The sequence below is a fragment of the Coccinella septempunctata genome, chromosome 7 (assembly GCF_907165205.1).
Source record: "Coccinella septempunctata chromosome 7, icCocSept1.1, whole genome shotgun sequence".
NCBI classification, from domain to species: Eukaryota; Metazoa; Arthropoda; class Insecta; order Coleoptera; family Coccinellidae; genus Coccinella; species Coccinella septempunctata.
In genome coordinates this window covers 16,832,952-16,936,096 of record NC_058195.1, presented here as the reverse complement: position 1 = coordinate 16,936,096, position 103,145 = coordinate 16,832,952, and the positions used below count along the sequence as shown (strand labels likewise).

Sequence of the window (103,145 nt, the reverse complement as noted above, 5' to 3'; positions counted from 1 at the left end):
GATCTGAAATAATGAAAAACAGATACACTTCTCTCAAAAACTCATTAATTTCAGTTTTACTGGATATCTTTGACATCATCGAAAACGAGATCCATAGCTAACTGACATATCACCATTTTCCGTTTCGCAATAAAATTCCATAAAAAATCTTTCAATAGAAGCTTTATTCCAAAAATACCTACAATAATTAAGTAATATATAAATAAATTATCCAAATGGCAGAACTGAACAGAACAACAGCAAACGTTGCTGAAACGGCATGAATGATTACATGAAATATAAATTGTTTCTAAAATTTACTCATTTCCACATCGCGTTTCTTTGTTAATCTTGAGGAGAGAATATTTTCAGAATAGAAGAAAATAGTAAGAAAAGAAAAATAAATATTAGAGAACAAGACTATAAAAATATATTCAACATTTTAAGGTCTTGTGAAAGGGCAGTTGTATCTTTATTGTAGTTTTTGTCTGTTTGTAGTGAGTGGAGATGAAAAAAAGAAAAAACTTTGTCATATCGTAATGAAGATTCGTAAGTAAGTTGCTTGAAGAGATTCTTGTATCTGAAGTTAGTATAGGTACTATAAACGTGAAAGGAAGGATATCTGTTTGTTTTTAAAGTAATATATAAATAAGTCGTGTTATAACCGGTAGGTATAGTAGGTCTTGTAAGTCAAAATGAAGTCTTCTCAGTGAGTGTTTATTCCAAAAAATGGTCCAGCAGATCAACATTTGTGAATTATTATAACATTGCTCCAATGGTTGTCTTTATTTTGATTTGTAGTTTTCACTTCGTAGTATTATTTGTCATAGGCAAGAAGTTCTCGCCAAAATCGATTAAATGATTATTGGGTCCCTGACCTGATTTATTATGGAAAAAAAAAGTTTTTTACTCGTTTTATTATATCCAAATGGGGAAGGCCCATGGAAGTCTTGTCAAAATTTATGTTGTCAGTATGTAAATCATAATGTAGGTATGTACTCTTGTGTAACTTGATTTTATTGTAGTCTTCCCAAAGATAATGCTCAATTTGTTACGATGATCATTTCCAAATGTAAAGTTCATTTTACGAATATTTTACTGAAGAATAGTGAACTGCGAATGTTGATGTGTAACGAATAGAAATGTCTACTTTGTTTTAAAAACAGTCATTCAAATAATAGTTCTTTCCGAAAAATATATTTTATATAATTGAATGAAATTTTGTCATTCAATCGTTTATCGTCAATTATTTATTGTCTATCGTCCATCGTCTACCGTCAATAGTCTACAGTCAATCGTCGAACAAGTATTATCTATCATCCAATGAATATAATCGTCTATCGTAAGTCGTTGAACGTCTATCGTCAATCGTAGAGCGTCTATCGTCTATCATCTATCATTAATGGTCCGTTTTTTCAAACATTGTCAAAATGTCAAGTAGGTATTTTGTCAATCTTTATCATTCTTGAAAGAATATTGTCACCAGGATTCCGTATGCTTATTATATGATTTATTCTGTTTTATTAGTACGCATGTCATGATGGACAATTGTCTACCGTGTATCGTGCGTAGTCAGTTTCGCCATCGGAAAATCGTCTGCTGGCTAGCGTCTTTTATCTTCTGTCTGCAGTCAATCATCTATAGTCAATAGTCAACCACATATGAATCACTCTGAAACTGTAAGTATATTTTACGATCAATTAGTTGGTCAGTTTTGTCAAGTCGATTAGTGCTGCGATAATTTATCTATTATAATAGTGTGCAATTATGTTATTAACCTGACATATTTTGTAGTGCATTCGGAATGTCAATCTCTGTACGTCTACCTTTCTTTCATTTGATGTCATGTTAGTAACATGATTTCGTTTCCTTATAGTAAATTCAGTGTTTTTGTCCTTTACATTGGTATCGTTGGTAGTTTTTAGAAGTAGTTAAAATGTAAAAAGAAGCCCTGATATATTATTTCGAATTAGAAGAATAGTTTCAAGGAAAAATTAAAGTGTCAAGTGGAAAAACTAATAGCGAAAAGAGAAGAAACAAAAATATTGCACGTTGAATTTTCATGTAACTATTCATTCCGAAAAACAATATTCAAGAGTTCCCATGATTTCTCTCCACCAGAAATCTTTTAGGTGTTTCATCAGATATGTGCATATTCTGATTCAAATCAGGCATAACGAGGTCGTACTCTTCGTGGGATGCACTCTTGTTGTAAGGTTTCCATCTCGTCAAACTGAAAGAAAGTTCGAAATGTTGAATGGTTTTCTGAGGATATTTAGAGCGATTTGGAGTGTTCATTATAAGTATGTATTGCTAAATGGGATTACTTACCCCTCTTGCTTCAATGACCTCGTTTTGAATGAGTTCTTTTCCTTTACCAAATCGATATTGACTAATCTTATCTTTTCATATTCTAAGCCATCCACTTTTGTCCTACTCGTGTAAGCACCAGCTTCATCCAGAGTTTTTTCTTCACGACCTTCCACTTCAATGTCTTCATCCTGATCTTTCGAGGATTGGGAATTTTCCCCTTCAGAATCACTATCACTCTCCCTGGTAGGTTTTCGAAAACGTTTCTTGTATACAAGTCTTGATCTGAAGTCCAGTCTGTCATCGTGATCATTCGTGTTTAGTCTTTCAATGTAAGCAATTGAATAAGGACCATTTCCTTCTTGGTCAGGGTGTTTGTCAGTTTGTTTAGTTTTGTAATGTCTATCGATATCGTCCTTGTACCTGTCATCGACGTCTGTCTGTTCATTGTCAGTCGCCACTGAGCTATCGTAATAATTATTGTCATCTTCATCGTATTTTACTTCGTCATCTGTTTCGTAAGAGTCATTCTCGTCGAAGCTGTAAAAGTCAACGTCAATTGAAGGTCTGCGGGAGGTGGCCTCAACCTGTTCGATTGAAGGTTTTTTGTAATAATATCCCACTAAAGTCTCAGTTTGCCCGTCAGTTAGGTAGTCGTTTTCTTCAGCGGAGTTATGAGGTCTGCTTTGCAATTTAATAGGTTGTAGTACGTAGGTTTGTCCGTTTAAACTGTATCCTATACTTTGACTTGGTTTTCTGTTCGGTCTGTTAATAGGAAAATCGTCATCGTCAGGAAGATTCAGAGAGTATGGTCTTTGTTGAGCTTGAGAAGGTCTTTTAGTAGAGTGTCTTTGTATGTTACCGTTGCTGTAACCATTACCATACCCATTACTATTTTGCGGCCTAGCGTATACGGTTTGCTGTTTTCGTTTTGGTGGTTTAGTTGGGTTAGGCGGGTAATACTGTATTTTTATGTTGACTTCAAGAGGAGTTTGACTTTTTCTAGGAGGGGGTGTTCTAGGAATAGGCGTGGTTGAGGATACCCTCCCAAAGAGGTACGTATAGTCATTTTTGTCACGTATCGGGTAATATTTCTTTGTGGTGTAACGTTGAGCTTGGTATTGAGAGAATTCCGGACTTGGCATTTCATCAAAATTCTCGTAATAACCGTTATATTTCTGAACAGGCATAGAATGGACTGTCACGTTCGATATTGGTATCTTCAAGTCTGGTCTGACAGTCGGTTTGGTCGCAGTTCGTCTTTTCGTAGTTGGTCTCTTGGTTGTGGTAACCCTCTTCCGTTTCCTTGCCTCCCAAACCTCCCGTTGTTTCCTGAACTCTTCCCCGAAATCGAACAAATCTTTTATGTCCCTGTTGCGTTGAAGTTCATTGTCGTCTAATCGGTCCGTATTGTCGTTGTCATTCGAGTCGTGTATCGGTTCAAGGTCTTCTGTCCACGGTTCAAGGTCGAACTTGTTCATGAGTGGACTACCACAGGACGTCCTCACGTTTCTGAAGCTATCCGATGATAGGAAAACGAAGGGTTGGACTGTTTCAAATTCTCCCATTGTTTGACATAAGATTTCTGAAAGTGTTATCCTGCGAATCTGGTGGAGTTGGTCGACGGTGAAGGAAGAGTGAAAACCGGGATTCTCGTACCAGAATTTGTCCCCTTTTCGCAGATTGGAGAACTGTTGAGCTATGATGCATGCGAAGGTAGGTCCGACGATACCTCCGCGTACAGGTTTCTCAGCAAGGCCAGCAGTAAACAAATCTACGTCGTCTACGTGGTCGTATAGAGACCTAAGCCTAAGCGCTGTGTCAATACTGAGGACATTCTGCAAATCGGTCCAGTCTTTTATTTCGGAAAGTCCACAAGGTTTACGCCATGACGTGTAGGGCGGTATACCGTGGTCCCTTCCTCTTTGGATGTTGATGGCAGCTAGATCCACACCAAACGGTGAATTTGGTGAGCGAAATAGGTTTGTTGTCAGTTCTTCACATATGAATTCATCCCTTCTTTGAGATGGCTGATTTACAAATCCAAGAAGTAGCCGATCGATCGAACCTAGACTCCATATATTCTCTGGATTTTCCTGCTCCTGGTGTAAACTTACATCTGCAACAAAGGAGAATATGTGTGAGGGACGGATACTGGCATGATACTGATTGGTTTGTTGTTATGACGTGTTGTTTTGACTTTTGAAATGAGGCTTTTGTGGCCCATTGTTCAGGAATTGACAGAGAGTAGTCTATTTCCCTAGGAATAGTGATCATTTTGCGTTTTCTACGAGCGTCGTCCTAAACTCAGTAATGTTACTAGAGGTGAACAGATTATGTTCAACAATTTCATAAGTGCCCATGCACCAGTAGTACTAGATACAACCATACTCAGTCAGTTGTTTGATGTCAAGACCAAGAGTTTTCTGACCTCAGCCTCAGTGGAAGGTCTCTCAATGAAAAGCCACTTTCCGTGTTCCATTCTGAAAATTGCTCCTCTTAGCCAATGCCTTCTAGGAACCTCTGCAGTCTGCCTGTACCGGACACCAAATAACTTTCGATACGTTACTTACTCAAGCAAACCATTCCTGCATTCTCCTATTGAATTAGGTTCGATTTTTTCCCCAGAAAAGGATTTCTGTGCTCTATCACAATATACCTAGATGTGTTTTCCGGATTATCCTCTGCGAATATCTTCTAGCGTGTAGAGAGGAAACAGCATGCATACTGTTCAGTCTGTACTATTAAATAGTGCTTTCCCAGCGATATGGAATGGTTGGAATGAGGTCTCTCAATCCCCCAACAGTGACATCATGGAGCCAAAGTGGGACCTTCAGGCCCAAGAAGCGTGTTTGGTGTGAACCATATATTTCTTTCTGGAACAATAACTCCCTAGGGTTCATCAAAGCAAAAGTTGGCGCACTCTCTGACCCTTCTATGGAAAAAGAATGCATTACCATCCTCCACCATGCTGAAGAGCCACTGCGTGCCCTCCTAACAGTCCACTATCAAATGAGTTTCCCTGATCGCACACAATACCAAGTAAAGAATAAAACGACTTTTGGCATGTATGGTCTATTGAAAGGAGCATGTGGACAATAAGGCGAATATTCGCAGAGTAAAAGTTTTTACTCTACAAGGCTCAGATCAGACTTGAAAACTGCTCTCATATATTAGCTCTGTCGTTTCAAAAAGTGGTTTTGAGTGCTATTAATGTCTCATAGTATCATCAGATTTTGGTGATTTAAGAGAGATAACATATCATTAGTCCTTAAAGTTCAGTTCATAAAGCTTGGAAATTAATTCAAACACCTTATTTTTTACTCTGTTGGATATGTTAGATCGATTGCTTGTGGAAATCTATGGTGACAATGATCTATCTGATAAATCATGTAGGGAAAGCATTTGAGGTTTCAAGAATGGTGTCTTCAACGTTGAAGACAAACCTTTCTATGTACATTCAAAAAATTCGAAGACAAAAAATTGGCATTACTCCACGACCACGTCCAAAGCAAAGGCCCCTTGCAGCATCATCTGAGCGGACTCAACAAGCAGTTGAAAAAAGTAGTAGACATAGACGGAGAATATTTTGAGTGATCTGATCATTCTTTTTGCTCTGAAATAGCATAAAAATGGTCCAAACTGATTTGTATTACCAATATTATCATGGGATAGGAAATATGTAATACCAGCTGCTGCCTGATTTTCAGGTGCACATCCCCAAGCTGTTCAATTGACAACTTCATGAATATGAGTGTCAAAACTCATAGGATTGATCACTGAGGTATATTGAGCCAATCATAATAAAAAAAACTCATTACTCACTGTTGAATAGTGGTCGGTGCTGTCCATCGAATCTTACATAAGAGTTCTGCACTAAGCTATGGCCGAAACGAAAAGCTGCAGTTCCAAAAGAATTGGCTATTGAGGGATTCACCCTTTCATCGTATCCGTTGTAAAATCCTTTACGATTCAAATTGAGCTCGAAGGAATCCATTACTTCTGGACCTAGAATTGGAATGGTAACCTTTATACATTTGCCTTCAATAACTAGTTTCATTTAGGAATAATAATTAGCAGTACTATATCATGATTGATGGATTTTCAAAGGATCGATGAATTATAGTTTTGTGAAACAAAAAAGTCCCTCTCTCACTTAAACTTTTTGGGAACTGTGATGTGTGATGTTTTTTCTTCTTGGTGGATAGTACTGTGAGTGATATCTGCTGAAAATATCATCTTAATATATCCAATTGCTGCAGATCTGCTCATACCATAAAAAAGGAATATAAAAGTTTTCTACGATATCAGATTCTGTTGAGCGAAACAGTTGTTCGTAGTGAAGTTTTCTTGTGGAATGAATACTTTGTTCCAGAAATGTGAAAGCTGGTGGTGTTTAAAGTACTTCGTTGTGTCAAAAACGTGTTTACAAGGCGCTAAAAATGAACGTTTTTTTGATTTTCGTATTATTGTTCAAAGAATTACTCTCGCTGGGCAAACTCTAACAAAAAATGTTAGGCAGGTTTCGTTTGTGTGGAGCTGCGTGGAGCCCATAGACTTAAAATAACATGGACTCCGCCTGTGAGAGAGAAGTCGGTAGTTTGAATAAGATGGAGAGTTTGTGGGCAAGCTGTCAAAAGGTTAGAGAACACAAGTTTATGCGAAAATTTTCTTCAATAAATTTTAAACAAGCTTCCGAGAAGACACACAGGATTTCCATAGCATTCCTTCGAAATCAATTATGTCAAAAAATATGTGAGTTTTAGTCAAAAATAGATGTAATGAGAATAATAATCAACGTATCAACACCTTGTGGGAAAATCTGCGAAAATTGTAAAAATTTTCCATAATGAATGTTCAACAAGCTTCCAAGAAGGCAAACAGGAATTCCTTAACATTCCTTCGAAATGGAAAATATAGTTTCATTCAAGAATAAATATAATGTGAATAATACTCAACGTATGAACACCTTGTGGGCAACGTCTGCGTTTATATCCATCATATGATTTTGACATTGCCCACACGGAATCAGTTCATCTCTTTCTTATTCGATTAGAACGCATAAGCTCTTCTCTCTTTAATGCAGCCAACCTCTCGATCTACTGAAAAGTCACGTGATAGTGAGTCCATGTATTATAAGTCTATGGTGGAGCCTGAAGTGTTTGGTTTGTATGTCATCCCACACTTCATCTCATAGATTTTTTCTCCATATTCAAATTATTCAAACTACTTTATTCTGTTTGTTTAACAACAAAAGAGGTAGCTCAAATGCCATCCTTCTGAATTGATATAGAATTCTTGGATAAACAAATTTTTGGCGTATTTGGACTTATCTTGGATTTATCAGATCAGGCAAATTAATTATTTATTAGATAACTGTCAGAAATGCAGAGTTCTGAATCAGAAATAGATTAAACAAAAAACATTCACTGAATGAAATTAACCATCAGCTATTGTGACTGAGTACCACTGAAAAAATCAAATCGGTACCTATATTCTAGGGATAAGAATGAATGAAAAATAATAATAAAGTGCATTCCCCCATAGATAAAATTTTAGGTCAACTAATGTTGAAATGAACTTTTCTTACTCTACATAAAAATGATCATATCTCACCCACGACAATCGGAAGAAATTCCCTGAAAGTTATATGTTGTATCAGTGCTCCAACTATTTTTCTAGTCTCTTGAAATATCCTTTCATCATTCCAATGTTTGTTCATTTTTCCCAATGTAGTTGCCAATTTGTTGTGATACCTAACCCAAACCGTATGTAAAGCCACGAGGCCTGATTGTTCGCCAAATCTGCCATCACCGCCTTCCAAACACTCTGTAGAGAGAGCTCCCGATCTGCAGAGCTCACCTCCTGGGGGATCGGGAGGGTTTAGAGGACCGTTTCCAAGGGGACGTCCATATTGTAGCTTTCCTACAAAAAGCAACGTTTTGGAGTTCAGCTTGTCGTCTATATTTACATATAAGAAAGAATTCAAGAAGGAGAAACTGAAGGAAACTTACACTGATGAGGTCAATAAGATCCATATGGAGTGTACATAATGTGGTGGAATAATTTAGAAAGAAAGTGACAAAAACAACAAAGGCTACAGATCTACAGATGTACCTACAATATGTGGTGAAATTTTTTTGATGGAAAGAAACAAAAAAAAGAACAGACTACAGATCTGCAGATGTATTCACAAAGTGAATTTCTTTCAATACTCCACTACAGCCTACACACAGTGAATTATTATTATTATTTTTATTATTAACATTTTACAATTTCATTCAACAAACCTGCTGAGAATCATGGTATTCAAATCAACACCAATTCTGACCAAGTTTCATTTCATGGACCTTTGGTCTCATCATATCAACCAGTGAAAAATGTGTATTATAAAGCGAAAACTCACCATTTCTGAATGTTCTAATGGCATCTGTAGTTTCCAAATCTGATCCGTAAATAGTAGACGCGTCGAGATAAGAAGTAACTTGGTTCATTTGTTCCCTCCATCCTAAATCGCAGTCAATTCTTGTAGCTGGTGCACTCCTCGTAAACTCTAGGCATCCCACACCAAATCTGCCTAAGAGCCAATCATCTCTTGACACCTCAATAGGTAAACATGAAGGATGCTGAAAAATGAAGTCAATCCAATGATTTTCATCAATATAATATAATTCATAAGGAGTATAAATACGAGGATGTATTGATATCTAGTCAGCCTAGACCAGTTCCATGCATAAAAAAATATTGCGTTACAATAGCAACGAACAATAACTCATTAGAAGTGTCAGTGTGGAGTTTGAGGTCAAAAAAGTAAACCAGAGTTACGCAATAATTTAAAAGAAAGAAGATGTCCACCGAAATTGTGGAAATCGAAAAATTGGAGTCACCTGTATTTACAGGTACTTGATGATGACCTTTTGAATAAAACGGTTAAGAGGTAAGCAGATTTACGAAGATATGCTTGATACCCTTGGTTTTCCATTGAAGATGATGATCAATCGGGAAGGCAGTTCATGACATGCTTTTATCAGACCGTCGAATTGGGTTGAAACGGATATCTGAAGCACTGAATATTTCATACGAACACGTTCATCATATAGTTCACGTCAATTTGTTTTTGCAGGACAACGCCCCTGCATACAAATCTCATGTTGCCATCCCAAAAATTCGTGATTTAGGGTTTGAATTACTAGAACACTCCCCTTATTCACCAGATTTGACTTCATCTGACTATCATCTCTTCCTTCAACTGAAAAAAAATTTAAATAAGGTCTTAAATTTTCTTCCAACGAGGAGGTAATAAAAGCTGTGGAGGTCTGGTTTGCAGAGCAAGAAGAAATATTTTTTTTGAAAGGTCTAGAGACGTTGCAGGTTCGCTGTAATCAATGTATCCAATTAAGAGGAGAATATGTTGAGTAATAAAATATTTTGACATTGAAATTTTGTTTGGTTTTATAGTAGGCTAAGAATTTTTCAGTATATCCTCGTATCTACATCGGACTGATTTTTCGAATCAACGTATGGAAAACGTGAGATTATACAGGGTAAGTCTTTGACTCGTACAAATATTGTCTATAGTAGAGCTAAGAATTTTTTTAATGTATCCTCGTAGGTGTAAGGAGATTGACTATTTAGTTGGATTTAATTTTCATCCAAAATGCATCCTTGGTTCTTTCATTAAACATTAAACATTAAATATGTTCCAGTGTTTCTACTGAGATTCTACTAGTTGTCTAGTCACTTATGACTACTTATTATATCTCTGTTTCTGCAATTTTTTCTCAGCAAACACAAAAACAAAGAGAAACACCAAGTGAATGAATAAGCATCAGCGCCAAGTTAACAGTCAAGAATATTTGGATCAAAATATTCAACAAAAAAGAAAAAAATTCCTTCTTCTTTTTTGAGAGAGAGATGAAATTCATCGATATAGGTTTACTCACCAGAATTTCTGATGGCAACGGACTCTGGCCTGATCTGTCACAGCACCTTGGAATGGACCCATTGAAGCTTCTAGTTTTCACAGTCGACACTACATCGTGGTCAATAAATTGTCCCCATTGCATGAACATAAGTGTCACTGTCGGAAGCTCCACATTCTTATCCCTATGAATATTTACACTGATGTCTCTTGCTGATGGCAGTTTGTTTCCAGACTTTGATCTTCGTACTTCTTGGATTCCTAAAAAAAAAATTACTGAACTCAATGATCATCAGCTGTTTGGATGAATAAAAGTTATCAGTTCCATGATATTTCTGAAATATCAATAGCCATTATTAGAAATAGAGTGGGAGATTCATTCTCTTCTCTAAGGAAGCTGACCCTTCTGCTGAAGTGCAACTTCTTACTTCTCTTCATTGTCAGAAACTTTGTGAAATTAGATGCACAGATGGGCCACTTACCATCGTCATATCTAGGGAGAAGAAATCTCTCCATTGGTAGTAAGGAAGCTCCCCACCATGGGTGAGCTGCATTGTTGCAGGTACCATCAGGGGTGCGGAAGAATTTGGTGGACGGGGGACATCTTGGTCTTCCTCTGAGGGGACAGTCTTCTTGGAGGAGTCTAGACTGGAGCGCTTGTCTGAATACAGCATTTTTTACATTTTCTGGAAAACTAAGAAAGCGACCAATCAAAAATCGAAGATCTCTTTCCCGAAGTTGAAATTATCATTATCAGAGCCAGGAATGAAAGATCTTCGGCTGCTCCTATCGCCATTCGAACTAATAAATTCAAATGAATGTCATATTCAGTTCTTAAGTGAGTCTGAAAGTCGATAAATTCAAAAAATTTTCAGAGTGGAACTGATTACTAATGAAAATATGTAGGGTATTAATTTGAATTAAAAACCATTAATTCTCCTATCGAATAATAATTGTTTCATCTAGTGCGCTGTAGAACTATACTCCATTCATATTTATTTTAGCAGTCGGTGGGCCATGAAATAATTTTGTCAAGTTTTTGTAACTAGAACGGAGTAAGGTTGGTACTCATGAAATATCGTTAATGTTATAACGCCGTTGCCACAACTAATATCAATTAATATTACAAAAATGCCGTAAGTGATTGAAAAAAGAGACAAGGTTTCAGGAAGTGCTATTTGGAATTCAGGTCCGCTCATATAAATATATAACCTGATATTTTAAAATCCACAATACGTCAGACGGTATTCAATGTAACAGAATTTATATTATGTTTCATCTGAATCTAAACGACTTATTCGGCTGAATATTTCCATAATCAGAAAGATTGTGAATGAAGGGGTTGACGAAGAATTTCCTTCTATTGGGAGACCCAAAAAAGTGGTGGTATTTGAGAATTTTATGTTTGAGAAAATTAATGCGAAAAGTTTACTACAGGATTTTCGATGAATGTCATCGTAGAATAAGTTCCCAAAAATTGATATTTCTATTTTTCATCTGACTTGTCCTATACATTGTAAATGTCTTAAGGTACCAATAAATATCTAATTATTATAATTGTATCAATGTATTGAGATGAGCCACAAATACGCGCCAGTTGTCCTGTTAATTGTTTCTTCATGTGAAGTTCATCTTGACTTGAAACTTCGTATAATTCCTTTTACTTATATTGATGCAAGATGATTTTTTCTGAAGAATTCAATATTCTTGTAATTATCTGTTAATTCCTTCGCATTTCATCTTCGGGTTATTATTTCTGAAATCTACAACTGTTGTAACGTATTCAAACTTTAGCCTACGAAGATAATGAACATTATCTCTCCTCAAGCTAGTGCATATTATGATATTATACTGATCTCTTGTATTTTCCATACAGATAATTGGATTTGGTATGCCTTCAATCAGTTTGTATAAACTTCAATTATGTTCGTCACATATTTTTCGAAGAGATTCGACATTGTGATAAAATACGTAATAACAGAAACTTTTATGTAGAACGGGCAGCATAGCGTTAATTTAATACCCAAAAATGTTTTGACAAGCGCCATAACCCCACATTTTCGTACTATACAGAGTAAAATGTGTCAAATTTCCATGGCCAACCGAGTGCTAAAATAAAAGTGAATGGAGTATATGTGGATTTCACATAGACCATAACGTCATGTCGCTTTTTTTGTGCTGGAATATTCATTTCTATATTTCCTTGAAATCACACATTGAATTAGTATCAATGGAGCTTTCTCCTTTAGGATTCCATTTGAAGATATTTCAGTGAAGCGAAAAATAGGAAGTAGTTTGTAATTAAGTAATGCGAACAATATTCATTACATCCTTCATTAATCTAGACTTGATGAACATTAGGTTTTCATCACAGTAAGGAATATAACTAATGATAAAACTAAGAGTATCGCAAATTAAAATTGGTGTATCGGAGATAATTGACGGAAGAATTAGTCGACTTCCAGATACTTAAGTGAATTAATTGAATCTCTTACATATTTTCATATATGAGAACATTAGAAATACAAACACTTTCTCCGAAAACTTGAGGTAAATCATCAATTAATGAGGAGGAACGAAAGCGAGAGTTATTAAACTGGTATTGACCCCAATTGGAACCTTTAGGTTTACTTTTTAAAGCATTAGGTACATTGTACTGCTGAAGAATGCATATAGAAGTGAGAGTATAGGGATGGTCAACAAAATTGTTATCATACTGGAAGACGCGAGAAGCTGTATCTTGCTCTCCGGCAATTATTCGAAGAGAGAGTGGTCGGTTGAGTTATATTCTGAAGTTGATAGTTTATTCGGCTTTTTTTAGAAAGTTTATTAAAAATACTGATCGAGTTCTGTCTATTGAATAGGCCTGCCAAAATTCATCTCATCTGTGGACAAGAAGAGTTAAACCTTAGGTATCGATTGAAATTTGATCTGGGGGGACCCTGCATATTCAAGAACACTTCAAGGAATGACGTTCAATAAATTTGGAACGTCATTTCTTATGTTGAGATGAATCTGTTCCAAATTGAACATAAGAACTGTTTTCAAAAACAAAACTAAACCATTGAATGAAAAACAAATATCAAAAAATTGTGTTCACAACATTCCCTATATTTGCGGTAAAATTTATACTGTTGAAACACGTCTAAGCCCCTAGAAATAAGAAAGCGCGATCATAAAAATTACATTAAAAATAGAGAAATTGAAAGATCACATAGATTGCAGATCATGTCTGTTCTAATTAATACAGGAAACCACATAATGGATTTTGAAATAACACTAAAATTTTAGTGACAGAACCGTATCATTATAAACAAAAATTAAAGAGTCCACGTGTGTTTTGTTGGATCAAAATAATAATTTGGCCAATTGTTCAATAGGAATAAATCATATTTGGATTAATCTACTGAAGGAAGAATTGTCATCTAATAATTTCATAATTAAATGAATCAACGTCTCTGTGTGTTGACAAATGTCAATTAACAAACTACAATTCTGAAGATTTTTGGGAATTCGTCTGATGAAGGAGTCTGATTGATTTTGTCTGATCACTGGGGATGAAAACCCAAAAGAATTTCAGAAGAAGTTAAACCTTGCTCGGAAAATCTAGTTACCCGCAAAAACCACTCGAGATTTTTTGTTTCCTAAAGTAAGGGAACTGAAATATGAAACAATTTCTCCTATTGCTTGGTAGAGAACTTTCAATTTTATGATATTATTTTCTATATTCTTGATATAGGTAGCTATTCTGGGCAGTAAATTGCGTATAAGTGTTAGGTATAGTTTTCACTATCTATATGATAATAGCAAAAAGCATTTTGATAATGAACCCACGTTATAGTTGTACTATTTTATTGCTTTTAAAATTATATACATTGTATTTTCGCCAATTTTCTCTGAAGATTTCTATATGACAAAATGAGAAATTTGACAGGAGAATATAAATAATATAAAGATATACTTATATGGGAACTACCATTTCTTATTGCTATTTTTCACCAGTACCATATTGCTTGACATACGAAAATGTTTATGAGAGAAAGAAGCACCAATTATAAATATCTAATATATAAGGGTGCTCGAATGGGCAGAGTCGCTTTTCCGCGATCAAGGATTCTCTAGTTCATCATTTTTTTCCAGACTGATTTCACCCTATTAGCTCAATTCAAAACCTCGGGTATACCTCATGAAAGCGAAAAATTTCATTCAAATATTTTCATATAATAATATCCTGAGATGAAAGATATATTATAATTTTCGAAATTCACTAATGTATTTAGCTGTTATTACGATTTTGATAATCCACCTGGAATACTCAGATCTTAATCAGAACTTAATCAGAAGTTATTTCTTCTTAAGTTTAGAAATACCTAGCAACGGCTCACTCTTCTCTTCAGGGATGAATAAGACAGTTAATCGATAATGATGGAGATCCATTGGAATTATCCAAAATAATATCAAAGAGAATACTCTCATTTTGATTTAATTCTATTTATTGTACCTGGCAGATTAAATTCGATCCACCTTGTACTCTATTATGAACACCTCTACTTTTGTTGTATTTACTTTTCTTCAGATTCTTCACCTTCCCAAAAGAATCTTCAGAAAAAAGGATGAGGTCTCGTAATATTTCAGTGAATTTTTATGGAAAATAGTTTCTAGCAGAAGATATATTTATAACATTGATCATATTTATTCATTAGGTATCATATGATTTAATTTTTATTATTTATTATTATTATATCAAGCTGTATTCCGATTTTGATGATCTTCTTTGAATTATTTTTTTTGAGACGCTTCTGTATACTATTTTATTCGAGTTTAATATAACTGAAGTGTAGCAAATATTTTTCAAGGAATACTCCCCCAAAACATCTATTACTCTCATGGCAATTTAGAGAAGAACTTTCAAATTTTTTTTTCTGGGTGCGTTTCAATCACATCTACTGCAATGTCCCCATAAAGAGCACTGAGGGTGAATTTTGGATTTCAAAGATATTCAGCTTAGCACGCCTAAGTAAGTAATTGGGGAGCAGCATAAACAAAGAAGAACTTTCCTCTTTGGCACAAAGGACTTCCAAGACAACTGCGATGTTATAAACATTGATAAAGTCCATGTATTATGATCCTGATAATCTTCTTCTTTTATTCATATAATTTGGAATGCTTTGCTCGAGTAAGTGTTTGATAGATTTCATAATTCACCAAAAAAATTTTGTATGAATTCACACTAGTAAATTCGGTTTTCTGTCGGTATTTTATGCGCTTACGAATGAAAGTGAATCTAATCGGGATTTCCTACTAACCTCGTTCGTTTCCACAACAGATCCGCTTCACTATATACTACTCAAGTCACTGCTCTAGGTAGCGCGTATTGATTATACTGACTTTGCACTCCTGCTCGACCATTCATTTAAGATACCACTTTCCTTCCCCACCTGAAGAAACCGGCAGAAGCTGGTGCCAATTTTAAAAATCCGAGGAAGAGTTTCGAATGAGAGAAGTATGGAGTTGTTCACACCAAGTGTCAATGTCACTTTCTATTTTCTTGTGGTGTGGGTGAAAAGACAGCTTAAACGCGACCACTTTCACGGTCAAACTGCTAAATATATGAGGAATTTCATGTGTGATTAGATCTCTTAAAGATGCTCCATCAAAGACAGGAACTCTGTGAAATTTTAAGGATTTTTTTTGAGGTTTCTCAGCGAGGAGGAAATACTTGATGGGAAGATTTCTCTCTGTGAAGTTTCTATTTTATTCTCGTGGAACTTGTTTCGTTTGCAGCATGAAATTAGTTCCTTATCGAGCTCTCGGATACCAATAAGTGCCAAAATCCAAAATATGCATGCTTCGTGTTATTTAAGCCATTGTACTCAGTAAACTGTCAACGAAATTATACTTATTCATTTCACAGAATCATTTTATGTGAATGGAAATGAAAATAACATCTTCGTTTACGGTTGTGCTGGCCTTAAGAACTCGAGCGTTATAAATATACAGGGTGCCTATAAACAACTGCGAAGGACTTAGGGAAATGATTCCTCGATGAAAATGAGGAGGGGTAGATCCTATAAATTTTTTTCGAAATCGACCTCCCTTCCAAGATACAGCCTTTGGAAGGCGATGACGAATTGTCAGTTTTTAATTTTTTTTACGGGTTCTCAAAAATACTGAGTCATAAAACCATACATAATATAAAGCACTAAGTAGATGTTACACACACAATTTTTTTTAGATCTCATAACATTATTATTAGGGGTCAAAAATAACAACATGTATTTTAGCGGGATGTAGTCATTCTGTGGAACACTTATACGATGAAATGAAATGAACAGTGATCCGAACTGATTGTAAGTTTTTATTTATTCCGAGAAAAGTATCGAATGTATGGAAATTTTGTTAGAGCCTTTTTTTTCTCCAGAATTGAATGGGAAACCAGAGGAGAATTTTATTTTTCGAAAATTTATCCCACGAAAACAATTTTCGAAGGAAAATCATAAGGGGTTGTTATTTTCAACCCCTTTCAATAAAGTTAAGAGATCTTAAAAATTGTGTGAGTAACATCTACTTAGTGCATCATATTATGTATAGTTCTATGACTCAGTGTTTTTTAGAACCCGTAAAAAAATTAAAAACTGTAAATTCGTCATCGCCTTCCAAAGGCTGTATCTTGGAAGGGAGGTCGATCTCGAAAAACATTTATAGGAACTATCCCTGCTTTTTTTCATCGAGGAATCATCTCCCTAAGTCCTTTGCATTTGTTTACAGACCCTGTATAAACGTTAATGCTCTTGATACATTTTTTTTGTACAGGGTGAATCTTCCACTCGTACAAATATTTTAACAGTTGAAGTCAAATGAAACACTTTTTTTCTTTACCATTTTTTCGGAATCGCCTCGGTTTAGAAGATAAACCATGGTTTATCTTGGTTTGATAAACCATAAAAGACCATGAAAAATTATTATCTCACAAACGGTTTTATCGAATGAATTGAATATCGGAATATAGTTTTTCATTTATTCGACGAATCTTTTTCAAATACAAGATATCACCCACGTCTTCCATTTCTCTCATTATGACCATTACCATAAAAATATCAAAAATTCAAAGAATTCAAGTCTTGACCCTATGTTGAATGCTATTTAATGAATATCTGAACGTTTTGTGAAATGAAAGTATTCTTCATAGTTTCTCGTATAATGCGCCGTTTTCGAGTAATTTGATGTTCACAAATTAAAAAGTATATGTGAAATTTCAAAAATTTGAGCTGCATACAACTTCATTTGGAAGATGTACAGATATGTAGTGTCACAGATTCAGCTGGTTATTCTGGAAGAGAAATTTTGTTTTTCTAGGGCCGACACAGCTCATTATTAAAATTAAAATGGTTATATATTTTTATCAGGGCCACATCGAAGAAGATGGTATAAGAAAAAATGGTTTCTTTTGACCTCAAGAATCTACTGATAGAATATTTGTATCAAAGACTAACCCTGTATAATCCATAGTTGCTCGAACGTTTTCCATACGTTGATTCGAAAAATCAGCCCGTTGTAGATATATACAGGCTGGGCCATCCATAACTTTCCAACCCGAATTTTGAGCTTTGGGATGGAATAACGAAAAAACGCTCAGACAAGTCAAATTTTGTTGATAGGGGGACAAATAAGAGTGTTCAAATGAGTTTGATATCACTACCCCTCTAGCCGCAACCCCTAACAGCTCTCAATTTTGAATAGGGAAAAGGGGTCGAGCAGCACCTTGTTGGAAAGGCAATTAAATTTCCTACATGAGTGTCTTTTATTTTCATCGCTTTATTATTATACAGAGTGATTCAGTATTTCATCAATAACTTTCACACGCCGAATTTGGATCTTTGAGATGGAAAAAATGCTCGGACGGGTCAAAAAATCAATTAATCCTGTTTAATAGTTAAGCGATAGAAGAAAAAAAAAATACGCTGATTCAGATAATTGAATCGGCCTTTTCAACAAAGCTACTCGACCTATCATCACTATTCAAAAATATTTGCTCTAAGTGGTAGCGGCTAGAGGGGTAGTGATAAGGGAATTCATTTTTTGACCCGTCCGAGCGTTTTTTCCATCTCAAAGATCCAAATTCGGCGTGTGAAAGTTATTGATGGAATACTGAGTCACTCTGTATAATTATAAAGCGATGAAAATAAAATAATGCGCTGCGGAATAACAAGTCAGCAACATAATTTTTTTCAGCCCAAATAAGAAATATTATGATTGTAAATAGATAGAAACTTATAAGACTTTTATTAACTCTACATTGTGATAACTATCAATATCACTGTACACACAGTACTCCTTCTTTTTGTTTTGTATAACATATTATCTCTTGAAGGAATATATAGTTAGGAGATATTTCCAACATGGATTCAGACTCAACAAAATGTCCTAAATCTGCACTGAAATCCTGTAAAATCATTCGTGAGACAACCTGTTTACCCTTTTCGGGTTCAGTTATAAAAATTCTTCCTTCTTATGAAGGAAACGAATTGATTTGGCGTGAATCTACGTTTCCATCCATCAATAGTATTTTATCGACTGCATAAAAGGATTACTAGATTCGTAATCTCCAAATGGAAAACATTTCTCCGCAAACAGAAGTTTTCTCTCTTGACGGTTTGAAAGGACAAAAAACGTCGCACTGACCTCCAAACGCAGCTTGCTCTTTTACCATAAAACCAGAGAGAAATTCGAAATAAACGATCGGACTTTCTAACCGGCCACTACGCGGCTCGTTATTGCTAGAGAGTCAATTAATTTTCATTCGGAAACTACGAATGGAAATATGGAAAATGGTAATGCAGCACTGAGAGGAGGAAAAAATGGATGTAGGATTTCTCGAGAGGATATTCAGCATCCGACTATAAAAAAAAAAAATATATAGATTCATTCCGATTGGTGAATTTACTTGCCTATACCAAGTTATTTTCATACAGAGTGGGCCATTGAAAGCGAAAGAGCAGTTCTGTAGGTCGGCAGAACCGAATTATACAGGGTGTCCCACTAGTGCCGCAGCGGACGATATAAGCGTAACGGTCGAGCGAAATTTTTTGATGCAACCTTGAATCACTCCAAGAATAGCACAACCTAAAAATATTTTCGAATATATCGGGTGTCTCACAAAAGAGGAATGGAGGTTGACTTTAATTTTTCAAATGGGACACAGTATATTCAGTAGTGTTTTCAATTCTCCAGTATACTTCCTACAGTTCCTACATGCTCTCGTATACTTTTCACATATTTTACTTCAATAGTTTTCGAAATATTTGTCATATCGACAAAAAATGATACCTGTAGAGACTATGTTATTTATATATAATTAAAAAACCTTTGCACATACCAATAACAGCTTTACATGGATTGAAAGACAAGATTTCAAAGAATCATAGCCAGCTATAATGAAGCATCTCCAGCATATGAAGTCAACTCTTCTGCAATCAATCAAAACTCATCGAGCGCTACTAAGAACTCTTATCAGAAGTCTTCTGAGATCAAGTTTTGCCAACATAGGAAATATTTATTTTCAAATTTCTGACTTTTATAATGCTGATAAGTTTTGTTTCTGCGATAAAAATTATTTGACACATTTTGTAGAACTCATCGGGAGCTACTCAGAACTCTCATCAGAACAGATCAAGTTTTGATATCGATTGAAATATATTCTGGGAGGATTCTGCATCTCTTCATAAACTTTTTAGGGTTTTCACTCCCAATCTCTGAAACAAAATCAATTAAAAATGAAATCAACGATTTGCTCCTGCGTAAATTCTTGCACTAATTTGTCAGGAGCAAATTAACTAGAAAATATTGTTGCCTGACAATGAACTCAAAATAAATAACGTTGAAATTATAATTCTGTAACGTTTCGGAGTCTATATCAGACTCCTTCATCAGACGAAAAAACAAAAACCACAACTCAGAAGATTTTCTAAAAAATGGATTTTTCGTCTGATGAAGGAGTCTGATATAGACTCCGAAACGTTACAGAATTATAATTTCAACGTTATTTATTTTGAGTTCATTGTCAGGCAACAATTTTTTCTAGTTAATTTGCTCTTGACAAATTAGTGCAAGAATTTACGCAGGAGCAAATCGTTGATTTCATTTTTAATTGATTTTGTTTCAGAGATTGGGAGTGAAAACCCTAAAAATTTTATGAAGAGATCAAGTTTTGCCAACATAGGAAATATTGTTATAGTTTTGTTTTTTTTTTTTTGTGAAACTCATTTGATATATTTTGTGGAACTCGGAGTACTATTCAGAACTCTCATCAGGACTGAAATATCTCCTATTTTCTTCTGTCAAACTAATTTTTTTCAAGAATGGATAACCTTTGTTCTGAATTTTTTTCTTATTTCGCAGAAATTTTTGTAAAAACGATCACGTAGATATTCTTCAACGAAAAATACCGTCGCCTGATGTTAGCGCCACTTATTTGTTTTTTTTTTCATCAGAATCCATGATTTACTGGAACTATTCAAAATTTGTATCAGGAAACTCCAGAATATCAGTAGGAAGGCCTCACCATTGCATGCCGATGCGAAAAATCTCAGGGAACGAAAAACTTGTTCAATACACAAAAGTTTTTTCAACGAAAATATTATTATTGGGGAAAATTTATAAGTTTTAAAGTTTATCTTTCTGAGCAATGTTATCTGGGATATACAATTGGATCCTAGTAAATAGATTTGTCCTAGTTAGACAGGTTAAAAATATAGGTAATTTAGTTTTACTCTATTCACATTTATTTCAGCAGTCGGTTGGCCATGAAATAATTTTCTCAAGTTTTTGTAACAAGAACGGAGTAAGGTTGGCACTCATAAAATGTCGTTAATGTCATAGCGCCGTTGCCACAACTTATATCAACTAATATTACGAAAATGCCGAAAGTGATTGAAAAAAGAAACAGGGTTTCAGAAAGTGCTATTTAGAGTTCAGGTCCGCTCATTCGAATAGTTATACCCTGATATTCTGAAATCCACAATACGTCAGACGGTAGCGAACATATTCAATGTAGGAGAATTTATGTAATGCTTCATCTGAATCTAAACGACTTATATTTCAGCTGAATAATTCCAAAATCGGGAAGATTGTGAATGAAGAGGATGACAAAGAATTTCCTTCTGTTGGGGGGACCCAAAAAAGAGAATGAGAATTTTATGTTTGAGTGAATTAATACGAAAAGTATAGGTACTACAGGATTTTCGATGAATGTCATAGTAAAATAAGTTCCCGAAAATTGATTTTTCTATTTTTCATTTGACTTGTCCTGTACATTGTAAATGTCTTTAGGTACTAATAAATACCAAATTATTATTATTATATCAATGCATTAAGATGAACAACCACAAATATACGCGCCAGTTGTCCTGCTAATCGTTTATTCATGTGAAATTTTTGTTCGAAGGTTTGATTGAAATTTCCTTCAATTCCTTTTACTTATATTGATGCAAGATGATTTTTGTTGAAGAATTTAACATTCTTGTAATTATCTGTTGATTCCTTTGGGAGATACTCATTCCCAACCACTGCAACATATGCATTTCATCTTCGGGTTAATATTTCTGAAATCTACAACTGATGTAACGTATTCAAACTTTAGCCAAAGAAGATAACGAACATTAATTCTCCTCAAGCTAGTGCATATTATGATACTATACTGATCACTTGTATTTTCCATGCAAATAACTAACTTTGGTATGCCTTCAATCAGTTTGTATAAACTTCAATTATGTTCGTCACATATTTTCCGAAGAGATTCGGCATGATAAAATACGTAATAACAGAAACTTTTACGTAGAACTAGCAACATAGCGTTGATTTAAAACCCAAAAATGTTTTGACAAGCGTCATAACCATAACCCCACATATTCGTACTATACAGAGTGGGATGTGTCAAATTTCCATGGCCAACCGACTGCTAAAATAAAAGTGAATGAAGTATAGGTAGGAATATTTATTAAAATTGAAAAAAACTTATGAAACATTGAAGGTTGTGGGCCAGTTGTCCAAGCCATTAATTAGCAAAGGACCAAGTAATTTCGAATATATTTAACATTTCTGGAATTGAAGGATTATGAAAATTCGTGAATATTCAATGGATACCGAGATGGATACTCATCTTATCATAATTTTTTCTCTGTATTATTAAATAGACTTCTTAATGAGCGTACAGAGTTAATCGAAGTAATCTTAATTATTGTATGGGAATCCTGGGTATTGAAATGAATGGAATTTCTAGATAGGTGTTACCATATGCATGTATCCAGGTTGTACTTATGCAATACCTATACTGTGATGATACCTACTTATTCTTTACTTTCCATCGACAAATGCACCAATCTACTGCATTTCCTCTTAGATCATGGCTTTTTATCCTCAATTATGTAAGAAGAATTAAAATAGTTACGCGTTTTATTCTTATGCACCTACCTACAGTGATTGACTTACGCTTATGTCCGAAGATAAAAATGTTAAATGTTTACCAACACTTATTGAATAATTATCCATTTTCAAACATTCACAGATTTTGATTAAACACTGAATGTTTTAAATTGCCCTCTAATTAAAACGTTGAATATTCCTTGCAATGGAAATATGTATTGCTCAACATGATATGTTTCGTTCGGATCCCGTAGAATAAAATGGGTCTATTTATTTGGACTTGGGCATGAAAGTTTTCGACCTTGAATTGCGTATTTTTGAAAACCATCATATGTTAGTGCCTATAACGTTTTTATAGTTACAGTTCATGACGTTCATGTAAATTTTATGGGAAAACAAAAAATTCTAAGATAGGAAAAATGAAAAATGCATTTATCATTTTTTGTATTTGGTAATCAACTAGTAAAAGGATTATTGAAGGAATGAGTAACCATTTGGAAGATGTTTTTTTTTGAAGGTTAAGAAAAACTCACGTTGAAGAAATCCTCCTAGTGGCTTCTTGCGCTGCAAAACCGAAACGGGATAATCCCAAGGCCTTTCGATTGGGTTTTCCAAAGTTTGCAACATGAGTCGACGGATCATTCCTATCCAGGGTGAGCCCTGAAATTTTATATCTTTAATGACGAAAGCTTCGCTATAGAAATCAGTGACTATTCTAGGAATGATTTTATATTTGTTCTGTAAGCTGATTGTTGACATAAAATACACTGCGCAAAAGAATTAGTGCACATTATGGAAATCTCAAATTTATTCTACAACTGAAGGTGTTCTCAATGATAATTATTTTTGTCAGCAGAATTATGCATGCATATGTTATCCACTTCCAACGGTTTTCTTCAATACAGATGTTTTTTCCCAGCAGGAATAGAAAAAGATGATATTATCAGATTTTGAATGTATTGGCTCCATTCTAAAATCAGTTGTTCTCGATCAATTCTAGTGATCAATAAGGTATGAAAGGTATGAATGTCCGAAGACCAGGACAGGGTAGACCACGTGTGACAACTGCCATTCAAGAACGTTACTTGAGAGTTTCTTCGTTGAGACAACGGTTTGCAACCGCTCGCCTCCTTCAAATTCAGCTTGAGCAAACTCATGAGGTGCAAATTAGCACTCAGGCAATAAGAAATCGCCTCAGAGAATATGATTTAAGGCCTCGTGTCGCGGCAAGAGGCCCAGCTCTTACCCAGCCCATCGAAGGACGCGTTTGGATTTTGCGAGAGAGCATATCCATTGGGAAGAGGCCGATTGGGAAAGAGTTCTCTTCACAGATGAGTCTAGATTCTGCCTTTACCATTGTGATCGACGTTCCCTTGTATACAGACGTCCACATGAAAGATATGCTCAGTGCAATTTCCTGAATACTACTGGTTTCGTGGGAGGATCGATTATGGTATGGGGTGGAATATCTTTGACTGCTCGCACATACCTAGTGGTCATTGATAATGGAGCTATGAATGCTGATAAGTATATAAGGAACATTCTTGAAGAGCATGTAGTGCCATTTGCCCCATATATTGGTGAAAATTTCATTTTTATGGACGATAATGCCAGACCCCATCGTGCGCGCATCGTTCAGGAGTACCTCGAAGAGGTTGAAGTCTCTCGAATAGAATGGCCAGCAAGAAGTCCAGATCTTAATCCGATTGAGCAGATTTGGGGCAACCTCAATAGAAGGCTGAGAAGTTCAGAAAATCATCCAGCTACTCTTAATGACTTAGGAATCCAACTCGGCGAAATCTGAGAAGGATTAGATCAGAACATTTTAAGATCACTCATTTTGAGTATGAACCGTCGTTGCCGCCGAGTTGTAATTAACGCAAGGGGTGGAAATACCAGGTATTAAATCACTTATCAGCTTTTCAGTATTTTGAAAATTGTTCATTTCTCTTTTTTCACATAAGATTCGGTGAAATCCTGAATTTTTCTTCTATTTAATGTGTCTTGTTTCGTTCAAAACCTTCCCGAGAGAACATAAAAAAAAAGTTATAAAGTCAATGTAGAGTTAACTTTCATTAAAATTGAGATTTTCAGAATGAGCGTTAATTTTTTTGCGCAGTGTATGTATATCTTCATTGTTGTAATACAAGTAAGTAATAAAATCGAGTTCTCGAAGGGCAACACTTCTGATAATATATCTAGAAATTTCATCGATCTCCGTTTGGGTTGGACGAAATTTATATTTCGTAAAGAAAGCTGTTAAATATGCAATCCTTTTGAAATATGAAGCTTTTTGTTGCATGAAAACAAAAAACATTTTCGAAATCATACAAAGTAATTTTACCGAATTTGTCGCTCTGAGGGACTTCAATCTCGAATAAAATAAATGGTAAAAGAACGAGTAGATGCAATCGTTTCTGCAATGATTTCAGCGCATTTCGCTGAAATCATTAGATCGTTTAATCAATTCACCTCACCTAGTCTATACCACAATGGTTCTTTGACCTCTAGCAATTCTTTCATGCTATTCAAGCCCATATCCGCAGCATCATCGATTTCTCTTTGCCTTGGACCATCCAGCGAATGATCTTCTTCCTTCCAACGCCCGTTTTGTGAAAGTTTCTCCGGAAAATTCTGCTCTCGGATGTTTCCGATGAAAAATTGTTTACCATTCCTGATTTTTTGAGCATGGTCTTTCGAAATGCTTTCGTTATGATTTGTGACGGTGTTGTTGATTTCTAACGAGGTATGTATTTGGTTCACGAAGGTTGATTCCTTATCAGTCGGTAAGGTTTCGTTTGAGAAATTGTTGGTACTTGTGGCGAAGGCATTTATGGTATTGCTAGTTATTGCTGAAGGAAATGATGATGCAATTGCCAGTGTTGATATCCAGTAGTTCGTGAAGTAGTTGAGAAAAAGCTTTCTGGAAAAAAATTAATGAAAAAGAAACCGTTAAAGACGAAATAGATCTTTGACCGAAAACTATACAGGGTGAGTCTTTGACTCGTACAAATATTTTAACAGACATCAAAGAAACAATTTTTTTTCCATTTTGTCCGAATCGGCCCGGTTTAAAAGATACAGGTTGATGAAAAACCATGAAAAATAATATTTTTAGTTTTATCCCACAAACGGTTTTATCGAATGAATTGATTTTCGGAATGTAGTTTTTCATTTGTGAAAAATGACCATTACGTAGCATAAAATTAGCAAAAATTCAAAGAACCCAATTCTTGAAACCAAGTTGGACGATATCTAATGAATATTTTTTGTAATATAAAAGTAGTCCTTATATTTTTTCGTATAATGCACCGTTTTCGAGTAATTCGATGTTCAAAAATTCAAAAGTCTTTGTTTAAATTGAGAAATTGTGTAGTTTGGATTAATACAACTCTGCTTAAAAGATCCACAGATGTGTAATGTCTGATTTCAGTTCAGATTTAGCTAGTTATTCTGAAGGTCATTTTGTTTTTCCAGGGGTGGCAAACCTCTGTGTTTCTTTTTACCTGAAATATATACTCTTAAAATATTTTTACGACTCTAATACTCACCCAGTATATTATGTAATTCATTATATTATTCATCTATAATAAATAAATGAATAGAAACCTAATAAATATTTGGACATTTGTATCCGAATTTTTTTATTGTTGTGATATGTTCTAATACTTTTAGGCCACATTTCCAATTTCCAATTATTGGAATGAAAATGTCTTAACACCAAAAATGTCAAAATTTGTTAGGTGAAATTCTCTTCAAAAAGACGTTTCACTTCAATTCAGAATTAAACTAGATAACAAGAGGTTATTATGTAAAAACCAATTTTTTGACTAATTACATTTACAGAAAAAGTGATGGCTTCACAGCTGATTAATATTCGAAAATGTGCCTTAACACTTTCGAGTTTGGGGGGTTCGGTAAGTATATTTCAGATATCGATGGAAATTCAATTTGGGAGGACTCTGTATCTTCTGAAACTCTTTAGGGTTTTCACTTCCAGTTTCTGGAACAAAATCAATTAAAGAATTGAAGTAATTGATTTGCTCCTGCGTAAATTCTTGCATTAGTTCATCAGGAGCAAATCCGATAAAAAAAATTGTTGGCTGACAATGAACGAACAATAGAACTTTGAAATGATAAATTCGTAACGTCTCGGAACCTATATAAGACTCCTTCATCAGACGAATTCTCAAAAAATCTTCAGAATTGTAGTTTCTCAATTGACATTATTCAATACACAGAGACGTTGATTCATTTAATTTAGAAATTACCTAATGTCAGTTCTTTCCTCAGTAAGTAAATCCAAATGCGATCTATTCTATTGAATATTTGGTCAAATTATCATTTTGATCCAATAAAATACACATATGGAATCTTTAATTTTTCGCTTATAATGATTCGTCATTAAAATTTCAGTGTTTTTCCAATTATCCATTATGTGGTCTCCTGTACATCTGCAATCTGCATGTGATCTATTAGTTTCTCTAATTTTAATGTTTCACCTATGTAAGTTTGACCACAAATGCAGGAAATGTTGTATATACAATTTTTTGATTTTTGTTTCTCATTCAATGGTTTAGTTTTTGTTAGTATGGATCTTAAATCATTTAGTGTTTTAAAAATAGTTCTTATGTTGAATTTAAAACTGATTTTTCTCATTTTCAAATTTGGATTTACTTGACGGTTTCCTGACAAATTAGTGCAAGAATTTACGCAGGAGCAAATCAATTATTTCAATTAATTTTGTTTTAGATACTGGAAGTGAAAACACTGAAGAGTTTCACAAGAAGTAGGTATACTTCATCTGACGTTTCGCCAACAACTGCAGCCATCATCTACACAGGAATCTTTTGGTTTAAGAAGGTATACAATAATTTCTTCCAAAGAAATACAATTCGTATACCAAGAATATAAATTTATATAGCGAAGAAGGGGAACCCCACCGAAATGTTGGAAAAAATGCTGAACATGCTGGATTGGAAAAAAATATTAAAAATTTAAATTATGCTGAACAATTTTTTCGATTTCTTTACAATTTCAAATTATTAGTTGAGTATTTTTGATAACTCCAATCATCAATCTCTTTAACTTTAAAGCTGATGGGGGTTTAATTCAATTTGTATTCCATTGACAATCAAACAAAATGCATAGCAAAACAAAAACCCCCTAAATCAAGTTCTCTGTGATTACCACCACTGTTTTTCCACTATTCTATACAAGATTTACCTAGATTTCTTTCAAGTGCATCAGTAATTTCGTATAGAATCAGAATAAATGAATACAGTAACCGAAAATTGTGATTATATCAACCGTACCATAACCCATAAATCACATTTAAAATCAACAACAATAATTATTTCTCGAATAATATTTAAACGCTCTCTAGTTAATTGAATGAATATTACTGTTCCTGAAAGAATTCTTTCAACGTCGGAAGCTGTTTTCAATAAAACACATAGAATTGTTGCAATGTATGATCGAGCGTAGATTTATGTATAAAATTCAATAATGATACTCATTCTACATGAAAATGTCCAGTAATGGCTCATAATGGTATTAATAGATGATATTATGCTTTCGAATTGGATGCTTTTAATGACAGAAACTGTATTTAGCAATTACATATTTCAAGCATCAATCACGATAAGAGAAAGGGCAAAATGCAACTGAAAATAAGTGACCGTTGACGGAATATAAATTATCTCTCAAATAATAGTGCATTACTTGATGGTATATTTCCTCACATTTCACTCTGTGAGTTAGATATAAGTTTATATGGGTTGTGTTAAATTTGATGGGGAAGATTTCAGGAGATGACGCTTGAAATCGAGTGTACCTTTCAAAGGAAATTGTTCTGAAGCCTTGTCCCTCCAAACGTCACTTCAAAATACTTCAAATGTTGCAACGAAACACAATGCTTCAAAACATATTAGGAAACTTATATGAAAAACACAAAAGAACAATTTCCCAAGGTGTTCATTTCACTCTTTTATTTTTCAAAAGAACAACTCTGCCGTACAAGACATTCGAGACCTTGTACTTAATTTTTGAAGTATAGTTCCTGAGCTCAAATAAAAACATACTTCTAAATTGATATAACTCACCTGGCCATCAGAAATATGAAATAAATAACTAGGGTTCACTTTAAAGTACTCTTATTTAAATGTACCAACTCAACACACTGCTACAAAACACATTCGGAATGAGAGAATTCCCATGGCAAGTTCAAACTGTTGGTACAGTTAGGTTTGTGACCCAAGGCGATATTTTTTCTGCAAAGGGACCAGTTTTTGAGTGTGAATCTCATAATCCCAATCATCGGCTTGATTAGCCGTCCAGAAGATTAACGATAGGAGTCACGAACATCTATTTGAAGCCTTCCGAGGTAATCAGTGGGATGTGATTACTTGAATATGAAATTTTCATATGAAACTAGATGAGATGAAAAGATAGATGGAATGATACAACAGGGTTTTTAGTGCCTTTTTCGGAAGAGTCTTGAAAAATTCGTAGCCTATTTAGTAGAATTCATTGTGCATATCTATTACAACGACTACTGCAACTCTTGTAAACTCCAAAAAATAAATTCTGGTTTTGTTTTGTTCACAGATTTTATCATCTCTTTGTTGGGATAACAGTTACTATATTTTTAACCTGTTTTGCGTTCAAGGGAAGAAATTATAGTCTGACGGTGATAGGTCATGTGAATAATAGAGTTGGCAATATCCCGAAAAAACAGAATACTCCTGGTGTATAGGGTGTCCCAAATTCGCTGCCAAAGAGTGGGGATCTCGGAAGCTATATAATATCTAGGGAAAAACCGATGACACATTTCCTAGCTCTTTTTCAGAGAAACAAAGAATGGTGAAAACCATAGCTTCCTACGATCTTTCCTCATTGAGTTATTAGTGAAAAATGAGATTTTGCCGAGTTCGAAAAGTTCTCATAATTTTTTTGTTTTTGAAGTTACAGATCTGGAAATTGAACCAGTTTTTCACGCAGAATTCATGACGTGCTCAAAAATTGGTTTCTCATTCTAAATTTCGAATTATTAGGCAAATTTCTGTTATTTTAAATACAAACTATTATCGAATTTGTTATTTTTGAATTGGAAAAACACCACTTGGCAGTAGATTATACTTAAAAAAGTGCCTATACAGAATTCAAGTTTCACATTTGCAACTTCCAAGTCTAAAAAATATGGGAACTTTTTGAAATCGTGGAAATCTCATTTTTTGCTGAAAACTCAAAAACAAAGAATCGTAGATGGCTACGATTTTCACCATTCTTTGTTTCTCTGAGGAAGAGCTCGGAAAGTTTTATCAATTTGGCTCTAGCTCTTCGAGTTTCCGAGATTCCTTCACTAGACTAGACATCGAATTTGGAACACCCTTTAGAGAGTATAGAGGTGAGATTTGTCGAATAAATAATTTTGGGTTGTTGTTTCAACCCTTATCCAGAAAATGAATCATGATCACTCCATGGTAATAAACCCAAAAACTGTCGCAAAAAAATGTGCATCATATGCCTGAACACAGAATATTTTAGGCCTAAAAGAACCAGAATTTCTACACTCTAAAGATATATATGTCTTTCGATTGTGGATCGTATAAATACCTACGAGTTTCATCTTTTGAAAAAACACAAATCGAAAATGATGCTCTGCTTCATTGCATGCTTCAAATGCTTCATTTGGTTTTGGTATCCAATGCAAAACAAGTTTTTAACCCCACACAGTTTGGACAATTGAACAATCTTAACTATGGTAAGAAAAACTTCTAGACTCTAGACAATATATTTTTTTCATTCGAAATTTCTGAATGCGTTGAAGGGAATTTCACAACTTGTTCTATACTTCCCATACAACTGCCTACAATGAACAATTGAGGCATAAGAAACTTTGTAAACTGACTTAATTTCCTGATAATTCATATCCCAGCATCTCCATTACCATTTTTTTCAACTTGTCGAGTACTAATTTTAATGAATACTTTCAAATTTGTTCATTGAATGAGATGAATATGTGAATTTTTAAGTATGGCTGAACTTTCTCTGTATTCATTGAATTTCAGTGTTCAGCGTAAGGCTTTTCAAGAATTGTTTGCAAAATTCAATGATGGAGGAAGTATTCCGTATGGTTCAACATCTTTGCTTCTACAGAATTATTTTCAATTTTGTAATACCTGCCTATAGTAAGTATTTTTTTAATAATTCAGACACAATCTTTAGATTTCTAAATCGCTATTGTAGCTCTTCTTTATGAGCTTCTCCATTATGATCCTTAGATGAATACGAGAATATATTGAAAAATTCTTAGCCTAGCCTATTATAGAACCAAACAAAATTTCAATGTCAAAATAATTCATTACTCAACATATTCTCCTCTTAATTGTATACATTTATTATAGCGAACCTGCAACGTCTCTAGACGTTTAAAAAAAAAGTTTCTTCTATTACCTCCTCGTTGGAAGAAAATTTACGACCTTTTAAACTATTTTTCAGTTGAGTACAGAGATGATAGTCGGATGGAGCCAAATCTGGTGAATAAGGGGGGTGTTCTAGTAATTCAAACCCTAAATCACGAATTTTTTGCATGGCAACATGAGATTTGTGTGCTTTTCTCTTTAATTCTTTCCCGTAGAGTGGTCAGCAATGTCGAATAGTAATCTCCGGTTATTGTTCTACCCTTACACAAAAAATCAATCATAATTACTCCATGGCAATCCCAAAAAACTGAAGCAAGAACATTTCCAGCAGATTTTGGGACATGAAACTTCTTAGGTTGGAGAACCAGAGTGTCGCCATTCCATCGATTGTTGCTTTGTTTCTGGATCGTATAAATGTACCCAAGTCTCAACCATAGTAACAATTCGGTTTAAGAAGTCCACATCGATTTTCAACTGCATCGATATTTTCGGGGACTAATACAGAAACCGGCCTTCCGATCGGTCATCATCTTCAATGAAAAATTCACCTTTTTTCAAGCTTGCAGTCCAATTTTTCAGGGTAGCATACGGAGGACCACCAAGGGTATTAAGTATATCTTCGTAAATCTGCTTACCTCTTAACCCTTTTAAATACAGGTACGGTACTTGATGATGGCTCGATACTCCAATTTTTTGATTTTCACAATGCCGGTGGACATCTTAATCTATTAAATTATTGCCTGGTTTACTTTTTTGACCTCAGACTTCATGATGACACTTCTAATGAGTTATTCTTAGTTACTATGGTAACGCAATATTTTTTTATGCATGGAACTGGTCTAGGCTAACTAGATATCAATACATCCTCGTATGCTACCGGCAATCTGAATAATTCTGGCATTCTATACAATGCCTAGGCATTGGTATATTGGAACATAAATGAAATTCTGAAATTGTTGTGCTACCTAGCAACATTTGAGAAATAAGATGTTATGATCTTGAGGTTTCGCGAACTTCAGTTTAAGAAAAAGCTTTAAGATGTAGTTATGAGACAAAAATTACAAGCACTCAATACAATCTCTCTTCGGTGACAACTGGTTAGATACTTCCCAGTTTTATAAAAACAGAAAAAATTTCCTCGCTGAATCAATAGGCTAGTTTCATGCTTTCTCTCCAGTATAAGTAGAAATAATATCATTTACTACCTATCAGGTCAACTGACTTTCATCGCGGTTCTTTTCTCGCTCAATTTGTCCTTGATTTCGTGAAATTGACCTTAAATATCTCCTCAATGAAAGCATAGCAAACAATAATGAAGAATACTACAACTGCATCGATTTGAATAATGGGCGTAGGTCGAAACGAATGAAAAATATAAGTGCATCCTGTTTTGATTGTTATTTACTTCTTTTCTTTACTCCCATTCTCTTTGGAAACGAAAGGTTTCTGATGTTCAATTATTTGTGAGTAATGGTCGTATGCACCGTTTGATTAGACGAAGTTTAAGCTCTAAACGACGTTCAAGCTCTCTCTGAAAAAAAAAGATCTTTAAGGAATTAATTTCGTTCAATGAAACGGTGCATATGGCCATAAATTTCGCTCCTCGTATTTTCTTAATGGTTTTGAACCATTTGTTTCTTCAAAAACTACCATTAATCACATGTAATGGGTGGGATAGATAATACATAATGTCAATCATTGATTATTTTATTTCCTTTTGTTGAATAAACCTTGGGAAAATGCAACTGCAAAAATGATGAAATAGTCCTCGGTGGATGATTCATATGAATCATCAAAAGAATAGTTGACAATACTGCTCAAATGAATTTTCAACCCATTCGCCAAATTTTTACATTCCTCTTTCATCAGAGCATCAGAGTACAATATTCGCCAATATTTTTATACCTACATTTTCAAGATTTCTCATCGTTTCCGCTAGTTTATAAATTGATTCGATTTGAGTTGAAATTCAAACATTTTTGCTTTCTCTAAATGTCCTTCGAGTACAGTTAATTTTAAGAATATTATTTTATCTGTTCACACATGCTGATAAACTAACCATCTAGCCTTAATTGTTTCAATTTTTGTTACATTTTATACAGCTGAATTTCCAGTTCGAAGGTTATTTTTGCTGTATTTATCCTGGCTGCTTCTTTTCTATACTTTTTCATTAGTATATACAGGGTGTTACTAAATTTGAGAAGGGAGTACCCTTTGGTAGTTTCATTAAAAAAAAGTATCATAAATATTGGATCTCAAAAGTTTCGTTTTCGAGATACAGGATGTTAAAGTTTGAATAGCTCAGCAAAAACAGTTCTAGAGGAAAACAAGGGACAGTGTTTCAGAAAAAATATCACCCTGTAGATTTGCTGTAGAAATTGGCATGTCACATGGTGTGAACAATCAATGTTAATATTTATGCCAAAATTCACTTGAATATCTCGTGAAGTGTAGATACTATAAGAGAAAAATTTGAAAAAAATTCAACTTCAACAACCTTTCTATCTCGAAAACGAATCGATTGCAGTCACATGTTTATGAGACTTTTTTCTTGAAATTACTCAAGGAATTTCCTCTTTTGTTTGTACCTCCTATTTATGAACAACCTGTATATATATATCTCATTTTCCTCACATCTTGTGCCAAAATACACCGTTAAGGAAAAAATTTCTCATTTTCATAGTCATATTTATATTGTCGAGTATCTGACTGAGAATAGGAAGGAATTGAATGTAAAATGTAAATGCGGTACAGGCATTGAGTATTTAAACATTGGATTTAATACTCAATGGTACAAGTCAGGAAGAATGTTCAGAATATACGAGGTCTACCACGGTGGCTGTCCTATCTGAGGTTCATACAGAACTGATCACAATTTTGAAAATTTGATTACCCATTTTCAATTCAGCCATTATGCAGTATTATTGCTGTTTGAACAGAAAATTAAAATTGACAGTGTGTTTATGTGAGGATTATCAATTTGGACAAATCGAATTTATCAAAACTACAAACCTACATTTTTTATTATTTGAGTATATTCCAGGTGAAAAAGGAAATGGTTACCTGACTGAAACCTATATCTTAGTTTGAAACCTCCAAAGTCATCAAACTTGAAAGAAGGGCAAACTACAATTTCGATTAGTTGACTAGTCTGTGATGTTTCGATTAATAATTATGAGATTACATGAATTGTACCTTACAAATTGTTTATTGGGATTATGTAAAATTCATGATATTTGTAATTATTGATCGGAACATCTGTAGATTCCCCCTTCTCCACGTTGAATCGACTCTGAAATGATTTCAAAATTTGGGTTGGATCTTCTCATAAACACCTTGTACACTTTCGGTCAAAACACCACATATATAATGTTGTAATACTACATAATGGCAGAACTTGATATAGTCGAGATTATTCTGAAAAAACTTTTCCAGCAAAAATATTCGGAAGAGTGTACTGAGTGTAGCCTTTCCTTTCGTTTCCACCATTTTTGTCATAAGAATCCTAATATCTTCTAAACCGTTAACATTGCAATCAAGGTACGTGTACACGTTGAATTTGCCATTAAATATACTGTGTGTCAACTTTGTCAGTCCAAATTCTTTCTTGTTCAAGTAAAAGAATAAATAAAAAACAATATCAATGATAATTTTATTTCATACAATGATTCTCCTATCAAATACAATAAATTATTATATAAATGAATAATGAGAACATAACAATTTCAAACAAAAACATTTGTTGTATCACTAAAATTTCCAATGTATATCTGTGATTTAGGAAAGTATATGCACTCAAATTTTCTATCCACGATTTTGTTCGATTTGTCATAAAGGTATTTTAGTTCATTATTTATTTTTAAGGTTATAATCATCATTATGTAGCACATACTTTCTGTAATACCCAAAGCACAACTAACCACTACTCAAAAAAATATTTCGAGAGCTTTTCAAGTCAAAATGTTTCGTTTGAAAGATATCAGTGCATAATTAATTCAAAGGAATTATACTGACTAGAAAAAATCAATAAGAAATTTCTCGAAGCAGACAAAATTTTTCTGGCAGCATTTTCTTATTGAAACTGTAATTCTCATTTCTCATCACAAATTGGTGGATGCGATTAAAATTGTCAATGTTAATTTTTTTCAGAACGTATTCTATTACATAACCTCAAAGCATGTTATAAATCAGAAGGATCAATGAAATTTTGACTAATAATGCCTCAAATAAAAGACAACAGTTTCATAATAAAACTTCTGCCAGGTTTCGAGGATCATTTTAAGGCCCCTTAAACCTTTACAACCCTGAACCCTCTAGAGATCCCTAACTTCCAAAACATCATTTGCCTTTGTTTTCACTATATCTACGGAAATACATAGGATATTTGAAAAACGCAAAACTTACACAATGCAGGAAATATATGAATAAAATTGCTATTACATGAGCCTCCCACTACATCAATATGCATGGATGCCTCAACTTGGACTTGCATTTCAAAAATAATCGATTATTAATCGAGGCATCAATTTTTTTATTATAATATGTGTGTACTTCAAACTTTCTAGACAAATATTAGGTGTTTTTGAAATCTTTATCATCTGGCATTTTTCTTCATGTTAATGTATAGCAGTAGTTCCTTTGTTTTTGTACCATTAATTTAAATTTTTCATTTTCTTTCAACAAAGTTTTGCATAACGAAAATAGAGATAGAAGATAAGAAAAATAATTTAATTACGTCAATAATTATATAAAAATTATTATTATGGAAGACTATAGGTCAATCCGACAAATAGACATACTATTATAATACATAAAAATAAATTAAATAAACGATAGATGGAAATAATGAACATTTTTTTAATATCGAATGGTGAAATTATCGCACAATTTGTTTTAAAAATATTCTTTCTTCAAATTCTATCAACAAGCTGCCATCCAAGTGGGGGAAATCAAATTTGGGAATTCTAGGGAGGCGATTAGCTACCTGGAATTTTTTATTGAATGGGCCTAGAAATATTTGGTCTTTTCAAGTCTATACTCCATCTAACCACCAGTTGTTTCATTAACTCCGAAGTGTATTCTGGAAAATTGAAGATATTATAAAATCAAATCGAAGACAAGGAGAAAAAAATAGAATAAAAAAACATTTAGAAATACATACTTTGAATCGAAGCTAATTTATTAACACATCATTTATTTGGAGATTTATTCCCAAATTTCTTAAATATCGGGTTCTGCATCTATTGTAAAAGAGTTTCTCAAATATATAAGGTGAATACTAGCAAAGGGTTCAAATGCATCGCAATAATTTTTTTCATCTAATTCAACTCATATAAGCATTTCAGTATAAAATAATTGAACTGCAGTCATTTTCATAAAAGCAGTCGTTTGGCCATGGAATAATTTTCTCAAGTGACTATACAATGTGGAATGTGTCAAAATACCATGGTTAGCGGACTGCTTTTAGGTATAAAAGTGAATGGAGTTTATGTTATAAATTATCGGAAATCTTAGAGCAGTGATAAATTGTCTATTTTCCGCCAAATTCACATACCTAGACCCGCTTATTCTCTCTGGATGATTTTTCGTCATTTCTCAACTTGTTGATGGCTTGCACCGTTCCAAAAAGAATTTTTGCGCTAACCTGGATATTCCTCTGACGATTTCCTGGGGAACTTCTGTGGTCGTTCAAACTGCTTTTATAAGAAGAAGAATATATGTTGTTATTGTTGGCATCTCGTAAGGTGCAGGATCTACAATTTTCAGGCATTTCTGGAGATCTGCAAGAAAATGACTTATTTATTACCAATGGAGTATATTTTTTCTCAAAACTATATTTATCCGTTATCCCCTCAGTCCTACGGACATGAATACCTTGGTAATTTTTTGTTTTTGAGCATGGCTCCAGGAGGAAGTGAACAAATGAATGAAATTAAAAAAAGAGGCACTGGTGAACTATTTTTTCTTCAGAAGTATGAAATCAATGCCAGTGCATTTTCGGACAGAGGCCTGAAAACCCGACACTAGCCCGCGGTTTCACATAGCTTGATCGGGGAATCAACGCTTGATTGACGAATAAACGTCAATTTGTTTTTAATCAATTTTTTAGTCATGACCATTCAGAATATCATTATTGCATCGAGTTATGATCTAAATACGTCCATTCAATGATTCTCAATTGATTCTCCTTCAAAATATTCAGAAATGCAAAGGTCTCAGTGATTTTGTTTTGGAAATCGAGTGACTGTCATGTCGTTGATCGGGCAATGAAAGTTTTATGATACCCACGGCTAGTAATTCGAAGAACAGTATCCTAAATTTGTCCGCAATACTTAAGAAACACCCTGAATATTCGAAAATTTAATTAACATGTTGCAGAATCCTTGAAGTACCTAGCCATTTGAGTGGTGGAATTGCTTTGTGTTGATTTATATCAGTAAAATATAATTATAATTTTCTTCAACGACCACATGGAATTATTCCATCACTGGAATCTTCATATTCTGAGATACCCTTCTATTGAAATCGTCGCTTTTGCATAGAAAAATTACAGTTGGAAACGAAGAACGTGTCTGTGAATATTTCATGTTTCAAATTGGATGGTTGAACCGGATCATATTAAATATTTAACCATAATGAAGTAGACACTGAAGACTCATTATATGCAAGAGTAACGCTTCTCCTTCAGATATTATAATTCAGTGAAAGGAATATTGTTAAGATGAATGTGCTCTAGTTTTTCAGTTGAAATTAGAAATCAGTCAAGTACTAGTTAGTCTTGGTCTCAATTATAATATATGTATGTAATATCTCCCCATTCAAGAGTTAGTAAAAAAATTCAAAGAGATAATTGCTATTATTTTATTATAAATATTCCTAAAACTCTTGAGGTGCATTTGTAATTAATGGTTATTTCCAAAATTAGTTAAGTGAACCTTCATACTTGATTTACCAATGATTAATTTTACAATGTATGAGCCAGAATTTTTTTGTACACAAAAAGTGAGAAAAAAGACAAATTTATTATTATCAAGCATTTTTTTTTATTAATCTCAATAATTATTAACAATCAGAATAATATTCTATAAGTTAATGTGTTAACAAGTAGTCAAGTGACTTGAATAGAGCGGGGAGATTATCTCCAGTGAGAGAATCTCAGTATTCCATTAAATCAGCTGGCCAATGTCTCTTCAATCTTCTTGATAAGGTGTTTGCCAGTAAGGGTTGGAGTAAAATATTTGAGTGGTTTTCCATTCTTGCGTGGTGATGTTTGCTTCTATGCTTGATGACTTCTTCAACGTATGGTATATTTAGGTCTTCATGTAAAGTCTGGTTGGACACATACCATGGGGCGTTGGCCATCATGCGAAGTATTTTCGATTGCGTTCTTTGGATCAGAGCTATGCTGGATTTGCTTGCGCATCCCCAGATTTCTATCCCGTATGTCCATATTGGGGTGATGATAGTTTTATATAACAATATTTTGTTTGTAAGTGGTAACTTGGATTTTCTTCCGATGAGCCAATTAATTTCCCTGACTTTCAGGTCAATTTGTTTTCTTTTTTTGATAATATGTTCCCTCCAGGTTAGTCTAGTGTCTAGATGAAAGCCTAGGTATTTTGCTGATGTAGCTTGTGGAATTATTATGTTGTTCAATTTGATTGGAGGACAATGTTGCTTTCTCAGTGTAAAGTCTACTTGTTGTGATTTGGTTTCATTTATTTTTATTTTCCACTTTTTCATCCAGATTTGTAATTTGTCTAGGTGTTCTTGTACTAGTTTAGTCGCTGTTGCTGGGTCTTCATGTGCTTCCATTATTGTTGTGTCATCAGCAAATGTTCCTGTTGTAGTGTGAGCTGTTATTGGTAGATCCGAGGTATAAAGTAGGTAAAGGAACGGGCCCAGCACGCTTCCTTGTGGGACTCCAGCTTGAATGGGACAATAATCTGATACTTCATGCCCTACTCTAGTTCTAAACTGTCTGTTTGTAAGGTATGAATTCAGTATATTGAAGAATTTTAGAGGAAGAATATTTCTTATTTTGAATAGGAGTCCTGAATGCCATACTTTATCGAACGCTTGACTCACATCCAGAAAGACTGAAGTACAGTATAGCTTCTTTTCAAACGCTTGGTTTATGGTTTGCGTTATTCGATGCGTTTGTTGGACAGTTGAGTGACCTTGTCTGAATCCGAATTGATGTGAAGGAATCCAATGATCTATGGGAATTTCGGCGTTTATTCTCTGAAGTAATAATCTTTCCAATATTTTCGAGATTATTGGCAGAACGCTTATGGGTCGATATGATGTCACTTCGTGTGGATTCTTGCCCGGTTTCAGTATCATGAGTACTTCTGCTGTTTTCAGTGATCTGGGCCAGTGCCCGAGTCTCAATATAGCATTAAAGATGTAGGTTACCATGACGATCCCTTTTCTAGGCAGTTCTTTGATCATCTTTGCAGTTATTCCATCAATACCTGGTGCCTTTTTAAGGTTCAGATGAGTGATTTCTTTGTATACTTCTTTAGGTGTTAAGAACTTCATATTTTGAGTTTCTGTAGGGATGTTAGAAATATTTTCCTCAACAATTTCAGCAATGACCTGGTCATTTGGTTTGAATACCTCTGTCAGGTAATGTGCAAACAATTTCGCCTTTTCTTTTTCGCTTATAGCCCATCTAGCATTGGTTTCAGTTGAGTTTTTCACTGGGACATTTTGTTCTGTTGGCTTTACCTTGGATTTTATAGGTCTCCATATTGAGTTGTCGTATCGGTTCAATCCGGTGATATATATATTGAATGATTCTTCCTTCAATTCTCTTAGCCTATTTTTAAGTTTATTGCTTATATTATTGAATGCTGTTTTGTCTGCAGGAGCATGTGTGTTTTGCCATCTAGATCTTATTTTGCGTTTTTCAGCAATGAGCTTTTGAATTTCTAATGGTATTGGTTCTGGTTTGTTGTCATTGCAACTTCTTGGAGTACTTTGGATGGCTGCATCCTTAAGAATAGTTGTAAATGAATCAAGTGCTTCTTCGATTTCTTTTTTTTTCCTTCAGTCTCAAGGAAAGAGAGACCCGCTCATGAATTAATTTGCGGTATTCAACCTAGTTGGTTTTTCGATTATGTAGTTTTGGTGGAGACTTTTTATTGATTATCAAAGTGCTCAGTGACGCTATTACTGGAGTATGATCTGATGATAGGTCATAGCTTGAACATACATCCATATATGATGAAGCTATTCCATTTGTTATAAAAAAATCTAGTAGATCAGGGGTTTTATTCGGATCACTGGGCCAGTATGTAGGACTTCCAGTAGACAAGAAGGATTAGTTTTTTTCATGCAACAATTTGGCCAGCTCTCGTCCCTTGGTGGTGGTTAATCGTGAGCCCCGCAGAGAGTATTCTTACTGTTAAAATCAAGCATTTCAAGTTTCATTATTTCCAATATTGAAGTGTCTCTCTATGGTGGCGGATGTTGATGTCTTGACTCTTATAATTAGGTCCAATATGAGGGCATCATAAAGGATATTCGAATTCCGAATGATAATTAACAGATATATTATTTTATTGAAAAAATAAATTCAGAAACGGAAATTTTCGGTTTCACTCTTTTATACACCTTGAATGATGCTTAATGTTTATGAGATATTGATAACATGATTTTGGAATGTGACTTCCACCAAAGACCATTGGTTCTTTTCTCCTGCATGCATGTAATAAGGAATGCCTTGATTGGCCAGGAAGTTGACATGGAGCTGGGATATGGTTCATGGGATAATCTCAGGAATGAGAAAAAAAAAAAAAAAGACATATTACTCTGTGAATAGATATGTATTGATTCTAACAATTATACAGAGTGTCCCACCGGGAGTGCCCATTAGAAGTTTATAGAGAAATTATAATACCATCTCTTCCAAATTTTTTATGAAGATATAAGTCAGTTAGAACTTAATTTCTGGAATTTTTTCAAATATCAATGACTTCCCGTTGCACCGGAAATGGTACCAAATTTGTTCCATTTCAAATTGAACGCTTTATATATTATGACATTTTCGGATGTATCTTTAAATTCCACATTCATTTTATGTACATTTCCCTATAGCCATCTTGAGCAGTTTTCGAGTTATTCACACTTTTTTTAAAAAAGAATCACAAATGGAGGCTTTTAGAAGACTGAGGATTTCATCCTTAATTATGGAAAAGATATTCTACATGTTATATAGAGAGCATTGCTTTTTGATATACAGGAAGATCAAATGAAAGTCTCAAAGTTGGAATACAAAAAAAAAAGAAATCGATTTTTTCAAATGGGAACACTTTTTTTTTTTCACTTACATATCAATCTGTAGGAAAAAATAAGTGGAGTCTTTTAAGAGTTCTCTATATCCTGATATTCCATAGATGGTGGGGATTTAAGCGTCGATTTGAAATGAACAGCCTTCATTTTATTTAAGGTTATGCGTCATCGCAGTTTTTCTGATGATTTTTCAAATACGTTTCTTCAAATCTATATTGAACGCGTTGATCACAGATCAGAGAGATTCTTTGTCATGTGACTACAGATTTATCTGACAAATCTGAAATAATCCAACGATCTAGATTAAAAATTGACAACTGATAAATTGGCCGTTTTTTTGGTATTGTTTACAACTGCAAACCACATTTTGAACGATTTTCCCAGGATAGTTTGGAATAAAGATAAATCATTTTGAAGATTAATATCGGTAACTTATGTTGCTGTTATTCATTTTAAACTATTAGTCCATGATTGTTTCATTAAATTTCAATTCGAAATAAAAAAGAAAATTTAATTTTTTCGAAAGATAGGTATGTGAAAAATCATATTTCAACCAAAATGGAAAATTACAACATTTCTTCAAAATCATCTATTATCATAGTTACTTCCTTTTCCGATTATCTCATTATATTCCTCATCATTTACTCAGATTCTGTATGTTTTCTGCTGCTTTTTATCCCGCAGTTCAATTTGAAGCGACATTCCAGACACAAATACAAAATACATAACAGCAAACTTGCTTATATCTTTGAGTATTAACCCCCAGTAATACCTAACCTAATAATAATCGATTCATATTTTTCCTCCGTCTCTCGGGGCCGAGCAAAAAGATTTCATCCGGATACTTTCAGACGTCAAATGTCGAACGCAACAGATTTACCTCCCCTACATCCAGATGTAATTATCGAACGTGCGTCAGATGGATCCGATCGCAATTCCGAACGCGGTTAATTAATATGAGTTCTCTGCATGCAATAAAATACAAGTCATACTATAAAGGGGACTATGTTATCTACTTTATTCATTCATAATAAATGACGAAATCAATGAAATTCAAAAGAAATCACTGATCAAAAAAAATTGTACCTAAGTTTATTTATCATTGTTTATTGAAAACAGGTATGTTAGTTGGTTTACTGTAATCTTCAAAATTATATACATTCGCAGTGAAGATAAGTAGAACAGTTCCCTTTCTATCGATGCATAAAATACGATAAAAAAAATGACAGATAGAAACTGAACATCCGGCCTGCTAGTTATCTTTTTCTAGAATTTTGATTGGTCCGCACCCCCTCTATGTCAACAGAAAAGAGACAGGTATTGGCCCGACGATCATTTCTCTCTTTCTATAAAATAGCAAATTTCATGCTGGTATTCCTCAGTCCATGTCTCTATGTCTATGGCCAGGATAAATATTTTGAACTATGGTCACAGAGATTCTTATGAATGGGCGAACATAGATCATATCATTGAGTATTAAACTATTTAATTTAATACTGAATGATCACATTCAATACCTTATATGCTTCTAGCTTCCCAGCTAACAGTTATTCCCGAATATCACGAAAATGGAAGAGTCCACTTATTTTTCCTTACAAATTGATATGTAGGTAAGTGAAAAAATTAGCTTTTTGGCCAGCTTTGAGAATCTCATCTTCCTGTATATAAAAAAGTAATGTTCTCTACATAACGATATTGAATATCTTTTCAAAGTTCAACAAACAGATCTGAGATTTTGAGTTGCGATTTTATGCAGAAGTCCTAAGTCTTCTGCAAGCCTCCATTCATGTTTTTTTTTCAAAAAACAGTGAATACCTCAAAAACGGCACCAGTTGGCTGTAGGAAAATTATTTAAGATGCATATAATAGAATGAATGGGGATTTTGAAGATCCATCCGAAAATGTCATTATACAGGGTGTTTCATTTGAAATAAAAAATTTGGTGCTATTTCCGGTACAACGGGAAGTCATTGGAATTCCAAATTATTTAAGAAATGAAGTTCTAACTGACGGATTTCTTCATACAAAATTTGGAAGAGATCGCATAATCATTTCTCCATAAACTTCTAATGGTCACTCCCGGTGGGATACCCTGTATAAATAAAATTATTTCAGAGGACTGCTGACTAATTCTGCATAAGACTCGGTATGAGACTATTATTTAATTCAGCGAGGGAATATCTACCTTTCTTTAGGAGTTCTCCTTACAATCACTCTCAGGTTTTGCTGAAACTAAAGGTAACGAAGGGCAAATTTCCACCTTGATCAGAATCAGAATTCAAAGGCTAAGATTTTAGGATTATTTTCCCAAATACATCCTATTACCTATACTAACTTCTTCTCATCTATAAAATGAAAAGTCTGAACATTTTCTCTTGAATATGTTCAGAAGAATCAAGTTAATATTTAATATCCGAGATGTAGGTGTTCCAGAAAAAAAACTTGACTATTTTTCGCCCATGAAATTTCTACAGGGCAATCAAGTTTTTCATCAGAGCCAAATTAATTTAAAGTTCAAAATCCAACCGAGGGGTACTTAAATCCAATATTTTCTTCATTTTTTGAACTTGAATGAAGAAATAGCCGCTAGCTATTTATCATCAAATGACCGAACAGATTCAATTCGAAAATTTGCATCGGAAAAGTAAGTGATGCAATATTAATACATAATATCAAGTAGAAAATATCCACTCTACCCTGCTTTGATTATAAGGTTGAAAAAATGTACAAAAACTTATTAGAGTGACTTACATTGATCGGATCCTATTCCTCCTCAAACGAAACTTAACAACATAGCACTCTGAAGAAGCATATGGAATCTCTATTCTGGCATTCACAGCTGATCGTACCCACTACACTTCTTCGCGCCTTGTCAGTACTGTCAGCTGCGAATGGCAAGGGATAGAAGAAATGATCATCATCCAGTGGAACGAACGACACACTGACTGAGTGAACTGGTGCCCCCTTTAAGTGTTAAGCTGGGCATACACAGAAAGATTCGTCATTTGTCATATCCTTCACAGAGTTAAATGCACTGTAGGTACTCTTTTCGTACAACTTTCGGCTGTGGAGTACCCCATGGCCCAATCCTTGGCCCGTTATAGTTTCAAATTGGTTCAATTGCTTTCGTTTAGAATTAGAGGAAATTTAATTCAGATGGACCAAATTGTATATAAAAAGCCCTATCAGGAGAGCTGAAATGGAGCCATCCTTGCTGTCGCACTGTATATCTTCATGAATGGTCCAAACAATCCATGAGTTCGTATTCTCGCCAATACATCAAGCAGAGTCAAAGAAGAAGAATATGTCTGGGAATATGTTTAATTATCTTCTACATTTTAACATATAGATACCTATTGTATTTCTTTTTATCGAATGAAATGAATTTCGGAATATAGTTTTTCCTCTATTTGATTGTTTTCGAACACAAGATATTAACTCTCTCATCTACCATTTTCTAATTATTACCATTATGTGGGTACCATTAAAATACCAAAAATTTAAAGAACCCGAGAAAGAACCCAACTCTTGAAATTGCAACTCTTTGTTTATATAATACCTTAGAAATCTCTGTCATTCGAAAAACTGTTTTGGTTTAGGTTGAGGTAGTTAAGTTTAAGCTGGGTAAGGTAAGTTCAAGTTGTGCTAGCTCTGGTTCAGTTTGGTTGTGTTTCTTATCCTAAAAAAAATAATTCCCAATCACAAAATTTTTCCTCAAACTCTGAAAAAAAGTAATTCTTGTAAAACAAGATAATTTCAAACGGAAATCTATCAGATTGAACATATAATTTTCATTGCACAGGTCAATTTTGACGAACAGACATTGGATAGTGCTCTTTTGTCAATTGAAAGAACAACCATGATGATTTTTGAACAGGATAATTTCAAAAGGAATAGATTGCTCTATTGAAAACTTTTCGAAAAAATAACTTGCAATCACCGATTGTATTGTAAAACTTCTATTCAATATGCAAAATGAAAACTTAACAAAACCTTCTTTATTACATTCATATTTTAAGATGATGAGAATAAAATCAATCTATCAACCATATGATCCTTCATGTTTCAAAAAATATAGGCAGAGATAATAGTTCCAAAAAGGACTAGATAAGATATCAGTAATATCTTATAATAATTTTTTTCATCGAACTGTCTAGGCCCTCAACCATATTCCTCATAAGTCTATAATAGTAATTTATGTACCAAGGATTATAGTCGAGCCTGCCTCTGAAAATAGCCGAGTTTGCGCTCAAAAAGGACGAAAACTTGTCTATTTCAGTCGAGCCTGAAAACTGACAGCCGAGGCTAGCAAGCAGGCGAGACAATATAGACAGTTTTTTTCACTAGGCGCATATTTCATTTTTTGTCGCTAAATTTTTTATGAAAGTAAGTATTTACCCGTTTGATTGCCCCATCTAGGTCTCCATAATTGCCAATTCAATTACTGATATTCAATCGCTATCACCATCCATCCCTGATTTCATTGCATACCACCATTCAAACCATTTACCTATTTCACTGGTAAAATTCAGCCGATTTCGTGAAGAATTTATTCGATAACTGCAAATGACAGTTATTATCACAAGCCCTTTTTTTTTATCAAATCCTGTATTAACAAAATTGATTCAGTCGCCCCTCGATCTAGTATTTGTAAGTATCTTAATGACGAACAGTCGGACGAAAAGAGTTTGCGGACGAGAAGTATATGCGGACGAAAAGTGCTTGCTTTCAAAAATAGTCGACTTTTCGTTCGGAGATTAATACATAGATGTAATTTTTTTGTTTAGATCGACTGTAACCTGTTGAGGTCGACTTTGTTTAGTGTGATTAAAGCCATGAGAAGTCACTTCTCCCTCGAATGAAATATTATATTTATTTCTTCCAACGTTTCAAAATTCATAAATTCAATTCAATTCAATAATCTCTAATTCTGTACAGGATGACCAAAATTCGTTGTCTACTGGGGGGATCTCGCGAACTAGAGCTAGAAGAAAACGGATGACACATTTTCCAGGAACTTTTAAGAGAAACAAAAAATCGTAAAACCGTAGTCTACTACGATTGTTCGTTTTTGAATATTCAGATTTCGTAAAGTTTCCTCAACTTTTTTGTTGCAGATCTGAAACTTGAACCTTCTACATTCTTCATTTCGAATCATTAGGCGAACTTTCGTTTTTTTAAATGCAAACGTTTATTAAATTTGTTATTTTTGAATTGAAAAAAAATCTGTTGTCGGTAGATTCCACGTATAAAGGTACATAAAAAGGTTTAAGTTTCAGATTTTTAACTTTAAAGACAAAGAAGAAGAGAACTTTTGTAAAATAATAATCACATTTTTTGCCAATAACTCAAAAACTAAGAGACATAAGAGGCTACGATTTTTACCATTCTTAGTTTCTCTGTGAAAGAACTTATCCGTTTTTTTCTAGCTCTTATAGCTCTCAAGATCCCCTCAGTGGACAACGAATTTTGCCCACCCTGTAGAGCAACCTAAACCCGGTTGCTCAGTTCGGGATTAAAATTAATCCTAGATTAATTTTGACATTTCCGTTCAATTATGTGAAGTTAATCTAGGACCAACTTAAATCCTTGCTCAATCTTGAACTCAACAACCGGGCCCTAAAATTAGATTTGTTTTCATAATCCTTATAATTGAGGAAAATAAAAAAATTCTTCTTATTTATAAGAAGCTTCTTTTCCAGATTCCAGTTATGTTCTGGTGAAGGGGATTCATGAAGATCTTCTATTGTAGCGACTTAGCTTTTAATTAACCATATCAAAAAAATGATAAGATACAAGTAGGGGAGACTAGGGAGCATTGATACATGGGGAGGCTTGATACAGGCTTATATCCGCGATCTGTAGCCGTTTTCAAAAGTATTATACTAGTGAACACTATTCTTTGGCAGAGGGCATTGCGTGACGTTAATCTGTAAGGCTAACAGTAGTTTGTTTGTGAAATATTCAACGAAGAGTGTTTCGAGGTGAGAAATTGTAAGTTTTTACTCAAGTTACCTAAGGGTTTTATGATCATGCATTAATTCTTCGGCATAAACAAACATTTCACTGGGAAATATGCATAAAACTACTCAATTTACAGTTTTATTCGCTTTTCAAAATATATGGGTATAAGATGAAAACATAAATCACTTTAAAAATTGCTTTCAGGGAGGTTTGAGACATTTGTCGTGGGGAGGCCTGATACATGTATCATCTTCAAAAAATATTCCGTAGCTAGTTGGATAGGCCTACATGAAGGCGTCTTCACCATCCAACATATCAAAGGGATTTTTAAAAACCGTACAATCCCCATGTATTTAACGAGGCCGATTTTTCTTGTGTGGAAGTGACTAACTGACAATTTCCTGATTTTTCTACACCTATGGGACCAAAGCAAGCCAGTATCATTGCTGACCTACCTACTGAGCTGAATAATCCTCTCGATTACTCTCCCAGTACATCGTATCAATCCTCCCATATGTGGGGAGGCTTGAGACAGTTTGCATGTTTTTGTGTTCAACGTTCTGTACAGAATAAGATGTTTATGTTTTGCGTCTTCTATATTTATTTTGTTGAACGATTAATTGAAGAATTATATAATATAAGAAAAGTCCTGCTTCTTCATATAATTCAGTTTCCAGAATAAAAATTCCAAAAAACGTATCAACCCTCCCCAGTCTCCCCTAATAGTTCTAACTTATCAGAATAATAGTATACCGGGTAATTGAAAAGAATTAACCTTGCTCCCAGTTTGACTCCATTGATAAAAAAGCATCCTATATTAGAATAAGAAACAGAGGGATTCCAAAATAAACAAGCTACGGGTCTTGTTTTATTAGACTTTGCCAGAGCATTCGACAGAGTATGGCATGAAGGCTTAATATATAAGATGATATTTGCTGGATATTCGATCAAAATATGGAAGTTGATCAGAAATTATCTCAAAAATTGAAGATTTTACGTGAAAGTGGAAGGAGAATGCTCCACAACAAGAGATATAGAGGCTGGAGTACCCCAAGGGTCAGTACTTGGCCACTTCTGTTGTACAACATATACATTCACGATATTCCGAAGAATCCAAGAACCATGCTAACGTTATATGCTGACGACACAAGCATAGCAACTCGACACCGCAACCCAGAAGTAATAGAACAAGTTCTACAAGATAAGATTGACGAAACAAATGACTGGTGCATAAAGTGGAAAATCGAGCTCAATGGACAAAAGAGCCAAGCAATATTACTTCAGAAGAGAAGACTGCAACCCACAACAAATCTAGAAGTTGACGGCGAAGAAATCGACTGGAAAAATGAAGCCAAATATTTGGGAATAGCGCTTGACAAAGGACTCACTTGGAAAAGCCATATCAAACAAGCAATCGACAAACGACCACTGAAAACAAGCTGCTACGATGTGCAATAGATGCACCTTGGTTTGTCAGGAATAGACAGATTTATAGAGACCTTAAATGGGAAACCATAACGGAATTCATGAACAGAAAAGCAGAGAAATTATTCGAAACAGCGAAAAATCATCCGAATCAAGAACTCAGGAGACTAGTGGACTATGACCCAGAGGAAGACAAAAGGAGAATGCGAATTTACCGAAGGAGACCAAGAGATCAATTAAAAAGAGATTAAAATAAGAACAGATACTTATTGAAGAATCCAATAAAGTGTTATCCAATAGAGGATAAACACATAAATCCCAGCAAGATAGTGTGCGAGAAGAAAACCGACTGAGAGATGAACGGTTTATAGGAAAATGCCCGAAACCAATATTCAAGAAGCAGTTAAGGGTTTTTAGTGGGTCTCGAGCTCAGAAGAGTGAGAATCCCCACACTTGTTCCCCCTCAGGAGAGGGTGGTTCGTCTGATTTGCAGATTTCCCCCCCCCCTACTAAACCAAAAAAAAAAATTAGAATAATTGGTTTGTGGCTTGAAGACTGGGCAAATCAATCATATTTTTTTTTTTGAATTGCAAGAATTTTGAATTTTTTTTTGAATTGACAATTCAAAAAGGAGTTGTTCGATTTGCCCAGTCCTCAAGCCACAAACCAATTATTTCAATTCAGTCGAAGGACACGAAGAAGACAATATGGCATCCAATATTAGGTGAAATTGAGTTAGGATCTCACAAATCAGGCGATTAACACATTGACGGACAACGACGTCTATAGACGTTCAAGTCACTGTGCATGATGTGACGGCACAGTTTTCAGACGTCTATAGACGTCTTCCTATAAACTCGTCTAACCTCGACATGACGTTCCTGGACGTTGGAAAAGCGTGATATTATGAAAAAGCGTCACATCGTTCACACATTTTGAGTTTTGTGAACCCGAAAGATGACGAACTTGTTCGGAATCATTCGCTTCGCCATACCGAGTATTCAGTCAAGACACAGCCATCCAGCGTGTTCAGTATTTGTTCAAATGTAAGAGTGTTACGCTCGAAAATTACGTAGTTTCAATGTTAAACTTTCATTATAACTTTATTACCAAATCTAATGAAGAGAAATTCTACTTTTTCTGTTGAAAAAATGAGAACGTCTTTGGACGTTCATGTCATAAAAAAACGAAGAAAATTGTTCATGTTATGACAGTGACGTCTAAAGCCATCTGTTGTTTCTTTTTCCATATTCACATCCTCTAAATCACTACCAATATTTTGATGTATATCACTCCAATTTTGTACCCTATTAAATCAGTATACATGCGCGTCATATCACAAGCAGCTGCCAAATAGGTACTGTCCGTCAATGTGTTAAAACAATATAATTTCAACTGATTCAATTTTAACATTAAATTCGCCATACAGTTCATGGGGAGATAAGATTGAAGCGAATTTGAAAAACATATCAGCTACACAATGATTTCTTCGTCAATCCCCTTGGCTACCATATTTGGCCGAACGAAACTCCGGGAACAAGCGGACGTGTGTGGATACCCTTAGGTCAAACCATGCTCACGTTGACTCACTAAACTCCGGATCTCACCGTACCGTGTCCGGTTGGTATCCCGTCCAGGGTTCACGAATATGAGCCAGTTATTTCTTAGCGTAAGGCCCACGTTATGGAAGCATCGCTTACTGTATATTTCGGCATTTACCGTTACAGGTACAATCGAGAGACCGCAGGTTCACAAAAAGCTCATTACAAAAGCTTATTATGTGTTCAAGCCGTGATTTCGTTTTCACGCCTGGCGTAACGAATTTATGGCGTTGAGAATTTGAAATGAGAAAATCATTATTTTCAATTCCTGATCATACAGAAATTGGTGGTGTTTGTATGAAAGGAAATGATTTTATTCCATAATAGCATTGAGTATTTAATACTCAATGATAATAGGTAAGGGAGCTCCCTTCAATTGTTCTTAGGGATCCCTTCAAATGTTCAATTTTGAATATAAATGTACAGTTATTTATCATTTTCTAATTACCAAATAAGGAAACCCATAGAAATATTAAGGTTCCCAAAAAATATTTCACCTTCATCGTACCTGAAGGATATAGACATGGAAACAAAACCTGAATAAATATGAAGGGAGTAGGGGAAAACCCGTCAGTCAAAAAAGGTCATTTTGATCAAAACACGTTCGAATGTTTTACATTTCGTGGATGCTCATGTTTATTAACATATATAATCTGCTTTTCATTCCATTATGTTTAATTTACGATAAACAACACAAAACGATAAATAAGATCTATAACTGGCTTGCAAAGTTGGACGCTAAGAGCGCCAAGTTATGGTGAGTTTATGCAGAGTTACTAAGAACTAATACCAAGGCTGGCCAATCACAAGGGCAGAAGGGCTGATGGCAAACATGTGCACGCCATCTGCCTATCAGATTGGTCTCTTTCACTCTCTCTTAGGTATTACTTCTTAGTAGCTGTGTAAAAACTCACCATTATTAGCTCCTATAGTTTTCCCATACCACACAATGCGGACGGAATCTTTTTCTGGAACCGCCTATCATAGCGAGACTTTGTAGAAAAGATTATAGACTATTTGAGAAGTAAGTATATTGAGAAACCACTAGATGGCACTATTATTCCGTTTCCTGAAAAAAAAAACCGACTGAAGAGGTTTTCCCCTGTATCTACCCTTCAAATAGTTGAGGAGCCCAAGGGGGCAATTTGGGATTTACGAGCGTGTCAGATTAATGTAAGGGAGACCTTGGACCTTGTAGTGTCTCTAACAAAAATTAGAGCTGCATATAGGGGAAATGGTCTAGGACACCCTGTCAGAATTGTAAAAAAAAAAACAATTATTGTACATACCTGAGCGTATCAGATTAAGATATATGTGGTTAATTACATGTTGAAAAGTATATATTGTCTTAATCTGACAATTTAAGCGTGACGAAATGTGTGGTACGGCACCAAACTTGTACATTCTCGGGCGAGGTGGCATTTTTTTTATTTAATAAATAATAATAATAAAGGTCACAAAAATAGTTTTTTTGAATTATCTCCTCTCCTGGGCTTCAAATCATTTCGGCATTCATTATAAAAGTTGTAGAGCAAAATTTGCAAACCATAATATTCATGGAGAGGTACAAATGCTCTTTCCATTGAGGTGAATCTCACCCCCTACTCACCATTGACAATTTAGGGGTGATAGCCCCTAGCCCCTACACTTAGGGTTGAGGAGATTTCAGCTTACAATTCTGCTCAGAATATGTCCCCCTTCGAATAAAAATGGACCTTTCACGGCATTTTCTCTGAAAACATTGTCGCGACATAATTGGCCAGGCAAGTTTTTAATCGTCACTCTGTATATGGGGATGAATGTACAGGGTGGGCAAATTTCGATGTTTTAGCACTACTTTTAAACCAGTGGAGATAGACAAAATCTGATGCCCCATTCTAGTTCTCTTTTTCTGAGAAACTAACAAGAGTAGTAGTCACTTTTGGCCACCTTCTTTTGTTTTCGAGTTATAAGCGAAAATTGGAATAATGGCGATTTCGAAATAAATTTTATCTCCGCTAATACTGATGATAGAGCTCTGAAATCAAAACATTATACAGGCACTTTTTTAAGTAGAATTCAGTGGCGTGCTTACCTTTTTAGTAGGATTCTTAATTATGAAGCTATGACCCAAAGTTATGTTTTTTTAAATGGGAACACTAGATTTCTGTGCAATTTTTTGAAAGCTTAATTTTTACTGATTTCAAAAATATATAACATCATATGGTTTGTATCGATATAAATAATAGAAAATGGTCAAAAACCTTTTTTCTCCATATTTCTATGGTTTTCACTTTTCATGAGAATAGAAAAATGTAGCATCTTATAATTATCACAGTCTCCTTCTATTATTTTTTTTATTTCTATGCTTCTAATTCACTTTCTCCAAGATTCAAATTCTGAGAAAATTGTTTAAAATCATAGAAAGAATGACATTACCGGAAAGATACTGCTTTTGTTATAGAAAGCTCAATTTTTCTGTGCTCGTCAAAAGTTGAAACCATAGAAATATGGAGAAAAAAGGTTTTTGACCATTTTCTATTATTTGTATTGATACAAACCATATGATGTTATATATTTTTGGAATCAGTAAAAGTTGAGCTTTCAAAAAATTGCACAGAAATCTAGTGTTCCCATTTAAAAAAACATAACTTTGGGTCATAGCTTCGTAATTAAAAATCCTGCTAAAAAGGCGAGCACGCCACTGGATTCTACTTAAAAAAGAGCCTGTATAATGTTTTGATTTCAGAGTTGTACCATCAGTATTAGTGGAGATATAAAGTTATTTCGAAATCGTAATTTTTCCAATTTTCGCTTATAACTCGAAAACAAAAGAAGGTGGCCAAAAATGACTAGTATTCTTGTTAGTTTCTCTGAAAAAGAGAACGAGAATAGGGTATCAGATTTTGTCTATCTCCTCTGGTTTAAAAGCTGTAGTGCTAAAACATCGAAATTTGCCCACCCTGTACATTAGACTGGGTTTCCATATTCGTCTTGTCCTTTCGCATGTGTGGCTAAGCTACTCGCCCTCATCACCCTAGCTCTAACTCGAAAACGGTTAGGAGTATTCAAAATTGCTTCAGAGAGAGAAAAGTTGTATAGAATTTTCTTCAATAATGAATATAGAAACGATTGAAATTACAGAAAGGGAGATATTAAAAAAAAAGCTTCTTATCATCTTCAAACTGTAAGATTAAAGCCACCCTGATTAGTTTCAGATAAATGAGTCAACACCAAGATTAACCATCTGTATGAAAATCTGATGCGGTCGAGTATGCACAAGTTACGATTTTTTTATGCATTTTCAAAGAACCACTGTAATCTTGCGTCACGTCTGAATTGTCTCTTGAAAAGTAGGTTTTCTTGGGTCCAATTAACATATCCTCCGAAAATCTGTCATGCTCGTAAAAATTTTGAAAAACGTTCTTTATTCAGAACAATCCTAGAGTCTAGCAATCGAAAAATGAATTTCATTACACCAAAAAGCTTTTCAAATAACAAGAATTGTTGAAAATGGCTATCTCCAGCTAATAAACAAGAGTCCATGCTTCTTCTTTTGGATTGCGGAACTCTTTTAATTTGTTATTTACTTTGAGAGCATTTAATGCCCTGTATCTCAGAAAAGAAACATTTCAGACCTTTCAGATTCCATATAACTCAAGAGATTAGTATCCTTAATAATATAATTTGTATGCAAAATATTAACGAAACTTCCGGTATAAGATTTCAAATTCTTCAATTCAAAACTATACCTCTATAGTACACTTGGTGAATTATGGGGTAACTCAAAGATCCGCGTTGGGGCGCATAGTTTTTATTTTTTACTCAAAATATGTATCTAAATCAGTATCGAGAGGTGTAACCCTTTCTCTAACACTTCAACATTAGTGAACTGTAGGGAGAAATAGAAATAGAATTCGCTCAAAACAAAATTTATCGCTTGAAATGAATTGGGAGAGAAAAATAGACTTGAGATTGAGATTGCAAAACTATCAAGAAAGTTTAAAATGTTACTTAACTCAAATATTGATAGTATAGGTAGTCCTTAATGGAAATTTCTAGACTCCAGAGGTTTAAAGTCCTCAACTAAGTTTCGTTGGTTAATTCTAGTTAATTCTCAAGAAAAGTCTAATAGAGCGAACTACATTATGTTCTCCACCTCTCCAATCATTTGAAATATTAACATTGAAAGTTTCAAAATTCAATTAGGTAATTTATATACCTTGTTCAATTTAAAAGGATCCCACTCAAATTCAGAATAATTTCTTCAGTAAGTATATATTAATAGATTACCACAATGGATAAAGTATATTTAATTATAAATAATATGGATACAATACTCATATAATCTACGTAAATATTAAGAATTAATGTGATGGTCGAACAGCATGGTCATATTGAATTACACTTCAGGTATGGTATATGATTATCGAAAATGACTTTGATCGGCCAAGTTATTTTCATAGGAATCTAAAATCTAACCTAAATCTTAAGTAAGTATGTGATTATCGTTATTTCACTTACACAAAAGTCTACGTAGGTATTTTCAATAGATATAGATTGATTAAAATACTCATTACAGTAAGTAAGTACCTCAGTGAAGATTATTGAAATAGTTTTAATCGATTTATTTGTCTTTATTGAGATATTCATTTTACTCCGACTAATATAAATATTCGGGAAGAATTAGAAAGCCATATTCTTAAATGTCGAAGCATTTTGTATTATTTCTGGAAGATAAATGTTGAGTCCAAATCGTTTTTTTTACCACAGTCATCTATCTCTCTTACTGAGTCAAAGTTATACGTAGAAGTCCTAAGAATATACCTGTACAACTTCGGTGTACATTCACCGAATTTTCTTGATGTTCAAGGAACGTGTTTTTGTTGCACTGGAAGAGCATCTTATAAAGTAAATTTTCGACATCATAGAAGTTTCTTTGTCTTATGATAAAATACGCAAATTCGAAAATTTATTTCAACATGATGTTGATATCGATATTTGATGGTGGTCGGAAGTTGCTCATTTTTCGATAATGTCGAAATTTTTTTCGAACTCACATATTCCCATAATTTCAAGATCAATTTAAACCTAACTATTCGACATCTGACTAGAACTGACAATAAATTATGAAAATTAAACAACAAAGAATATTTCAACACTTGACTTATTTTAGTTCATATAAAAACTCGACATATTTATATTAACCTAGTTTTTTTCAAACCCTTGTTCAAAGTCCTGTTTGTATTGTTTCGAAACTACAATTGACAATTTAAAAAATCCAATTTCAATCTTAACGAATTCTCAACTGATGTTGATTAACATACTTATTTTAACAACGAGAGATTTGGAATATGGAGTTTGTGATAATATCGTATCTGTTCATAATTCGATATTTTTAACGTCTAAATGAAATATCTTCAACGAACGAATCATAGATGAAACGTCTTCAATTTTCAAGTTTTTCACATTTGAACAAAGTACGAGAAATATCGGTAAACTCAGAATGATGAAACTTATAAGGATCTGGATGAAATTCTACATAATGGTGCATTTTCCTTTTTCTGCCCAGGGGTTGTTCTTTTTGTCAGGTGCATGGATGAGGGGGTCGTTTTTCTCGTTCTCTTCCACGTATTCCCGCATACTGTAAAAAAAATTCGATTAGAATTTCAATTCCACTTTTTCAAAATCAGTAGGTATTATTTTAGCGCAGACCTAACATAAATACTCGTACCTACACAAGTAATGATATAATAACAATAAAATCATCTTCTACGAAGAATCGTAGAAGGCTACGGTTTTCACCATTCTTTGTTTCTCTGAAAAGAGCTCGGAAATTAGTCATCCGTTTTCTTCTAGCTCTTATAGTTACCGAGATCCCCTCAGTGGACAACGAATTTTGCTCCTGTACAGGGTGGGCAAATTAGTTTTAGCACTAAGCTTTTAAACCAGCCCATTCTTATTCTCTTTTTCTGAGATACTCACAATAATAGTAGTAATTTTTGGCCACTTCCTTTTGTTTTCGAGTTATAAGCAAAAACTGGAAAAATGGCGATATCGAAATAAATTTATTTCTCTGCTAATACTGATGATAGAGCTCTGCTTTAAAAACTGTAGTGCTAAAACATCGAAATTTGCCCACCCTGTACAGTACCTGTACAGGTTAGTTTTAGTTTTTAAATTTATTCAAAAACTAATTACAAATTAGATGCTGACTGCTGGTTATGGATTTTAACAAAAGCATAAGTGTTTCTGACCTTAAGTCAGTGCTTCTCTTACTATTTTGCATTAGAGCTTAGAGCTATCCTATTGAAATCTTCCAATTTTATAAAATCATTCCCACGAAGCTGTTTACTTCAAGTGAGAAGAAAAGTTCCAGATTTATTTTAATCTTATCTAACCGCTATTTCCGCAACAAACGACAATAATCTTATGTGTATGAACCTTATTCAAATATTGCATGAATATCTTCTATATGTTAATGATAATGGGAATCGAATATAATTTTTCAATATACAGTGTTTGAAAAAATCATTAGAACAGTCGATTATTTCAAAATATACATGGGTTATCAAAAATGTGTACCAAGTTCGAGGGCCTATTAGACCTTTCTGGAGAACTGGACCTATTTGAAATCTGAAAATTTGGATTATGATATTGTTCGACATTATATACCTTATCTAATTATCTACCTTATCTTAAATAACTCCGAAATTCTTCATTTTAGGAGCATTAACATGTTAAATCATGATCATTATTTTTCTTTGCAGAATCCAACGCAATCATGAAAAATTAGGGTTCTAATTTGAAAAACGAAAGTTATGGGCAAATCTTTATCCAAATTTTTGACACAACATTTGGAATACCCTGTGGGTAGTTTTTCGAAATTCAGAAAATGTACAATATTCCCACATTCTTCGACAAAAATGTGAAAACGGTTTGTGCTTAAGATATTTAGAATAGGAATATCGAACATAATTCTGAATGCGCATCTTTATTTTTTTTCAGTTTTTTCTCAATATTATGAAAACCATTTGGACGAATGCAACGAGTTGAACAGAAATATATTCAAAATTGTATACTCTATCATATCAGAAACGAAAAAATAGAAAACAATTTTTGAAAAATTTATTTCCATTCCTTGTACTGAAAGTGCTCACGCTTCAAGAATATTTTAGCTCAGTAGATAATGTCGAACAATATCAGAATCCAAATTTTCAGATTTCAAATAGGTCCAGTTCTCCAGAAACGTCTTATAGGCCTTCGAACTTGGTACACCCTGTATAAACTTTGTAGAGTCGTTGAAAATCTACATGTTGTAGCTTAAATAAACAGGGTCGCCTAAAAAGTTGAAATTTTATTGTTTTAAATGGAGCACTCTGTATATAATTGCTTATTTTGATAGCGACTCAACTTGAAAATTTTTTTAAAAACCATATGCTATACCGTAATTTATGAATCTCGTCGAAATCGGCGTTTTAAAAGTGCCAGAATAACAAGGGAAATAGTTTCAAATACCTAAAGGCATAATGCAATAATTTGTATTGATTCTTGACATTTATTTTGTTTGTGGTAAAAACTCCATCCCAAATGAAAATCGTGCCATTCAGTGAAATTCTCTTGACTCTGGGGCATGAATCTGGATTTCAATCCGTATTATTTATTTTTCACACAAATTCATGATCTCACCCTATATTTTGTTTTTGTTGCGAGTAATGCTGAGTTAGCTGTTAGCATCGGGCAGGACGTTTTTCAAGAGTGGAAAATACGTATACATAAAACAGCTCCAAGCCAATTCAGCGCAGAAGGGATTTATACGGAGTTTCAAGGGATAAAATATCGTCTTTTGTATGCGTACAACAGGATTCCAATCAGTGAATGGACTTAGATGAGACATGTTTGTGAATAACTGCAGGCTATACGGCAGCTCTGTGGAGTACACAGTGAATTATTCAACCCCAAGCTATGTACATCAGAATAAAACAAAAGAATGTTATAGATTTTAGAGGGTTGAAAATGAAAGAGAGCAGGGCACGTAGTGTTGATTATTATGAATACTTCGATGTTCGCTATGAGTATTCGACCCCCAGGGGGGTTAATACTCAATAATGTTAGTTATTCTAAAGGAAAATGGATATAATTTAGAGTGGAGGTAAAATACGAGTATATATTTCTATTATCAGGGACAAATTCATGGTTTCGTTCAGACGTACATACAGAAAATTTTGTATTGTATTATCTGAGGAATTTTTTTGAATTTTGCTTCCATGATGTTTCTGAAATAGCTCGAAGAGTTGTGAATAAAATACGAATCTTAATTGAATTTGAACATAGGATTGGAAAATATTTCTGCTATCCCTTCTGCTAATAAAACGATTCAAAAAAATGTGAAGGCGTGAAAGATCGAACCCTATGTTGTTGTGGATAGAGTTTTTTTAAGATCAGACTAATGATTCGGTAATAAAAAGAAGGATATACGAAGGTTGAATATTGATTTTTTTGTTACAATAAATTTTCAAACCCAAAAATTGGAGACGCATCTTATGAAATATCGATTTGAGCGTTCTCTATACAGGGTGTTCCAAATTAAGTCGGCACCATTGCCAACTCAGTTATTATTGATGCTACGAATTCGGCTAAATGGGCAAACTAGTAGCATTTTTGATGGCCTTCTCGATACCGAAAACAAAAAACGAATTGACAGTAACGTTTTCAAAATATTTCATTTCGATTCGTAATAACATTCTCAACAACAAGCTCATATCAACTTTTTTACTAAAGTGGAACATGATTGGCTTATGTGGAAATATTTATTTTATTCACTATACAACAAATTTCTTTGTTTTGGAGAATAAAATCTCATAGATTGCCCAAACACTCAATTTTGGTACTTATACGAACGACAGTATTTTTAGGTGTTTGGACAATCATAAGGTTTTATTCGCCTAACCAAAGAAATTTTTTGTACTAGTGAATGAACTAAATATTTCCACATTTTGTGAAATATTTTGAAAACGCGACTCTTAATTTTTGGTTTGCATTCGGCATCGAGAGGATAGTGCTACTAGTTGGCCCATTTAACAGAATTTGTGGCATGAATAATAACGGAGTTGGCATTGATACCGACTTAATTTGGAACAGCCTGTATAATGACAACATTTCTGTGCAATAAAAACCATTAGAAACTGTTTTTTCTTTCGTCAATTATATGCCACACATTTCGAATCCTCTCATATAGCATTTTCTTCAAACTTCAAAGAAGAACTCGAAGAAGAAATGGTTTTTGACAAAAAAGTATATGAAAATAGAAAATTACGCATATACGATAATGTCATGATTGTTCATGTTTACATTTTGGGAAGAAAAATTAATTGAAGAAAAGACACACTTTCAGTGACATAACATCAACCTTCAAAATTCCATATAGCCTACTAGACGACGAATTTTTTTGATCGTTGTTTACTATTAAATTTATTATTGTGAATTTAAGAATAAATTAAATTAATATTTTATGATTTGGTTAGTCTTTTTGAAATCTACAAAAGTGATGGAAATACCTTTTAGTGCTAAGGATGATTTGGCCATTGGTGAGGTTTTATTCATTATTACCTATGACGTCCAGGACATACAGGGTGGGCAAAATTGGTGATACCTGAACTACAACTTTTGCAGCCAATGAGATAGAGAAAAATGAATGTACAATTTATTTCGTGTTTTTTCGAGTAACTAATAATGCCATCAACTGCATTCCTCTATCTTCTTTTGTTTTTGAGTTATAGGCCAAAATTTAAATTTGAGCGATTTCAACTTTGGTCATTATCTCCGTTTCTGTTTGTGCTAGGATGGTGAAATGAAGTCACAATACAGACACTTTTTGGATAGCAATCTAGTGACGTACTATGCTTTTTTCCTACAGGTTTATTTGCTGAGCTATAACATAAAGTTGTGTTTTTTCTTATAAAAACAGTAATTTGAAATGACTTGGAAAAAATCGACATTTTTTTATTGTTTCAGAAATATATTATACATCATTCTCAGTCTTTCTAAGTTATTTTAAACTACTGTTTTCTTAAGAAAAAATACGTCTTTATGTTATAGCTCAGCAAATATACCTGTTGGAAAAAATCATAGTACGCCACTGGATTGCTATGAAAAAAGTGTCTGTATAATGTTTTCATTTCAACATTCTAGCTTAAACAGAAACGGAGATAATGACCAAAGTTGAAATTTCAATTTTGACGTATAACTCGAAAACAAAAGAAGATAGATTAGTGCAGTTGATGGCATTATTTAGTTTCTCGAAAAAAGACGACCGTAATGTGCCATGTATTTGCCTCTATCTCGTTGGGTTGAAAAAGTTGTTATTCAGGTATCAACAATTTTGCCCACCCTGTACACATCAGGAGTAGTTGATCTTTTCAAAGTGTGGTCGAAAATGAGTCTATTGTGGCGATTGAAAGTAGCAATAATATGTCATGATTGCAGAAATATAAGTATATCTACAGGCTGGTCCAGATCGTAACCAAGAAATTTTAACCACGTATTCTACATCGAGACTGAATATTTTCAGATAAAAAAATGATACGCCACTGGTTTTTCCGACAATGAAAATTACTATTCAAACCCTTCTTTAATTTGGAGCAAATTCGGTCTCTCGACTTTTTGCTATACGTGGCACCGTTTCCGGTTAAAAAAATAAAACACATTCTCATGCATGAAGAAATCGCCAAAATTTGATACGGTAGCTACATAATAATAATAAGACCGTAGTAAGCTTTTTATTGCTATATTTTTTGGCGATTTCTTCATGCATGAGAATATGTTTTATTTTTTTAGCCGGAAACGGTGCCTCGTTCAGCAAAAAGTCAAGATACCGAATTTGCTCCAAATTAAATAAGGATTCAAATAGTAATTTTTATTGTCGGAAAAACCAGTGGCGTATCATTTTTTATACGAAAATATTCAGTCTCGCTGCAGTACGGACGCCACTGGTAGAATAGAACAGAAATGATATTATACAAAAAGTGCTCCTTGACGCTCAAAACCTATGTTCCAAATTTCATAAAAATATTTCAATCAGTGTGAAAGTTATCAATGAAAAACATTATTTTTTCTATAATTTTAATACCCCGTATCTCGGAGAGGAAACATTTCTCGACATATGTTTATAGGACAAACTAGGGCTTATTTTTGATGTAGAATACGTGGTTAAAATTTCTTGGTTAGGATCTGGACCACCCTGTATTTTTCTCGATATTTTTGCAATCGTAGTTCTTATTCAATTACTACTATACGATAGCACTACACTCCTAAAGTGTATGTCCTAGACCTCAAAATTCATGAAAATTTGAATTAAGTTGATGAGAATTTCCCTTCAATGCCCAAATTATCTTCAGCAACAAAAGTTTATCCATCTCTGGCACAAAAATTCAGAATTGATATTGATGTTTCTTGATAAAATAATTCATTACCGATATAGAGGATAACACTCCTAAACGCCTAAACCAGACCTACTAACGTGAATATGGCAGAAAACGGATGAAATCTTGGATGACACAAATTGATATTTCTTCTGGGAACTTTGCCGGGGATGGAGTCACTTTTCAGCCCTAATTTGTTCGACTGAAATCAATACCAGCCCTCTGCCAGCGACATGTTTGCAGATGTATTAAACTTCAATTGTGGATAGATGCCTCTGGCTAGTTGCCATACACGTTAGGAAGAAATATTTTCAACATTACGCAATTTGAAAGGCTCATTTCACATGAATCGAATAAAGTACATGTATTATGAACACTTTTCGATAAGAATTTTATGTTATTTTTTAGGACCAATATGTTGCCGGCACCCAAAGTGTATTGATTTCGCATTAAAACCTGTGCGATAAAACTAAATGAATTTTCTGAAGGCCATAATCTATTCGGGGCGACTGCAACTGAATAGTTTTCCGGATATACTTCGTTTTTAGTGTCTTTCATGGTATAAGAACATGAAAGGCCATGAAGAATATAATCAACCATTGATGAATGATCGCTGAGAGCTTTGGAGAAAAAAAATATTGCTTATTTTTAATGACTAGGTAATTGCAGAAAACTTGAATATTATAGTTAAACTGCATACAGTGGAAATAATTCATTATAGAAACTCAAACGACCTGAGTGACTATAGTGAACTCACGGCCTGGTATAAAATTCGTACCTACCTAGTACGAGTTTCAAATATTATTCAATCGCAAAGAAGCTGTGATCTCAGAAATCAAGGTCGTTGTTTTCAAAATATTCAAATTCCAAACAAATCGATATTGTTTCTTTATACATATTTTTTCTCGATACGTATTCGGTTCTCTCCATTTTCGAGTGAGCTTGGCACAACTCTATAATTCCTAATTTCTGATTTTCAATAGACTTTCCAGATTAACATACTTAAAGCCTCATGTCTAAATCATGTCATGAGGCAAATTCGGGATTCTCTCGAGCGTTTTAGATCTAAGGGGAGATACCTTGGACCTTATACAGTACCTCTACCAAAAATTAGATATGTATATAGGGGGAATTGTCTAGGACAGCCTGCCAGAATAGTAAAAATAAAACGATCATTGTACATACTCGAGCGTGTCAGCTTAAGATATATGTGGTTAATTACATGTTGAAAAGTATACCTATATTATTCTCTTAACCTGACAATTTGAGCGTGACGAAAATGTGTTGGAGGGCGCCACAAAAAAAAGTCACATGTAACAATATTCTCGACCGAGGTGGCTTTTTTTCTTATTTTGAAGGTAATGATTCAAGAATAATAGGAATAATATAATCTGACAAATTCATCAAGCTGAAATAATAAAAATTGGTCATAAAAGTCACAAAATAAGTTTTTTTTTTAATTATCTCCTCTCCTGAGCTTCAAATCGTTTTCGCAATCCTAAAAAAAAGCTGTAGAGCATAACGTTTTCTACAAATTTCGTCCGATGCAATTTTTTCTACGTTCAAAGGGATTCTACATTGATCTTGCCCTTTCGCATGTATGGCTGAGCTCCTCGCCCTCATCACCCTCTAGCTCGAAAACTGTTAAGAGTATGTAAAATTGCTACAGACAAAAGTTGTAGAGAACTTTATTATCAATTTTCATAATGAATACGGAAACGACTAGAGGTACAGGAAGGAAGATATTAAAAAAAAATTAGATTGTTATCATCTTCGAACTGTCAGATTAAGAAAACACCCCCTGATTAGTTTCAGATTAATGGGTCAACACGTCTGCAACACCAAGATTAACCATCTGTATGAAAATCTGACACGCTCGAGTATGTACAAGTAACGTTTTCTGTGCATTTTCAAAGGACCGCTGTGACCTTACGTCACGCCCGAATTGTCAGTCTCTTGAAAAGTAGCTTCCTTCGGGTCCAATTAACAAATCCTCTAAAAATCTAACACGCTCGAAAAAAATATTTTGTCAATCTCAATTCTTCCGTACAGCCAGCCCCACCACGAAAACTGTCAGATTTGTCAGTGTCTCTGATATGAGACACGTAGGCCATTTACACTATCTAAATCTGACACGCTCGAGTATGTACATCTGGCATCTATCATGCATATATAATAGAACCTTTTTCTCCTTCTACCATCTAATCTTCAAGATCCACTACTTCTCCATGACTCGGGCGTCAATCCCGATTTAGCATCGTAGACACCCTAACTACCAGATTTATTTACTTGTATGACATCAATACATCCATATTATTATGATTTTGGCATACTTATAAAATAATTTCAGGTGAAAGGATAATGACATTATGTATTGTAGCGAGAGACTTACATCTTTTCACGAGCAGGTCCAGTGTACAAAGTTTTTTCTAGAAAAATACCCTTAACTTACAGGAGGAACTGAAGGAGTTACAACAAAAAATTGCGATATGATAGTTGAACTGAATAAATCAGTCTTCAATGATGTGTATGAAAAGTTAGCTCCCCTTCAAATTATTGAATTGAAAACTAGAAACTGAATTACACGATTTTTATCCGAATGAATCTTCATGTAGGTGAAGCAATATCTGTAGGGGTAAAATAACTCATTCCAGTGCAAATCAAGTTTTTCAGTTTCTTGAGTTTCTAGTTTGATCATGGATCTTCATTAAGTATCGGCCAAACCAATTCAAGTATGGTCATTATATAATAAATTTGGATCATTCCCATCACAAAAACCGTACAAGTGCATGGGTAAATATCGAAAGAATGTGTCAGAGGATTGCTGGGAATCTTCACCTTACATATACTTAAATGCAGATTGCTATTTTTCCAATAAGAGAAAAGTCACAACAGCGTCTGGTCAAAACATATCAGTATCGAATTAACCCTTTACCGCATACGAAACCATAAATGGTTTGACATGTTCACAGTTTATTCATTCTAAAAAAATGAAAAATTAACGTATGGATCCTAACGGAGTGTATTGGTTATATCATTAGCAATAATAAAACACATCGATTTTGTCCATGATCACATGCCACTTGGATATAATCTCACTTTTCCAGACATTGTGAGTAAATGTTAACATGCAGGTGCGATTCTCAACTTTGCAAAAAAAAATAAAAATGAAAAGATGAGTTTTTAAAGCAACAAAAAATGTTTTGTTTTCTGTCATAACCTCTAGTTCGTATGTACTATACTAGATTTTCACTTTCTTTCAAATTTCACCCATTTTCAACCACAATTGTTTCGGAACCATAACTGGATTCGTATGCATTCTTCGCTTCTTCGCTTAGACATATGTGGTTTCGTATGCACACAAGCATGATTATATATTACGCACGCGAATATGGTTTTTCTTCAATTTGCTTCACGTTTTCTTCATGCTAGGCTGTCTTTTTCTTTTTTAGTGGTGAAGTAGACCCTGCGTGGATTTTGTGGCAAAAAAAAAAACTCTTATTTATCTCTGTTCGCCTTCAAACAAGCCGTTTCGGAACACCTGCGCAAAGCAAAAGGCTCTTCCTCGTAAACGAGGTCGTCCATTGGCTAATTCAGTGACCAGTTCACCATCAACATAGACATAGAGACATGGACTGAGCAATGTCTTCCTCAAAATTATAGACCGATCAGCCTACTATCAGCACTAGGAAAAGTCGTCGAGAGGGTTATCGCCAAAAGGCTGAATGAGGAAACAGAAATGTTGAAGATAATCCCACCCGAACAATTTGGATTTCGACGAGAACACTCGACTGAACTCCAATTACTACGGCTCATAGAATACGTCACCGAAGGAATGCAGACCAAACAGGCCACAGGATTAGTTCTGATGGATATCGAGAGAGCTTTTGATAGAGTATGGCACGAAGGCCTAATCTACAAGATGAAAAGAGCAGGATATTCGACCAAGCTATGCAAGATTATAAGGAATTATCTGAGGAATAGAAACTTTTATGTGAAGATAGATGGAGCAACCTCTCAAACCAGACAATTGGAAGCGGGAGTGCCTCAAGGATCGGTACTTGGACCTCTGCTTTACGTAATATACGTTTATGATATCCCGAAGAATGCTAGGAATATGCTCACCTTGTACGCAGATGACACAGGAATAGCTTTCAGACATCGACGCCCAGAGATCATACACCGGAGACTGCAGGAAGCCATAGATGAATTACTCAAATGGTGCATCAAATGGAAAATCCAAATCAATGGAAGAAAGACTCAAGCAATATTACTGCAAAAGAGAAGATTGAGGATGGAAGAAAACCTTGAAGTTGATGGACAAGAGGTTGAATGGAAAAATGAAGCAACATACCTAGGAGTGACGCTTGACAGAGGACTTACATGGAAAAACCACATCAAATGTGCTGTTGATAAAACAAAAGCCGCAATGAGTAAACTTTATCCACTCATAGGCAGAAGAAGTCATATGAATAAGAACATCAAGTTGACGATGATTAAAACTATTGCGCGACCACAACTCACATATGGATCGGCGGCATGGGGCTTCGCAGCCAAGACCCACATCAAGAGAATACAGGCCACTGAGAATAAACTCCTTAGAATGGCGATGGACGTACCCTGGTTTGTTAGGAACAAACAAATCTACAAGGACTTGGAATGGAAACCAGTTACAGAATTTATGAAGAGAAAGGCGGAAAGGATATTCGACAAAGCCAAACAACATCCAAATGAGGAACTACGAAGATTAGTCGACTACGATCCAACAGAAGAAGCTAGAAGGTCAAGAACCTACCACCGAAGACCGAGAGATCAGTTAAGGATTTAAATGTAACCAAAGAAGAGCTTAACCTATAAAAGCTATAGGCAGCATACAACTATCAACACGACTATGATCGTGTGAGAGTCCAGAAACCATAAGAGTCAACTGGTTAATAGGCAAAATGCCCGGAACCTATGAAGAAGCAGTTAAGGGTTTTTAGTGGGTCTCGAGCTCAGAGAGTGAGAATCCCCACACTGTTCCCCCTCAGCAGAGGGTGTGTTCGTCTGTTTGCAGATTTTCCCCCTGCTACACCAAAAAAAAAAAAAAAAAAAAAATGAGCAATGTCATCATGAAATTGGCTTCTTTATAGAAAGAGAGAAATGATCGTCGGGCATTTACCTGTCTCTTTTTTTTTACATAGAGGGGAGTGTGGACCAATCAAAATTCTGGAAAAAGACAACTGCATGCCTGATGTTCAGTTTCTCTCTGTCAGTTTTTTTGACCGTATTTCATGCATAGATAGAAAGGGAAGGCACACTCCATGTCTATATGTCTATGACCATCAACGAGCCGCCATGGAAGTCCATCAGTTTGTTCAAGCCCTAGGACAGCAACTCAGAGGAAGAAAATGAGAAAAGCATCAGGACCTACCCTTGACCTCTGTGAGGACTGACAATATTGGACACTTGCCAAAGTGACATAAAAATCGTCAAATTTGTAAAGTTTGTTCAATGGAAACTTATACTAAATGTCCCAAATATAAGGTATTTTTATGTTATAATGACAAGAGGAATTGTTTGATAAAGTTTCATCAATACATTTGTATAACATTCTTCGATACTTAATTTTCGTCAAATATATTAAGCTTTTGATATCACTTATCATTTGGCTTTGTGTGCATACGAAACCATATTATGTCCAAGAGGTTTGAAGCTTCAATGCATATGAAACCATATATGGTTTTTGAAAAAAAAAATTTAAATAGGTACTTTTTGATGATAAAAAAATATTATAATTAATTTTGAACCCTTAATAAAACCATATATTTCAAAAAAAAATTTTTTTTTCACTTATTCAATATATATCGTGCAGTAAAGGGTTAAGGAATAACTACTTCTTCTGTTGAATTTGTGATCCATAGGCTCGGTTCACTGAAATCGTTTTATATGCTAGGTGACGTGAATCAGACTGTATATACAGGGTGCCTGAAAACTAGTGAATCAAACATTACACCACGATAGACTAGAACAAATATTGCCGAATGATACCAACATTAGTTCAACGAAAATGTACTGTTTCCAAAATAATTCGAATTTTATGAAAATACCCAAAATTGCCGATTTTAGAACTATTTTTTTCAATCACAGGGCCAGTTTGTGATGAAAGATAGCGATTTTAGCTCATATTAATCTTAGATTATTGTATTATCGACCTCAATTAAAATTATTCTAGTAGTACATCGAAAACCTCAGTAAATGTAAATAAAATTTTTTTTTTACATCATTTTCATTACTCAGAATAATACAAATAACAAGGATAAGGATAATCTAGGATGAATATGGGTGAAAAACGCTATCCTTCATCACAAATTGGCCTTGATTGAAAAGAATTGTTCGAAAATCGGCAAATTTAGGTTAGATTTTTTTGGAAATGGTACATTTTCGCTTAATTAATGTTTGTGTCATTTGATAGTATTTAGTCTACTCTATCGTGATGTGACGTTAGATTCACTAGTTTTGGGACAGTCCTGTGTATAGAACCATTGAGTTGAATACTCAATGGTAGAATGAATAATGAGTTCATATTGCGAGTAGGTCCAAGGTTTGATCGGAATGATTTATGAAGAAGTCATTTTTTCATTATTTTTGTGATCCCTATTTCAAAATCTTGAAGGCACTAAATTCCTGAAGCTATATCTGTGATAATGCAAACAAGTTATTTTCAGTTTAGTAGATTTTTTCAACCCATCAACAAAAAGTTCTCTAATTTATTCACCCTGCAAAATTATATTATGTATTGTAGAGAATGTGGTACAAACTTCTTCCCAATATTCGAAATTTTTCGATTCAGTTCAAAACTGAAAATTCCAGGATCGAAATTTTTTTTTTATTATGATATCATACTATCATCATGATCATGAATAGTTTCCAAAATCAAGATTTTGAACATCATGTTTAGATGGGCGGTTCAAGTTTGAGAATTATTTTTCTCGTATAAGAAATATCTGAAAAAAAAAACAATAGGAAATATATCATAATATGCTGAAAAGGATTTAACCAAAATCTTATAATTGATCATTTCTAAATTTGAAGGACCTGTAATTTCAACTATAGTTTCATAATATTTTGGTATTAGCACAATATAATGACCAAAAAATGACTATTTTTTTTCTATATTAGCATTAACAATGAACTCAGTCGAATTCATATTATCCTTGTATACAAAAAAGAAATGATTGCATGATATACGAAATTTTTTTGAGAAAGCATATCTGAATAGGGCAACATATTTTTCAAAATAATTGACCGTATATTATGAGTGTACTTTCGAAAACTTTCATATTCGATTAATTCAAATAATAGAAAATCAACAACTTCTGCCCAGAAATTATCGAAACGAGTTAAACCCCAAACAATTATTGCGAACTGTCAATGATATCAACAGACCTTCCCATTAGTCATTTGTGTACACCAGAATGAGGTTATTCTTTCAAAATATCCACAAAAAAATCGCGTAAAATCGTCAATAAAATTTAAAGAGCGCACTTATTATCAATATACGAAAAGTTTTACTCACGCGGCTATAGATTTGGATAATGGCCAGCGTTCCATAGAAGCTTGATACTTCATATTTTCGATCTGCTTCTTCAGAGCGTCTTTGTCCATGGCTGCAAGCGTACTGGCGTCCATCGGGCGCGGTTGGAGCGTCGCTCTTCACGCAAGCGTCGTTTTTTAGTTGCGTTGAAATCCGCTGGAGCGCCACTCGTCAGCAATCCTAGTTCCGAACAGAAAACTGCAATGAGTAGGGCGACAGGTTTTCCCAGAAGATTTCTTCCAAACATCGTAGAAACAATACACTCAACTCTCTATACAGGGTGAGTCTTCGACTAGTAGAAATATTTCAACAGAAGATTCTTGAGGTCAAAAGAAACACTTTTTTCCCTACAAGTTTTTCTTAATCGGCACCCTATGAAATAACAAAATAAATGAATGAGATCCGTGTTGCCGTTTGATTTGTAAACAACTTTGTCTCATCACATATCTGATATCACAATATCCCACGTATTCAGAAAAAAAAATAAAGCATGCAAATAGTGAAACGCATGTACAGGGTGGGCAAATTTCGATGTTTTAGCACTACAATAACTTTTAAACCAGAGGAGATAGACGAAATCTGATACCCCATTCTCGTTCTCTTTTTCTGAGAAACTAACAAGAGTAGTAGTCATTTGTGGCCACCTTCTTTTGCTTTCGAGTTATAAGCGAAAATTAGAAAAATGGCGATTTGAAATAAATTTATATCTCCGCTAATATTGATGATAGAGCTCTGAAATTAAAACATTATACAGGCACAGACAGTAAAATCCAGTGGCGTGCTTGCCTTTTTAGCAGGATTTTTAATTACGAAGCTATGACCCAAAGTTATGTTTTTTAAATAGGAACAATAGATTTCTGGACAATTTTTTGAAAGCTTAATTTTTACTGATTTCCCAAATATATAACATCATATGATTTGTATCAATATAAATAATAGAAAATGGTTAAAAACCTTTTTTCTCAATATCTCTATGGTTTTAACTGTCAATTCAAACGCTCTGGTCACGGCAAACTCAACAGGAATTAATTGTTAAACTAACCGAAAAGACATTACACAATCTTATAAGTTTTTCCCTTCACTAATTGGTAAGAAACAAAGAAATTTGCAAGGGGGGTAATTGTCCCAAGTTATAGGACTGTCCCCGAATCTACCGGTACTTCGACCGAATGCAACTCTTTTTAAAAGATCCACAGATGTGTAGTGTCACAGATTTAGCTAGTCATTCTGAAGGTAATTTTGTTTTTCCAGCGGTGGCACAGCTCATTATGAAAACTTATCTTTTTATCAGGGCCAAATGGAAAAAAATGGAACCTGTGTAAATATTTGCTTTTGACCTCAAGAATCTACTGCTAAAATATTTGTACGAGTCTAAGGCTGGAAACGCACCGGATGCAACATTTTGTTGCGAGACGTTGCGGGATGTTGCGAGGTGTTGCAAGCTCCGCATTTTCTTCAGAATCAAATGGGACGGCACGCACCGCTTGCAACACGGGTTCGAAACGTTGCGAGACGTTGCGAGATGTTGCGAGGTGTTTCGCATCAAATTTAGTAGGTGCTCTACCGAAGGTTCGAACTGATCGAATGCAACATTTTGTTTCAAGATGTTGCAAGCTTCTCGTTCCCTTCAGAATGAAATGGAAAGAAAGTCACTGCTTGCAACGTTGCGAGACGTTTCGCAACAAAAAGGCGAAGCAGCCCTGCCGAAGAGGTTGCAACATTCACCTTGCAACATACTAGAGGTTTGATCTATTGATCGAAGTTCTGTTGTCCAGATGATGAGTAGAAATAATACAAACAATACTTTAGTCAATAGTTGATTTAGGTCACTCTTTACTTTTACATTATGAGGCATACTGTATCTCATTGTGTCACCAATGCAAGAAAATTTATAACTGTACTATTCAGTGCAGTTAATGTTTTTATTTGTTTCTCATTTGTAAACGTCAGTTTACAAAAACACAATATTAATCGAGAAAGTTTATTTTATCAAGTCACTAACTTGTTATACTGACAGTTAACTTGCAAAATTTTTACAAGTCAGTAGTATTATTTAAATTAGAAAATTTTGTTTTATCGTCATTATGTTGAAAATGATGGTACAATTGTTATTTCCAGTAACACAGATTTTTGATGATGAACCATCTGTTGACTCAGAAACTGCTGAACTCGAGGACTGCAGAACATTTGTTCTCCTTACTACCAAATAATTTGCTAGACATTTCGATTTTTTTGTTGACCGAATCATCGACATAACTCATCGCAATTTCGGTGCTTTCTGTTCCAGGAGGCCGAAGATTTACATATTTTCTGTATAACATGCAGAAAATGTTATACAGAATACAGATGATGCAGCACTGCAGCCATCATCGGATATGGTGAATCTTCTTGTCGTTAAATTTTTCGTTTGCCGCAATGTCACAATAACGTATTTTCCCATATCTTCTACTTCATTCATGTTTAAGGAGAGAATTTCGTCACATCGACAACATCCAAAAATCCCAAATATTGTTACAATTTTCGCCAGCAACCACTGGTCATCAGGAGCATGTGAAAGAAATTGTTCAGCCTCTTCTTTACTTAAAACCCTGGCCTTTTTTGGCGTATAACGCTCATTTTTTCGTTTCAGAAACGCTATTACCTTTTGAAATCTGCAAATGACAACTAAACGTCATATTTTTCAATTAATTTTTTAAGGAAAAAAAACCTGCGAACAGGGTCATTTTCTTTCATTCGCAAGCAGCTTTTCAGCATAGACCATTTTGCTTCATTTTCGCTTTCGCCAAAACAAATGTAAAGAAAAATAAACAGACATGTTCATAGCAACGCTTCCATAGCTTACGACATTTGCGACAAATTATTGAGATTTTTTTGGAATGTATCTAACCTTTACAAATGAGAAACAAATAAAATATAAAACAATACACGCAAGGTAACGGGTTCTACTGGCTCAAGGAGGTAAAACTCTCTTACCTTGCTAGTAATGTTATATACTATAGGACATTTCTCAATAGTCTTCATGACCTCCAAACTCTCGAAATAATAATAATAATGAATAATAATTATAATATGAATAATAATAATAATTCGTATTTTGCTTGCGAATTTTTTCTTTGATTAAACTCAAAAGATGGTCGAAAGTTTCGATGTTCATTCGGCAATAGTTACAAAATTTCTCTGGATCATTCCTGAGCTCTCCAATGAATCCCAGTATGTTTCTTTTTTTGTTTAAAGGATGTATCCAAATCTACTTTTCAGGTTCCAGTAATTGAAGAAATTGCCATATAAGGATATTCGGGTCCATTTTCTATACGTATACAAATTAATTCACCTCGAAAAAACGAAAGTCGAAATACGTGTGATCCTCTCAAACTTCAGAAATACACTAGGAAAAATGTGTTGCAACCGAAATGTTGCTAGCGAAAGATAGTTAGATTTTAGCTTGCAACATTTTGTTGCGAGACAAAATGATGCGCAACGTCTCGCAACAAAATGTTGCATCCGGTGCGTTTCCAGCCTAAGACTCACCCTTTATAGATAGGGAGTAGACTCTCGAACTGCAGAAATGAACATATGGAGAGGGATTGCTTTTTTCATTCATGACGGCTTTAACGTTCCGGCACTTTATGAATAAAAGAAATGTCTGGAGTAATAACCTGGTGAGATGTGAGATACAGTCTTAGACTGAGATTTCTATGAAGATGAAATGCTTTATTTTCCATTTCAATTATTATCTAGTGAACGATTAAGTGTAGACTTGAAAGTTCTGCGATATCCATGTACCATGTATCCATGTTGAATAATACTCAACAATTCAGTATTAACAACCATTATGTCAATCTCTTCGAATTTACCTTGAGTGTGAACATTTCATCTCTTTTATATCTGTTTACGAGTTAAATATTTGAGATGAAAGATGAAATGAGATAAATACCTCAGAAAATTTTGTCCATAGAAACCTCGAATACCCGAGAGTTCCCGAATATTTAAATCACTCCGGAATACAGGGTGTTCATTAAACATGAAAACATCGTAGAGGGCTTTGAATTATTATTCGACATTATGCTCTCAGACATCCTGGTATGCCATTCTCATTATTGATTCTCACTGCTTTGTGAAATTAAATTAATCGTCCGTGTACAAAACCCTGAAAATTATCGAAAAGTCTCTAGAGTGATAATATTTTAATACCCACTGCGATTATAGAGTCATAATTAATTAATCTTATTTTTGATGATATTGTGGAGATGTCCAAGCTATCTGGTCACCCAAAAAACAAAATCGGAGATGTCTTCGTGAAAACAAGATGGCACAAATAAATAAAGAGGTATATTTTTCGTTTGATTGCATTTTTTATAGCATCGCATTTTTATAAAGGGAGAGTCATGTAAAGTATACTTGCTCCAGTTTTCGGAAATAATTGAAATAGATTATTGGTCAATAGTTTATTTAGATAAGTTTAATTTTTTCGAGGAAACGTTAGGAAGATCTACATATTATCATTACAACATTTTTGAAGTAGACAATTTGAACGCGTAGGCTTTAGAGGAAGTATGTAGGTATTCATTGAGGAATTCTTTTTTCTCATCAAATTATTCCGTTCAAAAATTCTTGGGTAAGGATAGTGTCGTATTTCATCGGGGTAATTTTTTATATAAAAATGAATGGAAACTGAACGAGGTCAGACAATATAAAGAAACCTGTGAAAATGGACAACATTGAATAAAAAATATTTCTACATATTTCACAGAAATTCTGAGTATGTACAGGGTGTTCCTAAATTGAACGTACAAACTAAAAGGGGAAATTCCTTAAGTGAGTTTAAGAAAAAAAAGTCCCATAAACATGGGGTCGCAAACGTTTCGTTTTCGAGATACAGAGTGTTGAAGTTTGAATTTTTTTCAAGTTTTTTTCTCATAGTATCGACACTTCACAAGATATTCAACTGAAATTTGGCATAGATATTACATTTTAGAGTTCCCATCACGTGACATGGCAATTTCGATAGAAGATCTACAGGGTGATATTTTTTCTGGAACACTGCCACCTGTTCTTCTGCAGAAATTTTTTTTGGTGAGCCACTGTTGATTTGAAAAAATGTAAAAAGAAGCTTTGTTCTTATACTAAACTTTTCGATCTCTTGTAGTTTTGTCGTATACAGGGTATACAACGATTTCGAGAAAACAAATTTTGAACGATTCTCTCGAAATTCTCGTAACTATAATAGGAAGGCCAGTTTGTAAGCTGTGGTGAATGAACTCAGTGTCAGTTTTTATGGAAATTTTCCTGATCTGTAGCGATGATTCATAAAGATTCGATAAACTCGTATAATCAACACAAAAAATGTATTACAACAAGAAACGTAAAACTAAAAAAAAAAAATCATAACAAGAAAACTAAGTAACCGCAAAGGACTGAACTACAGCAAATGTTGAAAATGTCCTCCCCCAACTCTTATACAAGCTTCTGTTCTTCGTCTCATAGACGATCGAACTCTTTCAAACACTCCCGGAGTATTCATTCACCACAGATTACAAACTGGCCTTCCTATCATAGTTATGAGAATTTCGAGAGAATCGTTCAAAATTTTTTTTATCGAAATCGTTGGTAGATACGACAAAACTACAAGAGACCGAAAAGTTTAGTAAAAGAACAAAGCTTCTATTTACATTTTTTCAAATTAACAGTTGCTCACCAAAAAAAAGTTCTGCAGAAGAACAGGTGGCAGAAAAAATATCACCCTGTAGATCTTCTACCGAAAATGCCATGTCCCGTGGTGAGAACAATAGAGTTCTCACTCTAAAATGTAATATCTATGCCAAATTTCAGTTGAATATCTTGTGAAGTGTAGATACTATGAGAAAAAAACTTGAAAAAAATTCAAACTTCAACACTCTGTATCTCGAAAACGAAACGTTTGCGACCCCATGTTTATGGGACTTTTTTTTCTTAAACTCACTTAAGGAATCTCCCCTTTTCGTTTGTACGTTCAATTAAGGAACACCCTGTATATCTGAACCATTTCTAGAGTTCAAGTTATATCAACTATTTAAGACATAACCAAAGAATGGGTGCTTCTAAATTGAAACCAATAAATCAAGAATTGCTCGATGTTAGAAATTCAGTACTCAGAATGATTTCCAGAATGTTCCTTCTTAAATTCAATATGCACTAAAATACCCAACTCACCGACACAAACGTAGGATATCACCTCAAATAACTCCAATATCGCACTAGTAGAGCTTCAAACAAGACCGACAACTGTACCTGGAGAATATTAACTCTATCCTCTATTAGGTAACTGAGACTAGTCGCGCTGTGTACAAACTAAGTGGAATATATTTTATTTAAAAGTATATAGCAGGTAATGCCAACACACCTGACATAGAAAGTAATATTGATATTGATAAGATAAACGAACTACTCACAGTGGCGACTGCAGGCTGTAGCCAATGTTTTATATTTCTTCGTTGAATTTTCGTGAATAATTTTCGCGTGCAGTTAGGAAATGTTTCGATAAATCCATTCGAATTTATCGAAGGAAACTGATTACTAGTATCCGTTCGGTATTGCGAGAAGGAAATTTCACCTTTGATTTTTCATCGAATGAGGAAATTCATTTATTCAAGTAAAGTTCCTCCAACGACTGATGTTTTTATGCAAATTCTCAATTTTTGAATTGCATATTTAGAATACAAGGAATGTCGGTGTTGTAGTAAAATATTCCTGCTTCTAATGCATTACTGAATTGTCATTTATTGGTAGGTAACGTAAACGTGAAAAAATGACGTGTTGTAGGAAAGCAAATTGAAGCAATAAACAAAGCTTCAATTTTTCTGTAAGATATCTGTTTTAGCCAATGTAATTTGATATAGAGCGACAATAAACTTAGAACAAATTTCAATAAACGGCATGTACGAATAACTTTTCACTAAATGCTCTCCAGTTTTTTGAACAGTCGAATAAAATTCTTGAAAACTAAATATAGGTTTATGTAAAGTTTTTTCATAAACCTGCCGCGATTATTTAACACAATCGATATAACCTTAAACCAACGTAATATTTGAAGATACCACTAATGTGTCAATATTTATCTCCGAAGAAATCGTATAAATATCGGTGTAGAGTAACGAATTATTTGTATGGATTTCATAATTAAAAGGTGATTGAAAATAAGGTTTTAAACATCGTATTTGATTAAGAGTAATATCTTTAATTAGCATTTGAAAATGAGTACGACAGTACATACTTCAATGCTCTTCTTATATAATTCTTCTAAGGAAAATATTATCTTGATTGTTTCTTAATTTCCTACTTACTTAGCCATACTAGACAACTCAGGCCAAAGCTAGCGGTGGCAAAGTTTCTGGGCAAATAACAAAAACAAATATTTTGAGAAATATTATTTACTTACAAGAACTTAGGACTTCATAAAAATAACTCAGTTTTTTGGAATTTTAGATGACGATAATAACAAAAATGGTAGACGTATTATATTTTTAGTCTCTTACGAACATGTACGAACATGAGCTTTACCAAGGGCCATTGGCAATTAAGAACCTATTGAGGTTTTTATTGGACAACCCATAATTCTAAATTCTATCTAGAATCCAAATCAGCGACCTACTAGAACAGGTATAATGGTCTGAATACTCTGTTGTTTCATGTACCTAATATTGAATATGATATTATTGTTTCACATTCAGTTGAAGGATATAATTAAACATGCATACTTTTAGTTTTCTAAGCACGAAGCAGTTCTAAAAGAAACTCTAAGAAAATATTTATTCCCATTATTATGCAGTTATAATACTATTCATGTCATTCATTGAATTGTAGGTTACAATATGTCTTTTTCGAGTTTCATTTGCTGTCGTAGGTACGTTTGACTGCAAATTTATAAGAGCAATTATAAAATAATCAACAATATTGATATGAAATTCAACTCCAGATTTTGAGATAGTATTGCAAGGGTTGGCAGGGAAGAAAAATGAAATGAAAGAGAACAAAATCATAAACATTTTATTATGATTAAGAGGTTTCATTTGCTTGGTGAAAGTTTTAGTTGCAGTTGTTTTGTAGCATCAAGAAATATGATTCAAGTACCTACCAGAAAAATTCCAAACCTGCTGTGAAAGAGCTGAATTTTTTTTTTGTTAATTGTACTGCTTAACTTATGTTTTGAAAATTACCTAATGAAATGAATAAAAAATTGGCAATATTCCAATATTGGCATGCCGTTTCAAATATTATTTTCCCATTTGAAATATACTGCATAAAGAATCTTGATGAAACTTATGTCGATATAGAATCTTGACTGTTACATACATGTATTCTATGTGACTATTCGAACTGACTAATGAGGACAAGGTTTTCGACTTACCATAATATATTACCGTGCTTGTGTGGCTTAGTTGCCATTTTTATCTAGATATGATAAATCAATTGAACACACTCGAATATTTATTTAAATTCGAGGTACGATATCTACAGTATCTGGATAGTACCCCATTGAATGAAAAAACGAATGGATTGATAGATGAAAACTCAAAAAATAAGTCTCTTTTGGATCGCCGATAAATATGAAACATTAATTTTCTTACTCAGTTATTGTTGATTAGTTAGAATTCATAGAAATCTTTTGAGTGATGTATCCAAAATAGTGTTTGCCAAATACTGATAAAAAGCAAATTCAAATCCATCATTTATATTGTCCTACGCCATCTTAGTTTGATATAATGAAGGAGCAATATTAATTAGAAGCTAACATTAAAGAGTCTATTGAAATCTTCGGGTATACAATCACAGATGGCGCTACAGGTTTTTGATGCATCATTTGTTTAATTTTCTTTTACACCCTTATTTCGTGTTAAATTTCGGATTTCCGTACATTCATTGGGGGGTTAATTACTTAATGGTACAATTAAAAGTCAATTTTTAATTTCACTCATTCTGAAAATATGTTGTATCTGTTGAGATTTCCATTACAATTCGCTCTTGGAGTCATTTGATATATAGCAGTTGATGGGCATGTTCTGTTTGTCTCATTTATTCTAAGAGTAGAATAATATCAAATAAAGGGTGAAAACAATACTTTGTGTTGTAGAAATTCCGAAAAGTATAAGTAAAATTTTAGTGATGATTAGCCAAATTAGAATAGAATGTGATCAAACCTTATGTAGCCACAAGCGAAATCATTCTGTGTACCTACTGGTGTTGAACTACATATTTATTGGCTTCACAATTATTGAATAATCATAAAAATTTGGGATATAAAAAAAAATTATTTCTAGTTCCAGAGGTGTTTTCGGTAATTCTCACTCTCGGTGGAAAATGCATCGTTCCAGTACCACGATACCAATTTTTACCTACTTAAGCGCCCTGCTGGAAATGCAACACCACATTCTGAAAAAAGACATGCGAAACTAAGCGTTTGCGGACCTATATTCAGAAAAACTTTTTCCCTTAAAATTACTCAAGGGATATACCCTTGAAAAAATATATTGGGTTTCGAAAAGTACCTGTTTATATAGGATCAGTTTCACACAAAAAATAAAGACTTTCGACTAAAGATGAAGATTATTTTATGGCTCAAAAAATACGCGTCGTTTACAACGGTTTTGTATGAAAATTTACGGACATTTCTTTTGTAATTGAGGTTTCATCATCGTTTAATTTATTTTTTTCATCTCCCAAATTGAAATACAATTTTCCTTTATTCAACTTTTATACAGCGTGTCCCAAAACTAATGAGTCAAACGTCACACCACGATAGAGTAGATCAAATACTATCGAATGACACCAACATTAGTTGAGCGAAAATGTACCGTTTCTGAAAAAATCTAGCCTAAAGTTGCTGATTTTCGAACGATTTTTTCTAATCACAAGACCAATTTGTGATTAAGGATTGCGTTTTTCTCCCATATTATCAACCCTATAGAGGGGGTTTATTCTGAGTAATAAAAATCATGTAGAAAAAACAATTGTTTTAATTTACTTAGGTTATCGATTGACTACTTGAAATAATTTCAATTGGGGGAGATAAAACAATCTTAGTTCAATATAATTTAAAATCGATATACTTTTTCAGAAACTGGCCCTGTGAGAAAAATAGTTCGAAAATTGGCAACTTTGGGTGTTTTAATAAAATTCTGATTATTTTGGAAACGGTACATTTTCGTTGAACTAATGTTGGGGTCATTCGATAATATTGGGTCTACTCTATCGTGGTGTGACCTTTGATTCACTAGTTTTGGGACACCCTGTATATTTTACTATTGTTCCCCATACCTTCTTCCCAAAATTCATAATGCTTTTGCTGAAATCATTATTATATACGAACTGTTATTCTAAAACTGAGGAGTTTGATAAATATCTCATCCTTTCAAATATATTTTCAATATTTTTCTCATCTGCTGTTCATTACTCGATGACTCATCTTGAATATAAGAGCTTTTCGATGAAGATACTATAGGAAAAATGTGTCCGAGGCACTATATTCTTTAGTGCTTGGCACAGCCCTGGTTTGTAACTAGATGGACCTGCACCTATTTTTATAATTAACGAAAATAATAAAGCTGTTTAAAATTTGCAGATAACGAACAAAAAATTGCTCCTATTGTGCTCACCCTCTTTCAAAGAAAAACCTATCCCTTATCATTTCTACAGGGTGTCTCTAAACAAATTCGAAGGGAGATGATTCCTCGATGAAAATAAGCAGGGGTAGTTCCTATAATTGTTTTTCGAAATCTACCTCCCTTCCAAGATACAGCCTTTGGAAGGTGATGACGAGTTGACAGTTTTGAATTTTTTTTACTGGTTCTAAAAAACACTGAGTCATAAAACTATACTCATAATATGAAGCACTAAGTAGATATTACTCACACAATTTTTTTCGATCTCTCTCATAGACAGACAATATCTTATGATATTTCATTCTATGGAACACTTATACGATGAAATGGAATAAAAACTGACCAGAACTGCTTGTAAGCTTTCATTTAATCTGAGAAAAGTATCGAAATTTTGCAAGAGACTTTTATTCTCCAGAATTGAATGGGAAACCATAGGAGAATTTTATTTTTCGAAAAACTATCCTACTAAAACAATTTTTGAAGGAATATTACCGCCCTATAGGGGTTGAAAATAACAATCCCTTCATTACTTTAGTAATGAAGTTATGAGATCCAAAAAAATTGTGCGTATAACATCTATTTATTGCTTCATATTATGTGTAGTTTTATGACTCAGTGTCTTTCAAAACTCGTAAAAAAAATTAAAACATGTCCACTCGTCATCGCCTTCCAAAAGCTGTATCTTGGAAGGGACGCCGATTTCGAAAAAAATTTATAGGAACTACCCCTGCTTATTTTTATCGAGGAATCATCTGCCCAAGTCCTTCGCATTTTTTTACAGACCCCTGGTTATATCGAGTGGCCCATAGTGAACCACGACGTAATTTGTTTTGAATAACTTACTTCACTCACTTAACCGAAATAAACTCGGAGAAAGCGCAACAAATCAATCGTAATCGACATCAATCAAAAACCAGATGAGGTTTTTCCTAATCCTCAACTGGTCGGCTTCCTTGTCGGCCCCTTTAACTCACTAATCCCCAATTAACATCCAATTTCGATACGAAATACGAACTACCAAAAATTATAAATTATATTACTGTCAACATCGGAAATTGGTAAGCCGTTTTTGCCAAGTACTGGATGATTGTAATACGCCTAATGGCATTCTGCACAGTGAAAGCTTGGTGAAAGTGTTGCGTGCACCTGAAATTCCTACGCTGTGGTCCATTCAAGTTGGAACCATCGAGAATACACCTGTTTTAGCGCCTAAATTTGACAGTCGGTGCATGCTGAAGCGCCTTGGGTGGCAACTTTTTCACCGCCGTTTATCTGTGTTATGAATGAAATTAGTCATTAACTGGGGCTGGTTTCGATTATTTTTTCTTTCGCCAGGAATGAAATATCATTCAACTATCTGCTTTATTCTGAATTTCTTTTTGGCATTATATGATGCTTGAAGACCATATAATGAACAAATTCCTATAAATAGATGTTTTCAAAAAATGCAAAGCCTAGTTGAATGATTGCAATCAAAAATTATAGAGTATGAAGGTGGAAAACGAGCCGACCAAAACGATTTGAGCGCCATCTGTGTGTCAAGCGTGTTTTTAATACGCTAGGACTGGTTTAAATATCAATTTGAATGCCATTTGCAGAAACATATGATATTTTGTAAAATTTCAGACGTCCATTTTTATCAAAGAGGTTTTGAATGTTTTGATTCTCGTACAGCTTTGTCTTTATCTAGCTCGTTGTAGTTGCTGATTATTGAATTTTTTTGTCCCATTTCTTGGTGAAAACATCAAAATATTTTTCGAAAATTATTGAGTGGTGAAGAACTATGGATCAAATAATAAAATGGATTTTCCGAAATTATGTTTTTCACCCAACTAAGAAAATGGAAGCTAAAGTATCAAAACTCGTAACATGTGAATCGGTCATTCATTGATTCTAATTTTCAGTGCTGCGAAGTGGATAAAATTCTCAGGGCATGAAGACAATGACTTCAGCAAATACTACTGACTACACCATGTGCAGTGAACATTTTACTGGGGGTCAATTGAAAACTGTTCATCCACGTAATTGTTGTATACAGAAAGCATCCCTTGCATTCAATGATTCTCAATTACTACTCTTTCAATATATTCAGAAATGCAGAGGTTTTATTGCTTTCCATTTGGGAACCGAGTGACTTTCAAATTGTTGTTTGGAAAGTCAAAGTTTTATGAGTGTTTTGTTCATTCATTAATCAATTTGTATATTGTGTCATAAAGAGACCATATCATAAGGAAATAATAAAAAATGCACCAAGAAACTATACTGACATACAGGTCTTGTATATCTCTGTGAGGTTTTTTTTTAAGTGTGGTTCTGAAAATTCTATAAATAATACCTACATATGTAAGTAACTGGAATGTGTATACTATGATGGTATATTGAATTTTGGTTCATATTAATTTCTGATATATCTACAGGGTAGGCAAAATTGGTGATACCTGAAATACAACTTTTTCAAACCAACGACATAGAGGAAAATGCATGGCACATTATGTTCGTCCTTTTTCGAGAAGCTTATAATGTCATAAAATGCATTCCTCTATCTTCTTTTGTTTTTGAGTTATAGGGCAAAATTTAAATTTCAACTTTTGTCATTATCTCCGTTTCTGTTTGTGCTAGGATGTTGAAATGAAAACATTAAACAGACACTATTTTGCCAGCAATCCAGTGGCGTACTATGATTTTTTCCAACAGGTATATTTGTTGAGCTACACATGAAGATGTGTTTTTTCTTATGAAAACATCAGATTTAAATGACTTAGAAAGACTGAGGGTGATATATGATATATTTCTGAAACGGAAAAAAAAAATGGCGATTCTCTCTAGGTCATTTTAAACGACTGTTTGCATAAGAAAAAACAAAACTTTATGTTGTAGCTCGGCAAATATACCTGTTGGAAAAAATCATAGTACGCCACTGGATTGCTATCAAAAAAGTGTCTGTATAATGTTTTCATTTCAACATCCTAGCTCAAACAGGAACGGAGATAATGACCAAAGTTGAAATCGCCCAAATTTTCATTTTGTCCTATAACTCGAAAACAAAAGAATATAGAGGAATGCAGTTGATGGCATTATGAGTTTCTCGAAAAAAGACGACATGATTGTCATTTTTCTCTATCTCGTTGGGTTAAAAAGTTGTAGTTCAGGTATCACCAATTTTGCCCAGCCTGTATATTTTACAAATTCAACTAAGTTTATTAATTCAAAACAAACTATTGCACAGGAATAACACCTTCGACATATAGCAGATCGCCATATACTTTAGTGTCCTGATCAAATCTTCATCTATTGCCCATAATATAAATTTTTGTAATTTTTTTCATAAATTGCAAATAAAAATATCGCACATCCAACAGCGTTTTTCATTGATATCAATTGATTACAAACAATATTTAGATGAAAACTAACATCCTGATCACAAAACAAAACCATACTTTTGTTTTGTCGCTCAGGATGTTTCTGTTTTCTGATCGAAACGAAATCGATATTGAAATCTAATACAAGGAATAAAATTCGAATTCCGCGCCCCTCAATTAAAAAACAGAAAACTGTTATTAAAATGTTTTTCTGTATTGACAGTGCGTTTTCAGCGCCATCTCATTGTCAAGCGTGTTTTCACTGGCCAAAATGTAGTTGGTTTTTGGTACTAGAGATATGAGGGCGTTTTTTATCTTTCTACTCTATAATCTTTGATTGCGATGTAACTGTTTATCTTCTCTCATATCTACACCAGAGACGATATTCTAATATTAGTGTCTTATAGCATGCCTTGAAAATCTTTCTGCAGGAAGAATTATGGCTCGTAATGAATGAATACTCCAATGTTACGTTCCGCAGCCTATATCATACACTTGAAATTCAGAAATTTTCAGTATTCTTATGTTCCAGATGTGGAAAGAATATGTGGATGAGAAAAACCTTAAAGAAGAGATTTGAGAAAGAGGCATACTTCTCCCCACAACTCCTTCAATCGAACCTCCATTTTTCCATGAAATCCATTGTGTTGAATAGTGTAGTTTCACCGAAAGCTCAGACAGAAGAAAAACTCACAAACGCGGTTTCAGTAGGTGCACCATAGAGGCTATGGTCCCGCTTTGAGAACTTGAGAGAAATATTTTTTCGAATATCGAAAAATGATTTCAAATATAGAATTATGCCCCCACCCGAACATCACTTCTGGAACCGTCACTATAAAGAGATCGATGAAATTTCGAGATTTTCTACTAGAAAAGTTGCTCTTTTAGAATATTTATCACATTAAGATCTAGGATGATTTTTCTGGAAGAAAAGAAAGTTGCCCTTTCAAAAATCCCGAAAAATATGAGGTCAGTTATAAATTCGTCAAGTCCGAACGTTTGCACCGAGCTCGATGAAATTTAGAGATTTATCATTAGAAGAGATGTTTTTTTCAGAATATGTGTCACATTTTGGTCTATGATGATTTTTCTGCGTGTCGAAAGTTTACTTTCGAATAAAAATTAGTTGCAGAGTGGTTTTTTTTCAAACATATAGTTTATACTAGAATTATAAAGAAATATCTATTTTATATCAACGAACATCTCACAGAATTTTAAATACAAAATTATCCGTTCCACCCCAAATCACTCCTGGATCCGCTACTGGATACTCATCGATTTGTGGTTGAGAGTCAAAATAATTCAACATTGAAAATGAATTGTTGACTTATTAGGCTTATAGGCGCGGTTATCTTCCGGTGAAAGGAACTGACTTACCTTATACATCCACTTCGATTTTTTTAGGTACCTATCGGTATAAGTAGTGATTTAAAGACAAAATGAATCATATGAGAATTCTTATAATCTATGGGTTTGGGTAGAATTCTCGCTGAAACCCAGATTGAGTCACTTACATTTCCTACTTATAGATTCCTGAAAACATTCGGAAATTTTGAGCCTAAAGGAAAATACCAGAAACGGAAAGTTTGACGAATTTCTCATCAAATTCTCCACCTTTGAATATAATAATTCCCCTTATTAATGCTTATAAGGAGGAATGAAGTCGGAAACGTGGCAATGAATAGCGGATTTTTTGAATTTATTTACAAAAAGTTCTTCATGGACTCAAAGAGTGTATTCGAAGCTCTTATGATTTTTTTTGAAAAATTCGTATTTCAGTATATACAGAGTGATTCATAACTATTGGGACATAGGCTAAGGGCAGATTGTTTGGACCAAAATATGGCGATAGGACCTCAATAAAATATTGCTGTGGAAAAAGATAGAGAACGATAAGGTTGAATTTTTTTTTTGTTTTTTGCTAATAATTTCACTGTATATTTTTATTATCCTTTTTTAAGAAAAACACAATTGAACATTTCAGAGCATCGGAAGGGGATTTGAAGTAACGATTTATTTATTTTATTTATTTATTTCGACGATAAAGCATAATTAAAAACAATGTAACATAAAAAGAATAAACTTAAATTAAATGTTCTAAGTGGCCTCCTCCGACTTCTATGCCTTTTCTAATTCTTTTAATAAAGAACTTTCGAACATCGAAGAAAATATTATTCTGTCCCCTTTTGAAAAATTCAACTTTAACGCCCTCTATCTTTTTCCACAGCAATATTTTATTGAGGTATATTTGGTCCTATCGCCATATTTTGGTCCGAACAATTTGCCCTTAGCCTATGTCTCAATAGTTATAGATCACCCGGTATAATTTTACAAACCCATTTTTAATTTCTTCTGTTTATGTATGTACGTTCAAGGACCGTTTTAAAATAATGACTGCTATCATCAGATATCATCAGAAAATTCACAGCACAAGTAATGCCTAAAAGACGACTACAACAATTTCTCAATTGCAGGAAAGGATACACACATCAAGACCACGAAAACTTTGAACAAATGATAGCATTAATACTGTTCTCCCCACATTTTTACCATATTACCTATATTACTACAACCACATTCATAAGCTGCTTCTTACATATGTTTTCAACGACATGAAAAAAAGGTTTATATTTGGTACGCATGTGTAACTTGATCCTACCCTTTGAAAATGATCATAAAAATTATCGATAACCACATATCTCAAATTTGGAACAGAGTGTATAACATTATCTTACAAAAAAGTACTATTTGAAATACTATTATCGACCTGTTGTGTAAATTGCATATTTCCAAGTTTCATATAATTATCATGATCAATAATATCATTAGGAGAGTAATCAAACTTATATTAGGATTCAGAAAACATTTTTTCTTTGAGTTGCGTGATCTATTTCTTCTGGGGATTCTTCGATTTGATCAATTCTGAATCTGTTAACTGATAATGCAATTAAAAACGTTTCAACATTTCATTATCCGAGACTGGTCACGCTCTAATTCGGACAAATGTTTGCTCGATGACTTGCTATTCTAGGACCTCTCGGAAGTAATTTCATATGCTGCGTAGATGAAGTAGATTTATTTGCATCCGGATTCACACTTCACAATACGTAAAATCTCTGAAAGGATAAGAAAGAGAAATACACAAGCCATACTGCAATATGCACTCAATAATTAATGTGAGCAATACAGAATTTTGTAGGTATACGACCATTTTCTGCTAAAATATGAACTGATTTCAAGGCAAGATGAAAGTAACATGTATTATTAGGTGTAATTGAGTATTATTAGGTGTAATATTACCTAGGGGCTAATTTGAAGAAGCTTTGGTACTTCTAAGAATTTCATCACTTCACATCTGATGAAGTAATACAAATAAAAAAACTGAAACCAAGCTTTCATTGAAAATAAACTGCTGCACATGAGTTAGGGATATTGACTTAAATTGCAAAAAAATATAGTTAAAATAAGATTTTTGTAATGAAAATTCATATTAATATGATTTCAAGTTGCAAATTAATTTTATCCTGTTTACAGACAGGGTGATTAAGAAAAATCGAGTAAAAAAAACGAAATTTTATTCCCAGAGAATTCAAGCATTTTAAGACTATCAATACAATGTATGGCCTCCACGGGCATCAATAACAGCTTGACATCTTCTTTGCATACTACACACGAGGTTGTTGAACATTTCTTGAGGAATTTGGTTCCATAAACGGGGCAGAAGCTCTCTCAGATCATTTAGAGATTCTGGGGTAGGTTGATGATTATCTAATCTTCTTTGGAGCATAGCCCATGCATGTTCTATGCAATTCAAATCTGGTGAGTGCGGAGGTATTGGTAAATGTGGAATACCAAGCTCCTCGTGCGCATTCTCAACTATGGCTGCACGGTGCGGTCTAGCGTTATCGTCTAGAAATTGAAAAGTTTCACCAATAGCAGCATGAAAATTTGGCACAACATTGTCAATGCCATGCTCCCTATAAGGTAAGGCGGTCATATTCCCAGGACAAATGTGTAGATCTGTGCGCCCGTTGAAACATATCCCGGCCCATACCAAAACACTACCCCCTCGGAATGGATGGACTTCTTGGAGATAACGACGATTACTTATTCTTCGAGAATCTGAAAATCGTCCATATCTGGATTCATCAGTGAAAAGGACACTACGCCATTGATCGTTCCAGGTTCCAATTGATATGTTGCCTTGCCCATTCCAGTCTTTGACGTGTTCATGGAACTCCTCTTAATGGACGTCTAGAACCTAGATTCACCTCTCTCAAACGTCGTCTGATGGTTGGCACTTGGACCCCATCTGCATTTTGAAGAGTATTCCGTAGCATTCTACACGTAGATGTAGGGTATCTTCTGACCGAAACGGTGATGAAACTATTCTGAGCAGGTGTTGTTTTTCGTCGCCTACCAAGCCTTGGTCTTCCCAACACGAAACCTGTCTCCCGGAACCTATTTCAAAGTCGTGGTATCACACTTTGGCTGACTTGGAGCCTTTCTGCTACAACAACCTGAGTTAGGCGACTCTGTAGCATTCCGATAGCCCTATTAGCCTCAGCGTTTGTTAATTTACGTCTTGGCATTTTCAGAAAACTCTTGTCAAATCGAAGCCTTTGATAAACTGACTTCATTTGAAAATAAGGACATTCATGAAGCATATGCAAAGAATCAAACTTCAGGAAAAAGGTGACCAGATTGACGAAATGTCTCATACTGATTTTTATTGGATCGATTCAAGTTGTTATTGAGTTTTAAATGATTTTACACCGATTTTCTCGAAGATTACATACTTTTGAAAACGATTGAACACGATATCCCTCTTGTATAGCAGTTTAGTGAAAAAAACAAATCGAACTTTAATTGGGGAAGATTATGCTGTTCATGTACTAAACGATTTCTACGACGTTGAAATCTTTTATAGCTCATTTATAGGTAACCAACTATTTTTCTCACAATTGAGACTATTAATTTTTTTGGGCAGACGTTTTAGCCGCGTCTAAAAGCCTGGCAGCCGCCATTTTTGATGGAAAAATATAGTGAAATTTGGAACCATTTCAATTCAACAGTAAAACATGAAATTGGCGGACATCCATTCGGTTGCTAAAAAAAGGCAGACGACCTCAAACTTTCAAAATACTATGTTATCGGCCACTGACACTTGTGAAGTGAATGATAGCAAAACAGTTAAGAAATCATTTCAGGTTGACTTACTGGCTTGAATGTTGAAATTTCAGCATTCCTGAAATAGTTTCTCGGCTTTTTTGCGATCTGTGCCCTCTGTCCGATAACGTAGCTTTTTTTTGACAACCAAATGTATGTCTTCCAACTTCATGTTCCAATCTTGAATATCTACGTAATATAATATCAAAATTTCAGCCACTCTGAAATGGTTTCTTGAGTTTTTCACTTCGCATATGCCCTTTCCGATAACGTAGTATTTTGAAACTTTGAAGGCTTCTTTTAGCAACCGAATTAATATCTGCCAATTTCATGTTATAGGTACTGTCGAATATCTGAATAATATAATATCAAAATTTCAGCCTTCTTGAAATGGTTTGAAATTTCGCTATTTTTATCATCAAAAATAGCGTCAGGCATTTATCAACGGCCAAAAAGTCTGCCAACAAAAATTTATATTCCCAATTGTGTTCCGAAGTAAATGCAACAAGAATAAATCTGAGTGCAATTTCATCTTTTTTACCTATAAAGAAACTGCCCAGCTGGCAGAGGTGTCGTTTTGTGTTCGAGTGAATCTAAGGGATCATATTTTAAAAAATCAGTCTTCCTAAACTTCTTGCTCGTAAATGTTTCTAGCTCTTAGACTAGTAGCAAGGTCCTTTCAGCAAATGCCTTCGGTCAAAAATATCTGTGACAAGTCTTGCACAGGTTTCGATCAATTGACTGAACTCAGCACATTTTTCATGGGATTGCTTTAGACTTGAGGGGATTGTAGATCCGCCATCTTGAATATTTTATGTAGCTGATTAAAGTTATTCATTTTGTTGTATGTTTGTTATATTTTTCCTGAAACAGACTCAACTGATCATTGAAAATATACTCGTATATTGAAAAATCCATTGTGTACGTCGTAAATAAACATGTGAAAATTGTTGCAAGTTCACTCAAAACCTTATAGGGTGAATGGTAATATAGGACCATTTTCATCCGAGAGAAATCATCATAACCTATAGGTACCTACATACATGGTTGAAAAAAGCCTACATACGTGTTTCCTCTTCCTCAACCGCAATGTAGGTATATTTTTTCCGGATTTCTTCCAAACGACCTTCTCCTTGGATTTTCTAATTTAACGTTGAGAACATCAACACACATATTATTTGCATGCGAAAACGAATAGATCGAATCCTCTCAGATTAGGTTCTAATGACTAAGACAATCATCTTTAGATGGAATCGGAACAAGACCCAATTAGGATAGTCGATAAAAAAGACATATCGTGAAATCATGCAGTTAGACACTTTTTCGCTGCGAAGGATACATTAATTCGAGATGAAACAATGAGAAATCACCGGTAACATTGACACAGTTTTACTGGAATGGGGTCTGCGAATATCTTTTATTTATTTTTCTGCACAATTTATGCCTAATTGTTTCGATCAGATTTTATGAAGACAATAGGGAATATTTCATTTCTTCAGCGATAGGGATCAAGAAAAAATAATCGTTTGTTCGTTATCACGATGCTCATTCCTTTTGAAACAAATCTAGAACCAGATGAATTTCCAATAATCCAGACACTGAATAAGTACTTGGTGTCCAACTAAAACATACAATAAAAAATGATTGAGTATTTTAGAACTGCGGCAGATTTGTTCCCATGTAGTGTTTAAATGAGTATATTCAATTTACCTTCTTCACTAGCAACCTTAGGCCAATTTCACCAAACTGTGATTAACTCCGCTTCATCTATGAGAGATAATTCTCCAAGGGTGCTGTTGAGTAGGTCCAATCATTTGAAGAATAGAGGAATCACCCCTTCGAAGACTAGACTTGTTCCAAAGACCCTCCAGGTCACTGAGCAAGATGTTGAACATTCAAGAGTTTGAATATTGAAAGGTTGCAATGGGGAATAACTACATAAATCATTTCTTTATGTTGTGACCTTTTATGTTGATAAATTAACAGTCTCCTGACCAATTCTACGTAAACTATAATATTTAAACCAAAGATTATAGAGTAGAAAGATAGGAAACGGCCTTATATCTAATGTTAAATATCGACTATATTTTGGTCAGTGAAAAAACGTTTGACAATGAGATGGCGCTGAAAACGTTCTGTAAATACAGAAAAAAGTTTAATAATAGTTTTCTGTTTTTTAATTGAGGTGCGCGAAATTCGACTTCTGTTCATTGTATTGAATTTCATTATCTACTTTGTTGAGACCAGAACACGAACATCCTGAGCGACAAAACAAAAGTATAGTTTTGTTTCGTGATCAGGATGTTAGTTTTCATCTGAAAATTGTTTGAAATCAATTGATATCAATGCATTATGCTGTTGGATGAACTATAGTTTTATTTGCAATTTATGAAAATTCACAAAAATTCCAAATTTTGGAAAACAAATAAGCTTTGACTAGTACACAAAAGTATACAGTGATCTGCTATACGTTTTAAACGAGGTTTTAAAGGTGCTATTTTTGTGCAAAACGTTTTGAATTAATAAACTCTGTTGAATTTGTACAATGTACATCAGAAATTACTATGAACCAATATTCAATATATGTACCATCATATGGCATGAATATTTCAGTTCTTTACATATTGTAACCAGTCCGGCCCTTGCGGTCGGACCTTTCGAGAACCAGAGCGGTCGAGAGCTTCCAGAATAACCGCGAATCTACCTGAATGTTTCCGGCGCCTATATAAGCCCAGCGGAGGAGCAGGTAGGGAAGTGAAGTACAAGTACAGTTACCGTGCAAGCGACTTGTGGAAATAAACAAGAGTGGAAATAAATAGTAGTGTGATAGTTTGTGAGTTATAAGTGTATTAAGTGTAAATAAATAATTTCAATAAGTTGGACGTTTTAATCAAGTGAAGAAAACGTTACATTGGTGTCAGGTGTGGGGTGAAACATCGCTCGAATTAAATAAATATTTTCGGTTATTTGTTCATGCCAGTGACCACAAGATTACAGAACGCAATGGAGACTCAAGCGGTAATGGACTTTTTGAGTAAGATGAACGAAAGAATGGAAGAAAATTCTCGAAAACTGAATGAGAAAATGGACGAGAACTCTTGTAAGTTGAATGAGAAAATGGAAGAAAATTCTCGAAAATTGAATGAGAAAATGGACGAGAACTCATGTAAGTTGAATGAACAAATGGAAGAAAATTCCAGAAGATTAAATGAGAAAATTGATGAGAAATTGAATGAGAAAATGGACCAGATTAGGGAGAATTGTAATGATGTGGTGAGTCAACTCACAGACAAATTGGATGAGAAACTGGAAACCATAAATGAAAAATTCGATAAAGTGGACGAGAGATTCGATATAGTGAGTAGAAAATTTGACGAAGTTGATGAAAAGTTTGACAAGGTTAACGGAAAGTTTGAAGAAATGGCAGGAATAATTGAACATCATTCCAAGTTCATAGATTCCTTGAAAAGAATGTCAAACAGAACAGATATTCTGGCTTCAACACCCTACAGCACAGCGAAAGCGGAAAATGACGGCGAAGGTAGTAGAATGAAGATCAAGCCTCCAACTTTTGATGGAAAAATACCCTGGTCGACATATCAAAGACAGTTTGAAGCTGCTGCCCTGGTGAACAATTGGAACGATAACGAAAAAGCCACGGCATTAATAATAGCTCTACGAGGAGAGGCACTCAACATTCTGCAAACGATTCCGGAGAGCCAACAAGCCTGTTACGAAGTTCTTACATCGAAACTTCAGATGAGATATGGTGATGCTCATCTACAACAAGTTTACCATGCACAAATAAAGAACCGAGTGCAGAAAACAGGGGAAAATCTCCAGGAGTTTGAAGCTGATGTGGCGAGATTAGTCAGGCTGGCTTATCCATCTGCTCCAGATAGCTTCCTGGAACAGCTATCAATCCAGACATTCGTGGATGGGATAAAGGATTGTGAAATACAACAAGCCCTGAGACTAGCACGCCCTAGAACCGTAGATGATGCCTTAGCCCAGGCTTTGGAAATCGAAGCAGCGAAGCAAGCGTCGCATAGGGGACACCTTCGTGTAAGACAAGAGCAAGAAACAAATCGATCTGTTGAGGAGATTGTCAGAGAAAAAGTCCGCAGAATATTGCTTGCTAGGAAAAAGGATGCTGTGTGCTGGAACTGCAACAAGAGAAGGCATTTCAAGCAAAATCTTCCAGAATTTGAAAGGGCTACAGCTGGGAAAATAAAAGGAGTCGCTGTGGTAGACAATGGTTCGACCAAAACCATTGAGTGTCCCCAGAATTCCAGCCATTGTTCGCGCCTGGAAGAAAAGATCGATTTAAGGCGGACCACCGTAATCGAAGACGACTGGCTACCTGAAGAAATTCAAAGAGCACAAGAGGAAGATAACGACTTGAAAGTAATCCTGAGTTGGAAGAAGAGCGGTAGACGACCTACTTGGGAAGAAGTATCCAGACTGAGCCAGAATGTAAAGTCGTATTGGGCACAATGGGAAACATTGAAGATTGATGGAGGTCTTCTGAAACGTTGTTGGGAAAATGAAGATGGAACTGAGCAGAGACTTCAGTTGATTGTGCCAAAGAGCCGTGTGACAGACATTCTGACCAGACTACATAATAGAACTTCAGGTGGACATTTCGGGATAACCAAGACGTTGGAAAAAGTCAGGCAGCGATTTTATTGGCTAAATTGTAAAAGGGACGTTAAAGATTGGTGTAGAAGATGCAAGGTTTGTGCTGCTGCTAACGGACCTTATGGTAAAGGAAAAGCACCAATGAGGCAATATAACGTCGGATCCCCCATGGAACGAGTAGCTATCGACATCGCTGGCCCCTTTCCCGAAACAGACCATGGAAACAAGTACATTTTGGTAGCGATGGACTATTTCACGAAATGGGTGGAAGCCTACGGTATTCCTAATCAAGAGGCAAGTACGGTAGCTGATAAATTGGTCAGAGAATTCTTCTGCAGATTTGGAATACCTCTGGAGCTGCATTGTGATCAAGGCCGAAATTTTGAATCGAAGTTATTCCAAGAAGTATGCAGCAAATTGGGAATTCACAAAACAAGGACTACACCTCTTCATCCACAATCAGACGGCATGGTCGAACGAATGAATCGGACCATGGGAAAACATCTAGCCAAAGTAGTTTCTGATCACCAGCGGGATTGGGATGAATATTTACATCTATTCACCATGGCATATAGATCTTCGGTTCAAGAATCTACCAAGGAAACTCCAGCCAGTATAATGTTCGGCCGAGAAATAAGACTGCCTTGCGACTTAGAGTTTGGATGTAAGCCTGGAGAAGACGTAGCTGGGGAGGACTACGTTAGTAAATTAAGGAACAAGCTGGATTACATTCATGGCAAGGTGCGCAATCAAATGCAGCAAGCAAGTGACCGAATGAAAATGCGCTACGACATCAAGGCTATTGAAGGTGGATTCACCACTGGGGATCTGGTGTGGCTACATAATCCACAAAGGAAGAAAGGTTTTTCACCAAAGCTGCAGAGACAGTGGGAGGGACCGTATGAAATAATCAAGAGGATAAATGATGTAGTTTACCGGATAAGGAAGCTCCCCAGAGGAAAACCAAAGGTTGTCCATTTCAACCGATTAGCCCCGTACGCGCAGGACAAAGAAGAGGTACGTCTTGTGGAAGCCCCGACGCAAGGAAGCAGCGATTACCAGAAGTTTATGGATTGTTATGGTGAGACACGCGTTGCACGGTTCGGCGTTACACAAGAAGTACATCAAGATCTCTTTACCGTGTCTGAGGAATACTCTCTCGCTCATTGCGTAGCGGAGGACCTTCGTATGAGCAAAGGAATAGCCAGAGTATTCAGAAATAAATTTGGACGTCAGGAACAACTATTGCGACAGCAGCCAAGAATCGGAAAAGTTTTGAAATTGAAGGCTGAAGGTCGGTTCATTTATTACTTAGTCACAAAGCAACATTCCTATCAGAAGCCAACCTATCAAAATCTATGGACTGCACTGCATAGCTTGAAAGAAGACCTTCAACGCTTTGAAGTTAGGAAATTAGCTGTTCCCAAGCTCGGTTGTGGATTGGACCAGCTGAATTGGCGAGTTGTGCGAAGCATGCTGGAGGTGGTATTTCAGGGGACTGGTATACGGATCCTGGTGTGCAGTTTCAACCCAAAGCAGGCCAGGGAGCCTGGAAAAACTGTGGAGTGCTACTTCCATCAGAATGGCTACTGTAGGAATGGTGATGAGTGCAAGTTTCGCCACGGTCCTCGGAGGAATTCACTAAATCTGTTCTGGGACAGAACAGGCTTAAGGAGGGGACAGTGTAACCAGTCCGGCCCTTGCGGTCGGACCTTTCGAGAACCAGAGCGGTCGAGAGCTTCCAGAATAACCGCGAATCTACCTGAATGTTTCCGGCGCCTATATAAGCCCAGCGGAGGAGCAGGTAGGGAAGTGAAGTACAAGTACAGTTACCGTGCAAGCGACTTGTGGAAATAAACAAGAGTGGAAATAAATAGTAGTGTGATAGTTTGTGAGTTATAAGTGTATTAAGTGTAAATAAATAATTTCAATAAGTTGGACGTTTTAATCAAGTGAAGAAAACGTTACAATATTAATTTATAGAATTTTCAGAACCACACTTAGAAATCCTTACAGAGGTATACAAAGACTGTGTGTTAGCCCGCCAGTATAATAGTTTCTTTATGCTTTTTTTATGATTTCTTTCTGGTATGGTCTCTTTTTGACACAATATACAAATTGATTGATAATGAATGAATAAAACACTCGCGATAAAACCCCTGCATTTCTGAATATATTGAAGGGGTAGCAATTGAGAATCAATGAATAGACCTCCAAATCAAAAATTCAATAATCATGCAGCAGCTAGAACGTGCTGGATAAACAAATAGCGGTACGAGAATCAAGACAATCATTTCATGGCCATCTGTAATCTCATAAAATTTCATATATTTCTGCAAGTGGCTCTCAAATTAATATTTAAACCAGATTTAGGGTCTTGAAAACACATTTGACAAACAGATAACGCTCAAAGCACTATACCTAAACGGAATTTCGAATTGATTAAATCTAATTTTGACAATTTTGACCAATAATGATTTTTGGAATATAGTTCATTGACCTAAAGAGCACCACCAATCGGTTGGCCACGGAAAGATTTCCTTTAGTTTTTCTAACTATAATGGAGTAAGATTGAATTGTGTGATATTTTTGTTGAATTGAATTAATTTTTGTTGTAATTGTAAAATTGTCGATTGTTATATACTGTGCAATTATTGTATTTTTTCTGACTTTTTTCTAGTGTGATTATACTGAAAAATAAAGACTATTATTATTATAAAAAAGAATATCAATGATATTTTAAATCGACGACTCATGAGACGCTATATAGAAAATATTCGATGTGAGTAAATCTATCATGTTTCATAAGAATCTGAGCGACTCATATTTTAGCTACATGCACATAATCATGATGATTGTGAGCACAATCATGAAGATTGTGGCTGACAAAGAGGTTCCTTCTATTGAGAGACCCAAACATATGCAAGGGTGGTTCCAGTGTAGGGATTCCAACAAACACCTTACAGAATTTCAAATATGACCCCCCATATCTGGAACCGCCACTGATAGATAGTTGCTCTTGAGGAGTTCATTTCAAGGAGAGACTTACAAAGACCAATCAGGAATTATAAAGTGAAAAATGAAAATCAAAGAAAACCATGGTACTTTTCTCTTAAAAAGTATCGGAAGATTAAAATTATCACTAATGGATCAGAGAAAATTTGGATTCTAAATTCATTTATTCATTCTGTGTTATATGTTAGGGAAATATCTTTTATAATAATTTATTGTGAAAATTTCCTTAACCGGGTTGTTATCCATCTACTGAACTATTACATTCTTAATTATTTTGAACGGTTTTCGTAGGATATTGAATGGTGCAACATTTTAACGGTGAATATTATCAAGCATACATAACGACATCACATATGAAATTACATAAGGTGGTCCAGTTTTCCTCGACTAACTGTTCTTGTTGCAGTGGGCAAGTTATTCAATAATATCGGATCAGCTTTTGCAATACTCACATACAATCTACTACGTTTAAAATTATTTTTCTCGTTTCATAAATTATCATTTATTTCTTGAGTGTGAAAACAAAATATTTCCGTTTCATGATAATTCTCTCACATAATTTGCTTAAGGGGAAGCAGTACATACGATTCGAGATCAAGACGATCGACATCGGTTGCTTTACGGATGCTACCCCAAATATAAAAATGTGTCACATCTATGAGCAATAACCTGAATTACGTACTGAGTCAATTGAAAAGTAGAAATTACCAGCCGTGAGGTAAGGAAAATTGAATAATTTTCAGTTATTCCTGAATTTCAGCGTAATTTTGGCATATATCGTTATGGAAATCTTTGCATTATATAAATAATTGAATGGCCGATGTCACCCCGTCGTTATTTTTATCGAAATATGTCGAAAAACCGTCGAAAAATGATTGTGAAAACAAGTTTTATTGACACTAAAGTTCAAATTTTTTTCCCATAAAAAAACAACTTAATTGGAAAAAAAAGAGACGGGGTGACATCAAGACGTCCTTTAACTTCAATTAAAAAAAAATCAAGGCTTCACGTAAGAAATTGAAAGCGTAAATTAGGAACTAGTGAATGCCGTTTTTGAATGGAGATTCTTGAGGTATTACTTAAGCATGAAGGAGAAAAAACAATGATTGAATAATACCCAGCAACAAGTGTTCCCTTTTTCAGCACAAAAAGTGAGGTTTGTCTTTCAAAAAAAGGGTGCATCACAAACTCCTCAGTTATGCATGAAAACTTGCCTAATTTGAAATAAAAATTGAACTGCAGTAGTCGAACGAAGATTTTTCAATAAAGGTGTCTGAATTCTTTTCAGAATCTACCTCGATTTAGTTGGATTGAAACTTTGTTAATAGTAGCATAAAACTTATAAGAATTTTGGCTACAAAATTTTAAAACCAACACAAAAGGGCGAACGAACGCAACATTTTATGGGAACGAAAACATGTCATCATCGCCGAAATTACTTTTTTCGAAAATTCTCACAACATGAATTTTTGGATGAAAATATCAGAGATGGGTTCATAGATGAAAATTGGATTTATCAAAACTTATGTCGTAACGTCTTCAACTTCCAATTTCAAGTTGATAACCAATATCAACCTTTGTCAAGCATCTGCATATTTTGTTTCCCAAATTCAATTTTATTTCATGACAAAAATAAATATATTCAAACACTAATCTTTTGTACTTTCCATGCAAATAAATAGATGCGGAAATACTTCATCAGTTTATACAGGGTGAGCCTTTGACTAGTACAAGTATTTTAACAGTAGATTCTTGAGGTCAAAAGAAAAACTTTTTTCCTATGTCATTTTTCCCGATACGGTCCTGATAATTTTAATTCTCATAATGAGCTGTGCTATCCCTGGAAAATCAAAATTACCTTCAGAATAACTTGCTAAAGCTATGACACTACACATCTGAGGATATTTTGAAAAGAGTTGCATTCGGTTGAAGTACCCAATTTTTCTAATTCCACACATATTTTTTATTTTTAACATCAAATTCCTCGAAAACGGCGCCATATACGATAAAATATGAAGAATACTTTTATTTTACAAAACGTTAGATATATCAGTAGATAGCGTCCACCTTAGTTTCAAAATATGGGTTCTTTGAATTTTTGGTATTTTTATGGTACGTAATGATCATAATGTGAAATCTGGAAGAGGTAGGTGATACCTTGTGTTCGAAAAAAATTCATCAAGTAAATGAAAAACTCTATTCCGAAATTCATTTCATTCGATGAAACCGTTGTGAGGTAGAACGAAAAATAACATTTTTTTATAGTTTTTAAACAGCCTGCATCTTTAAAACCGAGCCGATTCGGAAAAAATAATGGAAAAAAGTGTTTCTTCTGATCGCACGAATCTACTGTTGAAATATACTAAGTGACAAAGAAACTGCAACACCCCGAAGAAGCTGTTTGAATTAAAAAAAATTTTTTTTTTGGTAAAACATAGACAATATTGAAATTTGGACAAAAAAACGAAGGTTTTTTAATTTATTAAATTTGTTCATCTTGAGGGATACTATCCCAAGCTACCTATGCCGCCAAAAAGCCGTTGGGACTGGGGTAAATTTTCAAGCCTTCTACCCATGATGTCCCAAACATGCTCTATGGGCGAAATATCGAGGGATCTGCGCGGCCATGGCAAAAGATTCACATGGGTCGCTTCAAAAAAGTTTAAACTAATTCTGGCAACATGAAGTCGAGCATTATCTTGCTGAAATATTGGATTCTCGAGCCGTTTAAGGTAAGGGAGAACATATGGCTCCACTTTTTCTTGAAGGTAACGCAGCGCTGTCATGTTACCTCGAATAAAGGCTAAAGGTGACCTACTTGCATGTGCTATAGCACCCCATACCATAAAGCCTACTCTCCGGTGTACATGACGCTCAACATTAAAATGAGGTTCCCGTTTTTTTTTATAGATGAAATTCTCCATAAGCGCGTTGAGAAAATAATAATCAGGGGTAGATCAGTAAAACACGCTTTATTGATCTGATTATTATGAGGTTCACGTCTTTCTCCTCGACGTCGTCTTACCCTTCTTCGGCCAGGCCATCATGTGCACCAAGGAGAATTCCTCATTCCAATGTTGTCGTTCTCTGCAAAAAATGCTGCAGTCCAAAAGACCTTATATGGCGGTAAACTGTTCGGGCAGTTATAGGATGGCCATAAGTCTTAGATGCCGATCTTGAACTTCATTTGTGCCCCTTTGACGTCCGGTCTTCTTTGATTTTGGGCATTATCAAACCCCGCTTGACAACATCTCATAACAGTAGTTGGATTTCTGTTCGTACGATTTCTCGAAACGACAACCCGACCAATAATTCGACCTCTTTCAAATCCACTTAGCTGGCGATAAATTCCGCGTACACGTGCTCTGGGCATTTTAACAACAACTCAACATCGACTTTCAAGCATGTTTGTTGTAAAATTTAAAAAATTTGCAAAAAATTACCACAATATTTAAGTAACAAAAAATGTTTATTTGAAAAAACCTTCACGAAAATTTAAAATTTAAACAGTTCCTTCTGGGTGTTGCAGTTTTTTTGTCAGTTAGTATATTTGTACGAGTCAAAGCCTCACCCTGTAGAAACGTTAACTCTGTTCATCCTACATCTTCGTGTTTACTTTTTTTCCGCAGTAAATTCATGTAGAAGGGACAAGATACGGTTGCCGAAAATTTTTCGACAACCCTCATAGCCTCACATTTACGTTCTATACATTGTGGGTCTTGTCGAATTTCCAAGACCAACCAATTGCTTTTATAAAAGGGAATGGACTATATGTGGCCCCTTCAGTTATGAATTTGAATTTACGTTACTTTCAGTTTCGAGCATTATTTGTAGCGGCCGTTCCATAGAATCACAAATTGACAGCAACCTTATCCGACTCATGTGCACATAAACATTGTGCTCCACATTCATAATCTATGAATTATATCGTTCGAAAGAATTCTATTCCGCTTCTTTCAAGGTGCGCCATTTCCAATTATCATTCGTCTATCCGCTGTATTTCGAGAAAATAGCTCCTACTTGAAAATCTTGCTCGACCTTGAAATTTTTTTTTATCTCTTATGCGCGATACAAATGCAACTCTTTCGACAAAGTGGATCAACTGACATTAGGTTGATACTGGTTTTGGGAATCTGGCTGTCGAAGAACGAGCTGGATTTCCATTCCGCATAATATTCCTAAAAACCTGCTCTGGCGGGTCATGCAATTCGCGAACTTTCCAGATGCTTCACGTTCGCAGTTGAAAAAAATTTTACCCTTTATTTTGTGTGGTCTCTCGAATTCCGAATGACTTTCTGAATTTCTCGCGGGATATGATATAATGATATTGACTCATTTTTTGATTGGAATTCACGAAATTGTATGGAAGCGTTTTAATTCAAAAGATATTCAATAATAATACAAGATTTGATGCCCATCACTATACTCCTTCACTCTCATTTTAGCACTGGTTAGGCCATGGAAATTTGACACATTCCACTCTGTATAGTACGAAAGTGTGGGGTTATGACGCTTTTGTCAAAACATTTTTGGGAATTAACTCAGTGCTATGTTGTCCGTTCTACGAAAAAGTTTGAGTATTTACGTATTTTATCACAATGTCGAATCACTCTGGAAAATATAAAGTATATGTGATGAACATAATTAACATTTATACAAACTGATCGAACGCATATCAAATCTAGTTATTTGCATGGAAAATACAAGAGATCAGTTTTTAAATATAGGTATAGTTATTTGTGCCATGCAAGAAAATTGAATTATTGACACATAATATGCAGTAGCTTTTGAGGATAGTTAATGTTGGTTAATGGTTATCTTCGTTGGCTAAAGGTTGAAGACGTTTTAGATTTCAATAAGATCAACTCGAAAATGAAATGCATCTGATGCAGAGGTATATAGGGAATAGGATAAGAGTTAAATGTTAAATGTTAATGTTGAATTCACCAACGAAAAATCTTTTCGAACCAATGGAAGACAAAATAATTAAAGGAAATTGAAGAAAGACTATATTTTGACTAGTGAAAACACATTTGACAATGAGATGGCGCTAAAACCGTATTGTCAATACAGAAAAACTGTTTATTAACAGTTTTCTGTTTCATAATTGAAGGGCGCGAAATTCGAATTCTACTCCAACTACTTCAACAATTTTGTTGAGACCAGAAAACAAACATCCTGAGCGACAAATCAAAAAAGTATGGTTTTGTTTTTTGACCAGGATGTTTTCATCTGAACATTGTTTGGAATCAATTGTTATCAATGAAATACGCTGTTGGATGTGCTATATTTTTATTTGAAATTTATAAAAAATTATGAAAAACGAATAAGGCTTTGACTAAGACACAAGAGAATATGGTGATCTGCCATACGTAAAAGGTATTATTTCTGTGCAATGCGTTGTTTTGAATTAATAAACTTAGTTGAATTTGAACAATTTATATCAGAAATTAATATTCAATATACCATCATAGCCATACACATTTCAGTTACTTACATATTATTCAAAGAATTTTCAGAACCACAATTAAAAAAACCTCACAGCGGTATGTTAACCCGTCAGTGTGTTTTTTTATGCAGCCCTTATGGTATGGTCTCTTTATGACACAATAGACGAATTGATTAATGAATGAACAAAAAGCCCACAGTAGGTTTCATAAAACTTCGACTTTCCAAACAAAAATTTGACAGTCAATCGATTCCTAAATTGGAATCAATAAAATCTTTGCATTTTTGAAGATATTGAAGGAGAAGCTATTGAGAATCTTTGAATGGACGTATAAAAGTAATAAATTCCCCTAAATAGGCCCTTCACGCAAGGGATACTTGCATTCAACAATTTACGTGGATGAACAGTCCTCAATAGTAAAATGTTCACTGTACATGGTGTAGTCAGTAGTGTTTGCTGAAGTCATTTTCTTTACGCCATGAAGATTTTATCAATTTCGGAGCCCTGAAAATATAAATCAATGAATGACCGAGTCACATGTTACATTTCCATTTTCCTCAGTGAAGTAAAAAACTTAATTTCGGAAAATCCATTTTAGTCGGTTTACAGTCCTTCACCATGCAATAATTTGCGAACGATATTTAGAGGTTTTCCCCAAGAAATTAGATAAAAATTTCAATATTCATTAACTTAGAACGAGCCAGATAAACAAAAGGCTGTCCAAGAACCAAAACATTCAAAACCTATTCAATCAAAATGACCATCTGAAGTCTCACAAATGTTTCCGCGAATGGCCCTAAAATTAATATTTTAACCAGTTTTAGGGTCCTAAAAACACATTTGAAACACAGATGGCGCTCACATCACTTTAGTCGCTTCGTTTCCTATCTTTCTACTCTAAAATCTTTGTTGTAAATATTATAATATCAGGGTTACCTACTATTTGAATAAGCGGACCTGAATTCTAAATAGCACTTCCTGTATCAATGGCTTTAGGGCATTAACGACATTTCATGTGTGCCAACTTTACACCGTTCTAGTTACAAAAACTTGAGTAAATTATTTCATGGCAAACCGAATGCTAAAATAGAAGTGAATGGAGAATATGTCTGTCAGAGTCTCCCATGCACTGCAGTCACTGCACCAAGCATATAAGAAATCTTTCATGCTCGTTGACACCAATTAGATAGATATGAGTTCATTTGAGACCCTTATTGCCTCCTATGGTTTTTTTAACCCATCATAAACTTTGTTTATAGCCTGTGTAACTTCGGTTAAACGAAACATGATAACACCAGGTATTGCCGACATTTATCGATTGAAAAATTAGGTACCATACTTGTGCATATATCACATTGACTTAACAGCATAGTTAACAAAAGGATCCTTTTATTGACCATGTGTCCACTACAAAATACGAATGAATATCTTGTTTAATTTAATGATGAGAAAATTCTTCAAAGTAGATAGTAAGTGTTGTTTTAGAGACGCCATTTCTCCTATTGTTCTTCATTCACGTTCTTGTTCGAAGTTTGCTAATTCGTACCTAATCTCTAAG

At 34.5% G+C, this 103,145-nt stretch overlaps 2 protein-coding genes across 5 annotated transcripts; both read right to left on the bottom strand.

The window, feature by feature from the left end:
* Positions 1-1,864: 1,864 nt before the first annotated feature.
* LOC123316826 lies at positions 1,865-28,788 on the bottom strand. The gene is made up of 10 exons (XM_044903074.1): positions 28,735-28,788; positions 25,108-25,553; positions 23,164-23,290; positions 10,693-10,904; positions 10,233-10,471; positions 8,696-8,915; positions 7,906-8,214; positions 6,115-6,297; positions 2,311-4,408; positions 1,865-2,212 (listed from the first exon to the last, which is right to left on the bottom strand). Exons 1-10 carry the CDS (start codon positions 28,740-28,742, stop codon positions 2,071-2,073), a joined length of 3,984 nt encoding a protein of 1,327 aa, XP_044759009.1. The 5' UTR covers positions 28,743-28,788; the 3' UTR covers positions 1,865-2,070.
* Positions 28,789-54,583: 25,795 nt separating this feature from the next.
* LOC123317201 (guanine nucleotide-binding protein subunit gamma-e) lies at positions 54,584-75,902 on the bottom strand. Of its 4 annotated transcripts, none has more exons than XM_044903610.1 (3): positions 75,749-75,902; positions 69,303-69,500; positions 54,584-55,968 (listed from the first exon to the last, which is right to left on the bottom strand). In XM_044903610.1, exons 2-3 carry the CDS (start codon positions 69,413-69,415, stop codon positions 55,863-55,865), a joined length of 219 nt encoding a protein of 72 aa, XP_044759545.1. In that variant the 5' UTR covers positions 69,416-69,500; positions 75,749-75,902; the 3' UTR covers positions 54,584-55,862. The 4 variants fall into 4 exon arrangements, with proteins under 4 accessions (XP_044759545.1, XP_044759547.1, XP_044759546.1 ...); XM_044903612.1 differs by having other exon boundaries at positions 69,303-69,503; positions 75,749-75,891; XM_044903611.1 differs by lacking the exon at positions 75,749-75,902 and adding an exon at positions 75,510-75,719 and having other exon boundaries at positions 69,303-69,503.
* Between the last annotated feature and the right edge of the window lie 27,243 nt (positions 75,903-103,145).

Coding starts and splice junctions, on each gene's coding strand:
- LOC123316826 (XM_044903074.1), bottom strand. Junction 10,905..23,163: donor ACTAGGAGGATTTCTTCAAC/GTGAGTTTTTCT, acceptor TCGCTTTCTTAG/TTTTCCAGAAAATGTAAAAA. Junction 10,472..10,692: donor TCTCCCTAGATATGACGATG/GTAAGTGGCCCA, acceptor TTTTTTTTTTAG/GAATCCAAGAAGTACGAAGA.
- LOC123317201 (XM_044903610.1), bottom strand. CDS start 69,415: ATGGACGCCAGTACGCTTGCAGCCATGGACAAAGACGCTCTGAAGAAG. Junction 55,969..69,302: donor TTATCCAAATCTATAGCCGC/GTGAGTAAAACT, acceptor TTTTTTTTACAG/TATGCGGGAATACGTGGAAG.